Source organism: Vidua chalybeata, assembly GCF_026979565.1.
Source record: "Vidua chalybeata isolate OUT-0048 chromosome W unlocalized genomic scaffold, bVidCha1 merged haplotype SUPER_W_unloc_1, whole genome shotgun sequence".
In the NCBI taxonomy this organism is placed as follows: Eukaryota; Metazoa; Chordata; class Aves; order Passeriformes; family Viduidae; genus Vidua; species Vidua chalybeata.
In genome coordinates, this window is record NW_026530320.1 from 1,896,574 (window position 1) to 2,040,752 (window position 144,179).

At 44.0% G+C, this 144,179-nt stretch overlaps 1 protein-coding gene across 2 annotated transcripts; it reads left to right on the forward strand.

Annotated features, from left to right (window-relative positions):
• Nucleotides 1-4,008: 4,008 nt before the first annotated feature.
• LOC128782850 (protein C18orf25-like) lies at nucleotides 4,009-94,448 on the forward strand. Of its 2 annotated transcripts, none has more exons than XM_053933341.1 (5): nucleotides 4,009-4,122; nucleotides 20,154-20,964; nucleotides 45,828-46,010; nucleotides 85,083-85,209; nucleotides 92,764-94,448. In XM_053933341.1, exons 2-5 carry the CDS (start codon nucleotides 20,247-20,249, stop codon nucleotides 92,951-92,953), a joined length of 1,218 nt encoding a protein of 405 aa, XP_053789316.1. In that variant the 5' UTR covers nucleotides 4,009-4,122; nucleotides 20,154-20,246; the 3' UTR covers nucleotides 92,954-94,448. The 2 variants fall into 2 exon arrangements, with proteins under 2 accessions (XP_053789316.1, XP_053789317.1); XM_053933342.1 differs by lacking the exons at nucleotides 85,083-85,209; nucleotides 92,764-94,448 and adding exons at nucleotides 47,635-47,684; nucleotides 47,796-48,513.
• Nucleotides 94,449-144,179: the final 49,731 nt, after the last annotated feature.

Genomic DNA, 144,179 nt, shown 5'->3' on the forward strand with positions numbered 1-144,179 from the left:
GCCTGCCTTCTCCGCGGAAGGCAACAGACCTGACAATACATAAGATTAAACCTGGAGATAGAGTACTCATTAAATTGTGGAAAGAAAATTCTTTAACACCTCGTTGGGAAGGCCCCTTCGTTGTTTTACTCACCACAGAGACTGCAATTCGGACCACTGAGAAGGGATGGACCCACGCAAGCCGAGTTAAAGGACCGATCACTACGGCTGACCATTGGAAAGTAACGAGCCAACCCAGAAACCTGAAGGTCACCTTGAAGAAGGACTAACGGACTCCGTGTGGGTAATCCAAATAGACCAAGAAGGGGAACAGAAAGGAGACACTTACCCCTTGGCTGATGATTATAGAATAGTATGTAAAGAAATGTTATTCTTTTATGTGCCCTGTTTGTAAAACTTGCCAAGAACGGTGGTGGGTCCATTGTTGCAAAGGAAAGCCACCTACTGGGATCTGCTCCAGCCGCTACGAGCTAGAGCGAGGATTAACAAGCATCATATTAGAGTTAAGGGAATTGAAGAATAAGTGGGTGAGGCTCAAATCCAAGGGAGGTGGAAGGTTTACAGAGAAGGGCTTAACCCTGAGAACTCTTGTCTCCACCTGAATGAACCTGCCCCCTTTGTTGCCCATATTGTAAACCGGTGTTGTCGGAAAAAACTGAGAGAAGTCCCATGTGACTTATCCCCGGTCAAGGATAAGAACTGGGAGCAGTATAAAGCTAGAAGGGGAAAAGGGAATGGATGCGCTGGAGAGTACTGCTGCTGCCGAGAAGATGGTAATCCCCGCGGCTCGAAGCACCCGAGTCGGCGGGCGAGGCAGAGGGGAAAGAACCAGGCTCTTCCCAATCCCAAGTGGAATAATACAGAAATACTCCCGACTGGGTATTGATAATCTCCCAAAAGGTACCGACTCAACCACCCCAGGTAGACACAAAGGGCAACAAGCTAAAAGGGGAATGGCAGGGAATTATGAGTTAAGTGCAAAAACAGGACTCCACCCTCCTTGGCAAGTTATCATTATTGTACCTCTAATTATGTTATTGCCAGGAGGATATTCTCAATTCTCACATCAACCCTTTAAATGGATACTAACCCGAGTAGATGGGAAGGAAATTCAAACTCGGATTTCATCCTGATCTCCTAGTTTTACATCGTCACTATGCACATTGGCCCCCATCGAACCATGTCTAAATAAAATAGGTTTCTATATGTGTCCAGCATCAAATCCAGGAAAGGGATATTGCAATTACCCCGGGGAATACTTCTGTGGGCATTGGGGCTGTGAAACAATAGCATCAGATTGGTCAGTAGAAGGAGATCAATGGCTTACTGTTTCTTGGGGACCCCACGGCTGTAAAGCTCCGCAGAAGGACTGGTCGCGCGGCATAGTCAATCAGGGGAATTGTCAATTTGTGTATCTGAATGTAACTAAACCATCAGATCCAGGATGGACAGTGGGACGGACGTGGGGTTTTCGGTACGTGGAACCCGGTAAGGACAGAGGCAACATGTTCACCATAAAGAAGGAGCCGATCTCACCAGATACCCAACCAGTAGGCCCTAACCCGGTAATAGCTAAAGATAGAGAGCCAAGTTATGTTGAAATAATCAGTAATCAGAGTAACGCAGGAACAGAAACTCAACGGTTGTTACCCAGACAATAGCACCCCCTAGCGAGGATTCTCGATTTAACACCCTTTGGAAGCTGGTAGAAAGAGTGTACTGGGTCTTGAATGTAACTAACCCCTGGCTTACAGAGCATTGTTGGCTTTGCTTTGATGTTAAACCCCCATTTTATGAAGCTATTGGAATATCAGAAAAGGCAAGACGTGCAAATGGCAGTAACTCCCCTTCATGTAATTGGAAAGATTTGCGGGGGCAAGGAATCACATTGGCCTCAGTAACAGGGAAGGGGAGATGCATTGGCCAAGTGCCCCAGCACATGGAATTCCTGTGCGAAATAATAACTACAGCAAAACGAGAGGATAAGCCAGCCAAGGGGTTACTCCCTGCTAAGAACACAAAGTGGATCTGTGCAAAAGGAGGACTCACACCCTGCATCTCCCTGGAAATTTTCAATGAGACCTCAGATTACTGCATACAAGTCGTCATAATCCCAAAAATTATCTATCACCCCCAAGACTATGTATATAACCTACAAACTACCCCAGCACACCATCTACAAAAACGAGAACCTTTTACTACACTTACAGTGGCTGCTTTAATGCTCATGGGGGGAGCGGGTGTAAGCACGGGAGTGGCCTCCTTAGTAAAACAAACGAAAGAATTTCACTCTCTAAGAGTAGCAGTGGATGAGGACTTAGAGCGAATAGAGCAATCCATATCAGCCTTAGAGAAATCGGTGAGATCCCTATCTGAAGTGGTTTTGCAAAATAGGAGAGGATTGGACCTCCTGCTCCTACAGCAAGGGGGGCTATGTGCAGCGCTCAGAGAGGAGTGCTGTATCTATGCAAATCACACAGGGGTAGTCAGGGATACAATGACAAAACTAAGGGAAGGATTAGAGAAACGAAAAAGGGAAAGAGAAGCCCAACAAAGTTGGTATGAAACCTGGTTCAACAGTTCCCCGCGGCTGACTACCCTATTGTCCACAATTGCAGGGCCCCTAATTTTACTGATTTTGGGACTAACCTTCGGCCCGTGTATTTTTAATAAGGTCATAGACATAGTAAAGGGGAGATTAGAGGCTGCTCACCTCATGTTGATAAGGGCCAAATATGAACCCATACCAGAGGATCCTGAGACTAATGAAACCTTAGCCCTCAGCTTACAAGAATTAAAAAGGTTTGATGAACAAAATAAAGAAAAAGAAAAGGGGGGATTGTGATAAGTTAGAAAAGACTCCTTGTTCATCAGGACAAAAAGGGGAAAGCCTTGTGTAAATAACAGGAAGCCAAAGGGGAAGCCTTGTGTAGGTAACAGGATTTGAGCTGAGATGCATATAACATATAACCTTATATGGAAAAGACCATTACAGGGTCGTGGACTTTCATCGAGGAAGAAGAGAGGAGCCTTCCTCCAGCGACCACCAGAGAGTAGACGACCCCCTAGCAACAGAGGGCGCAAGCGCAGAGTACATCCAGAGATACCGCGGACATGGAAGGAAGAGAGTATAAAAAGACTCTGGGGAGGGGGAAATGGGGTGAGCCGTTTGCGGAGCAGGAACTCCCCGGCTGCACCCAGCGCTGTTTGCTTGCCATCGCTTGCTGTAATCAATAAATTTCTTATTGACCCTCGAAAGGCTGAACAAATTATTCGCCTCTATTTATAACAGTTGAGTACCGTATTTCTTATAACTACCCTTTTAACCCCTTTTACCATAACCAAACAGTGCATGCTTAACAATTATCAACTGCTTTACAACCGTTTCTAACTTATTTTTAACAGATGCATGCACATGTTTCTATACTACCAACCCTATGACTGATTCTGTGCCAGAAGCAGTGGCTGTGGAGGATCAGGATCCTCCAAGGGTACCTCTGTTGTATGATGCATATTTAACACTTGAATATCCCAGGCATTTGTAGGTCCGGATCAGGAATTAGGAACTATACTGAACTGATTGCTGCCACATGTTTTCAAATTGCAGAGCACTACCTGCAATGTATTGTGCAGTTGTGCAGCATATATACCCCAGGGATGAAAAGCTAAATACCCTGATTAAGAAACATCAGAAGGTTGTTTAATGTATGCATTACAATGTCGCCCTAATAGCACATCACCTTCCTCCTCAGCTCTTTTCCTTTAGTGAGTCGCTCCGACTACTCTGCTTGCTCTACACACTCTACTTCGCCACTGGCTAACTATCACCCGCCGCTCCCCTTAGGGCTTGAGGGGAGGGAGGGGACGGGGCCTCGGCCGCTCTGCGCCATGGAGTGGTGCTGGCGGGCTCGGCGGCCGCTCTGCGCAGTGCTCAGTTGTTCCGGCGGTGGCGGAAAAAGGAAGTGACGCCACATGCAGAGCCCTGCGGCCTCCGGTGACATTCTCTCTGGCGCTGGGGGTGCGGAGTGGCGTCCGTTCGGCTAAGACCCAGCTCCTTCCGGCCACCCATGCCACAGCTGTTACCCCCCGGGTGGAGGCTAGGAGGAGCCTTGCGGTGTCCAGGTGAGCGGGGCCGGCTCGGCCAGGGCTCACCCGCTGCCCGCTGCTGTAGGGCCGGGCCACCTTGCCTCAGCCGCGGGGGCGCCGGAGCCGTTGCCGTTAGCCCGGCTGCGCGTGGGCGGGAGACGGCGAGGCGCCCTGGGAGAGGCGGATACTGGCCTCGCACTCCCCCAACCCTACCCCGGGGCTGGCGGAGGCGGGAGGGCACACTTCAGGGGCCCGGTCCCATCAGGGTCGGGAAGGCCCGCGCCGGCCGAGGACTTTTCAGGGAAACGTGGGAGTCTCTTGGGAGCTTTCAGTACTGACTGCTTCGGTAATAGTGAGCTCTATCACGGCCCGGCCCGGTACTGGGACCGCGGGATTCAGCCTAGCCGCTGCTTTTTAGCTCTAACCTTGCCTGGAGTCAGCGGATGAAAGCCTCACCACAGCTCCTGGAAGCAACTTTGGCCACTTAGTCTTTCCTGGGACATCTGTAAAGTGCTGTGAGATCGTGTTAGCTGTTTCGAAAAAACCCTTTGAAAAACAAGGGGTGTAAACTGCTTCAGTTTTATGCTTCTCTAGTTTTTTTGCTTCTTTGTTTACCTTGTGGGAAGCTATATTTTATGTGGAAAAAAGTTCCAAATTGTTCGTTGCTTATCTAGCCTGAATTCTCCTTGAGCTCCTAATATCTAGGTTGCAGTTAGTTAACACCTGTAATGACCATTTCTATGATATAAGAGCTGAAAGTCAGGCAGTCACAACAGCGCAGCTTCTCCGCTACTCTGGAAAAGGGTAACATTGCTTTTGCAGAGCAAATAGGTTTGTAACAAGCTCTAAGGAGTCATTAAATTACTTGTTATGTGTTTTCTAAGCCCAAATATCTTGCCCCCCCCTTCATGTATGATACCAAAACAGTGAGATGAAATGTGGAGAACTCAGCTGTCTGACAGCAATCATTTTTAAGCATAATTTTCTGAATATTTCTTACCTTTAGTGATCTGGTATAGTTTGATGCTGGCAAAAGAAGCTCCAAAGGGAGCGATTATGTGGCTGCTAAAGGCTTATAAAATAGTGCTTTTTGTGGTTCATATATACCAGTAACTCTGGTATTCTGTGTAGGGACTTAGGAGGAGGGACTATGGGGGTAATGGAAGATAGTATGTGAGTTTGGGTAGCTGCTATTTATGCCCAAGTATGAGGATAACACTTCTGACTCATTTTTAAGCACTTTATTTTTTAATTATAATGTGTTGACTATTTCTGTTTGCTCTTTAGCCTACTTGCTGGTTGACATGAAAAGGTGCAATGAGATTCCTGAGAAATCAGGAAGAGGAAAGTGACCATAGTCTTACACATTCAAGCATATGATGTATATTGCAATATAGCCTGGGCATTTATGCTTTTGCTCGATAAGTGCATGCAGTCTGCCTGCCTGGTAGAAATTAAAGTGCACAAACAACCTGGGAAATAAGTGGATACATTAAACTGTGTACTGTGAAGGGAGGGGAAAAGGTAAGGAACCTGATGCCAACCACAAGGCAGTTGAGAAAGGTTGATAGAGTGATCACAACACGGAAACTAAGCCCTGCTCTAACTGATAAAAGAGAAATAGGAAGGATGTTTGTGCAAATTTCACAAATGAGCCGATCACACTGGCAGCTGACAGTGTGGAGGAGGTGGGGATTAATCAGGTAAAATAAGATTGATTTATCAAGAGTAAATATGGAGAATCATGAGAGGCTTTGAACACTAAATGTTAGGGAGATAAGTAGATATAACTTGATCTTGTTATAATGAGACCGAGTTATATACTGAGATCTCATTGATATAACTTGGCCTTGTAAGTGAACTGGTGATTGGTGGCCATCTTGACCAGTGACCACGAAGCAATCAAGTTTAAAATCTCTGTTGCCAGGAGGAAACGTGCCAGCAAAACCTCAACCCTGGATGTGAGGAGAGCAGACTTCAGGCTGCTCAGGGAACTAATGAGTAAGGTCCCCTGGGAAAGCACTTTTGCAAGTGCTGGGGTCCATCAGTGCTGGTCACTTTTTAAACATTACCTCCTAAGGGCACAGGAGAAGGCAATTCCTAAATGTCAGAAGTCCAGCAGGCAAGGCAGAAAGCTAGCTTGGCTGAGCAGGGACCTTCTTTTGGAGATAAGGCAAAAGAAAAAATACTTGTATTTTGAAGACTTTCAGGCTAGCATTTTTGTTTCAATGTACATGGATTGTGGATTTGATGTTACAGTGAGACTTTTGTAGCATCCTGCACAATGCTCTTCTGCTTTGATGCTTAGAAATTTCCTGGAAATGAGCAGAAAAAGCCAGACCTTGATTGGATAAGTGTTTTTTCTGGCTATGTTTCTGCTCTAATGTCTTGTTTCATGGTGCTTGGTCATTAGCATTTTAAGACTTATTTAAGACAAGGCAGATTTCACTTCCATTCATCCAAAATGGGTAGAGGCCAAGAGACTCTCAGCAGCAGAGCTAGAAATAACTAAGTGCCAGACTTTATAATATGAGCTGTCTGCATGATGAAACAATTACCATTTCAATAATTTGTTTTTCATTGGAAATAATTACATTTCCATTATACCAGTTTGAGGTTGGTGCTCTATGTACTGTACTGTATTACTGTATAATAGTACTGTCAAACTTTCTGAAGTAAAAAGAAGCAACTTGACGTGATAGCCAGGTACGGTTAAGAAAGTGCTGTTCTCTTGTATTGTGATTTTCTTATCAGCTGGTAATTCTCCTGACTCTTCAGCACACTCTCCCGATTCTTGCTCTCTTGAAATGCCAGCTCTGGCCAGAGGCAGTTCTAAATAATCTGGCAAAAGAAAAATTTTAGGGGAAAAATGTTGGTGAAGAGTAGGTCAGGAAGCTGTTTATGAATTCCATGTACTTGTGTCTGGAAGTAAATGTAAGATAAGTGGAGTTTAGAGGCTGTCTCCTAATGAAGTTGAATAAAATGCTGGTAGCCTGAGGCCTCCTCATGTTTAATAAGATGTCTTTTGGAAATGAAGTTTTCATTGTGGGAAAGAATGGGCTTATGGGTAGCAGTGCCCATGAGCTGAATTACTGATAAATACAGTTTGAGTTGTCAATAGCTGTGGTTCCTCCAGAGCTGGTAACACCTTTTGATCAGCACTATGCAGAATCTGTGAGGAGTTATAAAAAAATCTTGCTTTGAGTATTGTTTTTAGAAAGTCTTAAAGGTGAAATTTTATTTTCCATGTTTCCACTTACTGTTATTAATAAATCATCTTAAAGGCAATTCACAGGCTTTGGATCCGCTCACTGTAATAAAGAAAATCCAGAAATTGTTGAATAGCATAAAACTAAAGTAGGGAAATACATTGAGTATCTTGCCAGAGTTAATTTCATAAGCCCTCAATAATTAGCTATAGACCTCACCTCAATTTAAAGTTGGGTTGATAACAGACACTTGATTTCCTTTTTTTTTTTTTGTTTTTGTTTTACAAGATGTAAATGTTTTTTCTGCTTTTTTAACACCTGTAGTGGATTACACTGTTTGTATGGAGCTCATCAAGCTACAGCAATAATAACACTGTTGAATGAATGGAATGGGATTGAACCAATACTCCAGACTTGATGCTCTTTTTTCTTTTATCTCTCCTTTTGCTGAGCGAGTTGTATATATTGTTTGTCTCCTGTTGCTAATTATTACTTTTATTCTTAAGAAAGCTCTGTCAGCTGAGCCACTTTTTGCTAAATCAAGACAAATTATGCAAAAAGTAATTTTGGGGTAATTGGTGCTTTTATTTAAGGATAAGTAAGGGGTTTTTTTGTTTTTTTTTTTTTTCTTTGTTTGGGGTTTTTTCCTCCTATCAGTACTTGCATGGTACTACTGAAAACTACCTTTTAATTTTCTTTTGCTCTTCTTGTAGCTGGTAGCTTGGTATCCTCTTACCTACTGTGATTTAATTTCTGTCGTCAAATATATGCAAAGTCTTCTGTATGTCATGGGAAAAAAATGTCTGTTTCCTGGTCTATCTGTTATCTTCTTGAAGTAGAGGTTGAATTTTTTTCACCTCTGCCAACTGGGAGTAAATACTGTAGAAAGTATTAGATTGTAAAACCTATGTTAGAGGCATTATTCATAATGCACATGCAACTGGCTTTTGGCCTAGTCAGTTCTGGGTTTTTTTAAATACAAAAAGTAGCTTTTGATAATTTGTTGAACCAACTTGTGTTTGCTTCATACCATTTTTTTTTCACCTATTTGTCAAAAGCTTATTCTAAATTAACTCTCTTCTGCACTGTCCTTTTTCTCTACCAGGTTTCCTTTTTCTTCCATGACACTGTGCCACAGTCATTATTATTCTTCCAATGCTCACAGACATTTGTCTATGGCTGTGGCGTCCTACAAGAATTTTCTTTTTTGTTTGTGCTGCTTTCAGCTGGGGCAGAGTTAATTTTCTTCACAGTGGCTGGTATGGGGCTGTGTTTTGTATTTATGCTGAACACAGGATTGATAATATAGAGATGTTTTTGTTATTGTGGAGCAGGGCTTACACAGAGCCAAAGCCTTTTCTACTTATCGTGCTGCCACGCTGGCAAGGGGGCTGGGGGTGCATGGGAGGTTGGGAGGAGACACATTCAAGACATGTGACCCCAACTGACCAAAGGGATATTCCAGACCATATGACATCATGCTCAGTAAAGAAAGTGGGCGGAAGGAGGAGGAAGGGGGGGACATTTGGAGTGATGGTATTGTCTTCCCAAGTGATTTATGCGTGATGGGGACTTACTCTCCTGGAGATGGCTGAATACCTGCCTGCTCATGGGAATTAGTGAATTAATTGCTTGTTTTGCTTAGCTTGTATACGTGGCTTTTGGTTTCCCTATTAAACTGTCTTTATCTCAACCCAAGAGTTTTCTAGCTTTTACCCTTCTCATCCTCTCCCCAGTCCCATGAGTGAGAGAGCAGCTGTGTCAGACTTGGTTGATGGCTGAGGTGAAACCATGACATTGTTGCATTAGTTTCTTAGGAAAGCTCAACTAAGGAGGAGAATGTTAGGATTTATAAAGATATACACTCAAAGGTTAGGTATCTTGAGCTAGCTGTGCTCTTGAGTATGGGGGTACAAGTGAGCTTTCTTTGTTGAGAAGATAGCATGTTGCTTCCAGTGAAGCTATACTTCTGTCACAGTCTTCGCTTGTTGTGACTCCTAGTCCGGCTTGGCTGGGGGGGAACATGGCAAAATAAAGGAATGGGTGCGATGGACTTGCCCGAAAATAAAGACTTTAATAGCAAAATAACAAACGTAGAAACCACACGATTAAGGGTCAAGATCCAAAGATGGGAGAGGTGTGGCGAAGGCAACAAGGTATAGGGGTAATCTGAGAACAGGGATCCAATCACGAATGCGAACTTGGAACATGACCTTATTTGTAACAGGTTCCGAACCAAGGGAGAACAGGAACCAGAAACCTGACCAAATATAGAATAGTTCCATTAACATATTGACTCCCATGACTACACTCTTCTCACCATGACCTGACTAGATGTCCCTTTTTCAGTATCCTTTTTCCCATGGTCTCAGGTTGATGCCTCCTGTATATGCTACTGAGGCTAAATCACTATTTATCCCAGCCAGCTCTGTTTCCACATACTTCTTGCTTACTGAGTCCTGAGACCACTGTCACAAGTGCTTTCTTCTTTAGGAGCACTTTGGGCTTGTAAAGATTGTGGCATTGATTGTTAGCAATCTGGTGGATGCTGAAATCAATTGGTACCTCTTATTGCTGGTCAGAAAAGATCAAGGTTTGGTGGTAAGAGCAGCCCAAGAGCAGGTGGTATCTTACTGTCAAATTTTCATAATTTGAATGCAACATGACTTTGCCTTTAGTGTACTGATACAATTTGTTTTTCAGTAGTATGCCTACTACAAATCTATGTTGCAATATTTAGATTTTATTCTATGAGCTTAATAATTAAATAAACAAATAATATTAGTGTCTTGTGGATGAGAAAATGACTTGAGGTGAGGGATTGGTTGGCTTACAGCTCCTTTCCAGCCTTTCTGTAGAATTTGGGCATGTCACCTGTTCTCTCAGTTGGCCAGACCATATGTCCTGGTTTCAGCAGTGATAAAGTTAATTTCTTCTCAGTAGCTGTTATAGTGTCGTGTCTTGGATTCAGTGTGAGAATAATGTTGATAACACAGTGATGTTTTGGTTGGTGCTGAGTGTCACAGCTAGAGCTGGTCTGTAAGCTGAACAGATGAAATAGACCATAACAGACCCCAACTCCCAGCCTAGTTCATTAGAGAATAGAAGTAAACAAGTCCCCAGGTAAGACAATGATAGGTTGGATTCGAACTCAAACAGGGGACCACAGCTAATCTCATTCAGTCCTGAATGCAGACATCTAATTGGCCAGTGAGCTGGGCAGTGTTAAGACCTCAACCAATCAGGTGTTTAGGCGTGGGAATTTTGAACCCCCTGACTAAAAGTTGGCTGTTGTCGCATGATCTCAGCATGTTCAGTTGTGTGCCTATCTCCAAAACTGCAACAACTGCAACAAAAAACAGCTGAGTAGTGCTTACCCAGGTCAAGGACTTTTCAGTGTCTCATGCTCTGCCAGTGAGGAGGTGCACAAAAAGCTGGGAGCCTAGCTGGGACAGGTGACCCAAGCTGGCCAAAGAGAGATTCTGCACCATAGAATGTCATGTCCAATTATAAACTGGGGCAGTTACCCAGAAGGGCAGCTAATTGCAATTTGGGAATGGGGTTTTGGCATCAGTCAGTGGGTGGTAACTGTATTGTGCATCACTTGTTTTTCTTGGGTTTTATCTTTTTTATTTACTATTATTATTCTTATATTTAACTTTGTTTCAATTATTAAACTTTTCTTATCTCAACCCACAAGTTTTACTTTGGATTCTCCTCCCTGTTCTCCTGGGGTGGGAGTGGTGGTGGGCAAGTGGCTGCGTGGTACTTAGTTGCCAGCTGGACTTAAACTGTTGCCTTTTTCCCAACTTAGAAATGAAACTTGATATAATTTTATTAAGGAGCTGATATAAAAGTGGATCTTTATTTAAAGGCCTTCAGGGGCAGTTATGGAATGATGTCCACAAAAGCCCACTCACACAGGGTGAATACAGTTTTTATAAGTTCACCAAATCAGCATAACTGACAAAAAAGAACCAATTAGGAGGACAGGTGGGGATGCAATTCCCCCCCAGGTCAAGCCCCTACTCTGGAGTCCCCCCTTTGGCAGTAGCTGTACTTTGTCCATGAAAACGTATTTCAAAGAGTTGTTCTCAACCTTGGTAGCTAGGAAGAACTAAGATAGCATAGGGGTCTTGTATCCCTCAGGGCTTGGAGCTCTGGAATTTGTTTTGTGTTTCTGCCTAGGGAAAGACCATGGAAAAGTACTGGGAAAACTAGTTACTAATACAATAGACTACAGAGCTACAAAAATATGTGCGAAAAACACAGAGAGCATATAAAAGAAAAAAAAAGACGAAAACCAAAATGGCATCAAAACCACACACCATAAAATGAGCAAGTTATTGCTCCATGCCAGGAAGATACTGGCTTAAAGCTAAGACATTAATTGGAATAGAATGAAAGTATTTTAAGCTTTAAATTACCTGAGAGTTGCCTTTGTTTATTTCCTTTGTTTATATGGGTAAAAAGGTCTGTCCTGGGTTGTAAGATATGTGTCTGTTCTATTTCCCATTTGTTAGAGGTGGGGCAGTTATCTTCTGTTAATTGGGCAGTTTTCTTTATCTCTTCCACAATCAATCCTCCCTCTGGGAAGATATCTTCTGTTAATGGGCCATTGAGTCTCACTCCATGACTGATAAAATTACATCATCCCATTGTGAGATGCTCTGGTCAGGGGAAGGAGCCAAGCATTCCTTCCTGGATATAATCGGAGATTTAGAACACCAGAAGCAACCTTCCCCCACTGTATTCCAAGAGGAGCAGTTTTCTTCTCCACTGGATTCCCAGAGGAAGACCAGACCCATGTACACTACCACTGGACCTTCAGAGGAAAACTACACCCTTCTACAGGATCACTGCTTCAACAGAACCATACCTGTCACTCCAGGAGGACTGCAGCTACCATTCAATTAGACTGCTACCAACACCCTGACCCACAGGGTGTCAGGTCGTATTCTGACTCTGTCAGTGTTTTTAGTTTGGTATTTTTTTTATTTGTACTATTGCATTTTTATTTTAATTTTCCTAGTAAAGAACTGTTATTCCTGCTCCCATATCTTTGCCTGAGAGGTAGTTGTAGTGTCTGTTAAGTAGGCAGCACTGTTACTGGAAATGAACATTGCAGAGAACCTGACAAAACAGCTCTCTTATCTGCTGAGAGTCAGATGTCAAGGGTTGTGCAATTTTGGAGCGCTGTTTTGCAAGATCAGGTGAGTCTCCAATGTTCTCCCTTGCTCCAGGCCTGTGGCTGCTGTTGGGCAAAATGCTCACCTTGCTGTCCTTCTGGACCCTGACTGATCTCATTCAGTCAACTATCCAAGGTGCATAGCTTTCTTCTGTGAAGTTGAGTAACAAAAGGAGTTGATGGGGGCTCACTGCCTCAGCATGTGTGGATGTGACAGCCTGGTCAGAGAGCGAGAAAACGAGATAAGTTTTCTCACTGCGGACTTGTGAGAATTTTAGGGAGTTGTAGGGAAATAATGATAGCTTATTATTGTAAACAACCTGCAGGTGGTGTTTTTCTACTCTTTGTTTTTCTGTTCTTCTCAAGGATTGTTTGTGAGAAAAGTGTTTTTGTTAATTAGCCAATCAGGTAGAATGTGTCAGGACAGTCTATGAAGAGGAGAGTTTTTCGCATTAAAGTTGTTGTTGTGCAAACCAGCCTTCTTGGAGTCTGTGCTGCTTTCTTACTCAATAGTGACAAGCATGTAGGCAGTTCTGTCTCGGAACAGCATCAGTGACCTTTGAGATTAAGGGCTCCTGTAACTGCAGCCTGTGCCTCATGGCACTCATTTCTGCTTCAGTATTTCCAAATATCAGCAATAGCAAGGTACATTTGTGCCTGTCCATGCTGGACTAGATTTGATTTTTTTGAGAGACAGCACAAGACCTTCTCAAATAAAAACTGCAGTATTGAGATAGCTTTACTACTTTGAAGTTACATTGCAGTTGTCCGGATATGTTAACGAGTTATTAGTGAATAATTCAATGTTTGATTACTTTCAGGATATTTCAGATAAATTTTCTTAATCTGAAAAGTATGATTAATTTACTACTGTTATGCTCAAGCAATTTAAAATGTGGCTTTTTTGTGAGCATTACTTTATTACTTTATTGACCACGGTAGAACAATAGATAAACATTTATTGAAAAGAGGAGGTTTATTTATACAGAACAGCATGAACCAGCAGAGGAAACAGAATACATTTCCTTTGAGTAACAGAAATGGATAGGTAAAGTGGGAAAATTTGTTAAAATCTTAGAAAAACATGGCACATCCTTATGATGATCCTCTGTAGTGTGATCTTCTGCAAACTAATATATAGCAGAGAGAAAAAGAAACAAAAAGTATGGCTAGCATTGATTTCTGCCACTGGTTTTGTTGATAGAATAATGAAAAATCTAAATGTGAGTCACTTAAATTTTTAGGAACAGGTAGTAATGAAGATATGTCTCCTCTGATTTTTAGAGAGCCTTGTAATCTTTAAATTGCTGCGTACTTCAGAAATATGATTTCACTGTGAAAAGAAATGAGATTTTTAGAAGGCTAAGTGCAGCCAACCTTGTGTGCTTTTATCTGTGTGCTGATGAATTAATTTTTACTAGGACTGTGATTTTTTTTTTCCATCATGAGATTCCAGCACAGCTGGTGAATGGGTGAATTTTTCTGGAAGCCTGTGTGCAGACTTATGAACTAACCCATAGTTGATAGTTATCTTTAATTTGAACAGAATACATGCATTAAGCATTGCAATGCAAAAACCCGTATTTAAATGTAAAGTATTGCTTCCTATTTACAATGAAACACGTTGCTTTTCGAGGTTGTAATGCATGCTCCGCAAAGCTTTAACACATATACTTGTAATTTTTATTCAGTCTTGGATAATTTGTACATGCTTGGTAGGAGCAGCCTATTTTTAACCTTTGTTTATTTATGCAAAACCAGTTGAAACATAGCATTAGTTTAATCTTCTTTTGTTTTACTCTGCAATTCTTTTACTATGTTATTCCAAAGGGTCCTATTCTTTAGGATTGTTAGCAGGCCTGATTTATGAATCATCTGATAAAGAACCAGCTCCACTTCCAGAGATATGCCTTAGGTAGAATCGTATGCCAGTGAGTCAGCTTTAGGGCAGAATTTTCAAAGGAGCATTATATAAATTACACAGTAGCCCTGTGGGAATGTCTTAGTGTTATGAAAAATCTGCTCTATAGCATTCTGAACACACATTCACACAGAGCTGAGTCAACTGTCTTGAGTTCAGTTAAATGAGTGCTAGTCACACTTCTGTTGTTTTAAGTGCATGGGTATGTGTGACACTTATGTGAAAATAAAAAAGAATGTATGCTATCTTGGAGAGGATATGAACAAGTCCAAAAGACAGCATTTGAGAGGTCCAGAGAGTGTTTGTATTTCTACATTTGTTTGGCTGCAAATTAGTTTTTTCTGATAGAGGTCTAATTATTTGGATTAATTAGTTTTTAGTTTTTTAGACATTTTGCTGTTTGGCATAGGATGGTGGCTTTAAATTGAAAGAGGAGAAGTTTAGATTAGTTATTAGGACAAAATTCCTTACTGTGATGGTGATGAGGCACTAGAACGGGTTTCCCAGAAAAGCTGTGGCTGCCCTGTCCCTGGAAGTATTCAAGGCCAGGTTGGATGGGGCTTGGAGCAACCTGGTCTAGTGGAAGGTGTCCCTGCGCATGGCAAAGGGGTTGGAATAAGATGAGCTTTAAGGTCCTTTCCAACCCAAACCATTCTGTGATTCTACGATATCTGTATGCATTATTTGTACAAGAATGTCACCAGTGAGTTCATTGAATTATGTGTGTTTACTTTTAATGGAAAGGAAGGTGATTCGAGAAGATTCTATGAAGTGGACTTGTGTGTTGCAATCAATTCTTCATTACCCAGATTGTGTCCTTTTTTCATTTAAACAATTGCTAGAACAGGCATAAGAAGGTGATACAGTTGTAAGCAGGGAAAAGAAGTGGTCTGTTGGACTCTGGTTATGAGGAAATATGTTGGTAATAAGCTTCTGAGAAAGAGATGGTTTGCATCATATAAGCTAGGCATTCTTTATTAATAATCAGTTCAATAACACCTAAAATGACAATGTACAATTAAGTTTAGGCTGCCTTGTTTTTTTATTAAGTATTTCAGGCTGTTGAGAGATATTAGTTGTCTAGCATAAATGAGTAGGTTTTAAGTAGAATGACTTACATAGAGCTATAATACTGTGTGATTTAGCATGTTGTTTGCTTAGCTTTACTAGTTTAGAATGAGTAGCTGTATTTGCTGAAGCCTTCAGCTGCAAGCTGTGAACTTACACCTAGACATGTTTTCAGCTGGAATGGAGTTAATTTTCTTAGTAATTTTCCTAATAACTGGTACAGTGCTGTGTTTTGTCTTTAGTATGAGAAGAATATTGATAACACACTGATGTTTTAGTCATTGCTAAGTAATGTTTATCCTTAGTCTAGGGCTTTTTTTAGTTTGCTATGCTCTACAAGTGAGCAGATGCACCAGAAGATCAGGAGACTAACAGTCAGCAGAAGCTGCAACTCCACAAGATTTGAACAGTTAATGGCCTGTCTGCATGGACACAGAAAAAGAACCCAATAAAATGTTAGAGGATCCCAGACCAAAAATTACCATTGGACCAAGAGGTGTGTCAAGAACATGTGAGGGGCAGGTACAGGTCATAAGGGTATAATTGCTCTGGGGATCTCTTTATTCTGGGTCACTCTCTGGAGACACACAGCTCAAGCTGACCTGCTGCTGTGCCACTATATTAAGTTATTTTTTATAAATCCAGTGCCTGAGACTCTCCTACAGGAAGCCTAAGGTTGAGCCCAAAGAAGGAGGAAGTGTGCCCAAGATTGTGTGTGTGTGTGTGTGAGAGCAAGGAGTCAAAAGGGGCACCTATTGGCCCACTGAACCCACCCAGTGCGAAGGGACTCTGAGACCAGCAGTTAGTCTCAGGTGATATTTGTGCGACTCCTTGAATAGTGTGAGAATGCTCAGTCAGTGGCTTGTCCTTTAACACAGGCCTTATAATTTGTTTGGATGAAAATAATTTCTGTTCTGGTTTGAAAGCAAAACCAGTGAGAGACTCTAAGTCAGAAATACAATTTATTGGGAAAAGGGAAAAAACAGACAAAAATACATGCAATGATACAAAAGGAAGACTACTGACAAAGTCAGAATACAACTTGACACCCTTTTGGCCAGCGTGCTGGTAGCAGTCTAAATTGGAGTGGCTGCAGTCCTCCTGGAGTGGCAGATGTGGTTGCTGTGTCTTCTCGGAAACTTGTGGAAAGGCTGCCTTTCTGTCTATAAATCCCTGGATTTATCCAGGTGGGAATGCCTAGCTTCTCTCCCTGGGCGGAGCATCTCACAGTGGGCTGATGTTATTTTGAGTCACAAGGTGTGTTCTTAATCACCTGTTAAACAGAACTGTCTCCTGGAGAGTGTTATCTCTGAGTCATGAGGCGAGACATTGATGGGCCCATTAACAGGAGATAAGGAAAACTGTCCAGATGCAACTGCTACTCGGATGGTAATAGGAAACATCTTGGTGCTCAGTCTTGGACAATTTCCTTCTGACATTGTAGGAAATACAATTATAAAGAACATTTATTGAGAGCAAACCAAACAAAAATGTTATAAAGTATGTATGACTGGCCAATTTTTGATAGATGAAGGGCACGCATGCAATTTTCTATATAACTCTTTGTGCAGTAGTATATATTATGTATAGTTGTACTTTAAGAAGCTACTAACACCTCTGTTTCAATTTATTTTTTTTGGTTTTGTAATAATTTTTATCTTCAAAAGTCTCAGAGCAAACAGTGCTGTGAAAGAAACACTCCATACTCTCTCCTGTGTCTAGTCAACCTGTGAGTTTAAGGTGTGATGAGACCAAACAGCAGGTACTTTATCAGATTTGGATTTTTTTTTCCTAAAGGGATGGTTTGTTCTTGCCCTCCTTTCTCTGCTTCCTGTAAGCTCTGGCATAAAATTGCACTTATTTTCTTGTTTTGTTTTCTTCTGACTTACTGAAATGAATCTACCCATGAAAGGATAAGCCAGTTCTGGTGCAAAGGAGGGACTATGACTTCACAGTGACAATTAGGGTAGTAAAAGACTAGGGAATAAAGCTCATCCCTGTTAGTGGCAATGAAAGAGGCTGGACTGTCTCTGCTAATCTGACCTTCAAAATCCTTCTGTATTTCTTCAGTGAAGTGGAGGTTTTATAGTGTACAAATCATATGACTTGACAAATGATTTCATGATTTAAAAATATTTCCCAGATAAGGGTGCAGTTAGATGTTTAATGGCTTCTGCATACTGGTGTGTTCTATGTGTGTCTGGGAAATACAGTAATTTCTGTTGGGAAAAATCTAGCACAGAAGTTTTTACGGAATTGCCTTTTCAAATAAGTTCAGTATCTGTGCATCAATGAAAGGAGAATGATATTTCTAAGCAATGTCTGATTAAGTATCCATCTGTGTTGGTAAGCATCACAACATTTTTCAGTGCTGTGTTCTCATTTAAGTTAAAAATGGGTCTTTCTCTAGCATCACGACAAGATTAGTTTTTCTAGTACTGTTACTAGAAAAGTGAGTGGCAAGAAAAGAATGTGATTTTTTCAGTATAGCCTCTTCCTCTCTCTGATCTATAAATTTCTCAAGTAGAACTAAATAAGGACATTAGTTTTTCTTTCTTTGAGACAAGGCTTTTCTTGGCATAGATTTTTTCCTCTGAACTGTGTTATTCCCTGCATCAAACTCTGAGTCACAGTAGACTTTTTTTCCAATGAGATAAAGTTGTATTTTATTTACATACTAATACTCAATTTTTTTATGTCTAAATAGCCAGCTCAGGGGACCTAGAGAGTACAAACCTCACCAGAGCAAGTATTTCTTCCATGCATACAGAAACACAGGTTGATGTTGACCAGATGTAGTGTTGTGAAATTACTAGTCCCTGTGCTGCCATCTCACTGAAAATATAATTCACTGATCACTGTATGAGGGATCAAATCAGCATGGTTTGAGTAGTTAAAGTTCCTACTTAATAATGAAAAAAATCTTATAAAAACATTGTAATTAGACTGTTAGCAAGGTGGCAACATATAGATGAAACATTTTTTTTCTGGCTGATAGGCCAGAGAGATGGGAAAGCAAGTACAGGTGTTCTTATAGTCCCTTTGGAAGCTGCTTTGTACATGGTATTTCCAAGTAGGATATTTGTGAAAAGTCTCCAGTTCATTTTGGCTGCCCTTTAGCTTCTTGTCAAGCTCTCTTCTTTGTTCTCTGGGCTAAAAGGCTGAATAGTGCAGAAGCTGTTCTGCAGTTATTAGTATGAATATTTAAATATATTTCTTTTCGCCAGACTGGTACTCTTTTGATATGTGTTTGAGCAACCAAATTTTTCCTTGAATGCACATTTAAAAATTCTTTAAAAAGCTGGGAGTTGCTCTAGCAGGTACAATACAAATCCCACTGTATATAATACTTGGTTATTCATTCAGTCATCAAATCTGTGTTTTACTTACCCATGTAATAGAAGAATTATTTGATAATGAAGATTTGTGGGTGAAATAGATAGAAATAGTGATTTTATTACAGTATAGGGATGTATTTATGTCTCAGAACATGTGTACTCATTTGGGTTTGTTGATGCTGTGCTGTGGCCTTGGAAATAAATTGGTTCCTACATTAAATTACAATCTCTGAAAATTTTTATTTTAAGTTGCTTTTGAGAGTTTTACTCAGTATTCACAAACATTTTTTCTTTATATGTATGTTCTTGTATTTTACGGTGTGTATTTTATTCCTCTTTTTGTTTTTTGGAAGTAAAATGCTTTGCTGTGTGTTTGGGGTTTTTCTTTCTCATTTAGCAGACCTGAACTTATCTTTCTTTTGTTGTCTGAGATTAACTAACCTTTCTTTCCTTAACACTGGTGTTTCTTTTCCATAAGTATTTTCATCATTCCCTTGCACCATACAGCATTTCATTCATTAGCCCAAATGAATCATGAACTCTCTTTTAATTTTCTTTATAAATGAAGTTTCAAAGTGGGTTAGGGTGGGCAGGACAACACAGCTTTTCATGGCACCTTTTAGAATCAGGGAAGTAGCCTCATATTGTGCTGCAGATGGAGGGGAGGAAACAGCATGAAATTACAAACATACAGGAAGCTTGGGATGGATGAGGAATCTGATGAAGGATTGTCAGGGTACTGAAAAATCTTTCTGAGCCATCCATGCTTTCTCGGGCTCTTCAAATACTAATGCCCTTGTCTGCAGAAATGCATTTTTTGAAAGCAGTAAATTAAATATTCTACTGATTTTTCTCATCTACACTTTTTAAAGTGCTGAAAGTTTATTGTTTCTATACTTCTAAACCATTAATCTGTAAGCAAATGTATTGAATGAAAGATCTTTACTATATCTTGAATTACAAGTGGAGAGGGACTTTGGCAAGGGGGAATGGCTTCAAACTGACAGAGGGCAGGTTTAGATTAGATATTGGGAAGAAAGTTTTGACTGAGGGTGGTGAGGCACTTGGAACAGGTTGCCCAAGGAAGTTGTGGATGTCCCATCTCTGGAAGTATTCAAGGCCAGGATGGGATTTTGAGCAACTTGGTCTAGTGGAAGGTATCCCTGCCCATGGCAGGGGGTTTGGAATGAGATGACCTTGAAGGTCCCTTCCAACCCAAACCATTCTAGGATTCTATGAACATACTGTCTGTAACTGAAAGCGATGTGTTGTTTAGGTAATACTGTGAAGAGCAGGACTGAGTTATTTGGGTAAATTATTCTTCCTCTTCTGTTCTTGTTTAGGCTGCTGTATTGCTGAAGACCTTATCTAGTTCACCCAGTCTTCCAGACCATGTGCTCCATGCTTTGAGACCAGGAGGACCTTAGTGTTCTGAAATGAAGATGGAGACAGTGGGAAAAGCAGAACTTGTTGATTCAGTTCCACCAAAGACGTCTGAAAAGCAAGAAACTGCTCCTGATGAAGATGGACCTATAGAACTTGAGACACAAATTCAGAAAGACAACATGCACGCTGCAGCAGACCCAGCGGTGCTTTCTTCAATGCCTTGCTTACTGATGGAACTGAGGCAAGACTCTTCAGAGTCTCAGTTGGCATCTACAGAGAGCGATAGGCCAATGGGTGGTCAAGTTTATGAGAGTGACTCTTCTAATCACTGCATGCTTTCCCCTTCCTCCAGCGGGCATTTGGCTGACTCAGACACGTTGTCTTCCACAGAAGAGAATGAGCCCTGTCAAGCTGAAGGTACTGTAGAGGGAGACCTTTCTGAGGTGTCTGGGGCTGCAGTTGGGAGGAAATCCAGGAGATCCAGGTCTGAAAGTGAAACTTCAACAATGGCTGCCAAGAAAAACCGACAGTCTAGTGATAAGCAGAATGGTCGAGCTACCAAGGTAAAAGGTCATCGAAGTCAAAAGCACAAAGAAAGAATCCGTCTCTTGAGACAGAAGCGGGAGGCAGCTGCTCGCAAGAAGTACAACTTGCTGCAGGACAGCAGTACCAGCGACAGTGACCTGACGTGTGACTCAAGCACGAGCTCATCAGATGATGATGAAGAGGTTTCAGGGAGCAGCAAGACAATCACTGCAGAGATACCAGGTAGAGGATATTTTTTAAACTGAACTGTAACACATCTGACATAATTTTTCAGCTGTCTGTTAAATTAGACGAGTCACACTTGAGAAAAACCAGGAGAACTGCAGCTCTGTGTAAATTTGAAGACTGCAGTGTATTAAGACATGGGCAAATTTTAAAATCTGTCCTGAGGTTTCAGATCACTTTTGCACACCAACAAAGCATAGAAATGGTAAATTGGAGGAAGGATTATCTTTGAATTCTGGAATTTTCAGATCTTTTCGTTTATAAGCCTAGATAAGCTTTTGTCAGTGCTGTCAAATCCCATTAGATGGTGATAATCTAATAAATATATTCTGAAGATAAATAGTCAGCTTTGCTTTATCTTAAGACCACAGATTGGCAGCTGTATTAGAAATAATACAGCATACCTCTTGCCTGTGTTACAGTAAGGCCCTGTTCATTACTGCACTGTGCTTTCAGCTCTGTGTTTCAGTGCATGACAAACCTGCTTAGCCTTATTGTAAGTTCTTGCAGATTGCAGCTGGTCATGTATTTTAGGATATAAATATGAATTTGTTTACTCAGGTACCCAAGCTATATCCACACCTAAATTTTCAACATCTTAGACAAAGCTGTTACTATTTTCCTATGTCATAAGGATCTATAATTTCTATATTTTTAATTTTCTGACACATCTGTGTTAAGATTATCGGCAGCAAATTATAGGGGCCTTCTCCTCATTTTATTACCAAAAGAAACGTTAATTCTTCAAGTTTTTTGTCTGCTGAGTCTTTGTTATTAGCTCAAGTGCTGTGGACAGGATTTTGTGTGAAAAATTATTTCAGCATATTATACCACAGAACCATCATCATATGGCAATCAAAAATAAAATCACATAAAAATAAACTTTTTGGCTTGCCAATTTTTACTAGATTACATGCCTTTATGCCTCTTGTGTTAGAAGTTGGGTGTTGGGGTTTTTTTTGAGATAAATATCAGCTTACATAGGGCAAGAAGATTTAAAGGAAAACTGCAATAATTAGTCTTGAGTTGCTGAACTAATGTTTGCTAGATGAATTAAAATATTTGCATCAGATTTTACAAATAACTGTTTTAACTGACTTGGTTATGGTGAATGATTCTGTCATCGTGAGAACTGGGATTTTTCCCACATATTGCTAGGAAGCAGGTTGCACAAAGTGAATGTTTATTATTAGAAAGTCTGGGAAAGGCATAGTCTATAATTATTGTGTAGTAAACTTTTAATAGAGATCTAAAAATATTTGCCAATTTAATAGTTACTCAGACTTCTAGCTTTTATAATTTTATGCCTTTTTCTTTGCTATATTTATACTTTGCTGGGCAATTAAAGCCTCATTTAAAGCCTGTTGAAGAAGACTATTTCATTGAGTTTTGGGACAGGTTTCTCCCCACCTCACAAACCCCACCAAACTTACATGTCACCCTGATTTTTAAGATTTTTCTAAAGCCTTCTGAGTTTACATTCTTGTAGAGAACTTTCTCACACAACTTTCTGTAAACAACCTATTGTTTTACATTCCTTCATAGAGGCGGAGAAATTTAATGTACTAGTAGTTTATCTAGTGTCATTGGAGAGGTGGCATGTTCACCCTCCAATCCACTGGCACCTTTTGAGAACTATAAATGATTAGAGTCAGAGGAAATAAATTGGTCTCTTCATCGTGACCATAGCTGTGGTGCGTCTTTTTTCCTTGTGTCATCTGGTGACACTTACACAATAAGTCCCCCAGGTTATATTCTTTTTTTTTTTTTTTTTTTTTTTTTAAGTCATAAAAGGATCTTGTGACTCAGGAAGGCACCACAGGGTATTTTCACATCTGCTTAGATTTCTGACTTCCATTGCAGAGACCTGAAACCACTCTAGGGTGCTTTGTGTCACTAGGCTCTTCTGTATTTGAGTTCTTGCTCTTAACCATGAGATGTTTGCAGTGAAGAGGTCCCATTGCAGTACACAGAAGAACTTGATTATTTAGTGATGATTATACTAAGGCCCAGTTTTGCCTGTGATGCAAGATATGGGAGTGCACAAACCATCCTGAGGAACAATGACACTTATTCATAGCACATATCATTTGCTTTATGCTAAATTCCACTTATGACATTCAAATGTTTGAGCTGTCCTTTTGCTGCAATTAGGTACAATGTGTACCTGCCACATTGTGGTTTTCCTTTAAACAGAAATTACTTTGGTTTGTGGGAAATGTTTTCCAAGTACAAGTGAAAAACATTATAGACATAAGGACAAGGTTGGCAAAAAATGCATCCTATGCTACTTGTGGTTAATGAAATATTGTGGTCTTAACAGATGTAGTGGAGCTGTGAGTGTGAGTAGGACTTCCCGCTCTCCATTGCAGTGGTAGGTTCACATGCCATTTGCGATCCCTCTTATTGGAACTGGCAAAGTACTTAAATTCTTTTTCTTGACTAGAAAGCTGCTTTAGTGCACTTGGTATTACACTGTGAATAGCTTCAAAATTTAGGGAATGAACACATAGTTAGAAATTATTACAAGGTATCAAAAAACGTTACTGGAAATTTAGTGCATGAATGTCCTCTGCACACAGTCAAAAGACGTTTAACTTGATGCTTGAACCTGAGTATCAGGACATAAGCATGAAAAAACTTTTGCAGTTACTTTTGAAAAAGTCTGTATGCATTGATGCAGAAGAGTTTTACAGGTAGTCTACGTTCCCCTCAGTTTTAGTGTATTTGGACATTTCAGCTGTAGTGCTGGTTACTGTCTCAACATCGCTTATTATTGGGACTGATTTTCAACCAGTCTGAAAAATAGCTTTAGCAACAGAGATGCTCTAAAATTTTTAGTGACAGTTAATGTGGCCTTCATGTATGAAGGTTATGCATACTCTGGCTCTTAACCTTCTCTCAGTGCATGTATTGTAACAGCCAACAGTTTGCTTGTGTGTGGTCTGAAAATTGAAGTGCCACATTTGAGAATACAGTAGTCTTTCATGTTGTGTAACTAAACTTTAAATCTCCATTTAAATAGTGTGAGTTTGGCTAAACTAGTAAGGTAAGGAAAATGTTTAGTGAATACATAATGCCATGAAGTTACAAACAGAGCAATTATGCTGTAGAGAGTCAGTTCTCTCTGCTGAACTCAAATGACATGTGCATTAAAATACTGTCAGGCTTGGTTTTCTTCTCAAGAAAGATTGAAGAGTAAAAAGTTGAGATCTAACTGGTGATACTTCAATACAAGTATTGTGAGCTCCATAGGACCTAAGCACAATATCAGTTATGTTATTCTGAATGCTTTCTGTGGTGTTAATTTACACCTGAAAATACAGGTTCAATCTAAACTTCAAGGGTGCTACTGAGAATCTTCTCACTGACCTGAGCAGTCATAATCTCAGACTCTTTAATTCAAGGGAATGCCAGGATTTTTGAGTTACTGCAGATGAAGAGCAATTTCTTATCTTTTAATGACTGAGCCTCTCTGTTGGCATTTAAGATTTTGCCATTCTTAAACACTAGATAGCATTCACAGCCTAAGAGGATGATCTTTGAATCCTTGAATAGGTTCTGCTAGATCTGCTGCTGTTGAAAGTTTTTCCTTTAAACAATTTTGAATTTGACCATGCAAATTAACTCTAAATGAAATTGGCATGAGAGCAAGTTGGGGAATCAATATTTATTTCTATGTAAACACTTTTTTTGAAAGAAGAAAAAGGTTTTTAAAAATTCAAATATAATAGAAAAATATTGGCATTTCACCAGTATTGTGCTTTTTACAACTCAGAAAACTCTGAAGTGAAATAAGGGTGACTCATGTTTCAGGCTTTCAGAAGAATCTGTTGAAAAGTTTGAGTGTTGATGTTGAAAATGTGTTGCAGCTCACTTTGTTAAAAAAAAAGGGGAAAAAAAGAGATTTTTTTTTTTTAATATGAAGAAATCCAAAGGGGACAGCACAGTGTGTATGTATGAGGGACTCTCAAGCAGGTTACTTCCTCTCAAGAACTGTACATAGACCTTGGAAAAATCATCTTGCAAGGGTTAAATTTGGTTCAAGTAACTCAGGATGACGCTTATATAAGAACAGGGGAAAAAAATAGTCCGTTAAGAAGGATTTGCTGTAATATACTCATTTGGAAATGTCAGTAAGCATAACAACATGGAGGAATACACCATTGCTAGTTAGAATGAAGATGCAACATATCTCCTTAAATTATTGTTATCTTGTCAGACTTACTAAATTAAATAACTGTAGATTTGGTTATTATTTAGATGATACTTAATAGATCACATAGACAGTGTTGGGGCATTTCTTAAGTGCTGTTTTGCAGGAGGTAGTTTTGAAAATAAGATGTGAATCTTGGCTTCTGACCCCTTTTGTAATTGCAAATTTCTTTGTGTTTTGACTTGGCATAACTTTAAAAAAAATATAGAGTTGTAAGTTTACAGATAGCAAAGAGACCAGTTAGATAAATGCTAATATTTTTAATATAAAATGCATTTTTATTAGGCTTGATTTTTTTTTAACCCTGAAAGCCACAAATAAAGAAAAGATTGAATAAGGCTTGTTATAAGAACTGCAAGGGAAGCATTTGAAACACTGATTTGCTGCTACTGTAAATTGTAGATGTACTATGAATTATGCCTTTTAAAAATAGTATTGCAGGGTACTATATATTTCAATACCTAGTTTCTTCAGTTTGCAAAACAATTTTATCAACTTTGACCATGCTAGTTCATTCTTAACTTTAAAAACCTGGCTAGGTTGTCTCACATACCATCATCAATAGTTTTTATTTAAATTGCAATTAAAACTTACTCAATGTTACTTAGAGGTGTCTGTTCATAAGCCTGTGGAAATTGGAAAGACTGTCATTTAGTTACTTGATTTATGGATAAGACCCTTGACTAAAGATGAACAGTATCATATTGGATGTTCAATACTAGGAGTATATGAATGGAAGGAAATTTTTTTTTTCAGAGAGGAAAAAGACATTGAATATATAAAAGGAACCCCATTTTAGGAAAAAGGTACCATTTTACATAATTATTTTAGTTAAAATGCAGTCAGAGGAATGTTAACTAGTTACTATAAAGTATATATTTATTTTTGAGTAGAAGACATGACTGCTAAATTTCCAGCCTGTCTGATAGGTAAACAGATGGGGGTTTAATAGAATATTTTTGGCCCCTGATGGATAGTGTTGCTGCTGCTTGGAAAAAAAGATGATAGTCCTGGGTTTTGTTTAGCTGTTACTGAAGGTCTTATATATACCCCATTTATATAGCTCCAAAAAAAGAATGTGTTGTTTAAGCAATACTGTAATTTAATGTACACACTGAAATCCCCCAAAAAATATTTAGTGCCTTATATTTTTATTAGTAAATATTTGGTTAGGTTGTGCAATGATTTCTCTCATTCTTAGGCTATTTTCTAGTATTCTTAAGCTAGAGGATCCCACAAGTTTCATATTTATATATTAAATTGTAAAGTTCTGTAGCTGCTTTGTGTATTTTAATATGATGCTTGTCTTGTTTCAGAATTACCTTAGGTAATGTTTGTGTGTTTAGATGGCATGCACATATTGTTTATTATTCCTCAAACGGGTACAAAGCCTCTGGGTTTTTTTCGGTTTTATTGCTTCCTAGATGATTCCTGAGTGAACTCTAAACATAAAAATATAGATACTGCTGCCTTTTGTTATTGATATGTAGAGTAAGGTAATGAGGATGGCCTTTACTTCTTGCTGCTAAAGTTCTTTCTGATAATCCCAAAGCCAGTCATTTTAACCATCATTTTGATGGATAGAAGGAAGGAGAACAATATCCTTCCAACTATGCCCTGTTTTCTGCCTTGCCTAGGATTAATGCTAGGAATGCTGCACAGCTGGTGGCTCCTGTGAGGAAGGGCACATTTCTAGTTGTGAGGTTGATCACTCCTACATGTCATGTGTATTAACCCTGTGATGGAGCTGTGTCCATCAGACCTAACAGAGGTTGTTTTTACCTCATATATTAGCATAGCATTCACATATCTTTTCATGCTTGTGTGTTTTTATTTTCTTCATTGGTGTTTGTGTTTTCCAAAATTAGACCAAGAGCTTTGGGCTTAGCTACTTTGGATGCTGCAGTCACTATATCAGCCTTTATCTTTCATGTAGAATTTTGTCTGTGTTTAACAGTCTGTTATAAAAAGGTTCAAGTATATAAGTACAATATGCATAATTATTCAGATTTACAGTTAATAGTATTTTGGATCGCAGCTTAACAGAACTAAACATGTTATTGTATGATGTTTTTTGACACCTTCAGTTGAATTAAAAATAGAAATTGCAAGGGAATTGGACTAATTTAGTTTATTTATAAAATAAAACCTTTGACAGAATTGTCTGAGAATTCTAGAATAAAAATAATTTTGAAGCCAAAATGTCTATTATAACCTCAGTGAGTGTAAAATTTTTTTTACAGTAATACTGTTGGCTGATATTTCCTAATTCCTCCCCATTTGTCATATCTAAGGGACAGCATTAGAAAAGTTGTTTTCTTGAGTTAGCATGCCTTAATAAGCAATAATATGTTCTTACTTAATGATATCTTATCAAATGGCCTCAATGTCTTTAAAGCTGGCTTCAGTCGTGCTGAGGGATCTGGAGGAGCGACCAGGGAAATTCCAGGATTGCTTGACAGGGGCACCATGTGGGATAGGAACTGCATAGGCAATGTCCTGGAAGAGGCCATGAACTGCTTTGCCGAGATGCAGAGGCAGACAGAGGAGAAATTTCGCATGTGGATAGAAAAGCTAACTCATCTTGACACGGACGAAGAAAGCAAACAACAACTGGAGCCCAGAGAACCTAAAATTCAACTAGTTGGCCAAAGAACCCCCCCCTACCACACAGTCAGGAGCTTTCATACAGATGCCTGATAGCCAAGTACTTCCACAGCAGTTGTTTAATTTTTACGTGGGCTATCAAAATGTCAATGCTACGTTAGAGTTTCCAGCGACTTTTAATAACAGTTTTCTATCTATCTTTTCAGAGAATGGGAATATTGCAGAGCCTGATCTGAATCAATCATAAACTGAAAAAAAAAAAATCTCGTCTTTGCAATTTTGATGTTACTTTGGATTATGCTAAAAATAAGGATTCCTTTTCTCTCCATATGTTTGTTTTGTTTTCTCTTTTGGGTTTTAATACCATGGCTTTTTGGTTTTTTTGGTTCTTCATTTTATAAAGAATATATATATTGTTTAAAAAAATCCTCAGTATACTCACATGCATGTGTCAGCACACACATATAAACACCTTTAAAGATATGTAGGAGAAACCACCCTAAGCTTTCATCATGAAACTTGAGAAAATATAACTTAAAATCCTTGTTTAGATACCCCAAAATCAGTAGAGCTATGTTTACTACAGTAGGCGCATTCATCCAGATGGTCCATTTGCATGTTAAAACATTTATATAAGTACCAGACTAGATACAAACTCATAACATTTTCTTAACTATGTTTACTTCTGAGTTTTTCAGCTTGAACATGTCATACATTAGTGTTCTTTTTCATTTTAGGCAGAAATAATAAATAAGCTTACTTTTAAGATTTAGCTATATATAACAAATGTGCACAACTGATTTTTTTTTCTCCCATTTAGTGGTTAATTTTCTGTCCAAAGTTTTTATTAATTTCTGCTGTGTTGCACATGGCATATTTATGGAAGCAGCTGTCTTATATTGTGTGCACAAATAGGCACATGTACACATATATATGTGTTTGGTTTGGGTGGAAGTAATCTCTCGTTTTAGGTGTTTAGTTTGCTGCTCCCTGAATCTCCTCCTGAGTCAATGGGAAGAGAGAAGCACCTACAGAGGATACCTTCTGGCAGTCTTTCTCTTGCATTAGTTGTCTAAACCTTCCTTATCGACAGTTTAGAATAGATAACTTCTGGCTGAAATGAGGTGAGATAAATCACACCCAACTGCATGTGCATGCATGACCTGTGCACACAAAGTACTTCTGCTTTCTTTCTGTTTATGCAATCAAACTGCATCCTTCATGCTAGAAAAAAATACTCTTGTCAGTCCTAAGATAAGCAGCTGTCAGTAGATGGATTGAGCCTTGGCACAGGATGTTAGAGGAAGTCCTGACAGTCAGGTAAATAAACTGCAGTGGTCTGGAGATTGCTGGTCTGGGTCAGACAGCAAGAGCTTCTTCTGAACCATGTTTGAATGCCACTGAAATAATTATTTATTTGTGATGGAGAATGCCAGAACATTAGTTTCATTTAATTAATGCAAAAACTTGCTATTGTATGGATCTTTTTATACTAATAGTTATCCTGAATAGACAGGCTTGACACTGTGATGTTTAAAGTTGGATTAATTTAAACTGTATATTAGAATTCTTTATTTAATTCTTACTATTATCACTATACGCTGGGATTTTATTGGTTACCTTTCCATTGAGACCTATCTTCATGTCAAATAACTTCTCTGTAGCTGCCAAAAATGTATATTTTTCATCAGTTAAACTTGCTAAAAGTTTCTAATGTAAATTAAATCAGAATTTTAGTAATGGAAATTGAAAATCTTTATAGACATAGTTTAAGTAAAGAGAATGCTATATGTCTCCATAAACACTGTTATTTTGCTTTTTGAAAGAGACACTTTTTCCCTAATTATTTTAGTGTTATTCCTTTCTATTGGAAATATCCACTGTATCTTCTGTAGGTCTGATTTTTTTTTTAATCTCCCTGAAGTCAGTGGGAGTTTTTTCATCAATTTATATTGGGGTTTGGATCAAACATGTAACAGAAACTCAAGAAATTATTTTTTATCAGTATATTGACACTGGCGTTTTTACATTATTCTTGGCCTAGACGTACTTTTATTTTAAGTATGTGATGCCTTCATTAAAAAAAATGAGATTAGAGAGCTATATTATTTTCAGAGTAACTGTTTGAGAGACTATGCAGGAGATAATTTTTAAGTACTGGAATGATTTCTTGCCAGATTACCTTCATGTATAATTTTGATAAAGATTTTGATATGAGCTTGTGTCTTGGTTTGAAAAGACAGGTGTCTGCTAAGGAATGCAGGAGCCTCCCCTGAAATGGAAAATGTAAAGCCCCTCCCTACGAATTGTTATAATTTTGAAATTAAGGGTCTCTCAGGCAAAGTTATGGGAGCTGGAATAACAGTTCTTTATTAGGGAAGAAAAAAAATTAATATAAACAATGTAGTAATACAAAACAACACTGACAGAGTCAGAATATGATCTGACACCCTGTTGGTCAGGGTGTTGGTAGCAGTCCAATTGAAATGGTGGCTGCAGTCCTCCTGGAGTGATAGATGTGGTTCTGTTGAAGCAGTGATCCTGTAGAAGGGTGTAGTCTTCCTCTGAAGATCTAGTGGTGGTGTAGATAGGCCTTGTCTTCCTCTGGGAATCCAGTGGAGAAGGCTGCCCTGGTGTCCCAAAATATCAGATTATATCCAGGAGGGAATGTTTGGCTCCTCCCCCTGGGCGGATCATCTCACAATGGGATGATGTAATTTTTATCAGTCATGCAGTGAGACTCAATGGCCCATTAACAGAAGATATTTCCCAGAGGGAGGATTGGTTTGTGGAAGAGATAAAGAAAACTGCCCAATTAACAGAAGATAACTGCCCCACCTCTAAAAGATAGCAAAGAGAATATACACTTATCTTACAATCCAGGACAGCTTGTTAGAAAAATCCCTTGTCTAAAATTGTGTGCATTTCAGGTAAAAGTTAAGCTATTCTATGTTTGATTGTAATTTAATAAACTTGTCCTCATCTCTTTAACATTTAATATCCTTCAGGGTAGATTATTTGCTGATATATATGAAAAAAATAAATGCTTCTGGTGTTCAAAGATTAAAGATATATCTATAAATACCTTTATGATGATGATAAGAGCAGCATATTTTAAAGCATGACAACTTTACAAGTGTTCCCATGCATGTAGAACCACCTTTTTGCAGTGACTGCTTTCTTTCAATGTGTAAGAGTCCCTGTCCTGGCTTAGTAATGGTATTCTCCAATTTAGTGTTCACACTGAAACCACTCCAAAACACTTGCTGCTTGCTCACAGAGAATTGGAGGAACAAAAGCTGAAGATCATGGGTTGAGATAAGAACCATTTCCTGGAAACAGCAGTGAGATAAGAAAATGAACAGTAACAGCTACAATATTAATAACAAAAGTGTACAAGAACGGCGAGCGATTCACTGTGCAATTGCTCACCACTGTACCACCAACAGAGCCTGACAACATGCAACTGCTGCAGCATTACCCCAACCCAGAAGGGACCCCTTTCCCCATTCCCAAAAAACTTGTGTGAAGGAGTATGGAATAACCTCCTGGTCCTAGCCATGCCCCATCCTGGCTACTGTAAAAATTAACCCTGTCCTGGACAGAACCCAGACATTATCCAGTGCTTATTCTACACCATCTATGTCATACCCAGATCCTACACCTTCCAACTATATACATATGCACACATGTAAATATATATATATATATATATATATATACATATACAAGCACAGGTGACATTTCCATAGTCAATGGCTGTTCCCTCCAAGATGTTTGTTGAGTTTATTTAGTCCATGACTGTGGGTTCTATCCATCCTAGATGTCTTTGTGGGCAGAAGGGCTTGTGAGTTGTTGGCTGGTTGCTGTATCACGAATTCATAACTGGTGTATCTGGAGCAGTCCCTCTTCATTGTCCATGGTAGTTATCGCATACAGCGGCAGTGCCATTCCTCAACCAATATTATACATTTCAACATTGCTGACTGTTCTCACCCAAAAATCAAATCCCCTTGAGATATACATTGTATTTCCCTGTCCCTCTGCATTACCCACCCAGGCCCTCGAGCAAAAACAATCCCACAGATGGGTTTGCCTTTGCTTGAGGCAGGACTAATCCAAACTGTCTTCCCTAACACATTCCTCATATATACCATGAGGACTTCATCCCCTCCTATGGCACGTGGCGGTTTTGATTGGGCAGGGCCAGCTCAATTGGCAGCGCCTCTAGTGTTAACTGACCAGGTGGCCTTTACTATATGTAGATCGCAATGTTTGGAGGTTCCCTCACCCATTGCTTTCAGTGTGGTTTTTAACAGTCCATTGTACTGTTCAATTTTCCCAGAAGCTGGTACATGATAAGGGAGTATGATGCACCCACTCATTCCTGTGCTCTCTGGCCCAGGTGTTTATGAAGCTATTTTTGAAATGAGTCCCATCATCCGACTCATTTTTTATGGGGTGCTATGTCACTGCAGGACTTGCATTTCAAGGCCCAAGATGGTGTTTTGGGCAGTTGTGTGAGTCACAGGATGTGTGTCCAGCCATCCAGTGATTGTTTCCAACAATGTAAGCACATAGTGCTTGCCTTGGCAGGTTTGTGGGAGTGTGATGTAATGAATCTGACAGGCCTCCCCATATTTATATTTTGACTATTGTCCCCCCCATACCACAGAGACTTTACCTGCTTGGCCTGCTTGATTGCAGTGCATGTTTCACAGTTATGAATAACTTGAGAGTGGTGTCCATGGTTAAGTCCACCCCTTAGTCACAAGCCCATCTGTATATTACATCTCTTCCCTGATGACCTGAGGCATCATGGGCCCACTGAGCCAGAAATAATTCAGCCTTATGGTGCCAGTCCAGATCTACCTGAGACACTTTATTCTTGGCAGCTGGATCTACTTGTCTGTTGTTGCGATACTCCTCATTAGCCCTACCCTTAGGTATGTGTGCATCTACATGATGGACTTTGACAGCCAACTTCTCTACCCAGGCAGTGATCTCTTGCCACAATTCAGCAGCCCAGATGAGTTTTCTTCTGCACTGCCTATTGGTCTTTTTCCATCAGTCCACCCACCCCTACAGAGCATTTGATACCATCAACAAGTCAGTGCAGAGATGTAGTTTTGGCCATTTCACTCATTCAGCTGGAGCCAGCTGGATGTCTTTCAGCTCTGCAACCTGACTTGATCTGCCTTTGGGACAGTTTGTGATGATCTCCAAGATCCCAAGGCAGTTAGGATTTCCTATCTGAGATTACTGTGTGATCAGTGATCCACTTAATCCATGAAGCACCAGTGGCATGATGTGTGGAAGGGACTTTCCCTTTGAACATCCAGCCCAGCAGTGGCAGTCAGGGTGCCAGGGGGAGCTGTGCTTTGGTGCCAATCACTTCTGAAGCAGCTTGAATCCAGTCATCAACTGCCAGTATCTCTTTTTCAGCTGGGGTTTAACAGGCTTTGGATTCATTGTATCCCTGACTTCAGAATCTGAGGCCATGTTCGAGTTTCCCTGGGTACTTCTTTTCAGAGACTCCAGGAAGGACCATTCTCCCCATCTGTCGAGTAGAGCATGTGCTTCACATCCTGTCCTGACTGGCCCAAGGGCTACTGCGTGAGCAATTTCCTGTTTAATTTGTTCAAAAGCTTGTTGCTGTTCAGAATCCCACTTGAAATCGTTCTTATTCTGGGTCACATGATACACAGGTCTGTTCTTACTGAAGTTCCAGCATGTCCAGCACAGAGGGACTCAGTGATGGTGTGACTTTGTTCAGGCCACGATAGTCCACTGTCAGCCTCCACTCTCCAGTGTACTTATGCACTGGCCATATAGAACTACTGAAGGGTGAATGAGTCTTGCTGACCAATCTCTGGCTCTCCAGTTCACAAATCATCTCATGGATGAGAGTCCAAGTTAGTGTGGTGTCATCAATGGTGCAGTGTTGTGGTAGTGATTGGTACCTGTTGTTCTTGGAGCCTCAGCAGTCCCACAGCAGAAGGGTCCTCTGAGAGACCGGGCAAGGTATTAAGCTCTCTAATTTCCACTGCCTCCACAGCAGCTATCCCAAAAGCCCCACAATACCCTTTTGGGTCTTTGAAATACACTCTCCTGAGGTAATCTATGCCAAGGATGCACGGAGCCTCTGGGCCAGTCACAATGGGGTGGTTTTGCCATTTGTTCCCTGTCAGGCTTACTTCAGCTTCCAGTACAGTCAGCTGTTGGGATCCCCCTGTCACCCCAGAAACAGAGATGAATTCTGTCCCTACATATCTCAATGATATCAGGGTACATTGTGCACTAGTGTCAATTGAAGCCTTATACTCCTGTTGGTCTGGTGTGCCAGGCCATCAGATCCACACAGTCCAATAGATCTGACTGTCCCTTTTGTCCACCTGGCCAGAAGCAGGGCCCCTCTTGTTCTGATCTGATACATGGGGTCGTGGGTTGGAGACAGACACCCAACACAACACCGGTGGGTCATCAACAAACAGCCATGAGTTTAATATGGCTGCCCCTTTTGTAGGGCTTTGGATTTCCCGGACTCAGATAGTTGATTGGATGAGACCTCTCTCCACCCAGCTCTCTCTGGCCAGTGGTGTATCTGCATCTCAGCTAGAACAGGGTTGGCTGAGGTCTTTGATTGGGTTTGAATCCAACCTATCCCCGCCTTATCCGAGGACTTGTTTTCTTCTAGGTTGGTTGAGTTTAGGGGGCAGCTTCAGATCAGCTGCAATGCGACAACACTGGTCATAGTACTCGTTGCTCACTTCATGTAAATATGCACTGGAGGTCCCTTCAAGAGGATCTGAAGTAACATCAGCCCTTTTTTCTGTCTGAGGACTTGCCCACTAGAAATTGCATTTATCCCCTGAAGAATTTCCTGCAGCCAGGTCACCAGGGGCTCACCTGATTGGTGACTGAAATCTTTTTGCATGTCTTGCAGCTCACTCAGGGATAAGGATTGGACTATTATCTCTGACTCTGCCTCTTCCTCCTGTTGTGAGGGCCCTACTTTCTCTTCATCCCCCACTAAGCAAACTGATTTGGTCTTGGATTTCTTCTGTATAGGAGTGACTGCTACTGGTACAGGTTGTTCCTCTGGTTCAGCTGCAGTTTGAGTTGCCACAGTGACTGTTGGTCTGCTTTTCTCCTCCTCCCTCTGAGGGTTCTGTCTAGTATTGAGCCATATCCAATAAATAGTAGCCAGTGCCCAGCATGTTGCATAACTTCGTGCCTCTCTGGAATTTCCACATCATTTTCCTTTCACATATTTTTTCACTTTAAGAAGATCTTGTAGTTGTTCAGGGGTGAATTTCCAGACTATCAGAGAAGTCCTCCAAATACTGGCCCATGTCCTCCCACATTCCATACCACCTATGACTATCCACCTTTGAGGCAGATCTTTGAATGACCTCCCTAGAAATCTCTTTTGTGACTCTAAATGGGGTGTGGACCTCACTGAGGAGACCTGGCAGACTTACCAACAATAACATGCTTTCCTTAACATTCAAAGGAAATTGAAAATTCTCAGAACCTTTTCTACCAGGCCTGAAGGAGGAAAAGGGGGTGAAAGGCTGGGGAAAATCATCCTTCCCTGTTCCCTCCACAGACTGGGTATGATTATTAATGCACTCCCAAAAGTAGTGCCTGAAGTAAGGGTAGGAGAGCAGCACTGAATACACATCCCAAATGACACTCATTGCCTTTGATGTTATCATGTCATAAAGTGATATCCCACAGTACAGCAACAAAGCAATCCTGATCCCTTCTCCCTGCTCTGAAAAAGACCACTGTGGATGGGCGCATTGCATATACAAGGAATATATACAGGATTAGGTTCCACAATCATGTGAACAGACCAAGCAACATTGTGACCAGTGGTTCATTGCCTCATACAACAGATGCTTAGATCAAATTTGTTTCCAACCTGCTCTAGGCAGACCTGTTGCTATCTCAACCCTTTGTGCCTCACATTGGGCACTAAATAAGGCTGTCATGGTTTAGGAATGGTATTCTCCAATTTAGTGCTCCCACTTGCTCACTCCCCCTTCCCTCTCCTCTGCTGGTCTGGAGAAGAGAATTGGAGAAACAAAAGGTAAAGATTACAGGTTGAGATAACAATTTCCTGGAAACAACATAAGGAACAGTAACAGCAACAATATTAATAACAAAAGTGTTCAAGAGAGGTGAGTGATTCACATGCAAATGCTCACCACTGTACCACCAACAGAGCCTGACAATACCCAGACCTTTGTCTGGTCTGGGAAGGTCCCTTCCCTGGGAAGGGACCCCTTTCCTCCTTCCCAGAAAATGACACTGAGGTGGTATAAAGTAACCTTCTGGTCCTAGCCATGCCCAGTCCCGGCTACTGCAAAAATTAACTCTGTCCTGGCTGGAACTAGGACAGCCACTTAACTCAGTATGTGTAAAAGCATGCCTTTAATCTTGTTTATAAAATATTATATATGGAGCAATTAGGTATTTGTAAACAAATTGTGTAAGGAGATCAGTTTAACTTATCTCTCAGACTGAAGCACCTTTATATATGGATCTCATAAATGGATAACAGCTTTGTTCGGAATGTAGCCAGTGAAATTTCTGCCAAGTTTCAATGTCTCAGGTAGTCTTTAAAAAAATTGTAATCATTCTGTGTATTAATAGATAAAATTTGGATTTGGTTAGTAAGAGTCAAAATTTAAAACCTTTTAATTTCATCAATTTCAGTTAATTGTTTATTTCAGTGCAAGCAACTTTGAATGTGAACGAACAAGCAGAGGATGACAGCAGCTGAGCATAGATTTGAAAGTTGTGCTCTTTCCAGGATAAAATTATCCCAAGGTACCCAGAAGACTGTGGGAATGGTTCATATTAGATATAATTTAAACTTAATTTCCCCATAAAACCTATCTAGTGTTAAGAACACTTGTGCAAGATCAATGGTTGTAAATGGTAAATATTAATTTCTTTGGTCACTCTTTTCACTTGCCTCAAAACTGGAGCCAGGTCTTCAGCTATCATAAATCAGCTCCTCTGAAATGAAAAGTGTGTGTTGATTTACACAGTTGAATATCTGGTCCATGAGCTTGTTTTCCATGTGAAGCAGTATGCTTCTCCCTCTGCGAACTGAGAGGGGAACCCCACCTTTCTGTTGTTGTTCAGGTGTAGTATAATCTACCTGATGAAGGATTTGGCAAGCTGTGCCATTAAACAGGAACATCTCTTTTCTTGCTTTGTATTGTGAATTTGAGAGATTCAGAGCCCTGAAGAAACCAACCTTCAGATACCAATAGTAGTGATGAGTGTGTATTTTCAATAAGTGTGCGACAGACTTTAGCATCTCTTTGAGAAAACAGATTCCCAATACATATTTTCAGATTATTGTTTTTTTTTCTTCTGGGAATTCTTTTGCTATATTAAATGCAGCCATATGTTTGTCATTATTTCCATTATAAGGTCTTATTTTTAAAGGACTTTGACTATGAATTTTTGGGAAGTTAAAATTGCTTCAGCTGAAATTTTCATATACATTTTAACCTCATCCATTCTGTATTTCATTAAATCAGTCTGACTTATTTTAAGATTATCAGAAGGAAACTCTCCTACTTTCCAACTCAGTTACATTTTGAATGTATGTTTATGCTCACATCTCAAGAAATTACTTGAAAACCACCAAATGTAACAAGTAGAGGAGAAATCAGTAGGTTTTCACAGATGTGGAGAATCACAGATGATAAAGTTTCTCTAATTTCCCTAGGTTTTATACTTCATAATGGAGTAAAGAAACACTATTTTCTTTAAAGAATTTTACTTATAGTTTCAAAGATTAAATACATTGAGTCAGATCACCTGGTGTAATTCTGGTGTATTCCTAGAGGTCAGAGAATCACAGAATAGTTTGGGTTGGAAGGGACCTTAAAGACCATCTATTTCCAACCCCTCTGCCATGGACAGGGACACTTTCCACTAGACCTGGTGGCTCCAAGCCCCATCCAACCTGGTCTTGAACACTTCCTGGGATGGGGATTCACAACTTCTCTGGGCAACCTGTTCCTATATTGTAATTTTTAATATTGAATTACATGTTTTCTAATGTGGCAGCTGTTTCAGCATAGGAGTAACGGGACACCTGTACCACTCTGGAGTTAGGATTTTGCAGCAGGTGAAACACAGCTTCCTTTGCAAAAGAAAAAAGCCTTTATGTAAAGGCTTCATTTAAATGTCTATAAATGTCAAACTGACAGCTCAGTAAATGAAAAATTAAAGGATTTTATCCTAGAATTTGACTATTTTCAGGAATCCTTGAAAGTCCAGGGGCTTTAATCTGCAGTGGTTTTGCAGGCTTGGCTGCATGTTCTTTCCCAGGCATTTGTGCTGCTTCCCTCCCTCAAGTGGGGTTTGGCAAGCAAGGTCTTTAGGACGTTCTACCCTTCACACTTTTTAAAAATCTGAATATCTGGAATTTTGCTTCAAACATCTGAATTCTCAAGTTTTATTTAGAAAAAACATTGAAGTAAAGGCAGTGAAACTTTTTTCAGTTTTTCCATTGCAAAACATAACTGAGCAAGGAAAAAAAGTAAAAATCTTAAACCTTTCATATATACTACACTTCAGTATAATTTTTGACAGTATTTTGATGAAATAATTCAGGCAGAAATATACATCTCTATTTTTTTAAGTTCACAGTGTCTTTTGGTGTTTTTGCAGGATAGTTAGGTTATTTTATTTGAGCTGCCAGAGTTAAGACTGGAGGACCAATTTTAACTTCAATGAAACAGGATTATATTTGGTAGTTATTTTACAAATTGAAATGTGTTTACTTTCACTGATTTCTTTTGTTAATATATTTTGCCTCTTCTTGTATCCACATACTGTAAATCTCTTTTTTTTAAAAAAAGTAATATTTCGAGTATGTTAAGAAATTAAATTCTAGCCCTACTGATGTTAGTAGAAGTTTTTGATTGGTTTTAATGGGGCTAGCATTTAATCTCATTAGAAATTAAACTTATTATGTAGTTTTTGGTCAGATCCTTCAGATTAATTTCAGGGGAGTCTTTGCCTGATGAGGGTGTATAAATCAGACCAGTTGAGTAGATGTTTCTAAAATAATTGGAGTCTGCACTGTGACCACTGCAGTTACATTTGGAAGCAGTAGAACAAATGCACTTTGTAATTTGTACTGTAAAAGCTAAAATATTTGGGCTGATTGATAGAGATAGTACCTTGAAAACATGAAGCTAGAAACCAGTCTTTCTCACAAATTTTGTTAGTCTCATAGTATTAGATCATCAAAATGAAGGCACGTGAAAAATAGGCTTATTAAGTTAGAAGCAATTTCAAGCACTCTGTTAAATCTCACCAACTGACAGGAGCAATGGATTAGTCTGGAACATCAAAAGCTTTGCATCAAGGCTGTATCAGTCCTTCCATGGGAAAGTGCAGTTTGTACTTGCAAAAATGTGATGTTTTCTGGAGAGGTGTGTAGGGGGTATGTGTTTGCTGCCTTTTCCTAATGTAAGTGGTATTTACACAGGGAATTTTTTTTAACTGTTGTGGCTATGTAAGAGTGTAGGTTGTGATGGTTTCCAAAAACCTCCCGATAGACTTTTGCAAGTAAAACTGGGGAAGAGATCTGTCTAATATATGTTTCCATAATTAATGAATCAGTAAATGGCATCAGGGTAAATAAATCCTGTAATGAGAAATAGAGGCCACTTCTCGATAATTTCAATGCACAGACATATTCCATGTGCCTTTACTTAACACAGTGAAAAAGACTTTATTATATCTTTATATATAATTTGATGAAACAAATCCAAGATATTTTCCATCTAGTTATCAAAAAGCCTGAAAGAATGGATGTTGATCAGCAAGACTTGAATTTCTGAGATCTCTTTTGATGTGATATATTAAAAATTATCCAGTCTTAGAACAGATACTCATTTGATAATGTTGTTTTGATTTTATTATTTTATTATGGTTAAAAAAACAAACACAAAACATTTACTGTGTGAAATTAGGGAAAATGGGAGGAAAGTGGGTTCACCAATAAAGTTCACTTTATGATTTTGGAAGGAATGATGTTACACTATTTTTTTAATGTATTTACAATGTATTCTTTGCCAAACTCTGTACATTTTGAAATGCAACTACTGTAACCTCAAATAAATAAATAAATAAATAATCATCATAATGAAGTGTTTCATGTTGCTAAACAACATTAAAAAAGCACAGATCCTGCCCCCCATCCCCTCATGGGAATTGTTTTAGGGTTCAGCTAGTTTATGCCATTTGAACTGTGCATACTTTATGAAACAGCAGCTCTAGGTCACATTTGAAATAATAACAGGGTTGTATTGCTTATCTAAACAAAAAGGCTGTTAGCCTGTAGTCTTTTATATGAAGCCTTTCTGTTTGGATCAAAGTTACTGATGTGTCTACTGTAAAAATATTTTAGCAAGTCATTTAAGAAGAATCTTCTAGGTTTTGGCACACAAAATATTTCAAATACTGTAATGATCATCTGCTCTTAAAATTTATATAGGTCTTAGACTCCATTACATGTTTTGTGTAATCTTGAAGTAAATGGCGTTATCGCTTAAATTTAAATGTCAAGTGTAATTGAGTGCATTCTTAACTCCTATTATTTTAAAATGTTTCAGTATTTCCTTTTGATATATAAAAATACATCCAATTTAGTTTGAGAGATTGAGACAAAGCAGTACCTATATTCACAGTAAAGATGTAAAGGTGAGGCTGGAAGAAGCTGTGTCTCCTTTGGCTTTCAATTACTTAGGTGCCTCTGTGTGTCACCGTTTTAGCTTTTGCACATTTCATGAAAGCATTCCTAGACACTATTTTTAAGCTCCTCAGTAATTTGAGGGGAGTATTGTTTTCACCAAACCTGCACTCTTCTGCCTGTTAGCTTTGAACAAGCTGCTAATCTCTGCTTGCCTCAGTTTCCCCCATAGGCAAAAGGAGGTTAACAAGTACCTCAGAGGTCTTTGAGATCCTCTAATGGAAAGCTTTCTGTGAGAGTAAAGTGCGGCAATTACTATTGCTAATATTATTGTACCTGTTATGTGTGTTTTAAAGCTTAGTGTGATATTTACACCTAAATAAGTCTCCATGTCTCCTTCATTGTAAACACACTGACGACTCCAGAGGTCAATTCAGACCACCAAAATTAGACTTTTAATTCTGAAATTATTTTAATCAGAATAGCCTTCTGGAGATATCAGTCTTTTTCCTCTACTTGTAGAGAAAACAACCAAGTTTAAATCCCATCCCTAAAGCTGGAATTAATCTTGCTGAACTTCAGATATGTAAAAGTTAGGTGCCTTGGCTAAGGTGGCTGCCTAAGGTCTTTGTGTTTACTGGGGAAGGAGGGGAGATGGTGATGCTCCAGGCTGCAATCTCCAGACTGGGATTACCTTACTCTGAACAACTTGTCTCTGGCTACAGTGGTAGGGAGTTTAGGTGATGATGAGCTTGGCAGAACTTGCCTAAATTTAGGAAAGCTAAAGTAATGATTTAGAGTCAGTCTCATGGAATGGTTTGGGTTGGAAGGGACCTTAAAGACCACCTAGTTCCAACCTCTCTGCCATGGGCAGGGACATCTTCCACTAGACCAGGTTGTTCAAAGCCCCATCCAACCTGGCCTTGAACACTTCCAGGGACGGGGAATTCACAGCTTCCCTGAGCAACCTGTGCCAGTGCCTCACCACTCTCAAAATCAGTTCCTGTCCAATATCTAATCTAACCCTGCCCTCTGTCATTTTGAAGCCGTTCCCCCTTTTCCTATCCCTCCATGCCCTGGTCCAAAGTCCCTCTCCAGCTCTCTTGTAGCCTCTTTAGGTATTGGAAGGTGCTCCAAGGTTTCCCTGGAGCTTTGTCCAGGCTGAACAACCCCAACTCTCTCAGCCTGTCTACATAGATTTAAAGGTCTAAATTCCCCATTCAGGTTCTGCTAGCTAATTTTTTTTTTTGTTTCCTGTGCATTGATACACAGTGGTTGCAGTGCAAAAGTATGGTGCTTCTTATAGAATCACTGCTTTTAACCTATCTGAGATTTTACTGTTAATTCTCCCATTTTACTTGTGTTGCCATTATAATGAAATAAGGGATAATAGGAGCATGGTTCTTACAACACAGTTTAGATCACTGAATGTTGAACTATGGCTCTATGAAAAACATGGTAGCAGATAGCAGATAAGAAATTACTGACTTTTCTATGTTGCAAGCTTAAAATGAAGGTTGATATGTATAGACATGGATTTTTGTGCATGTGACTTCTGATTTAGTTGTCCTGAGTGGAGTTAGTTTTAATGTGTAAATTAAGGGAGAATTGGACACTTGGAAACATTGACCCCAAGCTGACCTCTGCCTCTGAATTCTTTAAAAATAAAAAATGTAGTCTTTCCCTCCCCCTATTAAGATTAAATGTAAACAGCTGGATTTTTCTGCTGGTATTTACTAACTTTCATCTTTGCCTTTTTCAAGCATTTATTGCTTTAGAAGTGAATTATAGCTTACCACCAGGGATATGTACATCTTCCAGCTACCTTTGTTGCCTTTTTCCCAACCTGGAAATGAAACTCAAGATAATTTTAGTAAGGAGACAATATAAGAGTGGATCTTTATTTGAAGGCCTTCAGTGGCACTTATGGAAAGATGTCCACAAAAGCCTATCCCCTCCAGGGATGAGTACATATTTATAGGTTTTAGGAAATTAGCATAATTGATAAAAAGCAACAATTAGGAGGACAAGTGGTGATGCAATTCCCCCCCAGGTCAAGCCCCTTCTCTGGAGTCCCCCCTTCGGCTGTAGCTGTACTTTGTCCATGAAAATGTATCTTGAAGACTTGTTCTCAACCTTGGTTCCCAGGAAGAACCAAGAAAGCACTGGGGCCTTGTACCCCCCGGGGCTTGGAGCTCTGGAATTTGTTTTGTATTTCTGCTTAAGGAAAGGCCATGGAAAAGTACTGGGAAAACTAGTCACTAATACAATAGACTACAGAGCTACAAATATATGTGCAAAGAATATAGAAAACATAGGAAAAAAGGCAAAACCCAAGCCAGCATCACCTTGACTTCTCAAAAGACACGATTTTTCTTAAATACATTGTTTAAGTTACTGATAAGGGAACCTCCTAATTGTGTTACATTGTTTTGATTCTGGCATGGTTTGTTTTGGTGTGCTTTTCTATCTGTTGAAATCCCATTACAGTAAGTAATTGCAAGGAGTGGCTCTATTGCAAATAAAAGATTATAAAGTTCCATTTTGCTTGTCGTTAATCCTTTTACCTTTTCAACCTGAAAGCATTTTTTCACTTTATTTCCTAACTGAAGCCAATAGTCTTTATTTCTTGGTACCACACATAAACTTTGCATCATGTCACCAGGTGATCACGTAGTTGGCTAAGGAAGTATTATTTATTTCCAAATTTAACTGCTCCTGTCCCATCCTTATAGCACTGAAAAGAAAACAGGCTTTTGGGAACAGAGGATTATTTTTATATGCCTTTGCTGCAACTTTTATCTAGTTGTAGTTCTCTACAACTTATTGTTTGGGCGTTTTTAAACACACATAGGCATTTATTGCTTATTTCTTCTTTTATACATGCTGAGAATCCAGGAACTTCTTGCAGCATCGTGGCTATTGTCTTTGTTGGTCATTTAGTTGTGATAGATATGGTTAAAACTGGTGTCGGGCCCTTTTGTTTTCAAATCTAATTCTGAAAGGCAAGGTTGAGAAAAAAATAGATCTCTGCTGTGATTGTTTTGTAAATAAGCAGCTTGGTTTTTTTCCAGATTGGTAAATTGGTGGCTCTTACACTGACAGATGTAATGACAGTATTTAAATTATATTGAAAATATTTTTGTCTGTTTGATGTATACTAAATTGAAGCGGAATTATACGGTGTTCTGTTTGGAAGTGTGGAAGATACAAGAGTGGAGCTACAGATAACAAGTTTATGCTTGTATTTCCTACTGATGAAGACTTTCACACAAGTTATTTATATGGGTAGGTGATGAGAATATCACTCTGCATGTATATACATTTATAATACATTTTTGCATGATTATACATGTAGGAGTGGTACAATTTTGACTTGAGACTATTGGTGCCTTTTGTCCCAATGCAATTTTATTTGTATAGACATGTCTATCTAAAAATCAAATTTCACTTCTGCTTTTGGAGATCTGAATAAGAAGTGAGAGAAACAAAGACCTGAAGGAACAGTACATAGCTCCTGAAATTTTAGATAACCTATTGAAAAAATGGGCAAATAGTCAATATTGTACTTGACCCTCGTATCTTCTCCACTCGACTGTTTATTTTTATAGCTCACATTATATATGTTCACGTTGAACTCTAATGATAATACTGAAAGACAACATGCCTCTCTTTGATTCAGTCCAGTTGTAGCTTATGCATGTAATTTAATCATCGGCTGTCACAAATAATTAACTGAACATGGGCCAGCTTAATTTTTAACTAGGTCTTCCATTATTTTGTAAGTCTTTTAAAAAGACAAAGATTGCCTTTCAGTTAATTATCATGACTTCTTTTCCAGTCATAATCGTCAGCTTTTCATGTTGCAAACAGTTTGATCTTTAATACATTGTCATTTAACTACCCATTTATTTTTGTCAGGACTGTTTTAAGTTTCTAATATAACATCATTTTATTAAATTGTTGTTTTGGAGGCAGGTCTGATTGGAAATATGTTGTGAATTTTTTCATACCTTGTTGCCATACTGATCTTTAGTATGACTTAAGCAATATGGTCGCTCTTCAATGAAGTGTGTTGCTGATCACAAAATAGGCACTTCTGAAAATAGTGAGTTGAATTATGTTTCAGGCACCAAGTTACAAAAACCCAAACTAAACAAAACCAAAACAAAAGAAACCCCACCCTAAAAACCTCAGGAGAAACAGCTTTTAAGAGAATTAAATTTGAAACTTTTTTCTATTTCATCCTTGATTTTGTTTATGAAGTCTTGGCCCAAAGAGAGTTTTGATTGTCTCATTTGGGGTGTGGGAACTCCAGCCACTTTCATCCACTATGAGTCAATAAGCTGTAGCTGGGGTGAACCATTTGAGTTAAAATGCACATCCTTTCAGAATTATTTTTCCATTCTCTCTGCTTCTACATTAATCTTTGTCTTGAATTTGACTTTTTTTCTGAGCCTCTTCTGTTTCTAGCATGCTTTCCAATTATAAGTGATTTTCATTCATTACAAAGAATATAGTTGGTCCTAACAAAATAGACCAAAAATAGGTTTTTTTTACTCCTCAGGAACATATTTCAGAATCTCATAAGCTATTTTCTCTCCCTTTTTCCTTCTTCACTTTGGTGACCAAAAATGCATATGGTAATCATATTGAATTAAAAGCATATTTATCACTGCACATTATAGTTTTGTTTCTTGTTATCCTTGATTTAAAAAAAAACAACACCAAAAAACATTGCTACTTTGAAAAAATTCCCTGCCCTTGACAGGTAAATGTTATGAAAGGAAAGTTGCCTAATGTTAAATTGATTGTCACTGGATCAGTTATATCAAAAAGTTAGTCTTATTCAATCAACCATAATGTAATGTAAGCTCTCACTTGACTTTTGTAAAATTCTCTAGATATTTTGTCTTGCCAAATTTATTGTCCTGTATCTTATTGTTTTTTATTTTAAACTGAAGTTTATCCTTTTAAGATTGTAAATATAATGTCATCAGATATGGAGATGTTGGTGTGTTAATGTAAAAGATAATACACAAATAAGTGATAATTTCATAAATGTGTTTTTCTTACATTTGTGTTTTCTGTGTATGCAAAGGTTAAAATGTCTCTGTAATCTCAGAGTATGTTCATTAACTGAAGTTTAATGATTCATATAATGAATGCATCACTATAAACTATAAGCTTCATGTAGGAGATTGTATTAATCCTTAAATTATTGGACTTTGTACTTCTAGAGGGGGTTTTCACAGTATGCAGACTTCTAATCTGTGTTGTTTTTCTCTCCTTCTGCAGATGGACCTCCAGTTATAGCTCACTATGATATATCAGACACAAACTCAGACCCAGAAGTGGTAAATGTGGACAATCTGTTGGCAGCTGCAGTAGTTCAAGAGCACAATAATTCTTTAGGAAATCAAGACTCAGGATCTACCTGGAGAACCAGAGGGCTGCTAGATGAACTGAGTGCTGATACAGGTTTGGTTAAATTCTCTTCCTCTGACATTTGTTCCAACATCTCAGTAGGTATCTCTTCCTTTCTTGCTTTCAGTATTTTTATAGTTTATACATCTTTAAAAGCTCCCTAAGTGGATTTTGCAAACAAAACAGTACCGGTGCTTATTAAAAAGGTTTGACATTTATTCCAAAATATAACTGATAAAAACTGACAAAGATTCCTGCAATATATATTTTTACACTAATTTTCTAATTTATTTTTTCTCCTTTGTTTCCTTCTAATTACTATTTGTAACTTAAGTCTGGGGTTTTGGTGTTGTTTTTGTTTTTTTTTTTTTTTTAATGAAAATGAGCTAAGCTTGTTACTGAATGATTGATTATGACGACCCATGCCACCAGCTATTAAACTTGTCTGCTAAAGAATAGGTTGGAGCCTGGGTTCTAAGGCAGAGTTAGTTTATTTCAGCTCAAGCTGGGTGCCTCCAGAGATGGACCCTGAACAAAGAAATTTGTGAAAAACACCAATCACTGTTTTTTTAAAATCTTAAAAGTTTATTAGTAATAAAATAGTTATTAAAAATAGTGATAAAATTAGAGTAATAAAAATTTGGACAATGAGGATTAGGACACTATGAGACAATAAAAAGCAAAGAATTACGGATGTCCAGATGTTTTTGGGCACTAAGCTGCCAAAAAAATGCCTTGTGAACAAAGGAATAACCCTTAAAAGCAATAGTCTGTTGCATATTCATATATCTCATACATGATGCATAAATTCCTTGCAAATTAAGAATTTTTCTGTTTTTTGTCAACTTCTTCCCCTTAATCCTGGTGGTTCCATAAAGACAGAGAGAAGGCGGAAGAATGTTTGTCTTTTCTGATAAGGAGGCAGTAACTCTTCAGGTTTCGTGTCGCTGTTATCTCTGTGTGAAGAGTTTCTTGTTTATCTTATCCCTTTTCTTGAGCTAGTAAAAAAATATCTTACATTGCAGAGTTTCTATTTTAACATTATGCTATAACCTAAAACTATATTTAACACACTACTTAAGAGAATTAATACAGCATAACTTTCTAACATTACACATATAATATTAATTTTAATATTTGTGAAAAGCCAATCATAAAATATGCATTTTTCACAAAATTCCTGGACCTTTATACCCTTGTGCACCCGATCTTCACACACCCTGCACGCATCTCTTGGTCCAATGGTGATTTATGATCTGGGGTCTTCTAACACATCACTAGATTCTTTCCCCATGTCCACATGGGCAGGCCATTAACTGCTCTTACCTTCCAGCTTGGGCCAGGCTTGTGGGCCTCCAGGGTCTCAACCCTTATCTGAACGTATTCAGCCTTTCTCTGTTTCCTAGTCTGTTTAGCCATCCATGCTAATAGAATTCATTTAAAGTTCACTGATCCTAAGCTTTAAGCAGGGCCCACTCATGCCAAGCTGTAAGCAAGTTACAATTAAACTTAAACCTATGCAATTAATTTCTGATATTTCGTATTTAAATGTAAACTTAATTTGATCCCAAACAGGTCATAATCTAAGTATTGGAATTGTCTGTATCTTTTTTTCTTTCTCTCTTCATTTCTTTAAAATACAAGCAGTAAATCTTCCCATATTCCTTCTGCACCTTAGAAAATCGGACAGACCAGCATCAGATAAACATGAAGGGTAAAAAGGTGCTGGTAAGTGAGCTTAGCATTTTATTGGGTTTGCATGGCCTGGTTTAGGTAGTGAGGGGGGTACAGGAGTGACTTCTGTGAGAAGTTGACAGAAGCTTTCTCCATGTCTGGCAGTCAATCCCTGGCAGCTCCAAAGATGGATGTGCTGCTGGTCAAGGCTGGGCCAATTAGAAATGGTGGTAACACTTCTGTGATAACATATTTAAGAAGAAAGAAAAAAAAAGTTTTTTGGGCCAGAGAAGAGCGGAGTGAGAATACGTGAGAGGAGCAACTATGCAGACACCAAGCTCAGCAGAAAAGGAGGGAGAGGAGCTGCTCCAGGCACCAGAGCTGAGATTGCCCTGCAGCCCATGGTGAAGACCATGGTGAAGTAGCTGTCACCCTGCAGCCCATGAAGGAGACCCACACCAGAGCAGATGGATGCCTGAGAGGAGGTTGTGACCCCGTAGGAGGCCCGTGGAGAGAGGAGACCCCTCTGGAGCAGTCTGTTCTTGATGGACTGCACCCTGTGGAAGAGTGATCCATGCTGCAGCAGTTTGAAGGGTACTGTTGCCCATGGGATGGACTCATGTTGCAGCAGTTCGCAAAGAGCTGTTGCTCGTGAGATGGAGCCATGTCAGAGAAGTTCGCAGAGAGCTGTCTCCTGTGGGAGGGACCCTACAGTGGAGCAGGGGAACAACTCTCCCTGAGCACCGGGAGAAGCCACGAGTGATGAACTGACCATAACCCCCATTCCCTGTCTCCCTGCACCACTGCAGTAGGAGGTAGAGCCAGGAAGGAGGGAGGGGTGAGGGGAAGGTGTTTTTAAGGTTTTATTTTACTTCTCATTATCCTGTTCTGATTTTGTTAGTAATAAATTCAATTAATATCTCCAATTCTAGCCTGTTTTGCCTGTGACAGTATTTGATGAATGATCTCTCCTGGTCCTTATCTCAACATATGAACCCTTTGTTATATTTTCTCTCCCCTGTCCAGCTGTGACGGGGAGTGATAGAGAGCAGTGATTCGTGGAAAGACTCCACAACTCATAAAGTTGTAAAGTAGGTATGTATTTATTTGGCGCCAGGCGCATGAGGGATAGTGGGATAGTTCCTCCAAAAGCACGCGTGCCTCCCGAGAAACCTAACCCTCTTTTTATTCTCTAAAATACTACATATGCATCAAGTTTTGCAATAGTTTCATGCATATTCATTTCCTATCCCCGCTTCGTATTATAATTAGCTTATCAGTCCTTCTGCACTTGCACAGTGCTCTCTGGTGGTCGCAGGAGGAAGGGCAAACGAGTCTTCATCAATGTGAACTTTTTCACCTTTTCTTCCCAGCGCATGTTCTTTAGTCTCTTGGCTGTAGCCCAAACTATAGTGCTGGTCTCAGCTGGTTTAGAGTCCAAGGAGCCTCTCTTATCTCCAACAGCTTGCAGGCTCTCCCATTCCTTCTACCTTGTTTTGGGTAAGGAGCTCTTCTTATCAGGATCCCTGCATTCCTTCCTGTCCCATATTCACAGGCCTTGCAAGCAAGTTAAGCAAGTTAAGCAACATACATTGTCTAAAACAGCTATCCTGAATCCTAAATTAATTTCTAACCTAAATTAATTTCTAACCCCCATGTCTCAGCAGCTTTGGTGGATGCTTGGAATCCAGCCAGCATCAACCCACTCTTCCATAGGGTGCAGTCCTTCAAGGACAGGCTGCTCCAGCAGGGGGTCCTCTCTCCACAGGTCTCCCACAGTGTCACAGCCTCCTCTCAGGCATCCACCTGCTCCAGCATGGGTCTCCTCCATAGGCTGCAGGTGTATCTCTGCATCCCCTGTGGACCTCCATGGGCTGCAGGGAGACAGCTGCTTCACTGTGGTCTTCACCACAGGCTGCAAGGCAATCTCAGCTCCGGTCCCTGGAGCACCTCCTCTCCCTCCTTCTTCACTGACCTTGGTGTCTGCATAGTTGTTCCTCTCACATATTCACATATTCTCACTCTGCTCTTCTCTGGCCACAATTACAACTGTGCAATAACTTTTTTTTTCCTTCTTCTTAAATATGTTATCACAGAGGTGTTACCACCATTACTAATTGGCCCTGTGAAAAACATGTTCACTCTCCTGTGAAATTTTAAAAAGTTTAATAAAGGACAATAGGAGACAAGGACCATAGAACAAAGGTTATTACGGCCGGGTGCATCTTGGCACTTAGCCAAGACCACACAATTACCTTCGGGGATACCCTTTAAATACCTTTTCCCTTACATCATCTCTTTGCATATCCATAACTAGTTTACATATTCCAGGAACTGTTTTACATGGCCCCTCCTTGGGTCCGCCTTTTTAGAGCATGCATCTTTCTTGGCTGTAGTTTTGGCTCCTTCTCTTTATCACTTCCAGTTTGGGCCTTGGTCCATACTTTCTTCAGACAGCAGATGCTGATAGTTGGCATATCTGTAGCAGGTGTCCTCATCCTATGTTCATTGGATGTTATCCCATCCAAGCAGGCATTTTAACACAAGCATAACTATTTCACTACTATGTCTAAGCTTAATTAACAACAGAAATAAATACTATATCTTTATAACAAAGTTACTTTAACATCACACATATAAAATCCATTTTAATATTTGCAAAAAGCCAATATTATAATATGTATCTATAACAGCCCAGCCTTGACCAGAGGCACATCTGTCTTTGGAGCCACCAGGGATTGGCTCTCCCAGATATGGAGGAAGCTTCCAGCAGCTCCTCACAGAAGCCACCCCTGTAGGCCCCAGCTACCAAAGCTTGGTCACGCAAACCCAATATATTCCACCCTTTGCCTCTGTGAATCACATATTTAAAAATTATCATTAAAATTTGGCCGGCTTGCTCAGTCGGTAGATCATAAGACTCTTAGGGTCGTGGATTCAGGCTGCACACTGAATGCCAAAAAGGACTGTATAGGGTTGATCTCGACTGGACACCAGGTGCCCACCAAGCCACTATTACTCCCCTTCCCAATGAGACAGAGGATAGAAAATAAGATGGAAAACAGCTAGTAGATTGAGGTAAGGCAGTTTACTAAAGAAAAAAAAATTGCCCTTGCGTAAGCAAAGGGGAAAAAATTATTCTCCACTTCCCATTGGCAAGCATTGTTCAGCCACTTCCCAGGAAGAAGGACTTCAGCATGCATAGCAGTGGCTCTGGAAGGCAAACATTGTAAATAACAAATGCCCTCCCTGTCCTTCCTCTCTCCGTTAGCTTTTATATCTGAGCTGATATCATATGGCACGGAATACCCCATTTGGTCAATTTAGGTCAGCTGGCCTAGTTATGTCCCCTCCCAGGATCTTGCCCACTCCTGGCCCCTTGATGGAGGGCAGGGGGGGGTAATGTTGAGAGACAGCACTGATGCTGTGACAGCCCTGCTCAGCGCTAGCCAAAACACTGGTGTGTTATCACTACCTTTCCAGCTACCAATAGAAAGCACAGCACTGTGAGGGCTGCTATGGGAAAATGAACTCTATCTCAACCAGACCAAATACATCTTGGTATACTTCTGAGTGCACATTTGTCAGTACTGGCCTTTTCTTACAGTCTCCAGGACTGTACATTTCAAAAGCAAAATTTTCAAATCTTTCATCTTGTTCACAAATTTCATCTTCAGCCAATATCTAGTTTCAGAGACATCAAAGGATGTGTACCCATAGGAGAATAACAACATAAACTTTATCTTGTTGCTGCAGGCCCCCAGGCAGGTAATAATTAGCACTGACTCCATGATTGCAGAAGGCTGATCAATTGCTTTATTATATCATCCTATACTATATTATACTATACTCATTAAGAAACTCAGTAACCCTTCCAGCCAGTGGGATACAGCTTTGACCTAATTGGTCAATCAATCCAAACACCATCCAGTGTCCAATTAAGAAATCATCCTTTGGTAAACAAATCTCCATGACACATTCCACATGCGCACAACAGCAGGTGCAAGTGGAGATACGAATTGTTTCTCATTCTTTCCTCTGATCTTCTCACAGCCTTCCCCGGGAAAATGCCTGGGAAAGTCTGTGCCTGCTCTCTGTGGCCAGAGAGCTGCTGCCACAGTTCACCCTTTTGTGTTTAAAGAAAAAAGGCTGTGTTTGTAGTCCTCTGCAGGGCCCTTTGCAGGAAGGAGAACAAACACAGCTCAAGAGGTTCCCTTAGCAATTTGCTGGTTGTCAATCAGAACCTCAATCAGATGCTGACTTAGAATGGTCAGGGAGATTCTTTACCTGTAAAATACCTATCATATCATTACAAGAAGGTTTACAATATAAGAAAACCAAACAGCAATGCAAAGAGTGATCATTGTTTCAAAGTCCAAACAGCTGAGTCTCAGGAGAAGGTCCATTGACTAGAGATGTTGATCTTTGACATCCCTGAATGTCCTTCTTGGTCCTGAAACAGAGAACAGCTGAAGAAGGTTACTAACAACTATTAGAAATCCATCAGATGTGACATTATATAATTATCAGGTACTATAGCACTGACTGTCAACCCAGAGTCTGCAAGAACTGATAAACCTCAAATCAGCAGAGTTGAAAATCATGTCCAGATCATGATTTTCCAAACTCCCTTTGAGAGCAGGCTCAGCTGTCATATATATGTGTGGCCAAATTGCCAAGCCAAAATGACTTGAATCCTTTGGGCCCCCCCAAAACAGTTTCGGTCCCAGAAAAATGCTGTTCCCCAGAAAGTCACTGAGTTTCAGAGTTCTCAGCCGGACGGCACCGGCTGTGAGCTGCCGAGCAGCGCCGGCTCTGTGGAACAGGCTGGCGGGGGGGCTGGTTGCAAGCCCTGAAGCAGGCGGCGAAGCGGAGAGCGCAGCTGCTGGAGGCGGCAGAGCGGAGCGAAGAGTGCAGTCTCCTCCGGCGAGGCGGTGGCAGCTGCCGCGGCTTGCGGGGGCTGCCCCCCCCCCAACCCCCCCCCGCAGCATGGTGCGCCGCCAGTCCAAGCGAAGCGGGCGGCGGCGCGCAGGGGGGCCGATCGGCGCCGCTGGCACGATCATCGGATCACCGGGGGGTGCAGGGGGGCAGGGGGCCACAGTCGCGCAAAGAAGCGCCGCGGCGGTTTCTCTTGGTCCCGGCAGGAGCGGCACTGGTGGCATCGGCGGCGGCCACGGCGGCAGTGGGCTCGGGACCGGCCGAAACAAAGAAACACCGGCTGCTCCTTCCAGAGCGGGGATGGGCTCCGCCGGTGGCCGCAGCAGGGCGGCCCGCGGCGGGGGCGAGCCCACCAGTCCTTGCAGGGCAGGGAATGCCGGAAATGCTGGCGAGTGCAGAGGCACCACTGTCGCCGCTCGAGATGCGGGCGGAAATGGAACGGGATGGTCTGTCCCAGGCGACCGGGACGTGGTTCCCGGAGCCATCGCAGGCGAAAAGCATGTTGGCTTTGTCACTTTTCTGTTCCCCAGGGTCTTGCCTCGAAGGGCTTTAGAAATGCGTCTCCAGGTGGGGCCCAGTGCGGACGCGAGTGCATCTCCCCTGGAAATCTCCTCACACAGAGAATCGCCTATGTCTTCCCAAGTTCTCGGGCTCAGTGCAGCGCCCAGATCTACCGGGAACCCATGATCTCTGGCCCAACCCAGCAGATCGCAGAGTGCTTGATCTGAGATCGCAATCCCCATGGGAGGTATAAAAGCCCTCCACACGGTCAGAACTAGTTGTTTGTCTCTAGAAGGTTGGTTCCCCATTTTTCAGTCACCTCTTCCCAACCACACCCCACCTCGGGTTGCGGGCAGTGCTATTGATGGGAGATCTGTTCCCCGCCCCAGCCTCTAAGGCTATGGGGCCAAACGTGGTCCGAAGTCACCGATCTTCTCTAGGAAGACGCGGGGAAAGGTTATTTTTACCTCTCTCAGGGAAGCAGAAAGATGTCCGGTTACCAGAGGGCTGCGCGGGGCACCGCAGGTCCTAGCAGGGGTCCGACACGTCCCAGAGAAATCCTGAAGGAATCCTGGCGGAGTCCTGACGGGGTCCCAGCGGCGTCTCCGCCCCTCCTGCAACTCTACAAAGGGTTGCTGGACGTGATTTCTGTGAGGGTTCAGCAGACCCTCCCGTGTTCAGCCTCAGCTGCGAACTCGACTGGATCCATTAGGGTCCTGGTTCTTTAGCCTGGGCTGCACCCAGCGTCAGGGTTTACCAATTGTCCTGCAACTCCACGAAGGGGTGATCGATGCAACACACCAGGGGTCACCAATTGTCACCCCCGGAGATCAATCACAATTACCTCTCTAGGAGGGCAGAAGGTGTCCAATCCGTCTTGAAGGGAACGCTGGAGGTCAGCCTGAGTTCTTCTGACGGAGAGATACAGATGGTCTCCAGTTCGTGCCAGACACACAGCTAGGGTCAGTAATAGTCACCTCAGTCTGTCTGTACCCTCAAAGGGGTCAGCAGTGTCAGGCCAATGTTCGGACACACTTCAGAGGAGTCATCAAAAAATCAAGGCAGCACGTTCATCCACACGAGGGGTCACCAATTGTTGCTGCAGGCCCCCAGGCAGGTAATAATTAGCACTGACTCCATGATTGCAGAAGGCTGATCAATTGCTTTATTATATCATCCTATACTATATTATACTATACTCATTAAGAAACTCAGTAACCCTTCCAGCCAGTGGGATACAGCTTTGACCTAATTGGTCAATCAATCCAAACACCATCCAGTGTCCAATTAAGAAATCATCCTTTGGTAAACAAATCTCCATGACACATTCCACATGCGCACAACAGCAGGTGCAAGTGGAGATACGAATTGTTTCTCATTCTTTCCTCTGATCTTCTCACAGCCTTCCCCGGGAAAATGCCTGGGAAAGTCTGTGCCTGCTCTCTGTGGCCAGAGAGCTGCTGCCACATTATCTAAGTGAAAAATCTTATTATGATTGTATGGTCTGGTATCCCCATCATCTATCATTTTGGTCCAGATATAAGTCTTGTGCCTTTAAGAGTGAAAGGGGGGGAGAAGTAGTGGAATGCATTTTCTTCACTTCCTCCACCGAATTCCTTTCTCTTGGCATGTGTTTCTCATGGGCTCAAGAAAGTGGGCCCAGCTAGCTCAGTTGGTAGAGCATGAAACTCTTAATCTCAGGGTCATGGGTTTGAGAAAGTGGAAAGGGGCAAGTCAAAGCTCCCGTGGCAGTCAGTAGTGGGATCGCACCTTTTAGCCACTGCAGCATAGCCTGGGTAACACAGACATGCGGGCTTCCCTTTTTTTAATTCATAAAGCAGTTGGGGGAGGGGCTGCTGGAATCCGCCTTTTCAGAGGAGACACCTTTTGGACGTTTCCTCCCAAATTTATTTCAAACCAGGACAATAGGCAAGTATTTTAGACTGTTTTGCAAGCCCTGATGTTGTAGGGCAGACAAAACACATTTGGCATCATCCTAATGTTCATGAAAAGAAATTAACAGCATCGGCATGTTACTAGGCATGAAATTAATATGGCCAGAGGCTGTAAATCTATCTGTATGTTATAATCTTGATTGACACTCAGCTATGCTTACAGTATTTACTCTGCTAATCATGGTTTCCCTACTGCTATTTATTTTTTTATGTCTGAACTTAAAGCTATGGTAAGATATGGATGCACTTTTGGAGCTCCCCTTTATACATCTGGGGATTAATTTGGCGGTATTTAAGACCCAGCTTGCTTTGCTCCTCTGCCAGTCATTACCCTGTCAAGCAAAAGGTGCAGAATGTTGATATGTCATCAATACATTAATACAACATAATAAAGTGGGTTGATATTCCCACCAGTTTGTGTGAATCAATGGCCAAGGATTATGTTGGTCTTCTGCTGCCTGTATTACCAAAAATTTGGAAAAAAAGCCCCAACTCCTTAACACCAGTGTAGCATTAAGAAGCAGGCATTCTTTATTTGGCCGGATGCACAAGGGGATATCTCCTCCAAAAATCATGCATGCTGAATACAGGAAAGTTTCTGTATTTTACATACAAATTCATTGATTGTCCTAGAATAAACATACATATGACAATCATTTTCCCAAAATTGTAAACATATTTTCTCTCCCCTTTACGCATGCATTCTTAGTGGTCAGGGACCCCAATGTTATAGCTGACCTGGTAAAGTTGGCAGAACACTGGATGTGAAAAACGCCAATCGCTTGTTTTTTAAAATTTTTAAAGTTTAATAATAATAAAATGGTTATAAAAATAGTAATACAATTAGAGTAATAAAAATTTAGAGTTAGGACAATTACAAGACAATAAAAAGCAAAGAGTTACGGACGTCCGGATGCTCTCGGGCACTTAAGCCACGACAAGCATGCCTTGTGAACAAAGGAATAACCTTAAAAGCAATAGCCTGTTGCATATACAAAACACTTCATGATTATGCATATATTTTATTTAAAACAAGAAATTTGTCTGGTACTTGTCAAAAAGTTTCTGTTAATTCCCAGGCACCTTCGAGTCTAAGTCAGGCTTGAAGAAGTTCGTTTCTGTTGATAAGGAAAGCCATAAATTCCTCTCCTCTGGAAAATTTAGGGGTTTCTGTAATTGTTATCTTTGTGTGAAGAATTCCTTGATTATCTCATCTCTTTCTTGAGCTAGTTAAAAAGTATCTTTAAAAAGTATAGTTTCTATTTTAACATTTTGTTATAACCTAAAAATACATTCAAAACACTACTTGAGAGAATTGATACAGCATAACTTTCCAACATTACACATATAATATTCATTGTAACATTTGTGAAAAGCCAATCATAACATATGCATTTTTCACACTGGAGCTGGTGAACTTCCAGTTCTTCTTATACAATGGGCATTGTGCAGTTCCATAAGCCAGTGGTTTTTGAAGAATAAGCATTGTGTTATCTCACCAGGTGTAGACAATTTATCATCTGGTAACATCCCTCCCCTTTGAGACTTGTGAAGCTTGTCTTCCCTTCAAGCTTTCATAAGCCTCACTTTGCTTTTTTACTAACATCATATAAGTTCCTCGTGTTGCATTAGCAATCATGTTTTTTATGCAGCTTAAAGCAAGTAACATAATCACAATTATTACTATGATCACAATTACACTTTGCAAATGTGAGGACAACCAACCAGTTAAATTCAAATCCTTTAAATATTTTATTTAACCAGTTGCTTTCTAATCCTGCCCTTAATTCTCTGCTAGATGCAGCAACTGATTTTATCCTTTCTACCTGATCGTACAATTTAGCAGTCACATTCAGAATGTGCACACGAGTATTGTTTAAATTCAAGTATCCACATACTCCATGTTCATTCAACAGCAATAGGTCTGAAGCCAATCTGTTTTCTAAGGTCATTTTAGTCATGGCTTGCAATTGTTCATTTATTTCAGTAAACCTCAATTGAGTTCCATTTGCTAAAATTTCTATTTGCAGAGTCAAATTGTGTATAGCTAGTCTGTTCCTAAAGGCAGATATTTGAGGAGTAAGGATGGATTCTTATATCCATCCCACTATTGTTCCCTTTATCTTTCCCACATGCGTTACCAGATTTTTGTCAAATTGCTGACTAAAGCTCCCCACAGAACTGGATTTTCTGCAGAGGTTGGTGTTAGCAAATAAGCTGTTATAGAAGTTAAATTCTGTAATCTGCCAAAATCTTGCACTAACTTGAAGACCACATTCCCCTTCCCAGAAGATAAGAACACAGTTTCTATTATTATTATAAGTATGCAATTATTTATCATCTTCATCTAGATCCAGTAAATAGTATCCTCTTATAAAATCATATTCTTTACCTAAAACAACAGGATTTATATATTAAAAAACCTACACGGTGTTAGTCAGTCTTGTTTCTGCTGTGTTTGATGTGTGGTTGCTGGTTTTACCTGCATGTGATGAACCCAGTGCTTGATTTCTTCTACCTTGAGTGCAGTGTAGGTTACCAGGAAGACTTGATATGGTCCCTTTCCACTTCTCCTGGATTGATCCAAAGTTCCTGGTTCTGATGCACACCATATCTTCTGGTTGGAAAGTGAAATGAACAGGGCTAATGCCTTTATTACTGTTCAGCTCTTTATTAAAAAGATCAGCTGGGCAGGGGGCTCGACGCAGAGCTCGCCCCCGCGGTCGTAGCTTTCCCAGGCAGCTGGAAGGAAGGCGGCGTGCAGAGTCGGTCACTGGAGTCCCGAGCAGCAGCTGTCCTTTCTCCTTTCCTTGTGGCACACCGGTGGCCCGAGGATGAGGAGGCGTGGTGTGCAGAGTCTGCTGCTGGAGTCCAGAACAACAGCTGTCCCCGCTCCTTCCGTGGTGGCAGCACCAGGGCTCTCTGTCTGTCTATCGCCCTGCTTCTCAGAGCCTAATATAGTATGTTCCTTCTTAGGTGATGGCGACAGTTAACAGTCAATCAGGGGATGTGTTTCCCTCTTCCTCAGATAGGGCATTTGCCTGGACTCCTCTACTGTGTTCAGTTTCTGATTTATATTCTTTTTTCCCTCCTAAAAATACTCCCATGATCCTAAGGGGTTTCTATTTGCATGTTAGTCTCAGAGTGGCAGCGTGGAGGGGTGGGGGACCGGTTGTCCCCAAGTAGTTTAGAGAAAACAAACAGAGCAATTAGCTAATTAGCATTTCAATATCGGTACCTAGCTAGAGTTAGTAGTTTTCTTTTAGTGTTGCCATGGGAACTAGGAAAGCCCTGCCCGCGTCTCTGGGGAACACCTGGAAACTGTTCATAACAAATCCCTCCTCTATTTCTTTGATCGGGCTAAGCCCGCATCAACTTACAGTCTTTGGCTTTTGAGGGCTAACTTCTTTTGTCATTTGGATGCTTTCACTCAGGCCTGAGGGTAATTCTATTGTTCTTTAGGAACCAAGTTGTAACTCCTTTGGCTAAAGGACACTTAGTCTTATTAAACAATTACCAAGTACTTAAACCTTTTCTATGGTACTTTAACTCAGAAACAGTTCTTAACACCTTACTGTATATCAGTCTCTAGCAAGTCTTCCTTAAAGTTAATTTTAGGTCCTCTGGTTTCTTAATTACTGTCCATGCACAAGAGGAGGCGGGTGACACTGTTGGGTCTGATCCGGCATCCGGGGGTGGCACTGGTCCTTTGACTCTGGTGACGTGGGTCCAGCCTTTTTCTTGGGTCCGCACTGCAGTGTGTGTGGTGAGTAGTACCTGGAAAGGTCCTTCGAATTTGGGGGTTAATGGAGTGGTAGTGTTCCAGGACTTTATCAACACCCAATCCCCAGGACTGATGTTGTGCGCATTGGTGTCTAGAGAGGAGGTTTGGGGAAGATACCCCTTCTTCCTGAGGCCTTCTAGGGATTTTCCTATGACCTCTAAATATTTCTGGGTTGCTGCCTCCCCTTCCAGATAATCTGCTGTACTGAAAGGGGTGATTAAAAAAGGGAGTCCAAACATCATTTCATACGGAGAGACCCTCATGTCGGACCGAGGTCTGGTTCTGATGCGCAAGAGAGCGAGAGGTAAACACCTGAGCCAATTCATTTTTGTTTCTTCAATTAATTTAGTTAACACATTTTTAAGGGTTCTATTCATCCTTTCTACTCTTCCAGAGCTCTGAGGATGCCATGGGGTGTGTAATCTCCACCTTATCCCCAGGGCTTTTGTTACTTGATGCAAAGTTTGAGCAACAAAATGTGGGCCTCGGTCCGAGTCAATGTTATTGACCAGCCCGTATCGTGGTATGATGTTTTCTAGGATTATTCTTGCAACTTCCTGCGCAGTTTCTTTTCTGGTTGGGAAGGCCTCCACCCAGTGAGTGAGATGATCTACGATCACTAGTAAATGTTTGTACCCCTGCACAGAGGGCATTTCAGTGAAATCTACTTGTATGTTTTGAAAAGGTCTCAAAGCAATTTTTCCTCCCCCATACGCAATTTTTCTCATTACCTTTTGGTCAGTTTTCAGGCAAATCGCACACCCTCTTGTGACTGCTTTTGCCAGATCATAAACTCCAAGGCATAAATTTTCCCGTAAAAAGTGGTCGCACAAACCTTGGATTCCCCAGTGGGTCAATTCGTGTAACTCTACTAGCACTCTTCGAGCTAGGGCTTTATTTAGGAACCTACGCCCATCAGGAGTTAACCATTCTCCTTGTTTCCCTTGATGTAATTCTAGCTCTTTTATTGTTTTTAATTATTTTTCACTGAATCTCGTCTCTTCTTTTTTTCTTTCTCTACTTGGTCCTACTTCTATTTTAAAGGCTTTTACTGGGTTTCTTGGGTCTAAGGCTGCTTCTTTAGCGATCTGATCTGCTAATCGGTTTCCCTTTTCTTCACGTGTGTGTCCTTTCTGATGTCCCTTTATATGCACCACAGCTATCTCTGCGGGCTTTTGTAAGGATTCTAATACTAGTTTTATCAGTTTCTCATGTACTAGGTTCTTCCCTTTGGAGTTTAAGTAGCCACGTTCCTCCCAAATTTTTCCAAAGGTATGGATGATCCCAAACGCATATTGCGAGTCTGTGTAAATAGTTCCTTGATCTCCCTTTAACAGATCTAGTCCTCTTTTCAAAGCATAGACTTCACAACACTGGGCTGACCAGTTCGAGGGCAGTTTCCCTTTTTCCATGACTTTCATGTCTTCCCCATCTATGACAGCATATCCTGAGGCTCTTTTCCCTCCTACTACTCTTGAGGACCCATCTATAAAAAGGGATCTCCCGTATGGCAAGGGTACATCTTCTAAATCCTCTCTCACTTTGGTCTGTAGATTTATGAGTTCAACACAATCATGTTCTAGATCTGCTAGGGGTTCTCCGGTAAGAAATTGTGCAGGGTTTAGACATTTGGAGGTGACTAACTCTAAGTCCCCTGTGTTCATTAAGATGATCTCATACCTCAATATTCTAGAGTCAGTCAACCATTGCTGAGCTTTTTGGCTTAGCACTGTTTTGAGATCGTGGGGGTGTGGACTTTAATTTTCCCTTGCAGAGTCAATTTTTTGGCTTCTTCTATCAGGATAGCTGCAGCTGCAATTACTTGTAGGCAAGTTGGCCATCCTCTGGCTACTGGGTCTAATAGTTTTGAGAGGTAGGCTATTGGTTTTTTTTGTCTTCCCCATTCCTGGGTTAATACCCCATATGCAATTCCCCCTTCTGTACTCACAAACAGGTTAAACTCTTTCTTAAGGTCAGGCAGACTTAGAACAGGTGCTGAGGATAGTTTATCTTTCAAGCCTCGTAGCTGTTCCTCATCCTCTTCTGTCCACTTTACAGGCTCAGAGTCTACTAATTTATCATAAAGGAACTTCACGCTTTTGGTGTATTGATCTAACCACAGTTTGCAATAACCAAACAGGCCTAGTAGCTTCCTTACATCTCTCTTAGTTTTGGGAGCTGGGATAGACAGGATACCTGAGATTCTCTCGGGACTTAGTTTCTTATACCCTCCTCCAATTATGTGACCTAGGTAAGTCACTTCAGATTCTACAAATTGTAGTTTTTCTTGGGATACTTTTAGACCGTTTTCTCCCAGGAAATTTAGGAGTCGAACACTAGTGGTTTTTACCTGGTCTCGCTCATTTCCAGATACTAATAAGTCATCTACATACTGTAAGATCTGAGTGTTTTCTTCAGGGGTGAACTGCCCTAGTAGTTCCTCTAGTGCTTGCCCAAAGAGGTTTGGGGATTCTGTAAACCCCTGTGGGAGGCGTGTCCATCTTAGCTGTTGCTTTCTCCTTCTGTCAGGATCTTCCCACTCAAATGCAAACCAGTCACGACATTCCTCTGCCAGCGGGCATGCCCAGAAGGCATCTTTCAAATCTATAACTGTGAACCAGGCATGTTCCCTTGGAATTTGGCTTAAAAGGGTGTAGGGGTTGGATACTACAGGGTGTCTGGTAATAGTCTTCTTGTTTACTTCCCTTAAGTCTTGAACTAGCCTGTATTTCCCCTATGCTTTTCTTATGGCTAGTATAGGAGTGTTATGGGGGGACATGCAGGATTCTAGAATACCTTGCTCTAATAGTCGTTCGATCACTGGGGCTAATCCTCTCCTGCCCTCGGGGGATATTGGGTATTGCTTGACTCGGATAGGGGGTGTATCTTTTTGCATTTCTATTTTTATTGGCGTGATGTTCAAGTATCCACACTTACTCTCTTCTGCCCATACTCTGGGGTCTATTTCCTCTATGTCTCTCTGGGTCAGCCTCATGACCTGGACTACCATCCTCCCATCCCTCGGGATGATCCCTACCCCCAGTTGAACTTGCAAGTCTCTTCCCAAGAGGTTACTCCCTAAATTGGGCAGATAGATAAAGTCTGCCAAGCATTGTCTTGAATTCCCCTTGATTTCTATATTCTCAACTATAGGTGCTTTAAATGGTCTTCCCTCTGCCCCTAAAACCTCACAGACCTTCTTCCCAATGGTGATTCCTACTGGTAACTTGTTTATACTGGACTTATCTGCCCCTGTGTCAACTAAGAACTCAAATTCTTCATAGTGGGGACCCACCTCAAAGTTTACCAAGGGCTCTTCTTGATGGTTCATTGGGTCCCTTAACTTATAGAGCCCCTGACACCCCTAGTCATCTCCCCTTGAAATCTCTTCTAAGACTTCTTGTTCTCTATGCATTACCTCATCAAACTGAAACTTCTTACAATTCCTTTTAAGGTGTCCTATCTCACCACAGTAATAGCACCTCCTGTTGCTTTGTGAGGCCTCAGGTTTCCTGAACTCATTAAAGTTCTTATTTGCTCCATATGATGGTGTTGGTTGGTCTCTAATTTTTGGTAATGGCCCTGGTCTATTCTCACTTGACTTAGACGGCAGTGCTGGTGATCTGTCTGCTCTTATACTTTCTCGAGCAACTGCAACCATAATTCTAGCCTTAGTTTTGGCCTTTTCCTCTTCCCTCCTTAGATAAACTCTCAGGGCTTCTTTGAGCAGCTCATTCATATTCTTTTCTTGCCAGTCCTCCATCTTTTCTAGCTTCCGTCTAATATCGGGCCAGGATTTGGTGACAAACTGGACCTTCAAGAGGACTTGACCCTCTGGGCTATCTGGGTCTATATTTGAATATAACTGGAAATTTCGTTTTAGTCGGTTAAGCCACATTGCTGGTGTCTCATCCTTCTCCTGCGTACTATCAAAGGCCAATTTTGTGTTGCTTCCCCTAGGGATAGACTCTTTGATCCCTCTTATCATGAGTGACCTATAGTCTCTCATGTTTTGCCTTCCTTCTTCCTGGTTGGGATTCCAGTTGGGGTCTACTAAGGGTATCTTTTGGTCCCCTGGGGGCCCCAATCTATTTTCTCTTTCCCATATCTTCACCCCTGCCGTTCGGATTATCCGGACCTCTTCTGGAGAGAACAGAATGCTTAGAATAGAGTTAAGCTCTCCCCAGGTATAAATATTCGGCCCTAGAAATTGGTCTAACTGGTTAGATATTCCAACGGGGTCTTCTACTAAATTTCCTAGCTCTTTCTTAAATCCCCGGACTTCGGAAGCTGTCAGAGGTGCATCTACAAACCCAACTTCTCCAGCTACTCCACCCATGGGGACTTCCCTAAGGGGAAAGAGCCTTTCTACCCGTGGTGCTTTGGATCGGGTGTTACAATATGGCCCTCCTTCTAAGGCCCCAGGTAGGGAGGTAGTAGTTGAGGCAGGCGCACTAGGCAAGGGAGCTCCCGTTGGAGAAGGGGAAGAGGGAACTGGGGAGGTGGTTGGAATAGGGGGGGGAAAACCAGGGAAAGGAATAATAGGAGGGGCCAAAGGATTAACTGGGGAAACTGTTGGGGAGGTAACAGGAGCAGAAGGGGGTAGGTAATCAAGGGGGTCCCATCTTTTTTTTTTCTAGTCTCTTCTTCTCCATTCTCTTTGTCTTCTTCTCTATTTCTTTGTAACTTGCATATTCTCACAGTCTCATTATTTATAGAATTCTCCAGCCAGCAAGCTGCATAAGATAGTTGTTCTACATCAAGGTCCTCTCGGGTTTTTAGGTGTTGGTTTAGCTGGTTACACATCCACTGATCTTGGGTTCCATACCATGGCCATTCTCCCTGTAATTCTAACTTCGGCCATACTTCTATACTGTAATGTATCATCTTTCTCTTGTTTAGACCCTTCGTGGCTTCCAGAGAATCCCATTGGTCTAACAATTGCCCTAAGGGGCTGTTAGGGGGAATCCTCTTGGCTTTTTCTTTGGAAGGATCTGCTCCTTTACTATAACCTCTTCCCATTTTCAGGCCTCAGAAAGAAAGGGAAAGAAAATACTTTAAATGGTGTATCTATGTAAAATGGAATATACTAACAGGCAATTAAAGCTCCATTCCCACAACTTAGTATTTTGAATCCCTTGCCTGAATTTAATCTCTTTTAATTAAACCACGACTACCTTCTGGACACTTTACATTGTTTCTTGGTTAGGACAATCACTAGTCACATTCACATCTATTGTCCTCTGTTCTCTTGCTCTTCAGCCTAAGTTTTGGACTTCTTGTTGGACTTTCTAGGCTTGGACCCCTGCTAAGTCTCGCCCCCAACACTTACTTGGTCCGTTGCCAAACCTTCTTACTAGTCTTAGGAAGCTTGGTCTCCCTGCCGAGGTAAGGTCGAACGTCCTGCCGAGCCTTACACTCGAACTCCGGCCAAGCCCCCTTGCCTGACTCTCCTACTAGGCTTGGGAAGCTTGGTCTCCCTGCCGAGGTAAGGTCGAACGTCCTGCCGAGCCTTACACTCGAACTCCGGCCAAGCCCCCTTGCCTGACCCTACTAGGCTTGGGAAGCTTGGTCTCCCTGCCGAGGTAAGGTCGAACGTCCTGCCGAGCCTTACACTCGAACTCCGGCCAAGCCCCCTTGCCTGACTCTCCTACTAGGCTTGGGAAGCTTGGTCTCCCTGCCGAGGTAAGGTCGAACGTCCTGCCGAGCCTTACACTCGAACTCCGGCCAAGCCCCCTTGCCTGACCCTACTAGGCTTGGGAAGCTTGGTCTCCCTGCCGAGGTAAGGTCGAACGTCCTGCCGAGCCTTACACTCGAACTCCGGCCAAGCCCCCTTGCCTGACCCTACTAGGCTTGGGAAGCTTGGTCTCCCTGCCGAGGTAAGGTCGAACGTCCTGCCGATCCTTACACTCGAACTCCGGCCAAGCCCCCTTGCCTGACTCTCCTACTAGGCTTGGGAAGCTTGGTCTCCCTGCCGAGGTAAGGTCGAACGTCCTGCCGATCCTTACACTCGAACTCCGGCCAAGCCCCCTTGCCTGACTCTCCTACTAGGCTTGGGAAGCTTGGTCTCCCTGCCGAGGTAAGGTCGAACGTCCTGCCGAGCCTTACACTCGAACTCCGGCCAAGCCCCCTTGCCTGACCCTACTAGGCTTGGGAAGCTTGGTCTCCCTGCCGAGGTAAGGTCGAACGTCTTGCCGAGCCTTACACTCGAACTCCGGCCAAGCCCCCTTGCCTGACTCTCCTACTAGGCTTGGGAAGCTTGGTCTCCCTGCCGAGGTAAGGTCGAACGTCCTGCCGAGCCTTACACTCGAACTCCGGCCAAGCCCCCTTGCCTGACCCTACTAGGCTTGGGAAGCTTGGTCTCCCTGCCGAGGTAAGGTCGAACGTCCTGCCGAGCCTTACACTCGAACTCCGGCCAAGTCCCCTTGCCTGACTCTCCTACTCGGCTTGGGAAGCTTGGTCTCCCTGCCGAGGTAAGGTCGAACGTCCTGCCGAGCCTTACACTCAAACTCCGGCCAAGTCCCCTTGCCTGACTCTCCTACTCGGCTTGGGAAGCTTGGTCTCCCTGCCAAGGTAAGGTCGAACGTCCTGGCGAGCCTTACACTCGAACTCCGGCCAAGTCCCTTTGCCTGACTCTCCTACTAGGCTTAGCATGCTTGCCTTCCTACCTTTCTGCTTACTCAGGTTAATGCCTGCTCTGACGGGGACATCCTGCCCTGCCTTCCAGGGACATTCCCCTATCTGCTCTGACAGGGACCTCCATCCATGCCTGCCATGGACATCCTACCTGCCCTGTTATCCTGTCCTGCCTGCAAGGGACATGCCTTTTGCCTGTCGGGGACGTGCTCTCTCTCTGCCAGGTACATGCCCTCTGCCGACCAGGTACATGTCACTCCTGCCTGCTAGAACACCCCGCCCTACCTGCCAGGGATATCCCACCTGCCGTCCTATCCCATCCTGCCAGCGCCGGGGACATGTCCTCCAGGACCTCCACATCCCACCTGCCCTGCTGGGGATATTCCCCTTGCCCTGATTGCCAGGGACTTACTTTGCCTATAGGGCACCTCCACACGCTCGGAGGAGGACCTGCTTTACTTCTAAGGAGACGCCTCAGTCACTCCTCTATTCCACTCGCTTCCCCCCGTTCCCGGCCGGCCCCTTCGCAGGAGTCCGGAAACGCGGTACTAGCGGGCCCCTCTCACTTCGGGGGTCCGAGCTGCCGGCCCCCGTCTCACTCACTCACTCATTCGCTCGTCTCCCGGTTTTTCTTACCCATCCAATGCTCCTCTGCGTTGCTCGTCTCACGTGGATCCTAGGGTCCGAAGGTAGCCAGCAACTCCCGAGGGTCCCTCGAAGCAGGTGGTCGAGCTGTCCAGCTGTCCGGGGGTCCTCTTCGGGCGTGGCAACTCCCGGACGAGCCCCCAAATTGAAATGAACAGGGCTAATGCCTTTATTACTGTTCAGCTCTTTATTAAAAAGATCAGCTGGGCAGGGGGCTCGACGCAGAGCTCGCCCCCGCGGTCGTAGCTTTCCCAGGCAGCTGGAAGGAAGGCGGCGTGCAGAGTCGGTCACTGGAGTCCCGAGCAGCAGCTGTCCTTTCTCCTTTCCTTGTGGCACACCGGTGGCCCGAGGATGAGGAGGCATGGTGTGCAGAGTCTGCTGCTGGAGTCCAGAACAACAGCTGTCCCCGCTCCTTCCGTGGTGGCAGCACCAGGGCTCTCTGTCTGTCTATCGCCCTGCTTCTCAGAGCCTAATATAGTATGTTCCTTCTTAGGTGATGGCGACAGTTAACAGTCAATCAGGGGATGTGTTTCCCTCTTCCTCAGATAGGGCATTTGCCTGGACTCCTCTACTGTGTTCAGTTTCTGATTTATATTCTTTTTTCCCTCCTAAAAATACTCCCATGATCCTAAGGGGTTTCTATTTGCATGTTAGTCTCAGAGTGGCAGCATGGAGGGGTGGGGGACCGGTTGTCCCCAAGTAGTTTAGAGAAAACAAACAGAGCAATTAGCTAATTAGCATTTCAATATCGGTACCTAGCTAGAGTTAGTAGTTTTCTTTTAGTGTTGCCATGGGAACTAGGAAAGCCCTGCCCGCGTCTCTGGGGAACACCTGGAAACTGTTCATAACAGAAAGGATGTACATGCAAGTGCAACCCCAGTTATCTGTTGATAACAATGTACCTTTTAAGACTTGAAAGAGTTAGTCCCAATGCTATTAAATATTAATTTTTGAAAAAGTTTTGACACTTCCCTTGCCTTGTTGGTGTGACATGGAAAAGTTTCTGGCCATCTAGAAAAAGTACCAAAATACTAAAATGTACTAATCCCCATTCTTCCTGGGCAGTTCTGCAAAATTAATTTGCCAAGAATCACCTGCTGAATTCCCCTCTTTTACTAGCCCTGGAGGTGGCCTTCTTTCTTCCTTGAGATTATTAAGCAAAACAAATCACATATTTTGCAACAACTGATCTATGAATTTCTGTCATCTTTGTGCTTACTATATTCATTTGTAAACTAGTTACCATATTGTCTATTTCCTAATGTGTTTCCTGATGTTTTAGTTTCATTATCTTATACATTAATTGTGGAGGGTACAATTATCTGCCTGCATGAGGTTACCAATCACCTTCTAATGATGGGGCTAACTGCCTTTCCTGATTACTATAATTTGGTTTTTGTTCCAGGACATTCAACTTTTTCTAGGTATTAGTGCAAGGATACCTTTTCCAGCAATGTCTTTAGCATTTTTGTCATTTAATTGAGTCCCTGTATTAACTGGAGAGTCTCCAAACTGATGAGCTTTACAAGGGCACCATGGCCACTTCTTTTGACTTTTGCACACTCTGTAGTAGTTGACTAACTTCTTTGTACTTAATAGGAGACATCTGTGCCAATAACAATCCCCTTTTCTTCCATATGGTTTCATGGGAGTGTATTATTTAAAAAATATTTTTTAAATCAGTCCATATGTTTACTCTTTTCCCTTCAGTGATTTCTAGCACTCACTGTAAGGACATTAATTCTGCTTTTTGTGCTGATGTGTTAAAAGGTAAAGCCTGGGCTTCTATTACCTGGATCAAGGTTCCCACTGCATACCCAGCTGCCCATTTTCCATTTTGTACCATGCTGTTCCTACCAGTGTGCATATCCAGTTCTGGCTCCCAGATGGAATTGCTCTTGAGATCCAGTCTGCCAGAACATACTTGTTCAATAGTTACCATGAAGTCATGGCACAAAAGTATCTGGGCTTCTTCTGAAGCTTGGAGAAACATGGCTGGGTTCAAAGCAGTGGTTACCTTAAGTTCAACATTGTCCTGCTCCAGTAGGGCAACTTGGTATTTCAGCATTCTGCTGGCGATATCCAATGTCTTCCTTTTTGTTCCAAACCATCTATTATCATGTGGGGTACATATCAGCTTTTGTGCTTCTCTGCAGCTACCACTTCTCTTGAGCATCTAGGTCATGCTTTACTCACATTATCCAATTGTTTGGATACACTTCTTCCAGGATCCCAAATGCTGTGCCAGTACCCCTAGTGCCAGGTACATCATTTCACGCACAGATAACTAAAGTGATTTGGTTGTGTAGGAATCCCAATGCAAGGGTTGGCATTAAGGCTTTTGTAGGGCTTGAAAGGCCCTCTGACTCTCAGGAGTCCATACCAAGTAATTTTTCATTGGAGGACCATAGAAGGGTTTTGCCGGTACCCCATAACTGACAATCCATAACTGACACCATCCAGCCATACCTAAGAAGGCTTGTAGTCCTTGGCTCTGGAATCTGGCAAAAGGCTTTTTTTTCAGCTGCTTCCCAAGCTTTTTTCTTCCTTCAAGATCTCAAAACCAAGATATATTACTGCTTTTCTGCCTATTTGTGCCATTTTCTTTGACACCCTGTATCCAGATTGTCCCAAGAAATTTAACAGATTTACAGTAGCATCAAGGCACTTCCTTTCAGTCTTGGCAGAATATCATCTATACATTGTAGTAAAGTTCTGTCCAGATTTTTTTTTCCAGGTTTCCAAATTTTTTTTTTTTCCAACTGATTGTCAAATATAGTGGGACTCTTTTGAAGCCCTGGGGTAGCACAGTCCATGTTATCTGCGCCTTCCACCCAGTGTTTGGATTTTCCCACTCAAAAGCAAACAGTTTCTATCTGGGTCAAGAGGTATTACAGAAAAAGGCATCCTTAAGATCAAGCACTGTGAACTATTTGTATTCCCTTTTCAGTTTTGTCAAGAGTGTGTATGATTTCGCTACTACTAGATAAAGATCAGGTACTTTTTATTAATGGCCCTTAAATCTTGTATTAATCTATGTTCCTCATTTTGCTTTTTAATTCATAATATCGGGATGTTATAGTCTGACTCATACCCTTTCAGTAACCCATATTCTAAAAATTTTTCTATAAGATTTTCCAACCCCTTCCTTGCCTCCCACTTAATAATGTTTTTGCTTTACCAGTCTGGCTTCAGGTTTGAGAGTAATTCTCACTGGTTTGGCCACCTTTGATCATCCAGGCACCTCAGTTGCCTATACCAACATGGTTACAGCATTCTCTACCTCCTCTGGGATTTCTTCCAACTCTTTTCATTCCTGTGACATAAAATCTTCGCCTCAACAGCTTTTTATTTGGGTATTTGAATTTGTATTTCCCCATCCTGGAAAGTTATTTGAATAACCTGTTTTCCCAATAAATCTCTCCCCAACAAGGGGATTGGGCATTCAGGCATATATAAATTGATGTGGTCCCCCCACTGTTTTCTTAATTTAAATAGTAATAGTTGTAAAAAAGGCCTGTTCTCCTTCCTCCCTGTCACACCCACAGTGCTTACAGGTTTCAAGCTAAATTTTCCTCCGCACATATTCAGTACTGAATAAGTTGTTCCTGTATCAATTTAAAAAATTTACCTTTTCATTTCCCAGTAATAATGTAACCATGCACTCAGCTAAAGATGATTCCCCTGGTTCCCTTTCAGGGTAATTCTTCGTCTTCACTTAAGGTCTTGAGCTTGATGGCTTGAAGAGTCGGATTTAGTTTTTATGTCTGAATTCCCCTGCCTTGGGGACACTCCCTTTTCCAATGTCCCCTTTTTTTACAAATTGCCAAAATATACTTCAGGCACCAATCATTACAATACAAATTGCCAAATATACTTCAGCCACTAATTATTACAATAACCAAAGTATACTTCAGCCACCAACTATTAAAATATTCAACCAATTGTTTTCGAGTGAGGGGGTCCTGAGTCCTAATTATAGTTTCAAATACTTTAGCAACTCTAACTGAATCTTCCCTATAAACTCCTGCCACTTTTCTCCATGACATTAAATCCACTATTAAAAATGAGTTTTTTACTGTTACTGGACCATGATTCCTGACCACCTGCTGGAAGGGAGCCATCAGAACTTCCCCAGCATCTCCCCCAATATCTCCTTTCTGCCTTCTGGTGTATCCCACAATCAGACTAAAATCCTCTGATCCCCTAAAAAATTTTCTCCATTCCAGTCCAGTTTCCCACAACCTCCTCATACATCTAAACATATTCCTGTTTGATTGATCATTCCCCCTCCATTCTTTGCCGAGGAGCAACCATCAGCTCTAAATCCTTTTCCTATTCTCACCTGCACTTTAAGCACCCCTGTCCTATTCTACACGCAGAACAACATATCTTCAGCTATTTGCCTTTCTTTTCCTTTTCAAGGGCTAAAATGAATGGATCTTGTGGGGTTGTCCTGCATTTCTTTTGCTATTCTGGATGATTTCTTGGGGTGAAAAAACAAGTCAACATAAAGAACTTCATCCCACTTATTCTCCCTTCTACAAAACAGCATTAATTACAATATGGTATTATACTGTAAGGTTCCATCCCTTAGGCCACTTTTCTTGATCTTCCAGTATGTAAAGTGGCCACCACTGATTACAAAATTTTATGTTTTTCTCGTGTAAGGGGATCACCTCCAATTTGTTTCCAATGTTTCAAGATACACTGCAGTGGTGACACCTGTGAAACCCCTTTTGAGGTTTTGTTTCCCATTACAACCAATTACCATTTAGGAGCTCCTAGAAGGGACTCTAACCCTTCCCTGTTTCCTCCCACCTTAGGTACCTTTAAACCCAACCCTGCAAAGGTTTTGCTGGGCCTAACAGGCAGATTAACAGTTAACACCTTTAAAGTAAAGTAAAGAATGCCTTTATCTTACCAGGGGTCTTGCTCTGATTTTCTTTGGACTGGGGCTTGAAGGTTCTCCCTGAGAACCCCTTGATGATGGCTGGAAGTCCTGCAATCCCTTGGATCTGTTGAAATTCAGGAGTATATTCCACCTGAGTTGCCAAAACTGTTACCAAAAATTCGGTAAAATAATAAAAAAACTCCTTAACACCAATGTAGTATTAAAAATCAGGTATTCTTTACTTGGTTAGATGCACAAGGGGATATCTCCTCCAAAAATCATGCTGTAGCAGCAGTGACATTCAGAAGAGAGGAGATGAGAATCTCTGAGATGGTGATCATAAACTCATCAAATGGTTTAGGTTGAAAGGGACATTAAAGATCATCTCATTCCAACCCTCCTGCCATGGGCAAGGGCCCCTTCCACTAGACCAGGATGCCCAAAGCCCCATCCAACCTGGCCTTGAACAATCCCAGGGATGGGGCAGCCACAGCTTCTTTGGGCAACCTGTACCAGTGCCTCACCACCTTCACAGGAAAGAATTTCTTCCTAATATCTAATCTAAACCTGCCCTCTGTCATTTTGAAGCCACCAGCACATGAATCAAAGCCTCTGAGCACTTCCATTTCATGTTTCTCTGTATGCCCAGCCACTTCTATTAAATAAAGAAATATCTGTGACCCATTAGGGGGCTTTCTGGGTGTGGGAGGATGTGAGCAAGTATTTGGAAGGTTTCTCTCCTCCAGTGATTTGGAAGTTCACCCCTGAACAACTACAGGACCCTGTTAAACAGATTAAATGTCTGAAGGGAAAATGATGTGGCAGCTCCAGAGAGGGGCGGCTTACTGCAGTGTTCTGGGCACTGGCCACTGTCTACTGGATACTGTTCCAAATGGTACAGCACCTTCCAAGGGAAGGAAAACAAATCAGCAGGCACCATGGCCACACAAACAGCAACCCAACCAGACAGACAGCCCAAGCCAGTAGCAGTCACCCCTGTTCAGAAAAGGAAATCCAAGACCGAATCAGTTTGCTTAGTGAGTGATGAAGGGGAGGCATGACCCTCACAACCAGCAAAAGAGACAGAGCCAGAGATAATCATGCAATCCATCTCCCTGGGTGAGCTGTATGAGCTGCAGAGAGTTCACCTGCCAGACAGATGAGTCCATACTGACCTGGCTGTTCCACCTCTGGAATGTCACAACTGAAAACATGAACCTAGATGGTAGTGAAGCCAGGCAATTAGGATCCCTGTCCAGGGATGTGTTTATTCATAAGGGGATCGGAAAAAAGCAACAAAATCTCAGCCTTTGGAGGTGACTCCTATCAAGTGTCAGGGAAAGATACCTTCGCTGGTGTATTGGGTTTGCATGGTCTGGTTTTTGGTAGCTGGGGACCACAGGGGTGGCTCCTGTGAGGAGCTGCTAGAAGCATCCTCAGTGTCCAGAAGAGCCAGTCCCTGGTGGCTCCAAAGATGGATGTGCCGCTGACCAAGGCTGGGCCAATTAGAAATGATGGTAACACCTCTGTGATAACATATTTAAGAAAAAATCAAAACAAAAAGTGGTGATGCAGTTTTAATTTCAGCCAGAGAAGAGTGAGAATATGTGAGAAGAAAAACTATGCAGACACCAAGGTCAGTGGAGGGGGGGGGAGGAGATGCTCCAGGTGCCAGAGCTGAGATTTCTCTGCAAACCATGGTGAAACAGGCTGTCCCACCTGCAGCCATGGAGGAGACCCACACTGGAGCAGATGGATGCCTGGCTGTTACTCCATGGGAGACCTATGGAAAGAGAGGCCCTGTTCCCATGCTAGAGCAGCCTGTCCTTGAATGACTGCACCCTGTGGAAGAGTGATCCATGCTGTAGCAGTTTGAGGGGTACTGTTGCCTGTAGGATGGATTCACTTTGCAGCAGTTTGCAGAGAGCTGTTTTTTGTGAGATGGACTCATGTCAGAGAAGTTCACGGAGAACTGTCTCCCATGGGAGGGACCCCATAGTGCAGCAGGGGAATGACTCCTCTCCCTGAGCAATGGGAGAAGCCACTAGTGATGAACTGACCATAACCCCCATTTCCTGTCTCCCTGCAGTGCTGAGGTAGGAGGTAGAGCTGGGAAGGAGGAAGACATGGGGGTAAGGCATTTTTAAGGTTTTATTTTACTTTTCATTATCCTGTTCTGATTTTGTTAGCAATTAATTCACTTACTATCTATAAGTTGAGCCTGTTTTACCCATGATGGTATTTGGTGAGGGATCTCTCCAGGTCTTTATCTCAACCCATGAACCCTTTCTTAAATTATCTCTCCTCTGTCCATCTGTGGAGGGGAGTGAGTGAGCAGCTTTGGTGGGTGCCTGGCATCCAGCCAGCATCAACCCATGACAGCAGGGAAGACCAAGACCTCTATGAGCAGCAAGGCCAGTGGAGCACCATGGAGGAGGGTATCCAGTGCCTGAGAGAAATAGCTGAGATGGAGATAATTTTTTCAGATGATGAGCAATTCCCTACAAGTCCAGACTGTGTCCAGTGTACATCACAGATGTGGATGAAATTCATATGGCTCAGGTCGAGCATATATTCCTACTACTTTGCACCCCTGCAATGAAAGGAGAGAGAAGACACAGTGGGTATTTTGGCTACCAAACTCTGGAGATGAAGACACTATCACCCTATTAAAGGCCCATGTCTTGGCCATGGAAACAGAACTGGACAAGCATATCCAGAAATTGGAAAATTGAAAAGGACCATCAGAAACTCAGAGAGTATCTTAGGGACGGAATGTTCCATGTCTCACTAGTACAGACCAGAGCCCCTGCTATTAGGAGCAGGCATCCCCCAGATGGGAAGAAAGAAGGCCATCTGTGGTTTTTACCTGCATGACCATGGAGAAGACACAAAGAGATGGGATGGAAAACCCACCTCTGCCCTAGTAGCACAGTTACTGGAGTTGAGAGGAAGAATTACTGCCACAAGAAACTTGTCAAGGATAAATGCTGCTCTGGTCTATCGTGGGCAAGCCCCTAGGTAGAATAGAAGAGATGATGCTGTCCAATCCTCTGGAAGGGATTTCCAGGTCATACTTACAGGGAGGAAGCAACAAGCACTGTGAATAGAACTAGAAGGGCCCTGCCTCTGGCCAAGTAGAGGCAAGGGACAATCAGATCTATTGGACTGTGTGGATCTGATGGCCTGGCACATCAGACCCACAAGAATATAAAGCTCTAGTTGACACTGGTACACAATGTGCCCTGATGTTCCATCAAGATATGTAGGGATGGAATCTATCTCCATTTCTGGGGTGACAGGGGGATCCCAACAGCTGACTGTACTGGAAGCTAAAGTGAGCCTGACTGGGGAAGAGTGGCAAAAACACCCCATTGTGACTGGCCCAGAGGCCCCATGCATCCTTGGCATAGATTTCCTCAGGAGAGGGTATTTCAAAGACCCAAAAGGGTACTGTTGGGATTTGGGGATAGCTGCTCTGGAGACAGAAGAAACAAGACAGCTGAATACTTTGCCTGGTCTCTCAGAGGATCCTTCTGCTGTGGGACTGCTGAGGGTCAAAGAAGAACAGGTATAGATCGCCACTGCAACAGTGCATCGTCGCCAATACCACACCAACTGAGACTCCATGATTTCCATCCATAAGATGATCTGTAAACTGGAGAACCAGGGAGTGGTCAGCAAGACTTGTTCACCCTTTAACAGTCCTATATGGCCAGTGCATAAGTCCAGTGGAGAGTGGACGCTGACAGTGGACTATCATGGCCTGAATGATGTCATACCACCGAGTGCTGCTGTGCTGGACATGCTGGAACTTCAGTACAAACTGGAGTCCAAGGCAGAAAAGTGGTGCTACCATCAACATTGCTAATGCGTTTTTCTCCATTCTTTTAGCAGCAGAGTGCAGGCCACAGTTTGCTTTCACCTGGAGGGCCATCCAGTACATCTGGAACTGACTGCCCCAGGGGTAGAAACACAGCCCGACCATCTGCCATGGAAAAGGGTGAGGCTCCAGAACACTTGCAGTACACTGATGACATCACTATATGGGGAAACAGAGCAGAGGAAGTTTTTTGAAAAAGGACAGAAGATAATCCAAATCCTCCTGACAGCTGGTTTTGCCATAAAGCAAAGTAAGGTCAAGGGACCTGCCCAGGAAATTCAGTTCTTAGGAGTAAAATTGGCAAGATGAACGTTGTCAGATTCCAGTGGATGTGATTAACAAAATAGCAGCTATGTCCCTGCATCTGGCTCTCAGTGGCCACTGGATGGAGGTTCGCCAACTAGCTGTCCCACTTGTGGCCAGAGGCCAGACATGCGAGTGGCCACCCCCGAGTCTCTGCCGAGACTGTTGCGGATGGCAGTGATTGTTGTGGCGTGGGTAGCACAGCAGAGGCACAGAGCACGAGGAAATCGAGGCAGAGGAATAAGGGAAGGACACTTGTCTGAGTCTCCAAAGATTTAATCTCGAAGGGGGACAGAGCAAGTGACAAATCTGAACCTGAAGGGGCTACTTTTAAAGGATAGGGGGAACACGGGGAGGACACAACCTTTGACCAATAGGAGGGCATTAGGGGAGGGGTGCAGGGTAAGGGCTCCCCAATAGAAGCCAACACAGGGAGGGAGCAAACCTTACAATCCAATTCTGCTTCGAGGAAGGGATGAAAGACAGGGAACACTCCAGAACCAAAGGAGTGTGCTATCTTTGAAAGACAGGGGTAAGACAAGGGAACAAGGGAGGTATGCAGGTGGATTGACATGTAGATTGACATACATTTTGGTGGGGAAAACTGTGGTAAACAACTCAGGACTGAACCATTAGGGAAGCCAAATGGGGTACAGAGAACAAACCACTACAAACTTATAACAAGGAATATTAAAACCTACTACAGAAGAACAAACTGTAAAATAACAGACTACCACATGTCCCCACTGACGAGCAAGAAGGAAACAGGCTTTCCTAGGTGCTGTGGGTTTTTGGAAGATGCACATCCCAGAGTAAAGTCAGATTTTAAGCCCTCTCAATCTTGTGACCCAGAAGAAAAATTATTTTAAACAGGGCCATGAACAACAACAAGGTTTTGAACAGATTAAACAGCAGATTGTTCGTGCAGTAGCCCTTGGTCCAGTCAGGACAAGACAGGATGTGAGGAACATGCTCTACACTGCAGCTAGGAAGAATGGTACTTCCTGGAGGCTCTGGCAAAAAGTACCTGGAGAGACTTGAGGATGATCCCTGGGATTCTGGACTTGGGGGTGCAGAGGATCTAAGGCCAGCTACACCCCAACTGAGAAGGAGATCCTAGCAGCTGATGAAGGTTTTCAAACTGCTTCAAATGTGATTGGCACCAAAGCACAGTTCCTCCTGGCACTCTGACTGCCAGTGCTGGGCTGGATGTTCAGACAGAAAGTCCCTTTCCGCACATCATGCCTCTGGTGCTTCGTGGATTAAGTGGATCACTGATCACACAGCAAGCTCAGAAAGGAAATCCTAATTGCCCTGGGATCTTGAAGATCATTGCAAACTGGCCTAAAGGTGAAAATTTTGAACTATCATTAGAAGAGGAGGAGGAGAAGGCAAGAGGTGCTAAGGAGGCCCCAGCATATAATCAGCTACCAGAAGATGAAAACAGACACACTCTTCACTAACGTCTCCTGACATATTGTAGGGATACAATGAAAATGAAAAGCTGCCCTACACAGTCCCACATGATGAGTCACAGGAAGCTATTGAGGGACAAGGTGGATCAAGTCAGGTTGCAGAGTTGAACGACATCCAGCTGGTTTTATATATGGCTCAAAGAGAGAGATGGCCAACAAACTACCTCTACACTGACTCCTGGATAATAGCAAGCACCTTGTGGGGATGGGTGGACCAGTGGAAGAAGGCCACTTGGCAGCACAAAGGAAAACCCATCTCAGCTTCTGAATTGTGGCAAGAGATCGTTGCCTGGGTAGAGAAGATGACTGTGAAAGTAAATCATGTAGATGCACACGTATCTAAGAGTCGGGCTAAAAATGAGCATCACAACAACAGACAGATTGATCAAGCTGCCAAGAATAAAGTATCTCAGGTAGATCTGGACTGGCAACATAAAGGTGAGCTATTTCTAGCTCAGTGGGCCCATGACACCTCAGGTTATCAGGGAAGAGATGTAATATACAGATGGGCTTGTGACTAAGGGGTGGACTTAACCATGGACACCATCTCTCAAGTTATTCATAACTGTGAAATGTGCTGCAGTCAAGCAGGCCAAGTGGGTAAAGCCTCTGTGGTATGGGGGATGATGGTCAAAATATAAATATGGGGAGGCCTGTCAGATTCATTACATCACACTCCCGCAAATGTGCCAAGGCAAGTGTTACGTGCTTACAATGGTGGAAGCAATCACCGGATGGCTGGAGACACACCCTTTGCCTCACGCCACTGCCCAGAACACCCTCTTGGGCCTTGAAAAGCAAATCCTGCGGCTTCATGGCACCCCAGAAAGAAGTGAGTCGAACAATTAGACTAATTTCAAAAACAACCTCATAGACACCTGGGCCAGAGAGCGTGGTATTGAGTAGGTGTATCATATTCCCTATCATGCACCAGCCTCTAGGAAAGTTAAACAGCAGAATGGACTGCTAAAAACCACATTGAAAGCAATGGGTGGTGGGACCTTCAAACACTGGGATCTGCATTTAGCCAAGGCCACCTGGTTAGTTAACATCAGAGGTTCTACCAATCAAGGTGTCCCTGCTCAGTCAGGACCCTTATGTACCAGTGTCATGGTTTGATGCTGGCACAATGCCAGTGCACTCATGAAAATATATTTTTCTCAAATGACTGCCATGAGATGTGACCAGAAACAGAGCAGAGCAGGCTCAAGCTTAAAAATAAAGAAAATAACTTTATTAACCTACAACTATAATAAAAGGAACACACAGAATTCAGAATGAAAACCTTCCAAAACATTCCTCCTCCCCCCACCCAATTCCTAACAGAACACAGTGAGACAAAACCCTGGATTCCCAATTAAGGTACTACCCCTCAGATAATCAATTCTCAGTTCATCAAGGGAGACAGGAGTCTCTCTTGTACCATAGACTGCCCCAGGAAACACAATTGCAACCTCTTGTGTTTCCATGTTACACATGGCACCGCCCGGAGAAAATCTGCAATTGTAACATTATCCTCCTATGTACAGTGCTCTCACCACTGTGCATGGACTGAGATTGCTCATAGGGTTCTTTTAAGGATGCTTTGCCAAGGACTAAAGAACAACAGTTTCTCATTTTGGGACAACAGTCTGAAATGTACAGGGCTAATGCCTTTATTAATGTTCAGCTCTTTATTAAAAAGATCAGCTGGGCAGGGGCCTCGACATGGAGCTCACCCCCGCGGTTGTAGCTTTCCCAGGTGGCTGAAAGGAAGGACGCATGCAGAGTCTGTCACTGAAGTCCAGAGCAGCAGCTGTCCCTTCTTTCGTTGTGGCACACCGGTGGCCAGGGGTGAGGAGGTGTGGCATGCAGAGTCTGTTGCTGAAGTCCAGAACAACAGCTGTCCCCACTCCTTCCGTGGTGGCAGCACCAGGGCTCTCTCTCTGTCTCTCTGTCTCCCTGCTTCTCACAGCCTAATATAGTCTATTCTTTCTTAGGTGATGGCGACGGTTAAAAGTCAATCAGGGGATGTGTTTCCCTCTTCCTCAGCTAGGGCATTTGTCTAGACTCCTCTACTGTGTTCAGTTTTTGATTTATGGTCCTTTTTATCTCCTAAAAATACTCCCATGATCCTAAGGGTTTTTTTATTTGCATGTTAGTCCCAGAATGGCAGCGTGGAGGGGTGGGAGGCCAGTTATCTCCAGGTAGTTTAGGGAAAACAAACAGAGCAATTAGCTAATTAGCATTTCAATATCGGTACTTAGCTAGAGTTAGTAGTTTTTTTAGTGTTGCCATAGGAACTAAGAAGGCCCTGCCCACATCTGCATCTCTGGGGAACATGTGGAAACTGTTCATTACACAGTCCCCCCATTTTCTCCTCCCCTGGGGCCAAGGGTCTTGAGAACAGAAATCTTCTTCTTCCCTGAAGACAGAGGACACCACCACACCGTTCTCATCTTTTCTCTGTTCACTTCACTCCTGCACATGACGTCACTCACTGAAACAGGTCACTCTCACTCCTGTCACTCTCTTGGCTCAAGTAATTGCATCCCCCTAGAATGCAGTCTGTGTTGCAGGAGAAATTGGTTGTCTATGGCTATACAAGAAAAGTCCAGTCAAGGCCACTCCATCATCTCCTTCCACTTAGGATTTCTTCTTCTAACATCTCAAGTCCCACTCTGTCTCTCTTCTCTTTCAAATCGAGGAGGAGTAGTGTTCTGCAAAGCTTTCTTTGCCCAGGAAAGGGTTAAAAGTCCCCGGCTCCCAGGACAGATGAGATCTCACAGCAAGCTGCCTAGCTCTCCCGGGGCTGGGCACCTTCCCCCCTCCCTTCTCTTTCTCCTCTGCCAGGTACTGCCGGCACATTATATCAAATTTCCAGGTAGAACAGGCTCTCTCTCTCTCTCTCTCCCTCTGGAGGGGCTGCCTGGGACATTTCAGTGTTTCTCCACCCTTGCGTCCTGCGGGGGCCGACCCAGTTCCATTCCCTTCACCCCCTTCTCTTTCTAGGGTTCCAGCCTACCTCAGCCATAGGCCGCACGGCTTCCCCTCCCCCACCCAGCCTGTGGCTGGGCAGGGGAGTCTGCACTCTTTGCTGACCGGAACAAAAGAGAAAGTTCCCCTGGGAGTTCTCTGCTTTTAACCCTCTGTGTTCTCAGAGGTGTGTCCAATGTCTTCAGTGGTCACACCAGGTGTCAATATTCAAATCTGACCACTGATTAGTTTGACTATAACTTCCCAAGTAAACTCACTTAGTTATCAACCTATGACAACCACAGAGAAAAAGTCCCTGTGGTGCAAATGAGAAATAAGAAAGACAGTTTGGATTAACCTTGCCTCAAGCAAAGACAAACTTATCAGTGGGATTGTTTTTGCTTAAGGATCTGGTTGCACTTGATGGGTAATGCAGAGGGATGGGGAAACAATCCCTCAAGGGGATTTGATTTTTTGGTGAGAACCGTCTGTAATGTTGAATTGTGTATGTAATACTGGTTGTTGAATGACACTCCCACTGTATATCGTAAATACCCTGGCCAATGAATTTGGACTACTCAAGTTACACTAGTCACAGACTAAAATTAACTCAATAAATATCTTGGGGGAACTGTCATTGAGCACTTAAATTATAACTGTGTTTGTATATAGTTATTTGTATGTGTATGTGTATACATTTGAAAGCTATAAAATCTGGGCATGAGTTGCATGGTATAGAGTAAGGGGTGACAGTGTCTTGGGTACAGAGACAAGGGGGTGGAGCTTTCAGTGCTGTTTATTCAATACCATTTTACGTCATAACCATGGGCATGTGTTGGGGTTTGACACTGGCTAGAAGCTAGAAGCCAGGCACCCACAAAAAAAACATTCACTCATTCTCCTCTGCTATAGTTGAGCAGAGGAGGGGGAAAGAACAACCAAAGGGGCTCATGAGTTAAGGATTGGGAAGAAACACTCTAAGGGCAAAACAGGCTCAAAACTTAAAAGATATAAAGAAAAATTTATTAACAGAATTAAAAGAGGATAATGAGAACTAAAATAAACCTTTAGAACACCTTGCCCCCCCCCCCGCCCTTCTTTCCTTTCTGCCAACAACGAAAGGAGACAAAACATGGGTTTTTTTGTCAGTTTGTCACTTCTAAAAAATATTTTTTTTTCAGTTTGCTTAGGGACAGGAGTCTCTTTTGCTATTTCGTGGGGTCTTTTCCATGGGAGACAGTTCTCTGTGAACTTTTTCAGCATGGTTCTAATTTTCACAAGTAGCAGTCCCGCCTGACCTGCTGCAACGTGAGTCCCTGCCACAGGCAGTCTTCCCACAACTGTTTTCATGGGTCATTGGTTCATGGGGTGTAGTCTTTTAAGGATGAGCTGTTCTTTTCTGGAAGCTAGGGTCCTCTTTCTCTATCTCAGAAAGCAAGGGTCTTCTCTCCCTGTTCAAGTTTCTCACTATATTACAGCTTTTCAGCATCCATGCGCTCCAGTGTGAGCACTCTTTTTCATGGGCCACGGGTGAACTCTGCATCCCCCCCCATGCACTTCATGAATTACAGGGAAACAGTTTGTTGTATTATAGTCCTCACCACGGCTTGCAGAAGGATTTCATCTCCAATGCCTGTAGCACCTCCTCCTCCCCCTCCCTCCTTTGCACCGACCTTAGTGTTGCCATGTTGCTCTCCTCACGTGTCTTCACCTTTTCTTTGACTCGGGAGAGAATTGGTGCTTGTAGATTAGTTTGTTCTCAAGTTCTATAAATTGAAAAGTTTTTATAGAATTCTGCTGAAAGGTTGATCCCATCTGGGCTCTGCATTGGGGAGCTGCTCGCCATGCCCCTTGCCTCTGGCTATGTAGTCCCCTCCAGAACTGAGCAGGTGGTGCCGGCCACCATTTAGCGCTTCTCTTCATGCGAGGCATCGAAAAGGAGAAGCTATTATTGCCGGCCCTGCTCTTCTGTCTACTGCACGGGTGGTTAAAAGTAGCTAAGCAAGTGAAGTTCATTGCGAGCCATGCTGTGCCACCGCTCCCAGCCCTGAGATGGCCGCGGCCGGGTGCCTGCTCCTGGCCCCAGCTGCCCCCAGTGCCAGCCACAAGACTGCTCTCAGTGCCAGGAGGGCACTGGCACGTACCCATCCCTCCAAGGAAGAAAGAGATCTTCCCATGTTTTTTTTCTTTCTTAAATATGCTATCACAGAGGCATTCCCAACTTCTCTAATTGGGCCAGCCAATATGTCCATCATCAGTACCTTCAGGGATTGGCTGTACTGGACATAGTAGAAGTTTCTAGGAGTTTGTCTCTCAGAGGCAGCTTCTGTGGCTTCCTCTGCCCCCACTAAAAGCCAGGTTGTGTTAAACTAACACAGTGTGCTTTTGGCAGGGAAAATGCCATGACCAGAAATGGAATGGGGGCCATTTTTGTTTGGCTTACTCCAGCTAAAGGACCTGCAGACCCCAGCACTCCACACCCCACTGTTTTCCCCCATTTCCCATCCCTCCAGGATGTTTTTGCAGAACAAGGGGCTGAGGAGAGACATCGGCGCTGCTCCCGGGGGTCGGTGCTGAAGTGACAGCTCTGTGATGCAGCTGAGACCAACGGAGCCAGGGCTGTGCAGCTTTCAGTTCACCATAAGACCAGTTCTTCCCCCCCTTCAGGGTGGCAAAGTGACCTGGAGCAAGGGCACTGATTTCAAATGAGTCTGGCCAAGCCAAGAGGGAGTCCAGCTGAGCCGAAAAGGAGCCCAGTGAGGTGGTAGGAAAAGGCAGTAAGGTGGCATAACCAACCCCCCCACACACCCCCAGTGGTAGTGGCAGTGCAGGAACCTGGTGTCAAACTGAACTCAGCAGGGAGAGATACTCGCTGCCACCGCCACTGTCACTGCTGCAGTGACAGAGCAGGAAACCCTCCACTGCAAATCTGGAGCTGCTCCAGGTAGCACCAGCACCTCCCATCCCCCATTGGAATTGCTCCATAAGTCCCTGCCATCTTTTCTTTGTTCCAGGGAGGCCATATGATATTGTTGCCTTTTTCTCAGCGTGGAAATGAAACTTGAGATATTTTTAGTAAGGAGGTGTCCTGGATTAGGGCAAATTTGGGAGAAAACCTCCAAAAAGGCCCCCCCCAGAAAGCCAACCCACACGGCCCCTCCCCCCAACCAGTTCGGGAAAATTTCCTTGGAAAGAAGTGGAAAAAAAACCTGTTTATTTAAACAGGCAAAGCATTCCTCAGCACATAAAATAAACAATACCAGGTGACAAAACTCATTAGTTGCTCTGAAGAGATGACAAATTCAGAAAGTCTCTCCTGGGAGTGGTCGCTCTGTTACCAGTCCCTCCAGTGCTGGGAAAGGCTGCTGCCCAGAGTAGGCCCCAGTAGGACACAAAGTGAGAGCTCTCGATGTTTCCCTGGGTCCCAGTCTGGAGCAGGTTCAAACAGATCCAAGAAAAGGGAAAGAAAACCAGTCCAGGGAAAACTTGGACTGCCTCAGCTAGCTAAACTAACTAAAAAGCAAAGGAGCCCTGTGTTCTGCCCCGTCCCTGCCCAGACAACACAGTGGAGTTTGGTGTTCCAGCAGACTGTGGAGGAGTGAGTGCAGGCTGATAACAAAACTCCGTGCTTCTTCTTCTCCCCTCCTTCACTCTCCAAGCCAGTCTTGAAGGCACAGAATAGAATATCCAGCATAAACAGAACACCCGATTGGGGATACAAGCATCATAACGTCACCCTAGGACAGGAGGTAATATAAGAGCAGATCTTTATTTGAAGGCCTTCAGGGGCAGTTATGGAAAGATGTCCACAAAAGCCCACCCACCCAGGGGTGAGTACATTTTTATAGGTTTTAGGAAATTAGCATAATTGATAAAAAGCAACAATTAGGAGGACAAGTGGTGATGCAATTCCCCCCCAGGTCAAGCCCCTTCTCTGGATTCCCCCCTTGGCAGTAGCTTACTTTGTCCATGAAAATGTATCTTGAAGACTTGTTCTCAATCTTGGTTCCCAGGAAGAACCAAGAAAGCATAGCGGCCTTGTACCCCCCGGAGCTTGGAGCTCTGGAATTTGTTTTGTCTTCCTGCCTAGGGAAAGGCCATGGAAAAGTACTGGGAAAACTAGCCACTAATACAATAGACTACAAAGCTACAAATATATGTGCGAAGAATACAGAAAACATATAAAAGAAGAAAAGGCAAACCCCAAAACATCGTCAACACCTTGCTTTTTTTGGTTAAACCACTCCCTCTTTTGTACAATTTTCTTTTTTATTGTTGTGTTTATTGATATTTTATTTAGTAAAATTGTGGCTCTAACCTTTTTTAACCTCTTGTAGTTTCATTTTTTGGTTTTTTTCTTCCCTCCACTGTCATGAGGGAGGGAAGGGGGAAGGGGCTCATTTGGTCTTAAACTTTCCATCACTGTAAAACCATTATATCCTCTCATCTTTGAAGAGATGCCTACTCAAGCTAGATATACATAATATATTCACCTTCTCTCAAATTTCCTGCTTGACTACTGATTCTTCCCGTGTGTAATACAGATGAGTGAGTGGTTCCCAAGGAGTAGGTAGTGTCATCTGTTTCAAGGCTGCCCAGCATCACCCAGGTTACTGCTAAAGAGACAGTAGAAGTAATTGTCTTTTTTGTTCCCTAAAACAACATTTTTAAAAATAGAAGTTATCTTTTTCAATTTAAATCTTATTTTAAATTGATTTTTTAAATAATGTATTTACTGTAAAAGAAATAATTTGGTCTAGTTTGTGTTTTCTTTGAAAATATTATTTAATATGTCCCAACACAGCTTCATTAATTGGGGTTAAGAACCTTCTTGGTATTTAGAGAGGACAGACTGAGGAACTGGATATCATTGAGGAACTGTAATTTAAAAAAACACTGCTGTATATGGGATTTGAGAAAAACAGAGGATTTTTTTTTAAAGTCTTTGCAATAATGTTGGAGCAGATGTGTGAAGCAGCATGGCCAGAAACTGATGGGTTTATTGTTTTTTTTTTTTCATTGACTGGCTTCCCCTATTAAAAAAAAGAAAATTTTACTCAGTGTATGATATCTATGTCCAGCCTATAGGCTTTATTTGTCACAGTATCACTGACTTTGATTTATTTGCATTAGATGGTCTTGTTTCTTTATTTCAAAGGGGTTTAGGCACAGTCTAACTCAGCATTGTCGTAAAGTAACAGCTGGAAATCCTAATTACATTGAATGTTCTTGATGCAACAATCGGACTTGGTTCACATTTGTGTGATAACACCATCACTGGAGCTATTGAGACTGGATAAATCCAGTTGTCATCCTGTATTGGGTGATAAACAGAAAGTTGGAGAACTTAATCTAAAAAGATTTTCCATTTGCAGTGTTTCAGTATTTTTTTGTTGTTCACTTGGGAAATTCCTTTTTCAGCTGATTTCTGAGTTATGCAAGATGTTAAACATTGGCTGTATTTGCATTTTCCCCATCTATAGGTCATTTGGATCCAGGCTTCCTTGCAGGTGACAAAATATCTTTAAGTAATGCCCAGATCAATGAAGAAATTAATATCGCCTCTTCTGATAGTGAAGTAGAGATTGTTGGAGTTCAGGAACATGCCAGGTATGAATTCCTTTTTCTTGTTCTAATATTTATTTAATTTTATCAGAATATCTGTATTGCCAAAATTAATAAATAAATTTCACTGCTGTGGTTATCCATCCATGACTGATGCCCAAAAGGTAGCAAATGTTGCACTCGTTTTGTCTATTCCACTGGTCACGGTGATATCAGAATGCATTTTTCTTTAGAACATTACCAACTTGATAAGTATTCTTATTAAGCTTGTGATTTGATATCAAACATTAACAGGCTAAAGATATGTACTATTAAAGTACCAAATATTGAAATACCAAATGTATAGACATCAGGAATTCAGATTTTAAAGGCATAGTGTGAATATGCAAATAATGAAATGAAAATATTTTTATAGGTTCTTGTTTCCTTTCAAATATTACCTTTAAGCATTTAATCAGCTTCCACTTTAATTAATCAGTAGTTGTAAAAATGCTATTAACTTTTCAATAGCTTATATCTTAAGATAACCCCTTTAGATTGAAAATCATATCTTCACGAATCTTGGTTTTATTTCAGGATACAAAAGAGTTCAAATCCCCAAAATAGAGGGGAGTAATGAAACCAGAGGTTTGTCTCAAGCTCAGATAGAAAGCTATCCACCTGTGCTTCAGGTGTTATTCTTACTAGGCATTTTTTGAATGTTACTCTTCATCTTTAGTCTATGATCTTTCCTTGGCTTAAGATATTACGAAGCAGTTGAACAAGACTGGCATTTGCATATAGTATGGAGTGCCAATTTGGTGGAATAAAAGCAAGTTAAAACAGTATATGGACAAGGTCCCTCTAAAACTAGTCTGCTGCCTGGTGGATATGGTGGATGCTTGGAGTCAGAAAAAGCATGTGAGGAACAAAGCAGAGCTGTTCCTTGTTGTCCCTTCACCACATCTTTCTTGGTGAAAGAAGGAAGGTGTGTAGGACCCAGTTTCCCAGGCAGGAAACTGTACAGATAGTATGGGCACAGTCCAGTGCTGTTGAATATGAAAAAAGGAAATTTCAAGGTCCCGAAGGAAGAGATTTAGTCTTTGCTTTTAGAATAATGGAAGTCCTTGAGTGTCTAACTCTTCTGGAAGATACTAATTCCTTAGGAAGTAGCTCTCCTGACTGTTTATTCAGCAGACCCAGGGCTTGGAGTATCTTTGTGCCAATAATAAGCAGTGTGGACTTGTCCTCCAATATTAGTTTGTGTAAATCTGTCTAGCACTATGCATGCACAACCCTTCTGTTTGAGGTCCCCTATTCAGAAACTTTCCATGCCTCTTGCCTCAATAATATTTACTGTGTACAAGAATGGAAATGTGAAGCAAATGCAGAACTGCCATTTAAAATCAGTTTTAGTAGATATGGACTGAAATAATTTCAACAAAGAGACTTAAAGCACACTTCTGTGCTTTCCTTTGTTCATGTAACCATCTATCATCTCCCACAGACTAGTTTTTACTGGGTCTGTTAAATATTCACGTGTTTCAGTTGCTCAAATCCTATTTAGAATTGTATTTCTCTTGCAGGTCTAGGCCTGCAGTTATGAAATATTGGTGGGCTTCTTTCAGAATTGTCTTTTGGAAAAAGTTTAGGGTTTTGATCAGTATTTTTACATGCTTAGCATGGTGTTTGGATTCTGTTCTCTTGCTCACACTGGTTTTTATCATGCTCCATATTCCATGTCATTATTGGACTGGTGTGAGTCATGACACCCTGGAGTTTGTCCATCATTTGTAGTTTATCAGATTATTAACATATTGGTGCAGTTTTTCATCATTAGAATATTACTTGGCATCTACTTAAGACACCAAGACTATTTTTTTTAGTTTGTTTAATTTTTTCCAGTTATGCTTAAAAATATTTCTTCCTAAAATAAAGAAATCAGATACATTTGTTAGAGTTCCAGTCTCTTATTGCTAATTCTTTGTAGATATGTGTTGCCGTTGAGGCAGGATGGGAATAAAGAAGACTCCAAGTCAGAAGGCAAGAAGAGAACTGAACTGATTTATTTCAAATACATTGCTTTTTTTATAGAGAACACCATGCAGACCAATTTCATTGGTCTTAAAGTAAAAACGTCTCACACCATTGGTGCCCTGTGAATGACGCACAATAGCAGAACATATCTATAAACAATGTGAACAACAAGAGAGATAGTGAATTATTTACATTCCTTTCGAACTCTTTCCCAGGCTCAGCCTGGTAGAAATCTCTCCTTTTGTCTCTGACTGAACTGAGAATATCCATAGATACATACTTTAAGTATGTATTTTTAAGAGTGAAGAAGTAATGAAAAAGTCGTTCTAAATATCAAAACATCACATCCAAAAATAAATAGTTTATCTGAGAAGGCAATGAGACATTTCTATTCAGAGAAGTTACAGCTCAGCGAAAGAGATTTTTCATTCTATTTCATGAAACGCTAACGAGAACCAAGAGACATGAGCATAACCTAAGTAGTTCTGGAGAAAATAAATTGCATGACCTCAAAATAAATTAAAAAAATAACTAAAACATAAATGTCAGGGATATTTGAGCAACACATAAAATTTAGGTTCCTGAAATACAGTACATGCACATTCACAAAGAAATGGGAAAAGCTTACCCCAGCAGCCAAAACACTTCCTACTTATGTGTGCAACCACCATCAGTGCTTATGAGGCAAACCAGTTTTTGAAGCACTAGGTATCAAGTTTTCCTAGTGTTTGTTTAAGATTTACAGGTGGAAACTATCATCTTAAATACTCCAGTAAATTCTTGTAATCACTTTATCATATAACAAAATTGGTCTTTCATTGTATTGGGTTTTTTTACTAATTATTATTAGCTTGTACTTCAATCATAACATATCTACTATGAATGTAATAGGTAAAAATACTGTGCAAATAAGTAGATATGTACCTTGCTTCAGCAAGGCGCTTGAGTGTGTGTTTATCTTTAAATACATTATTTAGTCTCATTGACTATAATCACTGAAAGATTCATTGTTTTGCTGAAGTTGGGCTGTACTGTTATCAGTGAGCATTTCTCAGAATTATTGTAATTTTAGTTAAGAAGACCAAAAGAAATTTCAAATGTAATGGCTGTAATAATCAAATTGACAAGCTTTCTTTTTTATTACTGTAATGAAAGTATCATTGCCTCCTTATTTTAACATGGATTTGATTTCATATAGAAAGACAGCTTTGCTTTGTCTCATCCAACCTCACTTAAAATTTTTCTCTTTTTAAGTCCAGCAGGTAAAAGTGCTATCAGGAAACTATGCTTCTCAATAATGAATGGTATTACACATAATAGGAGAGAGATTGTTGCATCCCGGAGTTTGGGTTTAGATTAGGGTTTTTAATTTATGTTAAAATAAGTCAAGTTCTGTAATCCCGCGTTTCCCCTGTGTTGTTCCCCCCCCGCGGTTTCTGGCCCCATGTTGCCTGTTGCCGGATTCTTACCCCTCTGCTGCTCCTGTAACCACCCTGCCGTCCGGCGGCGGGAAACCCCGTGCTGGCCACCCCAAGCCACACGATCCCGCTCAGCCCGCGGCTCGGTGCCCGCCCCTGCGGGGTTCTCTGGTTGGTCGCTGTTGCTGGCGTCACCGCCACGGCAGCCGCCCCTATTGGGCGGCAGGCCGTGGATCCTCTCGCCCCGCCCCTCCATAAAACCCTATCCCACCGGTAGCCAGGCGCCATTTTCTCCCATGCGAGTGCCGGGAGCGGTTGCGTCTTTCCATCGACCCGCGCCATGTGTGACCAATAAACCGTTCCTGCCAAGCACGGAGTAAATGGACAAATTCCTTACCTCTTTGCCGGACCCCTAGCGCACGGTAACAGAGGCTGGCCAGCCCACGTGCCCGAGACACAGAGCCGTGTCCGGGAACCCGCGGCAGCAAACCCCGGCCGCACGTGGAAGCTATGCCACAGCCGGGCTCCCAAGAGCTGCGTGCAGCCGGGGAGAGCGAAAACCCACGCCGCAATTGGCACCCAACGTGGGGCCGGGGCCAGCGCTGAGCTGATCGCGTGGACGGAGGTTCACTGCGGAGCTCCAGGAACAGCGCCGGGAGATGCCGCCGCCGGCCAGGGGCCGCGCCGCCGCCAAGGGGGGAGCGCCGCCGCCAAGCCAGAGCGGGCAGCGGTCCGCGCCAGATCACAGCTCCGTGCCGGAGGGAAACTGAGAGCAGGGGCTCTCCAAAGTACGTCAGTGAAGTCTCCGTCGCCCACGGGGGACCAGACAGTGTGTCCTGTGTGGGACAGGAAGTGCAAACTTTCGCAGCCAGGAGGGCAGAAGAAAGGACACTTCCCGGGACTCCCGGACCCTGGTGGCAGCTTTTCTTTGCAGAGATTTCAGTCTGGTAAGTATTAGTCGTGGAAACGTGTCCAGCTAATGCGGGGAGGTTTGGCCGTGTTCCCGAGGTTGGGACGTGCGGCGCGCAGCACGAACGGCAGCCGCTGGAGTCGCCTGCGTTTTTTTGCTTTTTTTTCTTTTTTACTGCCTCAGGGGTGAGGTGGTTTGGGTGGAAGAAGCATGGGGACCGTGCTATCTGCCCAACAAAAGGAATTTTATTCCCAAGTTAAGGAAATCCTTTTGGTGAAGGGCCCCTACCCAAAAAGATTAGTGAAGAAATTTGTCCGGTGGTTGTTCTTTGCTTTCCCCTGTTTGTCTACCGAGGACCCGCGCAAAACAGAATTTTGGGAGCAAGTGGGAAAAAGGCTAGCAGAGGGGATCGGTAGGGATCCCTCCATAGACGACTGCTTCCCTAAATTCCATTTGTTGATCTCAGATGTAGTAAAATCAGACCCCGCGTGAAACTCGGTTGGGGAAAGGAAAGAACCATCCAGAAAATCTGTTACTCCCTCTGAATCTGTTTCCCCATCCCCTTCTCCTACCCCTTCTTCCCCTAACCCAGGTGGGCGAGGGGGGGCACCCTGTCAATCTGAGACGCAGGGCAGCTCCACAAACGTGGACCGTGCTCCTGGCTCCCCCAAGCCACCCCGGCGTTCCTGCCTTAGCGAGATCGGTCAATTCGCTGAGGCCACGACCCTAAACCCCTTCTCCAATCCCTTTTTCGCAGTTGAAAATCCCAGTTTCGGCGCTACCGCGCGCAGTTCTGTTTCTTTAAACCCCTTTCTTTGTTCCTCTGAGGAGGCCGAGGCCACATGCTTGATCCCTTTGTGTTCCCAAGATGGAGAGCGGCCACATGGCAGGGTCTCTTCTTCCCACAACCCCTTTCTGTTCTTTGTTCCCGGTGTCCCTGCCTTTGACCCAACCCCAACCTGCCTCCCTGTGGGCGTGGGCGCCGCCCCCTCGGGAGGTCAGGTTACTCCCTCACCCATTGTTCTCCCTCGAATGGGTGTTCCCTCCAGTCCTTTGCATGTCGTCCCTGCTGAGTCATCGACTCCGCCCTCCTCCACCGGGGAGAGCTTTGCCATCTCCACCCCGCTGCCTGAGGGAGGCAGCCCCCGTCCTGTTACCCGCACCCTGTCCCCATCTTCCCATGGGTCCTGGAGATCTGGGCGGGAGGGAAGAGGGGGGAGGGAGGAGCGGGAACCCCTATCCCCATCTTCCCATGGGCCCCGGAGAGCCGGGCGGGAGGGAAGAGGAGAGGGGCGGGGACGGGAACCCCTACCTCCAAGTTCCCATGGGCCCCAGACGTCTGGGCGGGAGGGAAAAGGAGAGGGGGGGGAATCGGAGCCCCTGCCTCCACATTCCCATGGATCCCGGAGACCCGGGAGGGAGGGAAGAGGAGGGAGGGGGGAACAAGAGCTCACGACTCTGCAGTCCCATGGTTCCCGGAGACCCGGGAGGGAGGGAAGCAGGGGGATTTGGGTCTCTGAGCATTTTCCAGATTCCGTGGAACGGGTCGAGCCGACAGATGAGAGGCATGTAGAGGGATCGGAGGTTCAGGACAAGTTTGTCCTGGAAGCGGCATCCATGAACACTGATGCCTTGGATGCCGTGCCTCCAAAGAACGCTGGTCCGAAGCAGCCTCCAGCAAGACGCCAGTGCTTCCACTGTAGTCAGAGAGGACATTTTGTTGTTCAGTGTCCATTTCTGGGCAGGGCACCCCCAGGGACAGTGGGAGGGGGGAGAGGGGGGGAGGGAGACCCCATTCCCCCAAAAAACTGGAAAAACAACGCGCACCTGCCTCGCGTGAAGATAAAAGTAAGGCAGGCCACAGCACCTTCAGGGGAGCTGTGATTTATCAAGTAACTGTGCAGGTGGTAGTTCAGAACATCAGAGTGCCTTTGAGTGCGGCAGATGATCCCACCAATCGGGGGTTTGCATCAAACCGCAGGCGACGCAAAAGAAAAAGGACCCTACAACCTCCTTAAAAAATGTTTTTCCCCAAAGCCCCAGGAAAACTTCCCAGCCACCCCAGTCTGCATGTGTCCCAAATCCCCATGTTTGCAATAAAGTTGTCCCAGTTTCCCTATCCCTAAACACCCTGAGAAGAACCAGCCCCAGCACCATCTCCAGGCCCTCTCCACCTGCGTAGCAGTCACCGCAGTTGCAGCAGCAGAAGAAGCTGGGAGAAGAGGCCACTGCTTGAGAGACTGAATCAACACCACTGCTTTCTTTTTATATTTTATTAGGCGGGGAGATGTTGCATCCCGGAGTTTGGGTTTAGATTAGGGTTTTTAATTTATGTTAAAATAAGTCAAGTTCTGTAATCCCGCGTTTCCCCCGTGTTGTTCCCCCCCCACGGTTTCTGGCCCCATGTTGCCTGTTGCCGGATTCTTACCCCTGTGCCGCTCCTGTAACCACCCTGCCATCCGGCGGCGGGAAACCCCTTGCTGGCCACCCCAAGCCACACGATCCTGCTCAGCCCGCGGCTCGGTGCCCGCCCCTGCGGGGTTCTCTGGTTGGTCGCTGTTGCTGGCGTCACCGCCACGGCAGCCACCCCTATTGGGCGGCAGGCCGTGGATCCTCTCGCCCCGCCCCTCCATAAAACCCTATCCCACCGGTAGCCAGGCGCCATTTTCTCCCATGCGAGTGCCGGGAGCGGTTGCGTCTTTCCATCGACCCGCGCCATGTGTGACCAATAAACCGTTCCTGCCAAGCACGGAGTAAATGGACAAATTCCTTACCTCTTTGCCGGACCCCTAGCGCACGGTAACAGAGGCTGGCCAGCCCACGTGCCCGAGACACGGAGCCGTGTCTGGGAACCCGCGGCAGCAAACCCCAGCCGCACGTGGAAGCTACGCCACAGCCGGGCTCCCAAGAGCTGCGTGCAGCCGGGGAGAGTGAAAACCCACGCCGCAAGAGCTCTTCAAGATCCCTGAGATCCATGCACATATTTTGTAAGGAATATCACTTTATACCCACTGGCAGAATTCAGTTTTTAAAAATAATTTCATCACCACCACCACCACCAAGTTTAAATTTAGTCTCAGCTTTGTTTACTGGGTATTTAAGATGTGATGGACTCTACAAATGGAAAATCCACAAGGACATTTTCGAGAGGGGCATGTTAACAAGATGCCTAATAGATAAAACACTGCAATTAAGAATCTTGCTCCTGAATTCAATAGTAACTTTAATCCTTTGTGTTTTTTTGCCTTGTTACAGGTATGTGCATCCCAGGGGAGGTGTGATTCAGAGTGTATCTTCTTGGAAGCATGACTCAAGCTCACAATATATTAACAGTCACCAAACACAATCATGGACAGCAGTGACTCCCCAACAGAACTGGTCTTCACCCCCAGAAGTAGTAGACCTCACTTTGGATGAGGATACAAGACGCAAATATCTACTGTAATGCAGCATACCTTTGTTTCTGTCCCCACCTCTTCTCCCGTTTGTGGCACAGAAGTTCATTGTTAAAGTTTCAACTTCAGAAGCTCCCTTCTTGGCTTTACAAAATTCAAACTCATTATCTTTTTCATTTCCATAAGAATGTAGTATGATTTCAATATAATTTAAAATGGTTTTACCTTCTCAAAGAAGGATTCATCCCAGAATTAAAGCCTAACAGTACCAAATTTAAAGCACATCTACAGTTTCTAACATGTGTGTGTTAATCTGAAGAAATAACTGTGTAGACTTATGTCCATCCGCCCTTTCTCACCTCCAATTTCAGAACATTTTTAGTTTATCAGTATATTGAGTTTGTTAGTAGAAGTTAGTGTTTTGCTGTGTGAGCATCAGTGGTTTTGAGAAATGCTGCGTCCTCACTGATTTCAGTGAAACTGGGGGTATTCAGTACTTCTGAAAATTGGGCCAAGAGTATTTTTACCTAAACTGATTTGGATATTTTACCAGCAGAAGGGACTGTCTTTAATGCAAACGGCCCATAACATATGCACTGAACAGCTTTTATTTTAAGCATTTTTATTTTCAATATAATCTCTAGTTTGCACTCTTCAGTTCTGAGTATTCTGACTACTGTGTTTCACTGATCATTTACCATGTCTTGTTATTGTTTAAAATAGTAATAGTAGTGACTTACTAGCAGATGATTATGGCAAAAGCACAGGAAAAAGAAAAGTAATAAAAAGGCCCAGCATCTCTCTCTTTTTTAAATAGAGCTGAATTTTTTTGCCTAAATCAGAGTCTTGCCTGGAGTAGGAGAGAAATGAAACATTTTGCTTGCAGTCATGATTTCTACTGTTGCTTAATTGCTTCATTCACCATCTCAAAAAAAAACCCAACCGCAAACAAGTTCCAAAATCCCAGTCTGGCAAAGCACTTTAGCAGCTGTGTAACATTCATCAGGGACAGTTTGCTGAAACTAGATGGACTGTTCAAGTGCTTAAAACTCTGTCCTAAAAGGTGTTGCAGGATTAGAACTTAAGATTGCGATTTTTTAAATGATTATTATTTTTTAAAATAGATCTGTACTATTTTCCTGGCTTTAGGTCATGTCTCTTATACTAGTTTTGGAATTATTTTTTCAGATATGATTCAGGAAACACTTTCGACCAGAATATTTACTGAAATCAGCGAAACTACTTACTTTAGCATACTGTAGTTTCTGTAGTGTATATGGTAATTCTAGCCACTCACCTGTCATTTTGAGCCTTTCTCAAGGCAAAAACCAAAGATTAGACTTTACAAGATTGTATTCACTTTAAATGTCTATTGTGTAATTAAAACATTTCTTTGTATTCCTGTTGTTTCTAGTGGGAATTTTGTACAGCTCTATCATCAGATTTTCTGCCATTTGAGGCTGAACAGGCAGTAATGAGGACATGGGAAGTTCTGTTTTCTTTTTGTGTTGGCTGGTTTATAAATTTTATTTGGCTTCCAATAATTTTATCTGCAGGCAAAAAAAAAAAAAAAAAAAAGCAGAACAGCTCAGAAGGCACTTTAAAGAACAATTAGGTAAGGGATTGATATTCCAATTTCAAGCTTTCTAAAACATTTATTATAAGTATATTGCATGGCCAGAAAAATGTATGTGGTGCTTCTAGTGACCGATTTCTTTCTCTGGGGGAAGGAAAGAGGTAGGGAGAGGAGTGTGGATGGAGCCCGTTCACACTACAGTAGGGAAAAGCCCCGTGCTATTTGGGCACTATATTCAGTAGTATTCTTTTCTCCTTCCATTTTAATCACACAACTCAGCCATTATTTTAGTGGACTAGCACACATTTTGCAACAGTAACTTAAACAGTGACATACTGTGTCTGCTTTTTCCTGTTTCACAAAGTCTTTTGAACATCAGTTGTGAAGAAAGTTGCAGAAATCCATTTGTAGTCCTTCTATGAAAAATGCAAGCTAATGCTCTTGTTTTTCAGTTTGATGTGACTTCTGTGTATATATAAAAACAACTGTGTCCTAACCAAGCTTACTCCAATTGTGCACTGTGTTTGTTTAAACAGTTCATGCATTGTAGTCTGATGCAAGTTTTCTTTTATTTAAAACGCTACATATTTTTTCTTATTCTTAACAAATTTGAAAGGGTGATGAGCAATCTGAAAACTGCAATCACTGGATAACTAGGAAGTTGTTTTGTTTTAATTTTTTTTTTCATAAGAGCAAAAGGTGCCAGTGTGATTTTGCTCTTCTCGGCAGGAAAGAGAAATTATAGCCATTGTATGGCTAAGAACCAATGCACTTGGGCCTGATCCAGAACCCATTGGAGTTGATGCGGGACTTTCCATGAACTTTAGTATGCATTGGCTCAAGTCCTTCAAGGTTTAGCAGTTCCTGAATTACTGGAGTGTGAACTTGTCATCTCCTATAGTGAAAAGAAATAATTGCTTAGAATATAAATGTTTAAAACATGCAACTCTAGTTAAAAATTCTAGATTGTTCTCAACAGTCATTATTTACTTCTCATTTTCCATCTAGTATTTAATGGTCTTTGAAGAAAAAATAATAATAAAACAGACCGGTTTATATATATATATATATATATATATATATATATATATGGTGCAATATAAGACCTTCTGTTTTTTGAGACAAGTCTGTAGCATAAAGGTTAAACTATTTTAAGACAAAATAAAATGGTGTATTATTTAAATAGTATACATTTGTTTGAGATTTCTTTCCACTTTCATCAATCTGCTTTGTCACATCTCCAAACTAAAGCCCTAAGGTCCTCGTTACAACTGTCCAAATTCAGCACTTTTCCCCACTGTAATGTGTTTAATTTTGTACATTTAGAATTAAAAGTGATTTCCTGACTGCAAAAGCTTGCTTTTATCTGTCAGACCAGGGCAGGACCAGCACTTCTCCCTGTAACATTGGTGGGGGATGCCAGGGGATGTGCAGGTACCAATAACAAGCAGCTGCTGCCCATCATAGAACCATACAATGGTTTGTGTTGAAAGGGGCCTTAAAGACAGTTGGCAGGGACACCTTCCACTAGATTGGGTGGCTTCAAGCCCTATCCAATCTGGCCTTAAACACTGCCAGGGATTAAGCAGCCACAGCTTCTCTGGGCAACCTGTGCCAGTGCCTCACCACCCTCACAGTCAAGGATTACTGTCTAATATCTAATCTAAACCTGCCCTCTGTCAGTTTGAAGCCATTCCTCCTTGTCCTATCCCGCCATGCTCTTGTCCGAAGTCTCTCTCCAGCTCTCTTGTAGTCCCTTTAGGTACTGGAAAGTGCTCTAAGGTCTTCCCAGAGCCACCTTCTCCAGGCTGAACAACCCCAACTCTCTCAGCCTGTCTCCATAGCGGAGGTGCTCCAGCCCTCTGAGAATCTTTGTGACCTCCTCTGGAATTGTACCAACAGATCCACATCCTCCTTATGTTGGGACCCCATTGTGCTGTGCAGAATCCCTTCTAGGCATGTGGTTTCTGCACAGCCTCCATGTCCCCACACGTGGCAGTCCTTAAGGTGTCTGAGCAACCTTCACACCAGTATTTCTCTGACTGTATCCCCTTGTCCCATTCTCCCAGCTTTCAATGAGCTCCCAGCTGGTCAATGAGACCAATGTCACACTCAGATTTTCTCACAGACAGATAGTGCTGACAAACTCCGACCTACTGCCATTTGAAATGGATGTGTAGACTAGCTATGAAGCTCTGGGCAGGTCCTTGCAGACTACAAGAGGTGGTACCAGGCTGAACTGCATTTGGTAACCACTAAATTATACCAGGGAATTTACAGCCACAAGTAAAGAGAAGGATGGTAAGTATAACTGCTGTGCTAAATTTGGGATCCCACTGCCTGTCAGTCTTCTCATAGGCAAAATGGAAATAGCAATAATAATAATAATAACACTCGTTACATTTCCAGCTAAATAGGGAGTTTGCTTCAGTTCTGAAGTTTTTATCCTGTGAGAAGGCTCTCAGTGGTGAGAGGAGAGGCATTTATCCACGTATTTTAAATATCAAGATGGGTAATGAGAGTGAATTGAGTTGGTTTTCAGCCCCATTGAGTTCTTGGCTTTTGTGAAGCTTGAAAATACAAATTCTGGGTCTGATGGTGGTTGTGGAGGTGGACACCAGACTCGGATTTTATTTCATATATATCACCAGCTGAGGGAAAACATTGCTATGGAGGCTGGTGCAGATGTGGGAAGAGGAGAGCTGACACATCTCCTGAATTTTTTTTCCACCAGCAAGACATACTCATTGTCTTTAGACTTAAGGATACATTGAATGGAAAGCTTAAAATTTCTCGTGCGGTACTTGACACCTTGTGGCTCAGGCCACTTCGCTTTTATGTAGGAGTCACATGGCTTTGGGGGAATTGTCATTTCAGGGGCAAAAAAAGAACTGATAAAAACTACCCAAAGAGGTTAGATTTTGTATTGCTTTCTCCAGTGAATTTGTTGCAATGCAGATTAATTTTGTGGCTGAAAATTTAGTTTGTCTGCATTGAAATGGAGACTGAAAGCTTTTTATTAAGTGGATTATATCCCCAGTTCCCTGGAGAATCTGTAAATGGTGTAAATGTGACTTTGCGGGCCCCATGTCGGGCAACTCCCTGAGGGCTCCCCTGGCAGGAGGAAACCCCCTTGAAGCAGTACTTTGTTAGGAAAAGCAGATGCACGGGATTTTTTTGGTCTTCAGGTTCTTGTATTGTTATCTCCCCCTTCTGTTTGAACCAAAAACACTCCTCTGACAGTCTCATTCATCCTCCGTCGGATACACTGAAGTAGACATGGCACGAATATTAAAAGAACAATGATGCCAATCAGGACGAATATACCTATCTTCACAAGTTCTCTCCATGCTGCAGCGAGATTAAACCAATTAAACATGTCATCCAGCCATGATCCATACTCTTCCCCGAGTTTGGCCACCCCATCCTCCAGTTGTTGCATGCTTTTATGAATAGATTTTGAATGATCAGATAAATTCATGCAACACATTCCTTCAAATTCTTCACATCCATATCCATGCAGTAAAAAAAGATAATCAATTGCTGCTCTGTTTTGCAGAGTCACCTGTCTCACACCTTGAACATCAGCTAACAAATTGCTCAGTGCGAGAGAGGTAGCATGAGAATGCTTATTCAACCAACACCCCAATTGGTCCAATTGCTTCAAGGCCGCTCCTGCAGCTGCCTGTGGCAGAAGCAGAGCTGCTATAAATCTCTGGCCTTTTTTCCAAGCACTAAAGCCATGATCACAATTGGAGTCATATTGACTGATAGATCTTTTCCCTTTACGTCTTTGTTCTCTTATCATTGTCATGTTGGGTGTTAGCAAAGAAAGTTTCCCAATGCTGCATGGACCACCTTTGACACTGGACGGGATGGCAGGCCAAATTCTGTCCCCACAAATGAAGAAGATTCCTTGTGGTAATTTCAATGGAATCTTGTTGGATGGTGTGACCATCACCATTGTGAGATTGCACCAAGATGTTTCATTTTTATATATGACATGATTTGGGGTTACATCTGTTATTTTACTTTGTTTTGACCCAGGAAGACTAAATATTATACAAAAATTCATCTTCACTGAGCCAAGAATTTCCAATTCTTGAGGATCATGAAGAGCCTTGGGGAGAAATTTGGTCCAAACACCCCAACCATCCACCGGATTCAAAATGAATCATGACACTTTCAAAGGAATATTTTTTGGAATTGGCCATTCGTCTACCGGTAAACTGACTAAACATGTGGACAATTGTTTTTTCAGCCTTGAGTGAGTCAAACAAATAGTATCCAGACCCGATGCATTGGCCAGAGTCTCCCAAACATCTTCCCTTGGTTGACTCACTGGCAAGACCGCATTGCTTAAAGCAACCAGCGAAGAGACAAGACAAAAGCACGATACCTGTTTGAACTTCATGCTTATCCCCCGCAAAAATCTGCAAATCCCGACACAACCCTCCCTCACAAGACCCCAGTCCGTAAATTTTGCATGTGAGATAAAAAGATGACTGATGTCTGTGACATCGACTGCAATCTTGACAGTGGTTCACATCTGCGTGCTCACTTCTGTGCTCCCGGGGTCACAGCCTGCTTGTTTCTGGACTCGATATGGTTTCACGTGTTTTGCCGGAATCCACTTTGGTCCCGCACCTGTGGAGACACAAGCATACCCTTTGCCCCAGGTTATTAGCAGGAATGGACCTTCAATCTGCCCTGTCTCTAGATTTCTGATCAAAACTAAAGGATTCTCCCTTAGTTTCACCTGGGTACTGTTCGAAAAATGCCTGACAATTGGTGGAGCAAGTTCTGCGAAGGAGCTGTTCAGGAAATTTAAAACATACAGCTCTTTGTTCAACCGCATCTGAGGCATAGCCTCTGCCTCCCCCCTTTTTTGTTTATCTAAAAGAGATTTTAAAGTGTGGTGTGTCCTCTCAATGATGGCCTGGCCCGCGGGAGAATGAGGGACGCCAAAACTGTGACGAACACCCCAATTTTTTAAGAATGTGTCAAGAGTTTGTCCTCTGTAAGTTGGACCATTGTCTGTTTTGACTTCTTGAGGAACACCCACTGAAGCAAATGCTTGTAAAAAATGCTGACATGCATGCTTTGCTGTTTCACCTGTGTGCAGGAAAGCAAAGACTGCGTCTGAGAAAGTGTCTACTGACACATGAATATTTCTGAATCTCCCAAAGGATGGGTATTTTGTGACACCTGTTTGCCACAGTTGCAGACTCTGCAATCCTCTTGGATTGACTGCTCCTGTAGAAATAAGAGGTTGCACAAGCTGACAATCAGGGCAAGTGCTTATGATGGCTTTTGCTTGATCTTCAGAAATGTAAAATGTGCACATGAGTGCCTATGCATTCTGATGCAAGAACGCGTGACTCAGTTTTGCCTGTTCAAAAATGTTCGGCAAGGTGTTTGAAATTATCACAGTCAGCTCGTCTGCTTGTGCATTCCCTTCTGCTAAACATCCTGGAAGGGAAGTATGTGCTCTGATGTGAGAGATAAAATATTTATGTTTTCTCTGTTGCAATACTCTTTGCATACTTACAAGATAACAGTACAAATCCTCATTATCTACTTCTTTCAAAAGTGACCCTTCTATTCTTTTGACTATGTTGGCCACATATGCTGAATCTGTAATCAGATTGAGGGGTTCTGGAAACATTTGAAATGCTCAGACCACTGCTGCTAATTCTACAATTTGAGGTGAGCCCTGTATTGTTTGGATGTCTGATTCCCATTTTTTTGTGGTGACATTCTGCCAAGTTATGACTGATTTATGTGTTTTGCCTGAACCATTGGTAAATAATGTTATTGCATCCAATGGCACCTCACTTATCATGGGTTTTTCTCTGAAGCTTAATTTTGTCTGCAGCAGCTTATGACCTGGAAAATGACTTGAACAAATACCCGAATAATTTAACAATGCAATATGCAAGTCTTCTGATTTTTGCAATGCCCAATCAAGATAATATTTTTTCAACGGAAGGTAAAATCTTTGCCCGCCATTGTTAGCAATCTGGTTCTGGACCTGATTATAATCTGGGCTGCCATTTCTAATGTGGTGAAAATTGTTTTGGGAGATCTGTAGGGTAAGAAAATCCATTCTATTATTAACAAAGAGTCTTTTTTTGATGAGTCCTATTGGAATATGAGTCCATAAAGTTGTATCTTTTCTCCCAAAATTGCAAGGAAAAATGGTTGCATCACTGCAAAGCGATGCACTTATCTCTGTTGAAGAGCTTTGGCAATCTTCTCAAGGGCATCTTGAGCCTCAGGCGTGAGAGTTCTGGGGGATTTGATGTTACAGTCTCCTTTCAGCAGATTGAAAAGTGATGAAAGTTCATCGTTTGTGATCCCCAGAATTGGTCTGATCCAATTGATTTCTTCCAAAAGTTGCTGTAAGTCCTGTAAATTATTGACTTGAGTCCTGATTTGTATTTTCTGTGGCTTTATCATTTGTTCTGTGATTCTCCATCCCAAGTAGTTCCATGATGAAACTTCCTGAATCTTTGAGATGGAAACTTCCAATCCTGCATTCTGAACTTCTGCAATGACACTGACACGAGCCTCCCAGAGCTCTTGATGTGTTGGCGCTGCAATGAGCAGATTGTCCATATAGTGAATGATCACTGCCTTTCGATGTTTCTTCCGCGCTAGAGACAAGGCTCATGCCACAAACCATTGACAAGTCGTTGGACAGTTTTTGAGACCTTGTCGAAGAACGACCCAATGGTATCTCTGCAAGGGTTCATGTCTGTTGAGGGATGGGACAGAAAATGCAAACCGAGGAGCATCCTCCGGATGAAGTGGAATGTTGAAGAAACAGTCCTTGAGATCAATGATCACAAGTGGCCAATCTCTCAGAATCATCGAGAGAAATGGAAGTCCAAGTTGAAGTGGTCCCATTTCTTCAATGACCTCATTGATTTTTCCTGAGGTCATGGATCAATCTCCATGAGTCAGAAGATTTCTTGTGGATCACAAACACTGGAGAATTCCAGGGACTGGTTGTCGGTTTGATGTGACCTTTCTGCAATTGCTCCTCAACCAGTTTCTTGAGAGCACTCAATTTCTTTTATTCAAGGGGCCACTGATCCACCCAAACGGTATCATCTGTCTTCCAAGTCAACTTCAAGGTGGTGAGTGCCGCCGTGACCCCTATTAAAAATCCATTTCTATTTTCATTCCCCATTGTGATAAAATGTCCCTCCCCCATACTGTGATGGGCTTCTGCACAATGAAGGGACGAATGATGGCTGTTTTCCCTCCTGGCCCTGAAACGATGAGGGGGTTTTCACTTTGCAGGCATAGTGTGTTTCCCCCGAAGCCTGAGAGGCCACCCAAGGGTGTTCTCAAAGTCCATTATTTTGGCCAAAAAAGGTATGAAATGGCTGTGACATCTGCACCTGTGTCCAACATGCCTCTGATGGAAATCATTTTATCGCCGCACGTCAAGTTGCAAGTGATCACGGGTTGATCACGGCCTATCTGTTTCACCCAGGTGGCATGAACGTCCACGTCTTCATTGATAGGTAAATCTTGTTGACCTACCACTGGCATGATCTGTTTTGTTGCGTGAGGTGGCAAAGCAATAGCTTTGGCTACTGGAGTATTTTCCAGAAGGACCAATGGAGGACGTAGAGCTCGAGCTAAGACTGTTAATTCTTCATTTTGATTTGCCAAGATAATTGATGGATAAACAATGAGCCCTAAAATGCTGCATCTGTCTTTACCTATAATTAAAAAGTCTTGCCTTTTCCATGTCGTTCCAGTGACCCCCGTGGGGATCACTGCATGATCCTCATTTAGAAAGCACACTAATTTGGAGGCTGTCAGTTCGCATTGCACGCCTGGGGGTAGTAATTCTGGATCGCTGGGGAACTGGCAGATGGTCCTGCTGATGGAATCTGATTGACGCTCCCCAGTGGCTGTATTGCCACTGGGACTGGGAGTCCCTGTGGAGTTCCCTGCAAATGCACCGTCATCACTTGTGTCGTAGCGCGTTGACGTTCCGCGCTCTTCTTTGAGTTTCCCGGAATGGGTAGAGGTTTTCCATCCACATCTGTTTTGGAATAGCATTGATTTGCATAATGTTTTCCTCTTCTGCATCTGGGACAAAGACTTTACACCTTCGTGCCTTTTGCTAGTTCTGGACAATTCTTCTTCATGTTTTCCGCATTTGAAGCATGTTCCCGCAACCGATGTTGCCATCACTTGTGTGGGACTGGCTGGCTGAAGAGCTGGACGAAGAGCCTCAAGTGTTTTTGAGAATTCTTCACATTGCTCTTGAAGAATTTTTCCGACCTGCTCCGTCCAAACTCCTGCTTGAATTGCTGCGATGTGCTGAGGTGTGCCTACCTTGCTGCATGCTTCTACCATGTCTATCACTGTTGGCTAGTCAGGCAGGGCACTGATGATCCGTTTGCATTCTGTGTTGGCATTTGCAAATGCGAGGCTTTGAAGCAAGTGTGGCTTTGCTGTTTCATCATTGACTTGTCGGTCTGATGCTTGCGTGAGACGATCGACGAAAGAACTGAAAGTTTTGGAGGGACCTTGCCTCACTTCTGTATAGATATGTTCTGGACTTCCAACTGGCTGAATTTGTAGAATTGCCTTTTGGGCTGCTTTCTTGATGTCTTCAAGCACGTCTTGAGGCAATCTTGCTGACTGGTCTTCAGGTCTATTGTGTGGTGCATCTCCTGCCAACTGAGCCAATGTGAGACCTGCGTGTGGTCCTCCTGCATATCTGTTTCTCAGCTGAGTGAGAGCTCTTCGCCATTTCACATTCCACAGCATGAGTTGTGAGTCTGTAAAAATTTTCAAGGCAATGTATCTGCAGTCATAAGGTACAAAGTCGTAATTGCTGAAGATTCCTCTCAAAAGCTGTTTGAAATATGGTGAACCAAGTCCTTCATTTTTTGAGGCTTGTAACAAGTCTTTCAAGACATCATGAGTCATAGGTTCCCATCTGGGGTTTTCATTTCTTCTCTCATACCTCACTGGCATTGCAATGCTGTCTGTATCTAGTATTTCATAATATTTTTTTGTAATGCTGTCCTTCTGACATTTGCCTAGTTCGTCGATGAAGCATCTCTTTGGATACTTCTGGGAATAGGAAACACGTCCTGTGGGGTTGCCATTGTCCTGGTTGCATCCTCTTCTGGCCTGAAGGGTGCATATATTTCAGGCACCCCTCCCCCTTCTGTTTGAGGGAAGGTAAAAAGATTGTCAGGTTCTGGTTATTGAGGAACTGAAGAGGCACTTGCTGCGCTTGCTTCCTGTGTTGATGATGAAGTGAATGGAAGAGAACGAGTTCAATGCTTTTGTGGTTGAGAGTGATGAGGAAATTCTTGAAGCTGAAGAAAAAGCTGTTTTATAAAATCTTGAGAAAATGAAAAAATCTTGGCTGAGTTGAGGAACTGGACTTTTGGCCTGAAAGACAAGTCTTTGGAGCAGGAATGTAGAAAGCTGCAGTGTCTGTTGGTGTCCAGAAGCCAGGTATTTCTTTGGATGAAACAGGAATGCCTTGTCCTGCTGTGATGTGGATAACATTCTCATCGCTGTCCTCCTGTGATGCAGGAAGTTGTTGCTGTTGTTGATCCTCCGTGGCTTGAGTGATGATGTCCTGTCCCATGTGTGCTGTGCCTTGGCTTGGCATGTTCACTTTTCCTGGAATGATGACTACTGTGTCTTGCTCTTCTTCTGCAAGGCATGCTTTGAGTGCCTCAATTGATCGTAGGCGATTTTGCATATCTTGGATTAAAATGATTTTGCATTGTTTTTTCTGCAGCTTTTGCAATGCTTGTTGTAATGTGGCCTTGTTTTCCACAAGGTGGCGATGTAGTTCCACGGATCGGCTGTGAACCGGTTTTCCCGCGGCAGGACCTGTCGCGACCTAGAGTGGTTGGAAAAGCTGTGCTCTACTGAAATGCGGTGCTGTGTGTGCCTTCTCAGGAGATGGTTGCTGCTGTAGCTGTGTAATTCTTGACTGCATCAGTTGCTGGTGAGGAACCACAGCCGTTGAGCCAGAGGGAACATGGGCTGCCGCGGTTTGGGCTGCAGCAGATGGAGCTGCGGGGGGGTGCGCAGGGAGCATGCGCCAACCCTGGCTGCGACTGAGCATGCGGAGACCGACAAGGGTGGGGACGAATGGTGACGTCAAACCCACTGCCCGCGGGCCCCACCCCCTGTGCCGCCGTTCCAGGTTCTGGGGTGAGGATAGGAAGGACTTGGATGACGCTGGCTGGCCCCGAGACCGCTCTAACCGAGCGACCGAGTGGGGCGTGCCCTTGTGACGTCTCTTTTGGAGGCTGGCAGCTGACCGGGGCTATGGGTGGCCCGCCGGTAACAGAAGGCGTTGCCACGAAAGTCTCGGGCGCCTGTGACACCTCCCAAAGTTGGGACTGGGGCAGGGAAAGCAGAACGGAATGGGACAGCCCCTCCAACCCCCCTTCTCCCACCTCAGGGCTATGCAGAGACGTAATAAATTCATAAAAAGACATGTCTTCTTCCTCATCTTTACCAATAAGTAATTTAAAACATGGAAGCCGCTGCCCACCAGGGTCTTCCCGAGACGCAGCCCCTCCACTTTCTTCCTTCCCCCCCGTCTCCTCTCCCGCTTCGCCCTCCCCCTCGGATATTTCTCCCTCCTCCCTAGAGACAGATTCCCGAGGCTTGGTAGGGTCACGTGGTGGGTCACGAGTTTTGGGGGATCTCCCCAGAAATCCACTTTCTGGGACGGCAGACTGCTGCCTTTCTTCCCCGGAGGAAAAACTCTCAGGTGTGTGAGGATTTTTCTGTGATTGATGTGTAGGAGATTGCGAATATTTTGCGTCATATGTAGCTTGATAGAGTGCTCTAGAAGCTGCAAACAGCACTCCTACATTTGGATCGTGGGCTGCCACGTCCTCATATAACTTGATGCCCAAAAACAGGATTGAAATAAATCTTTCTCTTTAAGAGATGGGTAATTTTCCTTTGACCAAAGTAATAAATTTTCCAAATCCTTTTTGTGCAGTTTTGATGAGTGCTGTTTCACTAGGGATTCTAATTTTTGGAGTGCGTCCAAATCACTTTTGGCGAGATTCCCTCCCATTTTTGTCCCCTTCAGACCTTACCGAATTTAGGGTTCAGCTCTCAGTCACGAGATCCGTCCAGCAGAGCACGGGATGCGACTCCTGTGGCCACCAGGAAACGAGGTGTTGAACGTCTGAGTCCTTTCACCTCCAGAGGAATTTTGATGGATCTGGCTCACTTCCAGGGACTCAGTGGGATGGGATGATCTCTTCAGAGCTGGATTTTCCTCACACTTGTTATAAATAGAGGCGAATAATTTGTACAGCCTTTCGAGGGTCAATTAGAAATTTATTGATTACAGCAAGCGATGGCAAGCAAACAGCGCTGGGTGCAGCCGGGGAGTCTCCGCTCCGCCTATGGCTCACCCCGTTTCCCCCTTCCCGCAGTCTTTTTATACTCTTTTTCTCCGGGGCCGCGGTATCTCTGGGTGTACTCTGCGCTTGCGCCCTCTGTTGCTAGGGGGTCGTCTTCCACTCTCTGGTGGTCATTTGACGAAGGCTCCTCTCTTCTTCCTTGGTGAAAGTCCACGGCCCTGTAATGGTCTTTTCCATATGCACCTAAGTTCTAGTTACACAACCAGCTTAAGTAATCAACATACTAACTAGTTTCTGTCTGGCGGTTTTCTGTTATCTACGCAAGGCTTCTCCTTTCTGTCTTGATGAACAAAGAGTCTTCTCTAACTTATCACACACTGGAGCACCAGTTGTGAGTTTGCGGGCCCCACGTCGGGCAACTCCCTGAGGGCTCCCCTGGCAGGGGGAAACCCCCTTGAAGCAGTACTTTGTTAGGAAAAGCAGACGGACAGGATTTTTTTGGTCTTCAGGTTCTTGTTGTATTGTTATCTTATCAAGACTTCAGCACACTGTCTGCACTCAGACCTTACATGCGTGAAATCAGCACAAAATGGCTAACAAACTTGCTCCACGACGTCTTTTTAAGTCTAATCTAAAACTAAACTACCCAATTAAGAAGTGACACCTAGATTATTTCCCTTTCTAACCCAGTAACTGACCCTTAAAGACCCGCAATGAGGATTTTTCTGCCCAATTACAAGATACCACTCAAACCCAAGAAGAAGAAGGAAGGAGAAGAAAAAAGAAAGGAACTCGAGACAACACCCTGCATCCTCCATATTGCATCTATCTACAATATGCTAAAAATCCTAAAATCTAAATTTCTCACCCATGTGACATGCTAAACTACTCTCTACAATCTCTACAATCTATTTCACACTTTTGTGGTCTCTGGTTTACTTTGAGGCTTAGGAGGCCTTCTCCATGAATGAGGGTCAAAGTCAGTGTTTTCCTGGGAGTCAGAGCACCCCAGCGCAGACAGGGGGATATCCCCCTTGCCCCGGGTTTCCACACTTTGCTGAGTGCATCACCTCCATTTGCTGGAATACTACTTGGTTTTGCCTCTCCTTTTTAGGGTCTTTATCTATGAATGTCACCTGCTGTGGCTTTCTCTCCAGAGCATCTCAGGGACACAGTTTCCCTTCTGTCTGTAAAGGAAAAGAGCGGCATGACTGCAAAATGAAAACTTGTGATGGACCAACCCTGCATTACTTTTGTAATTTGGTGCAAAGAAGGTGAATGTCTTCCTTTTACTGAAACTGAACGGCAGATGAGGATCCAGCCCTCCCTGGTCTATATTTTGATACCAATAACTTCATGAAAAGTAAATGAGTCCTTACAACTACTGATTCATAAATGCCCCTTGGAAGTTTTTTCTTGGAGCTGGTTAGTCTTCTGGATTTGTAATTCAGTTAAAAATTGAGTGACAGCGACTGGGAAGGAAGCATTTTTCAGACAGTAAATCTTAGGGCAAAGCTGGAGTGGACAGGGAAAAACTGTCTGCAAGCTTAATTTCAAATAATTTTCTACATTTACTAGCTGCATTGGCAGCTTTGTGTGAATCCAGAGCAACCACATCAGAGCTGGGAAAAGAAACAAGTAAGAGTCTCCTGTCAAAATAATTTTTCAGAGCTGTAGGCCACACAAATTGAATGTAGAACTCATGGATCCTGACGAGTGAATCAGGGACTCATAAATTCCGGGAGGCTGGACAGGACAAACGCAGATCCGCACCAATGTGGTGAAACGTATGTTCTCCCTTTATTGTTTGTAAGATGGCAGTTTATATACACTTCAATATAATTTACAATTGTGAGTACAATCTTATTGGCAAGCAAACATTGTTTGTCTTTGTCTTAAGGTGGTAAAAGTTTCACACTGCAGACCTATACTACTTCACACCCAGAAAGCTCAATTACACTGTGATTACCTTAACATAATTTCTAAATGCGCCACAGACTGAATTTCTAACTGCACCACAGACTGAATTTCTAACTGTGTCAGAGGCTTCAAGGCCTCACCAAGGCCTGTAGCTGAGGTCTAGGCTGGGGTAGCTCAACCTTCTAAATATAAATCATGCCCTCTTTCTCTCAGAAATTCTGCTACAATTCCCCCTTTTTCTTTTTGAGCTACCCAGATTTATTTGAAGGCGTGGTTAGTCATTTTCTGCATGCACCGTAGCAAACAAGGTATAAAAATTTGGATAAGTATAATAATAAGAAAAAGTACAATACCAAAACGAACTAAATCTTTGATCCAACCAGTAAAACCTAAAGAATTGAGCCAGTTGGCAAACGGAGAGTCTACCACAACAAGTTTCTTCATGTTGCCTTTCAATTGCATTAACTGTTTATAAATTGATTGAGAATGGTCTGATAAATTCATGCAACACATGCCTTCAAATTCTTCACACCCATGTCCTTGCGCTAAAAGAAGGAAGTCAATGGCAGCCCTGTTCTGTAGAACCGCCTGACGAATGCTATCTACATCTGTGGCAAGCTCACTTAACATTTTAGATGTTATATTAATTTGTTTTCCTGTCCAGCAGGCCAGGGTTTTCAATTGTGTGAAAGCTTGCGCTGCAGCAACTCCTGGGGAGAAGATGGAGGCTAGTATTACAGATGTGCGCCCCCATAATGATACTTTGTCTGGGCAATTGGGGTCTAATTGGAGAGCACTCCGTCTGGCTCGTCAAGGCTTCCGAGGCAATCCTAGAACCTGATGAATGGTGGGAGCAAACAGGGTTAATTTACCAATATAACATGGGCCTCCCATAGCTTTTTGAGGCACTGCAGACCAGGCTCGATCCCCACAAATGAGGAAAATTCCTGGCGGCAGCTTTCTTGGAGCAGTATTCGGTGGTATCACGGATTGGGTCCAATTGTTACAATATTCTGAATAATTATAATACAATGAAGATCTGGGAGACAACCAAGTGTTGTCATCTGTTGGCTGTTTTTCTTTTTGTGTTGGTGCAGCAGCATGAGGTCCAAATATCAAACAGTAATTTCTTGGAACAGAACCCAAAAGATCGAATTCTTGAGGTTTAACATTAATAAATATGAGATTTTGTGCAACAGCTTGCGCTCCCAGACCACTTTTTGGATTTATTTTGACCAGAGTCCAGGCCTTGAACTCGTCCATGGAACTCAGTGGAACTCCAATTAGACAAGTATGAAAAGGATTGGACGGTGTGGTCAATGACAAGCAGAACGGATCCTGCTTAGTTTGTTGGGCCCAAGTGACCCACATATTTTGTCTTTTATCAATGTCAAGGACTCCAGATACTTCGGTTACTAGAACACTACTTAATAAAAACACTTTGACCCACCACATATTTCCCACGTTCTTGATTGCCCTAAAAAACAAACTTAATTCTAAATACAAACTATGACTTACGATAAACTTAAGGTTATGCTTATGATTATTTAACTTATTTTCTGCTATTCTACTAAATTAATTTTCATCAGAATTAGATTTGTCACAGGAGGTTCCAGGTAAATTGTCGTCGTCAGCGCTGTTATCACGGTTGGCGGGTATCTCTGCCTGTGGACACGCACGCGTAAATCTGGTTGGCACCCAAACTGGACCAGTACCTGTTGAAACACACATATAACCTCTACCAGTAAACAAAACAGGACTTGGCCCTTGCCATTCACTGGTTCGCATGTCCTTGTGATAAACATAGAGTCCTGGAATCGCTTGTGGTCTTCCCTCTTTCACCGCTTGGTGATGAATCACAACTGCAGGTTCTTCTCTACCTTCTGCTAAACACAAATAATTCAGGGTAAACAGTACTTTTGACAATCGATTAAAAACATCAGTTTCATCATTTTGCTTTTGTTTGGCTAGATATTCTTTCAAGGTATGATTGGCTCTTTCTACAATGGCTTGGCCTGTAGCTGAGTGAGGGATCCCTGTGGTATGTTTCACCCCCCACTCCTGCATAAATGTAGCAATTTGTTGACCAACATAAGAAGGAGCATTGTCAGTCTTAATTTCTACAGGTAAAAATTAAAATAAAAACACTCATTCAAGCAGAATCACTGCTGAACCAGGTTGGGACTCCCCCTTTTTCTTTTGCCATTGAAAGACAATGGCAAGTGGATAGGCATCAGCGTTGGAAAGGAACAGTGACAACGGCACATGTTCCATGCGACGAGCACTCCAACCCTGTTGTTATATGTTTCTCTTTTTTTTTTTTTTTTTTTTTTTTTTCCAAAACTCAAATCAGAACTCTTTGTTGTTCAAGGGTCCAAACTCGAGGGCTGTTGGCATCGGATAAGGTCATTGATGTTGTTGCCTGACAAAGCAGCTGCAATGATGTGTCCCTGTTGTTGGATTGCGTCCTGGATGGCTGCTGTGAATGCTGCAGTTTGATTGCTCTGCTCTGCTCGTGTGGCTCGGACAAGCATCTCATCGACTGGACAGCCTTGAGGAAGGGTGGCCAGGATAGTTCTTGTGTGTGAATTAGCATTTTCAAAAGCAAGAGAACGAAGCATGTGGTCCTGCACATCTGCTGGCACATCTGGAGCATCTTTCAAAGCAGCTGACAACGTGTCAATGAACTGTCCATAAGGTTCTGTAGATCCCTGTTTTATGGTTGTATAAGGTGCTGTTTTCTTCTTATCTGGTACTGAAATCAAAGCCCGATGAGCCAACTGCTGAGACAATTGATGTATTTCAATTGGGTAGGTAAGTTGCACTCTGGTTGTTGCATAAGGTCCATGCCCTGTCAGCATATCTGGCTGGATACCATAAAAAGGGTCCCCCACCACTGCATGTTTGTTGGCTTCTTCAACTGCGAGACGCCTCCATTCCCTTTCAAACATAAGATACTGTGAAGGTGTCAGCAACAAGGATGCAATGCTAGATGAATCAGAGGGACAAAGCACATCAGCTGTAAATATATACTGAATAATGTTCCTGGCTGCCTCTGATCTGATCCCATAATCTGTGACTGTCCGTTTGGCTGATTGGAGAATTTTCCATTCATGAGGTTCCCATACTGCATCATTATTTCTTATGATGACAGGGCAGGCAAAAGATCTGGCAGCTTCCCAGTCCCCATCTAAAATAGCATCCTTCACCACTGAAGCCCACCGGGACTGCACTGAATTTCTTAAAACCACTGGCATTGTCAATTGCTGCTCAGATTCTTCTAATTGAGCCTGTGGATTCGAAAGGTCAGTGAGTTTGGCTATTCTGTGCTGTAACGTATTTGTCTTCATTATCTTGTTCTGTGATCGCTTCTTTTTGTGATCATCGGAATCCAAAAGATCGGATTCTGATTCATCCGAATCAGAGTTTGAGGGAAGGGGACATTGATGTGCAGCAGTGTGACGTGGACGGACTGCTGCGGGCTGCAGAGCCATAGTCTGTGTTGTGGCCTCTGCCGTCTCCCCCCCCCAGCATGGGTCTCTGCTGTTGTCTCCAGGCAATGCAGGATGGCCCTTCGCACACGCGCAGCTGCTGCCACCACTCGCTGCAGGGGTTGGGGGGACGACGCCGCCTCACTCTCTCGTCCCCACCTTGATCTCCGCCTAGATCTCTGCCCCGCGTCTCCCGTCTCCTGAGCCAGCCCCCTTTCGTCATCATCTCCGCCTGTCTCCTCGGGTTTCACCCCGCCCCCAGAGTGGGGCGGCTGGCTCCCTTTCTGTTGCCTCTCTGCCAGGGAACTGAAGGAGGCACTTCTGCCGCGTGCGCACGACTTTCAATGCGGGCTACAACCTCCTGCACTGACGAGCTGACTGAAGCTTTTTGTCCCCGCACCGGAGGCATATTACCAACACCAAAAAAACCTTTCAAACCGAGATGGCTCCTGCCCTTCTGTCTTTTCCACCCCCGAATGTTCAAACGCTTGAATCGCAGCCTCTGCTGCCTTCCTCTCCGCGGACATACTTTGCAATGTACTCATAATTTCTTCCAAATCGCACCGAATTCTAATATCATTTTCTTATCTTTTCCGCATTCCACAGCCGATTTCCAAAGCAACTGCCCCACATCTGGCCACTCGGTCTCGCTGAAGACAAGTGAGGGCTTTTGTAACTTGCCTTTATTTCTGGCCCACAGGACTAATTGTTCTAAATCAGTGTCTTTTACTTTTTCCCTCTCTTAGAGAGAATATACAAAAGGAGCCGCGTAGCTGTCTGTAAATCACCATCCATTTTTCGTTCACTCTCTTTGCCTGCGGCTTACCTTCCAACCACTGCAAGGTGCCCCATATCTTCCCACGACACAGTGGCGACACTCGCTCCAGCTCCCTGCTCCGTCTCGTTCACCTCCGCCGCGCTTCCGCTTGCGCTCAATCTGTGAACCACGGAGACTTTCCCGTTTCCCGTCGAAACACTCGATTCGGAAACTGAGGAGGTTTCAGAGCTCCGGCATCCCAATCCCCGTCGTCCTAAAGCATCGTGGGGTCCCAAAGAATGAAGATCCCTGCCGCGATAAGAACGATTTGGTATCGCAAGCCCCTCTTCGCGCCCTCCTTCACGCGGACTGGGGCCTACCGTCCGACGCCGTCACAGAGGCGTTTTGACGGCTTATCAGAGTCTTCCAGTCCCTGTTCACAGGCGCCACATGAATCAGGGACTCATAAATTCCGGGAGGCTGGACAGGACAAACGCAGATCCGCACCAGTGTGGTGAAATGTACGTTTTCCCTTTATTGTTTGTAAGATGGCAGTTTATATACACTTCAATATAATTTACAATTGTGAGTACAATCTTATTGGCAAGCAAACATTGTTTGTCTTTGTCTTAAGGTGGTAAAAGTTTCACACTGCAGACCTATACTACTTCACACCCAGAAAGCTCAATTACACTGTGATTACCTTAACATAATTTCTAACTGCGCCACAGACTGAATTTCTAACTGCGTCAGAGGCTTCAAGGCCTCACCAAGGCCTGTAGCTGAGGCCTAGGCTGGGGTAGCTCAACCTTCTAAATATAAATCATGCCCTCTTTCTCTCAGAAATTCTGCTACAGACGAGTGCCTTTTCCAGGGGGGTTTCTACATGAGCCTCTGACAAAATGCCATCTTGTACATCTGAGTGTCACTGTTGAGGCAGGGACGGAAATGAAGAGACTTGGTTCAGAAGGCACAGAATAATCTTTATTAACAAGTAGCGTTCCTCTTTTATAGCCGGGGTTGCTAAGGTGAAATATGATTGGTCTCAAAGTGAAAACCTTTCACACCATTGGTGCACTATGAATAGCACACTGTGGTAGAACAGATCTATAAACAATTTAAACAGAAGGAGAGATAATAATTGTTTTCATTCCTTCTTCTAACTTTCCCAGGCTAGGCCTGGGAGAATTCTCTCTTTTCTCTCTGACTGAACTGAGAACATCCACATCTGAGGATTGCATTTGCTTTATCCATGGCTTAATAGCATTGACAGCTCCTGGCTGGCCCATGATCAAGGACACCCAAATCTCCCATTTCCATTCTGCCACATCTTTGTGTGTCTACCTCAGACTTGACATCACTGAACTCCAGTGTCATGCCCATCACTCCAGTTCATCCAACCTCATCCACATCTTCCAGTATTGACAGTACTGCTACACTGTATCACACTTGAGACGGACATGACACAACACTCCAAGGTTCATGAGGCAATAGCAAACTTTATTATTCAGTATTTGCTTTTATATGATTGACCCCAATTGGCTAGAATCTTGGTGCCACCCGGTTCACTGACCAATAGCTGCCTGTGTACATGCTCGTCAGGGATTAGCTGGCTTCTGTTCTCCGCAGCCAAGTCCCTCCACCTCTCAGTGTCCTCTCTCCCAAAGACATTTCCTTTCTATCATAGGTATAGGCTGATCAAGTTAAGGTCAGGGTTACTTGTGCCTTTGAGGCTTTCAGGCCAGTTAGCCATCACAACACTGCTCGGTGTGATCAGCAGTTTTTAGTAGAAATCTCCAATTCTATCTGCCTAAATCACAGATCACAGAATATTCTGAGTTGAAAGGGACCTACAAGGATCATCAAGTCACTCATAAAAATAGTGACTTGCCATTGCTTCCTTGGAAATGCATCTTTTAGAATGCTACCACTGGCAAATGTAACTATTTACATCCTAAAATACTCTTTATTCCCCCTCATCATTACAACTATAGCCCTCTGGATGCCCCACTGTATGGCCATGTGGACCTCCAAGAGAGGCTGCCATTTCAAAGCAGAGGACATTCAAATCCTCCCTCTGAGATTGTAGATACATAGGAAATATTTATCCATGTTGTTATGAGCTGTGTTATAAATACATATTATAATATTGGCTTTTCAAAAATATTAAAATGGATTTTATATGTGTGATGTTAAAATAACTTTATTATAAATATATAGTTTTTATTTCTGTTGTTAATTAAGCTTAGAAATAGTAGTGAAATAGCTGATATAAGTATACCTGTGTTAAAATGCCTGCTTGGATGGGATAATATCCAATGAACATATGAAGAGGAAACCTGCTATAGATATGCCAACTATCAGCACTCACTGTCTGAAGACAATGTGGGCCAGGGCCCAAAACTGAAAGTGATGATAAAAAAGGACTAAAACCACAACCAAGGAATACGCATGCTCTAAAAAGGGAAACCCAAGGAGGAGCCGTGCTAAACAGCTATTGGAATATGTAAACTAGTTTGGGAAAAAAGTTTACTATGCATAAGGGTCTATGAATGTGCAAAGGGCTGATGCAAGGAAAAAGATATTTAAGGGGTATTGCCGAAGATAAGTGTGCTCTTGGCTGAGTGCCAAGATGCACCCGGCCATAATAACCTTTGCTTTATGGTCCTTGTCTCCTATTGTCCTTTATTAAACTTTTTAATTTTCACAGGAGAGTGAATGTGTTTTTCACAGCTGACGGTGTTCCTGTAAATCCCAAGAGGAGCTTTCATATTCGAGGTGGTTAGGCTGAAGTGATGCTTCTAAGATCCTAATGGGAAATATGTCACTCGTGTTATGGATTTTTGCTCAAAGCTCATCTTGCCTGGCACAGAATATGACAGATTCATGGCAGGGCAATTTTTTTTTTTTGCTTTTCCACATGATTACACGTCCCGTTTAAGTCCATTTATTTACACTATTCCTGAACTGCATGTGACGAAACGACTGAATAAAAATACCCCTTGCAGAAGCTCTGCCAGATTGAAATCACTGGCTGAGTACCTCAGATCTGTATTCTGACATTTCACTAACACCTCCTTTCTGCTAAAATTTTACGGCTCTAATGGGATCTGTCGTCTGTACGAAGAGCCAAGGTGAAGATCTTCATGATGCACTGGAAACCACCTCCTTGGCTGGGCTTTCCTTCTTCTCTTGGTCAGCAGTATGTCTCCAGGAGGAGGATACCCCCTCCTCACCTCTGTATTGCTAAGAGAAACAAGGGGGGAAGGACACCTTCAGAAAATTGTTTTGCATTTAAATAAAGTGGTGATGTGGTTTAATGAATATATTTGGACAAAGCAGTGGTTCTTCTGAGCATTTGAGATTGGGTCATGAAGGTGAAGGACTACACTTGCTCAGCTTCCTATCTTGGTTGCATGGGAGTTGGGAATAATGAAGGCGTCCTCACAACATGGGGTACCAACAAGGATGAGACTCACCAGAGTGGGATGTCATCAAGGGCAGCTGGTGAGTGACTCCTTAACAGCTCCTCCAGCTTTGCCTCTTGCTTCTGGAGAAAATTCCCAATCTCTGGACAGAAAGGTCATCTCCAGCATGATGGAAAGATGTGACCAAAACTTCAGCTTCTAAACACATCCCTGGTGGTGATACAAGGGAGTTAGGGGTTGAAGAGTGATTGATTAGGGGTAGCTAACTAGACAGTGCTTAACATTTACTGTGCTTGCAAAAACAGGATGAGGGGATGCAAGACTAGCAAGGCTACTGTGATAAGGAAGACTGTTCAGACCCCTAAACTGGCCAAAACCAGTCTTGCCGTTTGAACTGCGACCAAGAGACCGGGGAGTATGTGCACCCCTGAGGAAGACATTGGAAAGCTCGTTTACTTCCTCCCTACGACCACCAGACAACCGTCAGAGAGCAGTGCACAAGCACAGAAGGATGGCCTATTAGTGGAGATAGCCCCTGGAGGGAGTTATCAGGACTAAGTCATGGAGAATATAAAGAACACTGCCCCTAATATCTTAAGAGCTTATGTAGATGGTAATAGAATACATACTTTTGGTTACAACTTACATTGTAACCTAAGACAGAGGCATAAAAAGTAAAGATCATGGGTTGAGATAAAAAATATTTACTGTAAACTGATACTTATCTCTTTGAGCCAGGTCTCATAAGCTCTCAGAGAAAGGTATCACACCTGAGATAGCTCAGCTACCTCAGAAGGCATAAAATTAGCAGGATGGCTTCTGAGGTAGTGTTGGAAACAGAAAAGTTTTAATAAAAGGCAAAATAACAAAGCTCTTTGCAGAGAAAATCCAAGCGAGGGCAAGAGGTTCTTGCTCCTGCTAAAATACTTTACAAAAGTGATTACTTCCTTTGTTCTCTTGTTTTTCTAGTGAATTACCTAGGTAGGACCTTTGGGCTTCTGTCCAATTGGGTATCCTTAGATTTGAGGTGAAGTCCCCAAGGTCCTATGAGGTGTCTTTTAACCAAATTGAGGAAAGAAACTTCCAGGGTTTTTTCCTTTTTAAGGAGGCAAAGGATAATTTGGTCACTCCGTCAACATTCCTACAGTAAACAGCAATTAAATAAGAAAATTAACAGTAACAGCAACAGTATTAACAACAGAAGTCTACAAGAAGAGAAACATTATTGCTCACCCCTCTAAGGAAACCCCTGACAATAGCCAACCGCTCACTTTACCATGCTACCCCAACCCGGAAGTGAGCCATTCTCCCCTTCCTGGAAAATGACATGAGGTGGTTTAGAATAACCTATGGGTCCTAGCCTCGCTCCCTCCTGGCTACTGCAAAAAATAACCCTGTCCTGGATGGATCCAGGATATTATCCACTGTGGTTGTGACAGCCTGGTCAGAGAGAGAAAGCCAGATAAACTTTCCCAGGAATTGTTCTGGGGAGTTTGAGAAGGCTGAGACAAAGAATTAAAAACAGTCTTGCAGCTGGTGTTTTGAACAGTTGTTTCTCATAGGGTGTTTACCAAAGGGTGGTTTCTTAATTAGCCAATGGTGACAGTGTGTTGATTAAAGGACCAATCAGGTCCACCTGTACTGGAATAGTGTATAAAAGGGAATGGGTTTCTAATAAACTGGATTATTAGCCTTCTGGAGACCTAGAGTCTATGTGTCACTTATTCACCCATTCCTGACTCAATGGTGACAATCCACCCTTGTCTTAGGTTGCAAATGGGGGTGTGTATTCTATTGACATCTATTAGAGGTAGGACAGTTATCTTCTATTAATTGGGCCACCTCTTAAAACCAGATGGGGCAGTTTTCTTTATCTCTTCTACAACCAATCCTCCCTCCAGAAAATATCTTCTTTTAATGGGCCATTGAGTCTCACTGCATGACTGATAAAATTACATCATCCTATTTGTGAGATGCTACACCCAGGGAGCCAAGCATTCCTACCTGGATATAATTTGATATTTAGAACACCACAGGCAGCCTTTTCCACTGAATTCTCAGAGGAGCAGCTTTCTTTTCCACTGGATTCCTAGAAGAAGACCAGGCCCATCTCCACCACCACTGGACATTCAAAGGAAAACTACACCCTTCTACAGGATCACTGCTTCAACAGAACCACATCTGTCACTCCAGGAGGACTGCAGCCACCATTTAATAGGACTGCTACCAACACCCTGACCAATAGGGTCATATTCTGACTGTCAGTGTTGTTTTGTATTACTGCATTTTTATTTTATTTTTTTCCCTAATAAAGAACTGTTATTCCTACTCCCATATCTTTGCCTGAGAGCCCCTTAATTTCAAAATTATAACAATTCAGAGGGGAGGGGGTTTACATTCTCCATTTCAAGGGAGACTTCTGCCTTCCTTAACAGACACCTGTCTTTTCAAACCAAGACAACCCCTTATACTATACCATCCATGTCCTGCCCAAATCCTACACCTTCCAACTATATATATATATATGTACATATATACACAAGCACATGTATCATTCCCATAGTCAGTGACCATCCCTCCAATATGTCTGTTGCATTTATTTAGATCATTACTGTAGATTTTATCCATCCTAGATGTCTTCAAGACCAGTAGGGCTGGTGTGCTGTCAGGTTTCAATGAGCTTTTTAACAGTTTATTGTACCATTCCATTTACTCAGAGGCTGGTGCATAATAGGGAATATGATATTCCCACTCAATACCATGCTCTCAGCCCCAGGTGCCGATGAGGCTATTTCTGAAATGAGTCCCATTGTTCAACTCAAATTTTTCTGGGGTGCCATGAAGCCACACGAATTTTTCAAGGTTTGCAGGACTGTGATGTAATCAATCTGACAGGCCTCCCCATACTTATATTTGAACGATTGTCCCCCATACCACAGAGGCTCTACCCACTTGGCCTGCTTGACTGCAGCACATTTCGCAGTTATGGTTAACCTGGAAGATAGCCTCCATGCTTAAGTCCACCCCTTGGTAACAAGCCCAACTGTATGTTACATCTCTTCCTTGATGACCTGAGGTGTTATGGGCCCACTGAGCTAGAAATAACTCACCTTTATGTTGTGTCCTAGATTGAAAAGCAAGATGTATTCTATTTGCCATCTGTATGGCAGTTGTCTTGTGTTAAGTGGGCAGTTTTTTTCCTTACCTCTTCCACAATCAATCCTCCCTCCAGGGAGACATCTGCTGATAATGGGACATTGAGTGCCACTGCATGACTGATAAGAACTACAACATCCCATTGTGAGATGCTCTGCCCAGAAGGAGGAGCCAAGCATTCCTACCTGCATATAGTCCCGAGATTCTGGCCCACCAACACAGCTTTTTCTGCACTGGATTTTCCCAGAGGAACAGCTGCCTCTTCCACTGCCTCTTCAGAGGAAGACTGCACCCTTTTCTGCAGGATCACTAGTCCAACAGAACCACACCTGACACTCCAGGAGGACTGCAGCTACAATTCCAATTGGACTGCTGCCAACACTCTGTCCAACAGGGTGTCAGGTTGTATTCCGACTCTGTCAGTGTTGTTTTAGTTTACTGCATTGTTTATTTTACCTTTTTATTTTCTTCCCTAATAAAGAACTTTTTTGCCTGAGAGCCCCCCTTAATTTTAAATTTATAAAAATTCAGAGGGAAGGGGTCTATATTTTTCCATTTCAGGGGAGGCTTCTGCCTTCCTTAGCAGACACCTGTCTTTCCAAACCTAGACAGATTTTGGTGCCCAATGTCGGGCACAAGGGCATAGAAACAAAAAAGGGAATTACAGTTCTTGAGTAATCTAATTTTTTGTGTGCTGCTATAGAAACCTTGTTAAGCAACACCATGTGGTCCAGCCTACCCTGGTTTGGGTGGCACATAATCATGGCTATATTTGTCCCATTTGCAGGCCCTTATCTAAACATGAGTCATATAACCAAGGCTACTGTGGCTGTTATCCGGTTTGTTTTATAGGTGAATAAGGTGAGGAATCCATGGAGTTTTAGCTTCCTCTGGAAAGCAGGCACATGGATTCACAGCTACCACACACTAACTGTATGTTTTTGGGGTTACTTTAATAATGGTACCTACTGTAAGGAAATGATACCGGGGAAATTTTCTCCCAACCCTTTAACCGTCTCTTTGGGTCTGCCCCACCAGTTTTTGAAGGGTTCAGATCCACTCTAAATACTAATGATATCATACAGTGGCTAGTGTTGCTGTTAGGCCTGTTCTATTTAGCATTTAGAGATAAGGGAAGATTAACTTGGATAACCACACTGACGCCTACCCCAGAACCTGACACGGCACCAGAGACTAGGGATGCTGCTGCCCCAGAACCTGACCCTGCCCCACAGGCCACCTCAAATATGAGCTACCCAGATTCGGTGGGGGGGTCTGGTGAAGGAGATGCGCGAGATGCTGAAGGAGTACATTTCCCCAGCTGGTGAGAAGCCCTCCCCCTGCCTCGAAGAGGGAGAGTCTAATAGTGCAGCAGTATAACCCACAGATGTTACAAATGTCCAGGTTCCAGCTGAACTGCAAAGGCAGTCACAGACAGCAGCAGTTGCCCCGGTAGAAACAAGGAGGTCTAAGATGAAAGCAGAGCACCCAGACAGGGAGGGCCCTCACAACCCACAGGGGAGACAGAGATTGCAATCATCACCGAGTCCCTGATGTATGAAAGTCTCCGTAATCTGCAGAAAGACATTGTATGATGGGGACGTGAGGCTTATACAACCTGGCTACTTCGGGTCTGGGACCTTATGGGTACAGGCGTCCAGCTGGATGGTGCTGAGGCAAGGAATCTGGGACCCTTGACCCAGGACTCAGGTATGAATCAGATTTTTGTAAGGGAGCCAGGGTCCCTTTCCCTCTAGGAGCTGCTTTTAATAAGTGTCAGAGAAAGGTTTGTCCACAGGGAGAGAATGCAGGAGCACCCCTATAGAATGCGCTGGAAGACCCTTGAGGAAGGGATCCAACAGTTGAGAGAAGTGGCAGTATTGGAGGTACTCTTTGGGAGGGACGGACAGCATAATGATCCTGACAAGGTCAGGTAAACAGGGCAAATGTTGTGGAGTCTGGCAAATCTAAGGCCATCTCAATATACCACCTTCATTGCAACAATTAATGCTGATACCAACCGAGAGATAGTGGGCTCTGTTGCCAACAAGCTTAGAAATTATGAGAGTATGATCAATGGCCCAATACAGGCTCATGTCTCTGCTGTAGTCAAGGAACTCAAAGAGGAGATGAGGGAGATGAGGGAAGGGGTGAGGAGGAACAGTTCCCACATTGCACCAGTGCGAGTCACAGGCCCCAAAGTCAGAGCCCAACATTCCCCAGGTAGAGAGAGAGGGTACACCCCATGGGCTGACCTATGGTTCTTTCTGCATGACCACAGGGAAGACATGGGAAGGTGGGATAGGAAACCTACTTCTGTCCTGGCAGTGCGGGTATGTCAACTCAAGGAGAAAAACACTAACCGAAGGAATTCAAGTAAAGTGAAAGTAGCCTCAACCTCTCATGACCAAGCTGCTGAGTATAATCTGTTAGATCCCCTTGAAGGTACCTCTACCATGTATGCCCAAGAAAGAAATAATAACCAGGGTTAGAGGGGCCCTGCCTCTAGCCAGGAAGAGACATGAGAAAACCAGATCTTCTGGACGGTGTAGATCCGATGGCCTGGCACATCAGAACCACAAAAATGTGATGCCTTAGTTAATACTGGTGCGCAGTGTACCCTAATACCATCAAGATGTGGGAGCAGAACCTGTTTCCATTGCCGGGGTGACGGGGGGAATCACAGTAATTGACCCTGTTAGAAGCCAACATGAGCCTGACTGGGAAGGAGTGGCAGAAACATCCTATTGTGACTGGCCCAGAGGCCCCATGTATTCTGGGCACAGACTTCCTCCAGAATGGCTATTAAAAAGACCCAAAAGGACTCAGACAGGCTTTTGGCATAGCTGCTGTAGAGGCAGAGAACATTAAGCAATTGAACACTTTGCCTGGACTATCAGAAAACCTATCTGCAGTAAGACTCCTGAAAGTGGAAGAGCAACGAGTGCCAATTGCCACCTCAATAGTGCACCGCCGGCAGTATCGAACAATTCAAGATGCCGTGACCCCCATCCACAAAATCATCTGCGAACTGGAGAGCCAAGGGGTGGTCAGCAAAACCCACTCACCCTTCAACAGTCCCATCTGGCCTGTGCACAACTCCGACAGTAATGCGGCCTGGGGTTCCAGGGGTCCGTCCGACCCCCGGCTGCTGTAGGTGTCCTGGATAGCACTGGGCTGATAAGCACAATCTGTCCGGGTCCCTCAGGCTAGCTCCCAGCCACAGGCAATCTTAGCAAGCAGCTCTTAAGTGAGATCAGCTCTTTGGTGAATTCAGCTCTTCAGTGATTTCAGCTCTTTGCTCGCTAAGTGCCTCGGGCAGACGCAGGGGAGAGAGAGATGAGAAGGCTGTTTGAAGTTCCACAGGGGTGTCTTTATTGGCAGCTCCTGCGAAGGGTTCCAGTGACAGCTCTTCTGCGGATCTGGGCAGAGATGGGGTTTTATATAGGGTACAGGGGTGTTGGAAATTGTCCAAAAGCCAGAGTCAGGGTGAATATGACCTATAGTCTGAAAGAGAGATAACGGGGGTCCAAAGGCAGAAGAGGGGCTTCTTTGGTCCAGTCATCATGACTAGGCATTTCTTATCTTAGGCAAGTGACCGCCAGGGAGGCCTTGCAGGGCCTCTGGCTGCTACATGACAGAGAATGGAGATTATCTGTGGACTATCATGGCTTAAATGAAATGACTCCACCACTGTGTGCTGCTGTACCAGACATGTTGGAACTCCAGTACAAGCTGGAGTCCAAGGCATCAAAGTAGTATGCCACTGTTGACATTGCTAATGCGCTTTTCTCCATTCCTCTGGCAACAGAATGCAGGCCACAGTTTGCTTTCACCTGGAGGGGCATGCAATACACCTGGAACTAACTGCCCCAGGGGTAGAAGCACAGCCCTACCATCTGCCATAGACTGACCCAGGATGCACTAGAAAAGGGTGAAGCTCCAGAACACCTGCAATACATCGATAACATCATTGTGTGGGAGAACATGGCAATAGAAGTATTTGAGAAAGGAGAGAAGATCATCCAGATTCTGCTAGAAGCTGGCTTCGCCATCAAAAAGAGCAAAGTCATGGGACCTGCTTGAGAGATCCAGTTCCTGAGAGTAAAGTGGCAAGATGGACAGCGTCAGATTCCAACTGAAGTAATCAACAAGATCACCATGATGTCTCCACCAACCAGCAAGAAGGAAACACAAGCTTTCCTAGGCGCCATTAGTTTTTGGAATATGCACATTCCCGAGTACAGTCATATCGTGAGCCCTCTTTACCTGGTCACTTGCAAGAAGAACGAGTTCCACTGGAGCCCTGAGCAACAGCAAACTTTTGCCCAGATTAAGCAGGAGATCGCTTATGCAGTAGCCCTTAGCCCAGTCAGGACAGGACCAGAGGTGAAGAATGTGCTCTACCCTGCAGCCAGGAACAATGGCTTGTCCTGGAGCCTTTGGCAGAAAGTACCTAGGGTGACTCAAGGCTGACCACTAGGATTTTAGAGTCAAAGCTACAGAGGGTCCGAAACCAACTACACTCCCACAGAAAAAGAAATCTTAGCAGCCTATGAAAGAGTTCAAGCCTCCTCAGAGGTGATTAGCACGGAAACACAACTCCTCCTGGCACCCCGACTACCGGTGCTGGGGTGGATGTTTAAAGGAAAGGTTCCCACTACCCACCACGCCACTGACGCTACATGGAGTAAGTGGATTGCTCTCATCACACAGCGCGCCCGTATTAGAAACCTGAACCGCCCTGAGATTTTAGAGATAATTACAAACTAGCCAGAGAGCGAAAACTTTAGTCTCACTAACGAAGAGGAACAAGAGCAAGTGACACGTACTGAAGAAGCTCCACCATACAACCATCTACCAGCAGGAGAAACACGTTATGCTCTTTTCACTGACAGTTCCTGTCGCATCGTAAGAATGAACTGGAAGTAGAAAGCAGCCATATGAAGTCCCACATGACAGGTTATGCAAGCTACCAAAGGAAAAGGTAGATCAAGTCAACTTGCTGAACTCAAAGCTGTTCAAGTGGCCCTAGACATTGCTGAGAGAGAGAAGTGGCCAAAGCTCTACTTTTATACTGGTTCTTGGATAGTAGCCAATGCTTTGTGGGGCTAGCTGAAAGTTAGAAAAAGGCTAACTAGCCGCGTAGAAGAAAGCCAATCTGAGCTGCTAATGAATAGAAAGACATTGCCACTCGAGTGAAGAAGCTACCTGTGAAAATCCGTCATGTAGATGCCCATGTCCCCAAGAGTCAAGCTAATGAGGAACACCAAAACAACAAGCAGGTAGATCAGGCAGCAAAAATAGAGGTGTTGAAAATAGACTTAGATTAGCAACATAAGGGAGAGTTATTCCTAGCTCGATGGGCCCATGATGCCTCAGGCCATCAGGGTAGAGATGCGACCTACAAGTAGGCACGAGACCAAGGCGTAGATTTAACCATAGACAGTATTTCTCAGGTTATCCATGACTGTAAGACATGTGCTGCCATCAAACAGGCCAAGCGAGTGAAGCCCCTATAGTATAGTGAGCAGTAGTCCAAGTAAAAGTATAGGGAGGCTTGGCAGATTGACTACATCACACTACCCCAAACACGCCAAGGCAAGAGCTACGTACTAACCATAGTAGAAGCCACCACTAGTTAGAGACCTACCCTGTGCCTTATGCTACTGCCCAGAACACCATCCTGTGCCTGGAAAAGCAAGTCCTGTGGAGACATGGCACCCCTGAGAGAATTGAGTCAGACAATGGAACCCATTTCAAGAACAGACTTCTCAACACCTGAGCCAGAGAACATAGTATTGAATGGATATATCATATCCCCTATCATACACCAGCTGCCAGAAAAGTTGAACAGTGCAACGAACTACTTAAGACTACCCTGAAGGCACTTGGCAGGAGAACTTTTAGAAATTGGGAAATGAACTTAGCAAAAGCCACCTGGATAGTCAACACCCGAAGGTCCATCAATCGAGCTGGCCCCGCCCAGTCTGAACCCTTGCACACAGTAGATGGAGATAAAGTCCCTGTAGTACATATGAAAGGTATTTTAAGAAAGACTACTTGGATTAATCCCACCTCAGGCAAAGACAAACCCATCCGTGGGGTTGTTTTTGCTCAAGGACCTAGTTACACTTGTTAAGTAATACAGAAAGATGGAGAAAGCCCTTGTGTACCACAGGGAAACCTAGTCTTAAGTGAGAACAGTGTTTAAGGTTTCATTGTGATGCAGATGGAAAATAGAGTAAGGGGTAGATAATGTCCGAGATTGAAAAGCAAGATGTATTCTATTTGCCATCTGTATGGCAGTTGTCTTGTGTTAAGTGGGCAGTTTTTTTCCTTACCTCTTCCACAATCAATCCTCCCTCCAGGGAGACATCTTCTGATAATGGGACATTAAGTGTCACTGCAGGACTGACAAGAACTATAACATCCCATTGTGAGATGGTCTGCCCAGAAGGAGGAGACAAGCATTCCTACCTGCATATAGTCCCGAGATTCTGGCCCACCAACACAGCTTTTTCTGCACTGGATTTTCCTAGAAGAACAGCTGCCTCTTCCACTGCCTCTTCAGAAGAAGACTGCACCCTTTTCTGCAGGATCACTAGTCCAACAGAACCACACCTGACACTCCAGGAGGACTGCAGCCACAATTCCAATTGGACTGCTACCAACACTCTGTCCAACAGGGTGTCAGGTTGTATTCTGACTCTGTCAGTGTTGTTTTAGTTTACTGCATCTCGGGGTCTGAAGATCAAGGTGACACCAAGAATGTAAAAGTTCTTGCTTCCCAGCTCGCGCAGCCAAAGAAGAAGTCTGAATGCGTAGGGTCAGCTTCTCAAGGTTGTTTATTTTCTCTTATCTATTACATTCTTTCTCTGACCTGCTAAGCTCTGTCTAGCAAGTTGGCCATGGCATTCTGTCTGCCCTCTAGGGCAGTGTTTACATTTTATACTAAAAACTGCGTGTACTATGTTTACAATAATGTGCCAATATCTATCATTTATGTTGGACAGTGTGTCTCTACCTTAAACCAATAGAAAAGTGTCACCATCACAGCAAGACATGGAGGGCAAGAAGAAGGAGAAGAAGGTCAGGACACGCCCAAATCCCTCCATCTTGTCCCCTCGAACCCCATTCTAAAAAACCCCAAAATTCTACTTTTTCACTCTGTGTCAATTCAACTACCACACTACTCAAACCCTTGTGGCTTGTAATTCCTCATACAAAGTTGGCAGCTTTTTCCACGGGCTAAAATCGAAGCCACAGTTGTTTTTGACTTCGTGCCAAGGTCTCTGAGCCCCCTGCCAGGGTCTCGAGACAGCCACGTCAGCCAGAGGGATGTCCTGGGTTCCCACAACTGCATTGTTTATTTTATCTTTTTATTTTCTTCCCTAATAAAGAAATGTTATTCCTGCTCCCATATTTTTGCCTGAGAGCCCCCCTTAATTTCAAATTTATAACAATTTGGAGGGAAGGGGTCTACATTTTTTCCATTTAAGGAGAGGGTCCTGCCTTCTTTAGCAGACACCTGCCTTTCTAAACCTAGACATGTTGCCAGTCCAGATCTACCTGAGATACTTTATTCTTGGCAGCTTGATCAATCTGTCTGTTGTTGTGATGCTCCTTTTTAGCCCGACTCTTAGGTACGTGTGCATCTACATGATGTACTTTCACAGTCAACTTCTCTACCCGGGCAGAAATCTCTTGCCACAATTCAGAAGCTGAGATGAGTTTACCTCTGTGCTGCCAATTGGCCTTCTTCCACTGGTCCACCCATCCCCACAAGGTGCTTGCTATTATCCAGGAGTCAGTGTAGAGGCAGACTGTTGGCCATCTCTCTCTTTCAGCCATATATAAAGCCAGCTGGATGTCGTTCAGCTCTGAAACCTGACTTGATACACCTTGTCCCTCAATAGCTTCTGTGACTTGTCATGTGGGACTATGTAGAGCAGCTTTCCATTTTTGATATATCCCTGCAAAATGTCAGGACCCATCAGTGAAGAGAGCATATTGCTTTTCATTTTTGGGTAGCTGATAACATGGTGGGGCCTCCTTAGCACCTCTCACCTTGTCCTACTCCTCTTCTGATGATAATTTGAAATTATCATCTTCGGGACAGTTTGTGATGACTTCCAAAACTCCTCAGTGATTGGCGTTTCCCTTTCAAGCTCGCTGTGTAATCAGAGCCATCCACTTAAACCACTAAGCACCAGTGGCATGATGTGTGGAAGGGACTTTCCCTTTGAACATCCAGCCCAGCAGTGGCAGTCAGAGTGCCAGGAGGAACTGTGCTTTGGTGCCAATCACTTCTGAAGCAGCTTGAATCCATTCATCAACTGCTACTATGTCTTTTTCAATTGGAGTATAGCTGGCCTCAGATCCTTTGTATCCCCAACTCCAGAATCCCGGGGGTTGTCCTTGAGTCTCCCCAGGTACTTTGTGCCAGAGGATTCAGGAAGGACCATTCTCCCCATCTGTCGAGTAGAGCATGTGCTTCGCATCCTGTCCTGACTGGCCCAAGGGCTACTGCGTGAGCAATTTCCTGTTTAATTTGTTCAAAAGCTTGTTGCTGTTCAGGATCCCACTTGAAATCATTCTTATTTTGGGTCACATGATACACAGGTCTGTTCTTACAGAAGTTCCAGCATGTCCAGCACAGAGGGACTCAGTGATGGTGTGACTTTGTTCAGGCCACGATAGTCCACTGTCAGCTGTTGCATCCCAGAGTTTGGGTTTAGATTAGGGTTTTTAATTTATGTTAAAATAAGTCAAGTTCTGTAATCCCGCGTTTCCCCCGCGTTGTTCCCCCCCGCGGTTTCTGGCCCCATGTTGCCTGCTGCCGGCTCTTACCCCTGTGCCGCTCCTCTAACCACCCTGCCGTCCGGCCTCGGGAAACCCCGTGCTGGCCACACGATCCCGCTCAGCCCGTGGCTCGGTGCCCGCCCCTGCGGGGTTCTCTGGTTGGTCGCTGTTGCTGACATCACTGCCACGGCAGCCGCCCCTATTGGGCGGCAGGCCGTGGATCCTCTCGCCCCGCCCCTCCATAAAGCCCTATCCCGCCGGCAGTTAGGTGCCATTTTCTCCCATGCGAGTGCCGGGAGCGGTCGCGTCTTTCCATCGAACCGTGCCATACGTGACCAATAAACCGTTCCTGCGAAGCACGGAGTAAATGGACAAATTCCTTCCTCTTTGCCGGGTCCCTAGCGCACGTTAACAGAGGCTGGCCAGCCCACGCGCCCGAGACACGGAGCCGTGTCTGGGAACCCGCGGCAGCAAACCCCGGCCGCACATGGAAGCTACGCCACAGCCGGGCTCCCAAGAGCCGCGTGCAGCCGGGGAGAGCAAAAACCCACGCCGCAATTGGCGTCCAAACGTGGGGCCGAGGCCAGCGCTGAGCTGATTGCGTGGACGGAGGTTCACCGCGGAGCTCCAGGAACAGCTCCGGGAGCCGCCGCCGCCGGCCAGGGGCCGCGCCGTCGCCAAGGGGGGAGCGCCGCCGCCAAGCCAGAGCGGGCAGCGGTCCGCGCCGGACCACAGCTCCGTGCCGGAGGGAAACCGAGAGCAGGGGCTCTCCAAAGTACGTCAGTGAAGTCTCCGTCGCCCACGAGGGACCAGACAGTGTGTCCTGCGTGGGACAGGAAGTGCAAACTTTCGCAGCCAGGTGGGCAGAAGAAAGAACACTTCCCGGGACTCCCGGACACTGGTAGCAGCTTTTCTTTGCAGATACTTCAGTCTGGTAAGTATTAGTCGTGGAAACATGTCCAGCTAATACGGGGAGGGCTGGCCGTGTTCCCAAGGTTGGGACGTGCGGCGCGCCGCACGAACGGCAGCCGCTGGAGTCGCCTGCGTTTTTTTTGCTTTTTTTTCTTTTTTACTGCCCCAGGGGTGAGGTGGTTTGGGTGGAAGAGGCATGGGGACCGTGCTATCTGCCCAACAAAAGGAATTTTATTCCCAAGTTAAAGAAATCCTTTTGGTGAAGGGCCGATACCCAAAAAATTTAGTTAAGAAATTTGTTCGGTGGTTGTTCTTTGCTTTCCCCCATCTGTCTACCGAGGACGCGCGCAAAACAGAATTTTGGGAGCAAGTGGGAAAAAGGCTAGCAGAGGGGATCGGTAGGGATCCCTCCATAGATGACTGCTTCCCTAAATTCCATTTGTTGATCACAGATGTGGTAAAATCAGACCCCGCGCAAAACTCGGTTGGGGAAAGGAAAGAACCATCCAGAAAATCTGTTACTCCCTCTGAATCTGTTTCCCCATCCCCTTCTCCTACCCCTTCTTCCCCTAACCCGGGTGGGCGAGGGGGGGCACCCCGTCGATCTGAGATGCAGGGCAGCTCCACAAACGTGGATCGTGCTCCTGGCTCCCCCAAGCCATCCCGGCGTCCCCGCCTTAGCGAGATCGGTCGATTCGCTGAGGCCACGACCCTAAACCCCTTCTCCAATCCCTTTTTCCCAGTTGAAAATCCCAGTTTCGGCGCTACCGCGCGCAGTTCTGTTTCTTTAAACCCCTTTCTTTGTTCCTCTGAGGAGGCCGAGGCCACGTGGTTGATCCCTTTGTCTTCCCAAGATGGAGGGCGGCCACATGGCAGGGTCTCTTCTTCCCACAACCCCTTTCTGTTCTTTGTTCCCGTTGTCCCCGCCTTTGACCCAACCCCAACCTGCCTCCCTGTGGGCGTGGGCGCCGCCCCCTCGGGAGGTCAGGTTACTCCCTCACCCATTGTTCTCCCTCAAGTAGGTGTTCCCTCCAGTCCTTTGCATGTCGTCCCTGCTGAGTCATCGACTCCACCCTCCTCCACCGGGGAGAGCTTTGCCATCTCCACCCCGCTGCCTGAGGGAGGCAGCCCCCGTCCTGTTGCCCGCACCTTGTCCCCATCTTCCCATGGGTCCCGGAGATCTGGGTGGGAGGGAAGAGGGGGGAGGGAGGAGCGGGAACCCCTACCCCAATCTTCCCATGGGCCCCGGAGAGCCGGGCGGGAGGGAAGGGGGGGGGGGGGGACGGGAACCCCTACCTCCAAGTTCCCATGGGACCCAGATGTCTGGGCAGGAGGGAAAAGGAGAGGGGGGGGAATCGGAGCCCCTGCCTCCACATTCCCATGGATCCCGGAGACCCGGGAGGGAGGGAAGCAGGGGGATGTGGGTCTCTGAGCATTTTCCAGATTCCGTGGAATGGGTCGAGCCGACAGATGAGAGGCATGTAGAGGGATCGGAGGTTCAGGACAAGTTTGTCCTGGAAGCGGCATCCATGAACACGGCTGCCTTGGATGCTGTGCCTCCAAAGAACGCTGGTCCGAAGCAGCCTCCAGCAAGACGCCAGTGCTTCCACTGCAATCAGAGAGGACATTTTGTGGTTCAATGTCCGTTTCTGGGCAGGGCACCCCCAGGGAAAGTGGGAGGGGGGAGAGGGGGGGAGGGAGATACCATTCCCCCAAAAAACTGAAGAAACAATGCGCACCTGCCTCGCATGAAGATAAAAGTAAGGCAGGCCACAGCACCTTAAGGGGAGCTGTGAGTTATCAATTAACTGTGCAGGTGGTAGTTCAGAACATCAGGGTGCCTTTGAGTGCGGCAGATGACCCCACCAATCGGGGGGTTGCATCAAACCGCAGGCGATGTAAAAGGAAAAGGGACCCTATGACCTCCTTAAAAAATGTTTTTCCCCAAAGCCCCAGGAAAACTTTCCAGCCACCCCAGTCTGCATGTGTCCCAAATCCCCATGTTTGTAATAAAGTTGTCCCAGTTTCCCTATCCCTAAACACCCTGAGAAGAACCAGCCCCAGCACCATCTCCAGGCCCTCTCCACCGGCGTAGCAGTCAGTCACCGCAGCTGAAGCAGCAGAAGAAGCTGGGAGAAGAGGCCACCGCTTGAGGGACTGAATCAACACCACTGCTTTCTTTTTATATTTTATTAAGCGGGGAGATGTTGCATCCCGGAGTTTGGGTTTAGATTAGGGTTTTTAATTTATGTTAAAATAAGTCAAGTTCTGTAATCCCGCGTTTCCCCCGCGTTGTTCCCCCCCGCGGTTTCTGGCCCCATGTTGCCTGCTGCCGGCTCTTACCCCTGTGCCGCTCCTGTAACCACCCTGCCGTCCGGCCCCGGGAAACCCCGTGCTGGCCACACGATCCCGCTCAGCCCGCGGCTCGGTGCCCGCCCCTGCGGGGTTCTCTGGTTGGTCGCTGTTGCTGACATCACCGCCAAGGCAGCCGCCCCTATTGGGCGGTAAGCCGTGGATCCTCTCGCCCCACCCCTCCATAAAGCCCTATCCCGCCGGCAGTTAGGCGCCATTTTCTCCCATGCGAGTGCTGGGAGCGGTCACGTCTTTCCATCGAACCGTGCCACGCGTGACCAATAAACCGTTCCTGCGAAGCACGGAGTAAATGGACAAATTCCTTCCTCTTTGCCGGGTCCCTAGCGCACGGTAACAGAGGCTGGCCAGCCCACGCGCCCAAGACACGGAGCCGTGTCCAGGAACCCGTGGCAGCAAACCCCAGCAGCACGTGGAAGCTACGCCACAGCCGGGCTCCCAAGAGCCGCGTGCAGCCGGGGAGAGCGAAAACCCACGCCGCAGTCAGCCTCCACTCTCCAGTGTACTTATGCACTGGCCATATAGAACTACTGAAGGGTGAATGAGTCTTGCTGACCAATCTCTGGCTCTCCAGTTCACAAATCATCTCATGGATGAGAGTCCAAGTTAGTGTGGTGTCGTCAATGGTGCAGTGTTGTGGTAGTGATTGGTACCTGTTGTTCTTGGAGCCTCAGCAGTCCCACAGCAGAAGGGTCCTCTGAGAGACCAGGCAAGGTATTAAGCTCTCTAATTTCCACTGCCTCCACAGCAGCTATCCCAAAAGCCCCACAATACCCTTTTGGGTCTTTGAAATACACTCTCCTGAGGTAATCTATGCCAAGGATGCACGGAGCCTCTGGGCCAGTCACAATGGGGTGGTTTTGCCATTTGTTCCCTGTCAGGCTTACTTCAGCTTCCAGTACAGTCAGCTGTTGGGATCCCCCTGTCACCCCAGAAACAGAGATGAATTCTGTCCCTACATATCTCAATGATATCAGGGTACATTGTGCACTAGTGTCAATTGAAGCCTTATACTCCTGTTGGTCTGGTGTGCCAGGCCATCAGATCCACACAGTCCAATAGATCTGACTGTCCCTTTTGTCCACCTGGCCAGAAGCAGGGCCCCTCTTGTTCTAGTCATTGTACTCGTTGCTCACTTCATGTAACTATGCACTGGAGGTCCCTTCTAGAGGATCTGAAGTAACATCAGCCCTTTTTTCTGTCTGTGGACTTGCCCACTGGAAACTGGAGTAGCATTTATCCTTGAAGAATTTCCTGTGGTGGTTGTTCTTCCTCTCATTTCACATACCCGTGCTGCTAGGGCCGAGGTGGGTTTTCTATCTCACTTCCTCATGTCCTTTCCATGGCCATGCAAGTAAAACTACAGGCTACCTTGTGGTGTGTACCTTCTTTCTCGAGCAGGGGGGCACTTGCCCCCAATAGCAGAGACTCTGGTCTGTACTGGCAGTGCATGGGACATTTCCTCTCTAACTTGCTTGAGTCTTTCAAGTCTGTCTGCAGTCTTGGACAGTTGGTACAGAGCTGAGGTGCAGATCGGTAGGGAGGAAAACCTATGATATTGCCAGAGTCAAGTAGTCAGCTGAAACATGGATTGTTCTCTTTCTTTCATTGACATCAATGCCAATGAGTTGCCGTACAATGATGACACACTCCATACAAACTTCCACTACATGGATTGTGTACGCTAGACCTCATCTGCATCTAGAGGGGACTGCTCATTGCTTGGATCCTGTTACAAACAGAGATGAGAGCTTAGACAAGTCCTGACTTTGGCTCAGATTTCTGGCAGTAGCTCTGTTTGAGGTGGCCTGCACCCCAAATGCCTCTCATTCACAAATTCTTAAGAATGGCCATTTAAGTCTATTACAATATGAATTATTTATTGAATAGACACAAGATTAACAGACAAGACTTTAAACAGACTACTTACTACACAGGAATAAAACAAAAAGAACTACTACTAGATAAAATACAGTGTACAATAAAGATACCTATGTTACAGCTAGCAAATAAATAGTATAGATTAGAATTCAATGTAACTTACCACCAAATTAATGATGGAGTGCACACAGAATTCTTTCATTTGATTCCCAGGAAAGTATCCGTGGAATTTGCATCCAAACTCTATGGGAGAAGTTCTACATGTTTCCAAGGTGTGTGTAGGAGGCTTCTGCCTCTATGAAAGTTTGTGTAGCTTTTATAGTTTGTAAAGTAGTGTGTCTCAGTCAGTAATTCCAGCTTATCTCCCCCCATCCTGTTCTCATGGCTAGTTGTTTATTGGGAATTCTACCCCTGGCACCAGAGAGACAAATAACTCACTTGCCAGTGAGGACTTACTGGTCAGACAAACTGGCCTGGGTTATCTCATCAATTCATGTGAGGGGGAGAACATCCAGAGCTATCCACCAGCTGATGGACAGAGCAGATAAGCTCTTCTGTGGTAGGGGTGTGAAAGATGCAACTCACTTCCAAAAATTTAGAAAGGTTTATTAAACCTTATCAAAAATTCAACAGAAGACTGAATAGAGAAAATATTACGGTGCCAGGAGCAAAGGATTTTTCCTACCATGTGCTCGCCCACACAATGGCGGTTTCGCCTTTTAACCCTTTTACCCCTCTCAAAGTTCTGTCCATCAACTCCTTCTTTGCTGTCCAGTGGTGGAGTTTACTTCCTTAAATCTTGATTGGAGGTCAGGTGTTGCCATAGTGACAAGCCGACCCTCCCAAATGTCCCAAACCCAGGCCATCCGCTGATAACAACGCAAGGGGGTAAAACATAACTATTAACCTATAAAACTTCTCTTAACATATATACATGATATTTGCCTATTAATTGTGAGAGTCAATCATCGCATTACTCATCTATCACAAGGGGAATGCCCTGCCACAGTAGGGGTAGCGTGGGGGTGAGGGCAGTTGGGTATTGTCAGGCTCTATTGGTGGTACAGTGGTGAGCATTTGCATGTGTATCACTCACCTCTCTTGAACACTTTTATTATTAATATTGTTGCTGCTACTGTTCCTTTTCTTATCTCATTGCTGTTTCCAGGAAATTGTTCTTATCTCAACCTGTGATCCTTACTTTTTATGCCTCCAATTCTCTTCTCCTGGCTGAAGCAGGGAAGGGGGAGGGGGGACTGAGCAGCACATGGCTTGGAGTGATTTCAGTGGGAACTGGAGAATACCATTCCTAAACCATAACAGCCTTATTTAGTGCCCAATGTGTAGCACAAAGGGTTGAGATAACAGATATGCCCAGAGTGGGTTGGAAACAAATTTGATCTAAGCATTTGTTGTAATAGGTATGGAGCCACTGGTCATAATGTTGCTTGGTCTGTTTATATGGGTGTGGCATCTATCCCTGTATATGTTTCTGTACATGCACTATGTGCCCATCATGGTGGTCTTTTTCAGAGCAGGGAGAAGGGATCGGGATTGCTTTGTTGCTGTACTGTGGGATATCACTTTATGACATGATAACATCAAGGGCAATGAAGGTCATTTAGGATGTGTGTTCAGTGCTGCTCTCCTACTCCCCCTCAGGTGCTGCTTTTGGGAGTGCATCAGTAACCATACCCAGTCTGTGGAGAGAACAGGGAAGGATGATTTTCCCCTGCTTTTCACACTTTTTTCCTCCTTCAGGCCTGTTAGAACAGGTTCTGAGAATTTTGAATTTCCTTTAGATATTATGAAAAGCATGTTCTTGTTGCTATATCTCCTCAGCACAGTCTGCACCATGTTAAGAGCCAAAACAAAGATTTCTACAAAGGTCATTCAGAGTTCTGCCCCGAGGGTGGATAGTCATGAGTGGCATGGAATGTGAGAGGACATGGACTAGTATTTGGAGGATTTCTCTCCTCTGATAATCTGGAAGTTCACCCCTGAACAACTACAAGACCCTGTTAAAGGGATTAAAAATGCAAAAGAAAAATCAGTTTCCTTAGTGAGGGATGAAGAATAAGCAGAGCCCTCACAACAGGTGGAAGAGGTAGGGCCAGAAAATCACCTGATCCCTATTCTCAGTGGGCTGTGAGAATATGCAAAACTATTTCAGCTGCCAGTCAAGAGACCCTCTGGGGACCTGGTTGCTCCAATGCTGGCATATCACAGCCCACAATATGAAACTAGATGGTAGTAAAGCCAAGCAACTTGTGGATATTCTCAGCTCAGTCAGAGAGAAAGAGAAAGGTTTTCTAACCAGGCAAGAGCCTGGGAAACTATTGGGAAAGAATGTAAATAATTCTCTAATCTACCTTGTTATTCACATTGTTTATAGATATGTTCTGCTACTGTGCGTCATTCACTGCCCACCAATGGTGTGGGATGTTTTTACTCTAAGACCAATGAAATTAGTCTTCTCGATGTTCTCGATATATAGAGCGGTACATTTGAAATAAAGGGAGAGTTAATTTTATTAGCCTTCTGATCTGGAGTTCTTTGTTCCCATCCTGCTCAACAGCGTCATCTGGTGACCCCTCGTGGAATTGCAGCGTCGGCTGAAGCCCGGAACCACAGCGTCTTGCGGGGGGGCTTTGCTGCGCAGCTCCACGCCAGTAGCCTGGAGGCTCTGGCCGGACACCTTTGGCCTCATGAGAGAGGCAACGCTGAAACCGTGTGCCTTCCGGAGAAGGCTTGGTCCTGTCTGGACCGCGGGTCGGCTCTTAGAAGCCGAGAACTGAGCGGGACGGTTTTCCCTGAACTAGTGGACTGTCTGTCTCTTGAAGTGGACGTCTGCTAAGGGACGGTTTCCTAACAATGGGGAACCAGCCATCTACGGCTGAACGGGTGGTCTTGACCGCTTGGCAAGGCTAGGCCCTGTTATAAATTGAGGCGAATAATTTGTTCAGCCTTTCAAGAGTCAATCAGAAATTTATTGATTACAGCAAGCGATGGCAAGCAAACAGCGCTGGGTGCAGCCGGGGAGTCAGCGCTCCGCCAACGGCTCACACTGTTTCCCCCTTCCCACAGTCTTTTTATACTCTCTTTCTTCCGTGTCCGTGGTATCTCTGGGTGTACTCTGCGCTTGCGCCCTCTGTTGCTAGGGGGTCTTCTACTCTCTGGTGGTTGTTTGAGGAAGGCTCCTCTCTTCTTCCTTGGTGAAAGTCCACGGCCCTGTAATGGTCTTTTCCATATAAGGCTGTATGTTATATGCACCTAAGTTCTAATTACACAACCAGCTTAAGTAATCAACATACTATCTAGTTTCTGTCTGGCGGTTTTCTGTTATCTACACAAGGCTTCTCATTTGGTTCTCTGTTATCTTACACAAGGCTTCTCCTTTGATTTTCAGGCTTCTCCTTTGATTTTCTGTTATCTACACAAGGCTTCTCCTTTCTGTCTTGATGAACAAAGAGTCTTTTCTAACTTATCACAGGCCCCACAATTGGGTATCCAGGTCTCGGATGATGACTTCATCAAGCTCCTGAGTTGGGCTCGGGACCATGGATTTCCTGCAGATCTCAGTCTCGCCTTTGATTGTAAAGTCTGGAACGATTTGGGCCGGTGCCTCCTGAAGAAGGAGAGGAAGGGAGACGCTACAGAGACTGCCCTGTTTGCGGTCTGGGGATGCATCTATACGAAGTTGCCTCGTAAGACCCCGAGGAGCAGTGATTCCGAGTGGGAGCTGTCGGGAAATGAGAATGCCGCTTCGGTATGCAGCGGTGTCTCGGGAATCAGTGGGCGACAGGCGGGCGGGGCGGTGCCCAGGGCCGCCACGGCGCAGAGTGGGTCTGCGAGAGACGCTGGGACGCCCCGCAGACTTTACATGTCGCCGGGAACTTATGTTAAGCCCAAGTATTCCCATCCCTGTGACTACGTTCAGCCAAGATATTCTTTGTCGACAGATCGGCCACTGATTGCGCAGCACGCCGTGCCGCCACAGCCCGCGGCTCCGCAGCCCCCCCCTTTCCAGACCGCATTCGCGGGGGGGCCGGCGCCGCCCGCAGTCCACGGCGCAGTGGGGGCTGGAGCCCCTCCGACTCCTTCGCTCATGAAGCCTGCGCAGATGTACTGGTCCCACCCTCTTGTACTGCCGGGACCGGCAATGGAGCCTCTGATCCATCCCCTGGCACGCCCCCCGCCACGCGCGGGGTCCTCGGCTTTGCCAACGGGACAGGAGCAATTGCCTCCCGGTCCGCCTCCCTGCGCACCGAGCGGACCGACGGATTTGATATCCTTTGAGATACCAGCGCCTGCCATGGCGCCACACCAGCCGGCAGCGGGGTTCGCCGCCCCGCCTGCCGCTCCACCCGCCGCTCCGCCCGGAGCGAGCCCGCCGCCGCCGCCGCGGCCCCCCACCCCGGGACCGACATCGTCGCCGACCCCTGGACCGCCAGCGCCGAAAGACGCTGCCAAAGCTGCGCCGCCCGCTCCGCTTGGGCTGGCGGCGTGCCACGCCGCGGGGAAAACTGCACCCTCCGCGCCGCTCGCTGCGGGCGGGGAGCGCCCGCAGGGCACAGCGGCTCCCATCGCCGCGCTGCCTGAAGCCGACTCAGCAGCGACTTCGCTCTGTGATCCACCGCCGCCGGCAGAAGCAGGCAGCCCTGTGCTGGACAACGCATCCAGCCTGTTTGTTTCAGAGCCTGCATCCAGCCCACCACTCCCTCCGCTTCCCCCAGACTGCCCCGAGCTCTGTCCCACTGAGGCAGAGGCAGCGGGAGGGAACTCCGGCTTGGTCCGCAGCAGCGCCACTGCTGCTGATACCGTGGCTGGGGATGGGGGTGGGGCCAAGATTCAGTCCATTTGATCCCGCGGCAGGACAATCACACTGGGAGCGAGGAGCAGCCCCTTGTACTGGGCAGGCATGAGTGGTGCCAAGATCCCCAAAACCAGGGTGGAATTTTATATTCCCGGGAAAACCTCCCCTGCCCGCGCCCCGCGCGTCCTGCTCTTGTTCGCAGAGCGGGAGAAGCGGGGTCCCGAGAAGCTGTGGCTTGATCCATGGCCAGGTGGGGTGGGGGGAGGGCGAAAAGCCGGAGGAATTGCCGGGATTCTTACAGCCTGGTAGAGGCGTGAACCGAAATATAAAGTTAGAATAGGTCGCCCATCTGTGGGTGGCCATGGAGTGTCCCAGGGACCCCAGATTCATGGGCCCCAAGTGATACCTATGAGAAGCGGGGGGGATGGGCCGAGCCGCCTGGATCCTGGCTCGACAGAGAGCCTGGGCTCTCCGCCTCCCCGGCCAGGTTTGGGACGCTTGGCCCGGCCCCCTGGACCGGGTCCTCCGCCTCGCCGAGCACCGCAGGGTCCTAGAGCTCAAAGTACTGGAAAGCCACAACAGCCTCCGCCCAAGTGATTGAATTAAGGGCTGTGGCCATGGCATTTCAGAGATTTCATGGCATTTCATATGTCCCTCAAGTGGTTCATTGAGGACATGACTGCATGGGCCAAAAGCCTTGCATGATTCTTCTATCAAGTGCACACACCTTGCAAAAGCAATTTGATGAATGCCAACCAAGGCTTGACCTGCTGCACCTTACTGGCTGGGATAAATCCCAGAGGCCTAAAGGCTTTGCAGCTGTGGCAAACAGATGTTACTCATCTTGCCAGATTCTGAATTTGGCTGATTTGGGTATGTGCACATGTTCTTAATGCCTTCTTTTCTGTCATGTGGGCAGCTGCTCACACTGGGAAATGGGTTTTGACAAGTTGGACTGCCAGTCCTTTGGCAGACTGACAATGAGTTGTTACTATCCTAGAGTTGGTAACTGATTTCTTGAAATTTATACTAAGAGTTTGGAATCTCTTTGACTGTTCTGAGTCAATATCCAAATTGAGGTTTTGATTGATTGGAGTTAAGGCTCTTGAACTGTGTTTGTTCTCTTTCCTGCAAGGGCCCTACAGGAGGGCACAAACACCGCCTTTTTTTTTCTTTTTTCTTTTTGTAAACAAAACGGAGGAAATGTGGATATTCTCAGCTCAGTCAGAGAGAAAGGTTTTCTAACCAGGCAAGAGCCTGGGAAACAGTTGGGCAAGAATGTAAATAATTCTCTAATCTACCTTGATATTCACATTGTTTATAGATATGTTCTGCTACTGTGTGTCATTCACTTCCCACCAATGGTGTGCCATGTTTTTACTCTAAGACCAATGAAATTAGTCTTCTTGATGTTCTCTATATATAGAGCGGTACATTTGAAATAAAGGGAGAGTTAATTTTATTAGCCTTCTGATCTGGAGTTCTTTGTTCCTGTCCTGCTCAACAGCGTCAGCAACTGAGATCCCTGTCCTGGGATGTGGGCATTGGCAAGGGGATTGGGAAGAGAACAGATATTCCCAGTCTCTGGAGGCAACACCTGTCAAGTGTGAGGGAAAGGTATTCTCTCAAGGATGATGTAGCAGTGCACCCAAGCAGGTGGAATGCCATGGAGCAAGGTATCCAGTACCTGAGAGAATTAACTGTGCTGGAGGCAATCTATAGGGATTTGTGGCTGGACGTTCCCCCTACCACAGAAGAGCTTATCTGTTCTGTCCATCAGCTGGTGCAATAGCTCCGGACTTTCTCCCCCCTCACATGAATGGATGAGATAACCCAGACCAGCCTGTCTGGGTAATGAGTTATCTCTTGCTAGTGAGTGTCTCAGTTTTGAGACAAATTTCAGGAGAGGACGCCCTGGAATGAGTGTTTCCTCTAAGGAAAAAGGGCTTCAATAACTCCCTTTCCTTCTGCCAGTGAGAGAAATGGATACCAGGGGGTATAAGTGAAAAACCCACGTTTATTAACAACAACAAAAAAAAAAGAATAAATGCTAGATATTGAAATTGTGGAACCTTACCCCCCCCCCCCCCCGAAACCCAGTAACAGCCTTCTCTTGGATGCAGGTACTTTCCCCTTTGGTGTAGTTACGGTTGCAGCTGCCAGGGGCGCTAGTGGCTCCCCAGCCGGGCAGGGCAGGTGCGATGAGTCTCCTGCGCCTGCAGGGGCCGCTGTGGCGAGAGTTCGGCCGTCTTTCTCCACGTGGACAATGGCGGATACAGCTGGCAGAGAGGAATGGAGAAAGGGCTTCCTTTATATCTCACAGGGGCAGCCAATCCTGGTGCCCCCTCTGGATAGCGAAAGGGACTGTAGCAGGAAACCTCAGAAGCAGCTAAGCAGGAACAGCAGGGCAGGTTTCCCCGGGGCAGCAAGCAAGAGGCAGCAGAAACTGCAGCTGTAGCTGGACCGTCCAGCAGGCAGGGGTGAAACAGCTACAGTGTAGCAAAAAACCCCGGAGCAACAGTAGAGGCACGGCAGGGGATGGACAGGCAGCAGCCTGGCTCCCAAACACAGCAGAGAGAGAGAGACTCCCCAGGATTTCTCATTGGCGCTGTCTGGTCCCTGGGGCCAGGCTGTGCAGAGGGTGGGGGGGGCAGCCCCCGGTGGGAAATGAGGGTGGTCCCAGGTCCTGATGGGACATGCACTGGCTCTGGGCTTCCCGACAGCAGAGCAACAACAGAAGCCAAGCCGGCAACCTCCGTCACAGTGACAAAGGGGAAAAAAAAAAAAATCTGGTAAAACCCACAGAAACAGCAGGATCCCTGGTCAGAGATACCGGCCGCGTGTGTCCAGTCGAGCAGCCCACGCCGAAAAGAGGAAGGGCTGCCTCTCGCCCCGCCCTCGACTCCCTCTGGGTACTCCAGCTTGGCTCCCATTCATCACCATAGCCCCAGAGTCAGGGAAAATGGGGAGTGTGGGGTGTGGGGCAGGGACAGTAGCCACTCCGGGCAAAACCAAAACAAATCAAAAATCCCCAAAATGGTATGGGATAATAAGCCATACTCAAGACAGTGAATTATCTCTCTCTGGTGCCAGAGGTGGAACTCTCAGTTGACAATAAACATTTTGCCTTGAGAACAAGATGTAGGGAGATAAGCTGCTGGAATTTCAGATTGACAAACACTTCACTTTACATACTGTTATAGATGAGTAATGCGATGGTTGACTCTGTTATAGGTAAAAATTAATCGAGCCAAATTTAATATTTAATGAAAAATAGATTTTTATTATGCAACCGAAATTCGGTCTGAGATAGCCACAATCCAATCAAAAAGGTCAGTGCCGAGCCTGGGTATCGGCGCTGGGTGAGACACAGGTCCGACCGCTACAGCATAGGGTCCCCTATGTTCACCCCGACCGTCCCGTCGGAGCAGTTTTTATACAGTTTATTCTGCCCAAGGCAGAGTCCCCTTTCTTCCTTTCAGAGTCTCACATATTCATGTGTTCTTTCTCTGCGATGAACTGAACAAAACCATGTCTGGGGGAGTGATGTACGTCCATGACTGAGTTCCCGGAATCCGGTATTGAGATGTATCTCTCTGATGGCTCAGACTATCTCAGTCTTAGATATTTATCACATATTTATCTTCCCATGGTTCCTTGGTTCCTCGGATCACCTTGGAGAATGACCCATCTCCGGGCTGGCTACATTCATTCGTTTGCCAATGAGGTTGTCCACTGGTGGTTTCGACACACTGATGCAGTCCCCAACACTGACTTGTGTGCTTAAAAATCTTTTATAAGAATGTTTCTCACCAGCATAATATATAAGATATATATATCATTTTATACACACAAATTATCCCATATACACATAACAACTCTGACAATTAAGGGGTGAATATTAAGTATATGTTAAGAGAAGTTTTGTAGATGTATGGTTATGTTTCCCCTCCCCCTTGCATTGTTATCACAGTAGTCAGGGCATTTGGGAGAGTCGGCTTGTTACTATGGCAAAACCTGACCTCCAGTCAAGATATAAGAAAGTGATCTCCACCATTGGACAGCGAAAAAGGAGTCAATTGACAAGACTTTGAGAGGGTCTAGAGGTAGAAAAGGCAGAACATCCATTCTGTAGATGAGCACACGGTGATTGAATCCTTTGCTCTCGGTGCTGTATTTTTCCTTATTCAGTCTTCTGTTATATTTTGATTAGGTTTTAATAAACCTTCTAAATTTTTAAAAGTGAGCATAATTTCTCACAAATGGGGATTCGTCTGGGATATATACCTCGCCTCCATGGCCTGAGGAGTTTTTGAAAGAGAGGCACGCCCAGCTACAAGTTCGGCGGTTAGATTGAACTCTCCCAGGACCACCAGTGGTTGCAGGTCGAAACCCTGAGGACACCAAGAGAGCGAATAATGAAAAAGAAGAAGGGGAAGGTGAGTACCATCCTCATAACTATTTTGGCCAGATTGTTATTCCGTAATCTAGATGTACAAACGTCAGCTTCAGACAAGTAATTCACGGGAACCGTCCTAGTCTGTTGAAGCTTCAGGATAGTGGACAGTCGGAAATAATGGGCGAGACGTGGGAGAGGAAAGCGGGGACCCCGTGGCCAAGAGGAAAGCGGAGATCCCGTGGCCAACAGGATGCGTGAGATTGAAAGATTTGCGGGGACTCAGAAGCACCGGGAGGCACTGTGTTGAGAGTCCCCAGGTTTGTGGCAGGGGTCACCCATCAGTGGAGACCGTGCTCATGTTGGGGTGAGGAGTCGGGGTGATTTTCCCAGCCCATTGGCACAAAGGAAGCCAGTGAGCTGCTCCACGTGGAGCGGCGGCGTGTGCGGCAGGCAGAGTGGGGGGGCTTCTAGTGCGTGGTCACCGTGATAATTTCCAGAACCCACCGAACCAGGAGTGAGGCGGAGCCACCGCCCGCTGAGCCAGGACTGGGGCGGGGCCACTGCTCGCTGGATGGGGAGTGGGGCAGGCACCGGGCTGTAGGGGCTCCCCTGTAATACATGCTAGCATAATGCCATGAGACCAAAGCATCAAGCCAATGAGGAGAGGAACAGCAGGGACCAATTCAGTGATACAAGAGTCCCTGGATTGTAGGTGAGCTGGTTTTTTTACTTTTCGGAAGGTAAAAGTTTTTTATTCTTTTCTTTCTTTCTCTTTCCTCCTTTCCTTGTTTCCTTTTTCCTTCCTTTCCTTTCCCCTCTTGGGAAGGCAGGCCTTGTTAGGAGGGCCTGTGGTTATCTGTTGGGATGGGATTGGGAACAAGTAGGGAATCCCCCGGGGAAGAAGGAGGAAGTGAGGAGGTGCCAACAGGTATACCTCCAGATAGCCCACTGAGAAGGAAACTAGCCTGGTAGAAATATGACTCAAATACCAGAGATAAGGACGACCTCAAAATGATTCAGTACTGCATGGTAGAATGGACTAAAAGAGAAACTACATATACACTGGCCGAGATATGGATCAGACAAAAGATGGATATGTCAGGCATGAAACATCTATGTAAGAGCTAAGAAACCATTCAATCAGGAAGAGAGCGACTATGCTGCCTGCTGGGAAGGGAGACTTCAACCTTGAAGGTGAGCATGTTTAAAGTATCAGAAAATAAATAATGGGACCTGTTAGACCATTTCCCCCCTCCACCTCCATTAGCATCAACTGCACCTCCCTTGCTCCTGATAGGCCTAGTCAAAACACTAGAAATAGAGTGGCACAACAAGAGGAAAGCAGATTAGGAGATGGGAGCCAAGCAATAGGATTATATCCTGTGAGGAAAGTGCCACTGGGTGGGGTGCAGGGAGGAATTGGATTCGTAACTGTACCACTCAATTCCTCTGACATGAGAATGTTCAAAAGTAATAAAAAAGATTAATAGAGGACCCCACTGGATTAGTGGAACAGTTAGACCAGTTTCTGGGGCCCAATATTTATACATGAGAAAAGATGCAATCAATAATGACCATGTTATTTGCACCGGAGGAAAGACAGATGATCCGGGTGGCTGGAATATGGATATGGGAAAGAGAACATATGCAGGGACCTCCTGGGGACCTGAAAATGCCCACAGTGCACCCCAATTGGGACCACAAAAGCACTGGGGGAAGGCAAGACGTGGAGGAGTATAGAACATTAATTATAAACGGTATCAAGGAAGCAGTCCCATGAAATTAGAATGCTCGTAAGGCTTTTTATGAGCAGCAAAAGAGGGAAGAAACCCCAACAGAGTGGGTAGAAAGATTAAGGAAAAATATGAGGCAATATTCAGAGGTTGACCCTGATACAGTGGCCAGACAGATCTTGCTAAAGATAAATTTCATCACTCACACTTGGCCACATACATGGAGAAAGTTAGAAAAGTTAGATGGTTGGCAAGAAAGGAGATTAGAAGATCTTTAAAGAGAAGCACAGAAAGTATATGTGAAGACAGATGAAGAGAAGGCCAATGTGAAGGGTGAAGGTCAGAGTAATGGTAGCTGCCATTAGGGAAGGAAACCAACACATAAAGAACAACCCATGTAAGGGAAGGGGACCCCAAATGCGAGAAGATAGACGGAGGGGGGATGCAGCTCCTTGGCACTAAACACAAAAAGGAGAATTTGGGAAACAAGGGAACCTAGGACCAGTTTGCTTTTACTGTAAAGAGAATAGACATAACAGGGAAAATTGCCCCCAAAAGAAAAGGATCTATGAGACTGAAAAAAGGAGAAGCAGAAGACTAAGGGTGTCAGGGGCTCTACCTCCTGGGGAGAGAATA

Bases quoted from the DNA above. Each gene is read 5' to 3' on its own strand.
- LOC128782850 (XM_053933341.1), top strand. From the start codon at position 20,247: ATGAAGATGGAGACAGTGGGAAAAGCAGAACTTGTTGATTCAGTTCCA. The intron at 20,965-45,827 runs GTAGAGGATATT...CTCCTTCTGCAG, and splicing joins AATCACTGCAGAGATACCAG to ATGGACCTCCAGTTATAGCT. The intron at 85,210-92,763 runs GTATGAATTCCT...GCCTTGTTACAG, and splicing joins GGAGTTCAGGAACATGCCAG to GTATGTGCATCCCAGGGGAG.